This window comes from Ruditapes philippinarum, unplaced genomic scaffold (genome assembly GCF_026571515.1).
Source record: "Ruditapes philippinarum isolate M1 unplaced genomic scaffold, ASM2657151v2 ctg1385_1_1_1_1, whole genome shotgun sequence".
Taxonomy (NCBI): domain Eukaryota; kingdom Metazoa; phylum Mollusca; class Bivalvia; order Venerida; family Veneridae; genus Ruditapes; species Ruditapes philippinarum.
In genome coordinates this window covers 125,902-259,030 of record NW_026854172.1, presented here as the reverse complement: position 1 = coordinate 259,030, position 133,129 = coordinate 125,902, and the positions used below count along the sequence as shown (strand labels likewise).

The following is a 133,129-nucleotide window of genomic DNA, read 5'->3' as shown; positions in this document are numbered from 1 at the left end:
AACATATAAACTATTTAAAACAAATTTTAAATTCGAACAATACATAGTGTTAAATTTAGAGAAGCATGAACCCTCGATGCTAGCACAGTTACGGTACGGGATTTTACCCTTAAGAGTCGAAACAGGGCGTTTTATTGGCGAAAATGTAAACCAGAGAATATGTACATTCTGTGACCAAGAACAAATAGAAAATGAAACTCATTTTCTCGTAGAATGTACAAAATATGATAATATAAGACAGCAAGTGTTCGAAGATTTATTGTCATATCCATATTCATAGAAATAAGGAGGATAGACTGACCTTTTTAATAAATGAAAATGCTAGAAAAACAGCAAAATACATTGTGAAAGCTTTTATTTTTAGGCGAAGCCTTATATACTCATAGCGATTTGCACAAAAACATATATATGTTTATCACTAATATTTAATTCCATCAATTATCTACTTGCTTAATTTCCTTGATAAAGATGAAAGTGAAAGTATTCTATTCTATTTACATCGTCCATATATTTGAAAATGAACTTGTACTACTTTTATTATAAATATTTGAGAACTATACATATATGTAGATATTGTATTAAATGTCAGCAGTGCTAATAGGCCCATAAGGCCGGGTGTTTTAAATACCTTTATTAAAATATTTGTATATGATTATATTGTAAATAACACATGTCACATTAATAAATAATTTACTTACTTACTTACTACCGCTGCATAGTTTGTCTACAAAAATAAAACGTTGTAACGGTTTACATTTACAGCCAGATTAACATTTAACACTGAAACTACAAAGAGGTGTATTACAAGAAACTAGATATCATTGAGTTGAAGTACAGTGATTAAGAACAGTAACTCTGTCTTATCTAATTTTGGAGTTATTGCCCTTTTTTATTTTTACGCGGGAACCACAAATGTTATCAACAAGAAATACTTTCTCTGCATTGCATATTTCAACAGTTTTAACCTTTACCAGCAACTCTCCATATCATAATATCTTTATGCTGAATTTGGGCAACACTTTATGGGCAAACTACTTAATTCTCTGTGTCCAAAACCTATTCGGGGAGAATCACCAGGTTCAACTGGCTCTTGTTTTTAAAATTCTAGCACCGCCATGAGTTGGATAGATTTCTAAATAGATGTATTTCTAAAGGGCTGGTAACCTTTACAGTCATTCTTGCTAAATAAACTCCATTTTTTACTTTGATTTTCCCCCCTAATTTTCTCAAAAATCGTCGCAGAACTTGAAACTGTTACAAACAAATGAATAAGAAGGAATACAATCCAGTGTAGAACATAAAAAATAAGGGATGTATTTTGTCATATGAAATTTTAAAACTGTATGTATGCATGTATGTTCTCCGTACCAAAAAAATAACATAAGTTACATAACTCAGTTATAACGTTAATCAAAGTCTATGCGTGAATTTAGTACCTTTACTTGAATAATGTTAATAGTATACATGGTTGATCTTTATATATAATGTACATTAAAGGCATTTTAAATACTGGATGAATCTATGACTTGCATTTATTTACAATGTGAATGAAGAACAATGTAAAGGTGGGTGTAAATAATGAAAGGCTAATCATTCATAAATATATCAAAATTCTGAATTCAGAGTGAGAGCATTCAATTATCAGGTCATCAAAACACGTTCTTGTTCTATAAGGACCTCTTCTTTCTGTTTGAACTTTAATAATAAATCCTGTTCTATCTGTTCATGTATGGTGACTTATCAAAATATCAAACCTTATTTATAACCATAAAGTTGTTGTTGTTGTTGTTGTTATTGTTTTTGTTGTTTATTCTTGGTTATAAAAGTCGAAAATAATGCTCTTCATATATAGCAAAACTTAATCATACAAATTTTTAACTATGTTTTAGATGTTGCGTTCAATGCCGGAAAATCACTTTTGCGCTTTTGAAAAAAACATATTTGTTCGTCCTTTCTTGTGTTTGTACACTCAGAGACTTTTATTACAGAAATTCATATACATGTAGCTCTGTGGTACAGTCTTGCAATAATATAGATAGCGGTTTATTATCATCAAAAATAGAATTTATTTCCCCTGTTGTTTGTTAGATAAATGCTATGTTCATAAACATTAAGCAAAATAAATTTCATTTTTAACTTGATTTTCCAAAATATAACAACTTTCAAAGACAGTATTTGAAAATATTTTTGCCGGCGGCATATAGAATCTACATGTATTCATGACAATGAAAAAAGAATTGTCTAACAAAGAAAGTTAATTTTTATTAAATTATATACTGCAAATAATGAAATTAACTAGATCTATATTGATGACAACTAAATTAACAATTTTTCAATGCCAAACCAAAGAAAGTATTGCAGTAGGCCTAGATGGAATTGATCATTCAAAAACTCTGACATTTCTAAATTAATTTTCTCTTTGAATTAATATAGAGTCAACTTTACTAATCTTTCTGGAAACAATGAACTGTGAAAAATCAAGCGAAGGTATCGTAGATTAAGTCATGTAAATAAAAATCACACTTTTCACTGAACAAAAATAAGTAATAACATAACATAACATATTCTTTATTTGGCATAAAATGACAATATACATTTATAGCCAATACAGTAAACAATCATGTACTGTAAGAACATGATATACAATAAAAATACCTTAACAAATTTTAATGTTTTACAGAGAAAGTTCTTGTTGCTACAAAATTTGAATAAATGTAAGTTCCTGTTATCTTACAATGGAAGAACATCATTAATAATAATATATAAAGACCTTGACAAAGTTGAAATGTTGTATTTGGTGCTACAAAACTTGAATAAATTTAAAATGCTTACTGTTGTCATTTCTTTCTTAAAATGGAAAATACAAAAATTTGACAAGATACTAACTGTTGTCAGTTTTTCTTAAGATGAAAAATACAAAAATAAATTTGACAATAGCAATAGTAATAGTAATAGCACGGAATTTATAATGACAGTCAGTGGTAATAGTAAATATATTAAGTGACATTGTTGTACTCTTTTGTTGAAGTTATTAACAAACATTCTCGCTACACAAAAATTATTTAGTCATTAAGCTAAATTGAGAAGACAACATACATTTAACACACTATACTTGTACCAAACGCAAACAAGACGTCGGAGGCGATCTATCATTCATTCGATATTTTCTAAAATCAATACAATCAGACGTTTGCTGGTTGACAGATTCAAGCGGCTAAAGTACTTAGATTTTCTAACCCGGAAGTAAAGACATGCAGACAGCTAAATCTGTAAATGACATGTTTATGTGAAAAATTATTTGTAAAACACTATGGAATTGACATGAACGGAATGCCAGAACACGCGGACAATTTGTTTGACTGGAAGAACCGTCAACAAATACACGGAGTATTACTGAAGCGGTCAAACGCTCAGTCAAAATGGATGAGAAGGTAAACATGGTCAAATAGATAAAAAAAAATTTCTAACTATTAATTTTTATGATTTTTAGTAGTCTGTGCTAATAATAAAAATTTTTGGAATCAATACTATAATTATTCAATACAGAGACCTCAAAAATAAGTTTTTTCAAGTTTTTGAGACATCACTAATTTTAATTATTGAAATCACAACTAAGAAGGAGTCAAATAAAAATTAACGTTTGTTTTTTAAGCTTAGTCTAAATTAATGCTTAATTTTTAAATTACACGTCTGGAATAATTCAAATTTAGCAGCAATTAAGGAAAAGAGGTATAGCCAAAATTACAATACAATTAATGTTTTGATTTTAACGTTTAAGTAATTGTAAACAAACTTAAATGCTTAGATTTTTTTACACTTTTTATGTAGAACACGTCTAGGAAGTAATTCAAAGTTTCAGTCAGTTTCAATTTTACCTCATGGGTGGAGACATTTAGAGCGTATTTTTAGCCATATTAAAAAGTTAAGTGGGGATTGAAAATGAAAATGCCTGTTCCTGCTAAACAGAAGGGTACGTAGAGGAGGTAGAGTTTTAATTGATTTGTAAACATGTTAATGCCGTCTGATAACGGTTTGTTCTCTATCAGTACATATCCGGTGTTTCCGCTTCTCTGAGTTTTTGTCACATTAATTTCATGTATAATGCATTGAAATTTGCAAAGCACGTTTTCTATGACGCAGTCATAATCTACCTTAATTGGATGTCTTTTCATTAAGTTATTTCTCCTATTATTAGCGCAATCCTGTTTAAATTGGTAATTATTGTTTAAGTATCCAAAATTTATTTATTCCTGGTAACTGCTTGTATGTATAAATTGCTAACCGATTCTGTGTCATTATCGGCAAATTTTCTGTCTGACTTTTAACCGTTCTACAATCAGTGATGGTATCAGGGATTTAGACAGGTCAGGGTAAACAAGCGATTTGTGCATGCAGACGCTTTTTTCACAATGGCAAACACACCACGAAAGATAGGGGCTTTAGTGGCCAAAATATCAAAGTTTCTGCAATAATTTGAATAAACAGACGTCTGACTGGTTAAATCTTATAATAATAATAAGGGATAAATCATTATTTAAATTACATGTATACTAAGAATGTTAACATGATGTTACACATGTTAATGTATAAACTATTGACTTTATTTGTAATAAGTTAGTTTAAATATAATATATTTCTACAAACATGCTATTATATATTTCTTCAAATATAATATTTTTAGACTTTATTTTTTTCTGATTCATTTAAGAAATTTATAAACTTCCTCAATTTTAACTAATATTAGTCAGTTTGAGTTTCCGAATTACACAATTTACTTCCTTATTATTTTCTGTACCAGTATTTTGTTACTGAAAACATTATTTCATGATACAAATGTCTTTGTCTATTATAAAGATTTATTGTAAACTTTGTAAAAGAAAATAATTGACATGTATCATATCATCAGACTGTCCTTGTTAGATTTGTTAGTTGCCAGATAAATTAGTAACTCATGAAAGAATTTCCCAAAAAAAATTGGGTGTGGGTTCTTTTTTCATCATTTAAACAAGATTTATTTTGTTCTTAAGGTACCCTTCCATGCATTATTTTTCAGGCACAAACGGGCATCTGAGTAGAGCCAATGATATCCTGTAAGCCAGCTGGATGGCTTCCTCACATGAAAGAATTCAGGTCCCAGGGGGTTTGGGGTTTTGAATACACTGAGTCGAGAGGCAAGTGGCTTTGAAATCAACAAAACTAGCCACTTGAGTATGGACGCCCCTGTTCTTAAATGAATACCAATGAATTAACAAAGTGCTAAAGAGTATTGCCTTGTGTTTGTGTGTTAGGCTTGTTTTACCCTTACTACCACCTCTTTGTCCCAAATAAACATTTATTTATGCATGGCCTGACTGAGAGAGATTTTACACCTTGAGGCAAAAACAGTGTGAGGTGCATCATGCCCTCTTGTTTTTGTAACCTAATCATAATGATAGTAATTATGTTGACACAGTAAGTTGACAGTTATACCTATATTACTAATGTCATAAAATAACATTGTCTTCATAATTATCTGTATATATATGAGCCGCGCCATGACAAAACCAACATAATGGGTTTGCGACCAGCATTGATCCAGACCAGCCTGCGCATCCGGGCAGTCTGATCAGGATCCATGCTGTACGCTATCAATTTCTTTACTTGTTAAAGAGTCTGCAAGTGAACAGCAATGATCCTGTCTCAAAATATGTCTAAAATTTTGGTATCTACATAAATAATGTATTGAATAATCCAAGTGACAGTAAAATATTATGTTACAGATATCTTGATTAATTTTGAAAATTTGCATAAAAAAGAGACTTTTTGTATAGTTTATTTCGATTCGGTCAGAATTCTTCCTTTTTGACTAAGAATCTATTATTGTTTGGTACTCATTTAAAAGCGTTTTATTGTCACATGATTAAAAGCATTGCGAATTCTGTCAGTAGGTCCGGTTTTGTTTTCCTTTATAAAAAAAGGACGGTAACAAAATTCATTACATTTTTTTATCTACTGGAAAAAAATGTTTGGCATGGTATGACCAGTACTATGTCAATGTGCTTTTAAATACAAACAAATAAACAAGAGAAAAAGACATTTTCTTTTTGCCCTTTTGTTGTTTTGTTGACCTGAATAGATTGAAAGGTAAAGGAGGAGCATTGAGCAGCAAGAAAAAAAAGTATATTACCAATAGTTAGACCAGTATGCTATGTTTTATTTATTTTTATTGCAAATGAAAAATTCCAAATTTAAAGTAAGGCTAGTGCATTATATAAATATAGTGGTGAAAATGTTATATAAAGTATAGGTGAATATCATAATAATGTAATCATGATGTGTTTTATGTACAGTTAATTATGGCCAGTCACCCCCAGCTACTCATTATTGTACAAGATGATAGAAATGTCCTCTTAATTGATGGTTTACATGATCACCAGAGGGATAATGTAGATTAAGATATGTAAAAAACTGCTGATACAATAATGTGTGTTAGACTCACTGGGAACAAAGTACATTTGTTACTTTCTTTGTACATTTGTATATGTAAATGCCTTTTTGTACAAAATATCTTAGCTATTTGTTATTGTTTTTTTTTTATTTTAACAAAATAACAACACAATCATGTTTGAGACCAAAGTTTATTTGGTTCAAATCTGTACACTTTCATGAAATTGAAGAATATTTTTAAAAATGCCACCCTTTTTCAAAAAGCTAGAAATCAGTTCGAGCTTAAACATTGTAAATGCTACAAAATGGAAACAATTTAAATTGTAAATCAGGGTAAAATCTATACAGTAAACTGGCATGATTGCTTAGGCTGGACGGCTCTACACTGGTAGCATATAGGCTTGTTCTAAGCTTGCATTTAGAGGGTTACTCAGCTTAACTTTATTTAAGTAAATTAAGGCCTAACATCAATATGAGGACAGTATGATATACATGTATTGAATGTAGTTGCACAACATAAGATTAGAGTATAATAAGTCAAGAGTTAATATTTTAACGAGTGATCGAAACACAAACACAGATAATTTAAAAATGGTTTGTTCATCAGCAAATAAAAATTATGAATTGTTGTTCCATTTGAATACCAGTTATAGAGAAAATAACTAGTTCGAATAACATTATATCTAAAACATTGAAAAAAGGCTTACAATTCACAGTTAATAGCAGATACATTAGTTTGGTTAAAACAAACTAAATGTAATGCTTTCATGAAGTGGTTAAAAACATTCTTTTTAACTTTTTACAAATGTTTTATCTTATACATGATTGTTTATATTTCAGATTTTTCATTGTTAGAGATGGTTGGATGTTTTACTATCCAGAAACAGAGAAGAAAGAATTCCCACGAAGGAATTTCTTCAATACAGCTCCAAAGGTTTGTTTTGTAAACCTTTCATTGAAGTTTTGTTAGTGCATTCTTCATTCATTATATTTAAAATGAATTTATTTGATTAAAAGAAAATCTATATACAGTCATATCTGTGTAAAAGACAACCTCTGAACAAGGTCCACATATAAAACCCTTGTTAAAAAAAGACATGTAATGGTTTTCTTTTAATTTAACAAATAATGCTGCAATATCATTTGTTTTGAGAGAATTTTTTTGCGCTCTTTACAAGTTTTTTATAGTTTCTCGGATATTGTTTGAGGAAGCATTAGTGATTCATTTGTTCCTTTATTCATACTACTTTTGTCCTTATTGCAGTTTCTCATGCTGTGTTAGTGTCCTCGATGGCATTCTTCCTCAGAGTGTTCGGGTCAAGGTTACTGACTTCCTTTCCTCGTATTAACCTTTTACCTGCTGAAATTCTTAAAAGGACTTATCCAGTTTCTACTTTTGGAATAGTCCTTTCATCAATTATGGGGTTATCAGGATGAAAATATGAAGTTGGTCTGGCATCAGAATAGAAACTGGTCAGACTTCAAGGAATTGTAGACTGGCCTGGCTTTATACAAGTGGCAAATGCTTATCAATTTCAGGTCCATTATGGGTCCAACTTCACGGAATTGAAGTCTGGTCTGGCGTTATACTTGTGTTGAACGCATTTTCATTTCCATTATAGATAAGCTGTTAGCTTTGGCAAATATAGTGATACATCAATCATTTGTTACTCTGATATTCTTGTTTCACTTGTTATATTGAGACATGTTTCTGTAATTCATCTGTTGTAATTGTACTAAAACTAGGTCATGTTTACAGTTTATTAGGAAATTACCATGCAGATATTTATCATATACATGTAACTGTCACTATTTTATACCTCTTTAGGCATGTTTTTTTTCTTTGATCTGTGAAATAGGTTGGATTAATTGTTATTCTGCATTGTTATGTTTTATTTAATGAATTATATAGTAATTAAAGGTCTGGTTAAAGGTCAGGGAATGTTTATATAATTGATTAAACTTCTCATTGATCAGAAATTAAAACAACAATGAAGTTATTTGATAATGTAGAAAAATATGTGACCTATATCTAATAGAGTATGTGTCAGAGAGTTAAGATGTATAGATATTGGAAATATTGATTTTGTCCTATGAATGTATAGAGTGAAATGGAATATGCCAGATGAAGATAATAAACAAGGCATCTGTTAACTTGTCCTCATACAGTTATTAAGTTTCTTGAGCACATGTCATGATGAAACATCTTTTCTAATGCTGAGTGCAGAAAATAATTGGAATTTCACTTGATTGTTTTTGTTTCTGTTTTAATGAAGGTTTTCCAATAAAACAGCAAAAGTTTGAGCTGATTTATTGTACAATTTTGAATTGAGATTTACATTTATGTAAGGTTGTAATTCAAAATTCATATAGAATAGTTATGTCACTAGTATAGAGCCAGGCCATCCTGAAGTGACAGGCTTTTGTCACCAGTAATAACCAAATTTTTGTTCCCTGAAACTTAAAATTAATTTGTAAGTCTGAATATATAGCATATGATTACATATAGTCAGTAAAGCTAACAGTTTTTGCCTACTTGAATCATCTTATCCTTCAAGCAGTCTTTACCTGTATTTTTAAATTGAATTCTAAATATAGATAAATTTTATCAACTTATCTAAACTTCAAGTATGACAGAGAAGGAAGTAAAATGTTTTTATAAATGTGTGTTTGGGAGTATTTGATATGGGAAAGGTGATAGTTAAAAACATTCAAGATAATAAATTTGACATGTTTTGTAAACTTGTGGCAAATCTGTGTCAATGTTAATAGCATGAAATATTTGTGTTGTCTTTGTGTTGGTTATTCTGTATGCCTTATTGTAACTATTTCTGATTTAGACTTCTATGCGATATTGTAATGGGTCTGTCTGTCTGTCTGTCAGTCAGTCGAAATGTATGACACCTTTTCCCTTGGCCAATAAAATAACTTGAGAAGGAATAAGTCATGGCAGGGACATTGCCCATGGCCAGAAGATGAACCTTATTGGCTTTAAGGTCAGAAGGTCAGAGGTCAAGGCCACAGTGTGACACTGAAAGCATGTCTGACTAATAATTAGTGAAGACTTTGACTACAGTACTAAGATTTGATGTAGAGTTTGGTCATGGCTATTAGATGACCCCCATTGGTTTTGAGCTCAATGAATCAAAGGTCAATATCTTCATTGCCTTGACCACTAAAATCATGTTTGACCAGTAACTAGGGAACACATTGGCCTACAGTCCTTACATTTCTTGTGAAGGTTGGTTATGACTAGAAGATGACCCATTTTTGAGGTCAATAGGTCAAATGATAAGGTCATGGTGATATTAGCCACTAAAGGCCTGTCTAACCAAAAACTAGAGAACATTTTGGTCTAAAGTCTTTAGATTTAGTAAATAAGTTCTGTTGGTTTTAAGGTCATAAAGTCACAGTATTACTATGTGTAAAATCCTTGTTAAATCCATTACTTTAGAAAGAATAAGGCAAGGTTTTTTAAACACATTAGGGACATTGCGAATGGCCATAGGAAGTGGAGTGAGGGCATGTGTCGTATGGACAGACACAGTTTAGTGTACTCCCTTCATTTTAATGGTTAAAGCATTACATATTTATAGAATCAGCAAATGACAAATATATAAGTCATTTGTTTAAAACCACATATTATATGTAGTTTTTTAAAAAAAATTATCATAATTATGCTCTTTAATGAAATATTGAACATACATATATATAAAGTCTTATTATATTATTTGAATCTTAGTGAAATGCAAAATTTTGGAACTACCTAAATAGAACAAAAATAGAACAAAAAATATAGCAAAGTAAATGCAATAGATAAATAGAATGCACAACAGATAAAGATTTTCATAATGTCTTGCTTAACATCTGTCTAGTGTCCCAGTTTTGTTTATCTCAGGCAAGTTTTAATGACAGGAGTGTAGAAGATAGCATAATAAGATAAAATTAAAAAAAAAGAAGAAAATTTGTAATAGTAAATTTAAAAAATGCATGTTATAATGACTCTAACCATTTCTCAGTGATGAATTCCGTATGAGCCGTGCCATGACAACCAACATAATATGTTTGCGACCAGCATGGATCCAGACCAGCCTGCGTATCCGCGCAGTTTGATCAGGATCCATGCTGTTTGCTAACAAACCCTATAACAAGTAGAGAAACTGATAGCGAACAGCATGGATCCTGATCAGACTTAGCGGATGGGCAGGCTGGTCTGGATCCATGCTGGTTGCAAACCCATTATGTTGGTTTCGTTGGCGCGGCTCATATTTACTTTAAACAAACAACTGAATTACAAGTACTGTTCATTACATGTTGGTTATATTGTGCCACCTAGATAGAATATATATCATATGAGGTAACATGGTAGTGACACAAGTTGGGCTTGAACCTAACAATCCCTTGGTTGAGTGGCACGCACCTTAACCACTAGGCATACCATCAATGCACTTTTAATATGTCATTGTAATTATAACAATCTTTCTATTTCCCATGTTTATAATTATTGTTGTGATTTATGATACAATAAATTTACATGATAAGCTTGTTTGTAAACATATGAGTAAACACAAAAGACTTTTACAAATAAATAACTCGAAATGATATATGAATTACACCTTCAATTACTAGTTATTTGTTATGTTCAGTATATTGTAACTAGATATATATTTGGTAGTAAATGAGAATAGGTGTTAACATAAGAACTACATTATTGTGACACTTACTATTTCAGGCTGCTATACCATTAGGTGTATGTAATATCACAGTGAGTAATAAAGAACAGGGTCAGCCATCTGCCTTCATTATTTCATCAGAAGAAATAGAGGTAATACAATATATTCATTATATTTCTTGTACACGAAAGTGTAAATTCATAATAGACTTAATACAGGTACTATGAATTTACAAGTATAAATTTTAGCCAAGCTTTAGCATAACATACAACACATATTGAAGATTCTGTAGAATTTGAATATAAGTTATGTGTGAAAATATATTTCCCTAACAGAATCAAAATATCATTGTCTTTTATTTTAAATGATATTTATTATTCCTCAAGGCCATTTGTAACTATTAATGAATTTGTTTTCTATGACTATAAGTCTAGTAGTCCCTGAGCTTTGAAGCACAATTTTATTCATTTTGTTTGAAATTTTGCTGCATTAATTTGTTTTATAAACACTGCTTCATAAATCGAAAAATAATTCTTCTACATTTTAAACAAAGGTACACAGCATCAGGACCATTAAAATTTGTACAATGTTCATGTATGTCCAACATGTGTATGTGTTTTAAAAGGATGATACATTTTAATTTTTTATGTTTCCAGGGTAACCTAACATTAGCAGCAGAGAATGATTATGAGAGAGATAAATGGATCTCAGTTTTAGAGAAATCCAAACGAATGTAAGTATTACACTTTACACCCACTTTTAGTGTTAGTCATATCCACACGTTTCTGTAGCCGCCCCCTCGCCCCAAGGTTGGCTGATCAGTTTTGTAGGCGATATCCTGACATTGAAAGCCCTCAAGCTAGCAAAACATATTTGTACATTCATAATAATAAAAGATCTTCATAATCATTTAAAATAGTAACCCTTAAATTATAAGATACTGTGGATTCACTAAATTTCGTGGACATAAAATTTCGTGTTTTTGTCACACAGAACATTTTCGTGGGTTGTTTATTTATGGACTGTTTATTTTTCCATAAGGTAAAATGTAAATAATGTGATGCAAAATAATCTTACAGCACACAAATTTTGTTGAATCTTAAATTTCGGGGATTGACCTACCCAGGAAAACCTTGAAAATTAGTTAACAACGAATAATAATGATATTGCAAAAATTAGTTTTATAATTATACAATATCATTTTCATAATTGATATAATTAATTAAGTTTTATATTTTAGAACATGGGCTAATCAACAGATGTCAGATGATCTAATACGACAGTTAGAGGAACATGGTCTCACACTAGCCAAACAGAAACAAGACTACTTTGGTAATACTCTACATATATCATAACTTGTTTACTTGAATAGATAAAACAATGTCATGTTGTTTGATGGTATTATAATTGACATCTTATCTATCATAGTTTATCGTGGTCGATATCTTGAGCATTTTTCTTTATGAAAGTATACATTATAGAGTAGATAACATAAATTTAGGGTGCTTACTTTGACACAACTGGTCTCTCACCATTTAATTCTTCTGTGTTATTTTATGATAAAGGTGGCCAGCTAGGCTAAAGAATGAAGTCTATCCAGTTAGCTTACGGAACATCGGTGGTTCTACTCAGGTGCCTGTTTGTGCCTGAAATAATGCACGGAAGGGCACCTGAGGTCTTCCTCCACCAGTAAAAGCTGGAATGTCGCGATATGACCTATACTGTGTCGATGTGACATAAAACCCAAAAAACAAACAAACAAACAAAGAATGAAGTAATTTAGTGGTTGTGTCTACTTATAACATTATCATAAACAGTAAGTTATTAAAAACTAGGCCTTAAACACAAATAATTGAAATTTTCCTACATTGATGAATACAAATGGTTCAATGTCATTATCTAAACAAAGCAGGAACTGAAAGTGAATCAGGAAATTAAATGTTATGAGGAAGCCTTTGATCTGTTTTTAAAATTGTTTGTTGTATGGTAATAATGGTATTGCAGCTAATTGAGAGATTTATTTAAACATGTAATGTCACCTTTGACTGTAAAAAATTTATTACATGTACTAATTTTTGGCATTTCAATGACTTTGTTTTATGTAAAGTGTTAAGGTTCCCTTTTGGCTAAGGGGTTACCTTTAAGAGTTGAGGCATCAAAATTGCAGTCATTGTTAGCCTTGCATGATTGTAAGTGGTGACCAAATTGGTTTAAATTACTGGAATTTATGCATCTCTTAGCTCCACCGGGTGGGGTGGTTTTGACCTCTGGTGATGCCTTAAGATTATAACACCCTAGGTTAGCCATAGTCATCTGTCCTGTTGATCCAGCGTTATAGGATCTAAACCAAACAAAAACAAACAACAAAAAATATTTTTAGATTCATATTTTGTTACATATGTTGATGATGAATTAAAACATTTGATATGATATAATGCAGATTAAAACAATCATAAATTTGTTGATTGTATTTATACAGATAGGTTACAGTCTGAGGTACTAGAGTTGGCTGACGAGAAGGAAAAAACATGGGTTAGTAATAGTGAAAATGTTGATCTATGAATTGGTTATCATAATTATTCCATGTTTGTTTAATATTAAATAAACTTTTGTTTGAAATTGGGCCAAAAATTGCATTAAGTATCGTTTTTCAATTTAATTCCAAGTATATTTCTGTACAATCTGTTTCATAATTATAGTTCTGATGTAAGTGCCCCTTTATTATTTGATATATGATTTCAAATTTTATGTTTTTAGGCTTTTGGACCTCAGTTGGGCCCCTTTTTTACTCCTAGATATAATATGTATATGCATGTGCTAATAAACAAATTTTTAATGTCTATCAAAATCTAAGTTTAAAGGGACTCAACTTAGATTTTTTGACATGACAGTGTGGGAAATATTTTTCCGAGATTTGTGAAACTTTATGGTCTGGATCAATAACTTGTGTGCAGATTTGCAGAACATTCCCTCATCCTATATTTCCAAAATGATATTTTTTTATTGTGCAAATAGCCCAAAAATGATAAGCATTGCAACAGTTTTACTCCAATTCGGACCAAGAATCGCACAAAAATTGATATTCAATTTAATTCTGAGTGTATTTCTTTACCATCCTTTGCAGAAATTTTCATTTTAAGTTCTTCATTTGATCTATGTAAGAATTTCAAATTTTATGCTTTTAGGCTTTTTGACCTCAGTGAAGCTCCTTTAAATTAATAGTATTAAAAAGTAATTATATGACTAAGAATATATTGTATGTTTATACAGGAGTTAGAAAGACTAAATGAAGAGCTGGAGAAAGAGAAGGCCAAGATGGAAAGTTTTGCTGAGGAAATGAAAACTGATTATGAAAAAGTTAAAAAGTAAGTTTCTTGTTTTCCTACACACAGAGCTTACATGTTCACTAAGATACAGTCTGTTCCCACTTGTAACAGTGTATTAACCCCTGACCCATTGGTTTTGTATTATTGATTAGCCAAGTTTTTTAATTTGGAACAGTCCATTTAAAGTTTAAGGGTTTCAATTCTAACATAGAAAAAGTGAGCTACCAACAGTATAGAGTCGGGTCAGACAGCACTGGCTTTGTTTTGTTGGTGAAGGTAAAAATAATTACTTCTGGTTCCAGCCGGTTAAAGATTAAAGATAGTGTTAAAGTTTAAAAGAAATATCTGTTGCTGATATGTTTATTTTTCTTCATATTCCACTTATTCTTTATTCAAGAAAATGAAAATACTAAATTATGAATAGGTTTTAGAAAATAATATTGTCTTAAAACTAAGGGTGTAACGGTTTACCGGTATACCGATATATTGCAATATGAAAAAATAAATTTCGAACCGCGGTACGATTTTTGGAAAACCGGTATTTTATAAAAATCATAATTTTCAATTAATTGCCTTCTAATTTTGTACAAATTTCACATAAAATCTTTAATTGGCAAATTTTGTTGGCGCCAACGTAAGATAAAAGTATCCGACAACTAGTACACTTAAAAGTCAATAAGCGGCCGCATAATTTACATAAGCGGCCCAGATGTGAAAGGTTACACGCGACTAGTTTTGTTTATCAAATTGTGTGACACTACTTTCTATTTATTCCTTACATTTTTATTAAGTTTCTACTAAAAATATATACATATAATAATAATATATAAATGTTACTCCATCTTTACATCAAAACATATACACGACAATACGTATTGCAATATATTGCAATAAGCTTCAGCAAAATGGCAATATATTGCAATACGGTTTTTGCTGTATTGTTACACCCCTACTTAAAACCAGAAACTAACATTTCCTTTTGCCTTGATATAGATCTATATCTTCCTGATTTGAAAATGTTTGATACCCTGTTGTGCTGTGTCTGCTTTTATCAAATCATAACTACTTCAGTTTGAATTTTTTAAATTTTTTTTTTGTTTCAAAAATTTAATCTTACTTTTTGTTAACATACAGACGTGCAATTTTCTGACATGTGTTAAATACATAGCATAGAGTTATTGGTATTTGGGGAAGTATCTATGACTGACTGTGATAAAGCATGCCTCTACTAAATTAGATTAAAGTGTGCTGACAAAATATGAAAAGTTATAGATACTATGAAACAGGTGTAGGATATTACCAATATTACTTAACTTGTCCTGAAATAATGAACCACACTGTGACTTGTCCTGAAATAATGAACCACACTGTCACTTGTCCTGAATTAATGAACCACACTGTCACTTGTCCTGAAATAATGAACCACACTGTGACTTGTCCTGAAATAATGAACCACACTGTCACTTGTCCTGAAATAATGAACCACACTGTCACTTGTCCTGAAATAATGAACCACACTGTGAATTGTCCTGAAATAATGAACCACACTGTGAATTGTCCTGAAATAATGAACCACGCTGTCACTTGTCCTGAAATAATGAACCACACTGTCACTTGTCCTGAAATAATGAACCACACTGTCACTTGTCTTGAAATAATGAACCACACTGTCATTTGTCCTGAAATAATGAACCACACTGTCACTTGTCTTGAAATAATGCACCACACTGTCACTTGTCCTGAAATAATGCACCACACTGTGTATTGTCCTGAAATAATGAACCACACTGTCACTTGTCTTGAAATAATGAACCACACTGTCATGTGTCCTGAAATAATGAGCCAAACTGTCACTTGTCTTGAAATAATGCACCACACTGTCACTTGTCCTGAAATAATGAACCACACTGTCACTTGTCCTGAAATAATGAACCACACTGTCACTTGTCCTGAAATTATGAACCACACTGTCACTTGTCCTGAAATAATGAACCACACTGTCACTTGTCTTGAAATAATGAACCACACTGTCATAGTCCTGAAATAATGAACCACACTGTCACTTGTCTTGAAATAATGCACCACACTGTCACTTGTCCTGAAATAATGAACCACACTATCACTTGTCCTGAAATAATGCACCACACTGTGACTTGTCCTGAAATAATGAACCACACTGTGACTTGTCCTGAAATAATGAACCACACTGTGACTATGAACCACACTTTCACTTGTCCTGAAATAATGAACCACACTATGACTTGTCCTGAAATAATTAACCACACTGTGATTTGTCCTGAAATAATGCACCACACTGTCACTTGTCCTGAAATAATGCACCACACTGTCACTTGACCTGAAATAATGAACCACACTGTCACTTGTCCTGAAATAATGAACCACACTGTCACTTGTCCTGAAATAATGAACCACACTGTCACTTGTCCTGAAATGATGAACTCCACTGTCACTTGACCTGAAATGATGCACTCCACTGTCACCTGTCCTGAAATAATGTACCACACTGTGACTTGTCCTGAAATAATGAACCACACTGTCACTTGTCCTGAAATAATGAACCAGACTGTCACTTGTCCTGAAATAATGAACCACTCTGTGACATCCTGAAATAATGCACTCCACTTTCACCTGTCCTGAAATAATGCTTTCCACCCTCTCTGTCCTAAAATGATGCATTCCACCATCAACTGTCCTTAAATAATGCATTTTGCCTTCACATGTCCTGAAATAATGCACTCCACCTTTGCTATCCCTAGAATATGGCACTCCACCTTCATTAATCCTAAAATAATGCATCCGACCTTCACTTTTCTTCACCTGTCCTAAAATAATGCACTCCATGTTAATTTGTCCTAAAATAATGCATTCTACCTTCATATCTCATGAAATGAAACAATGTCCAAAAAATGAAGTTTTGTATCAATACATAAATTTAAAATTCTTATAAAATGTGTTATATTACAGTGAGTTAGAAGATATGCAGAGTTATATGAAATCATTGGATACAGAAAGATTGGAACTGCGAGAACAGCTGACAACGCAGGAAACTGATCTCAAGGTATTTTCACTTCTTAGTCCTTCTGATGGTGTATAATGATCTTATTATGAAATTGGAATTATATCTTATAATTGTTGAAGCTGTTTAACCCTGTTGAATGCTAGCAAAGATGATTATATATATATCAACCTTCACTTACTTACATTCAGATTGTTAAGTGCATCTCGATATATTGGACAGTGCCTTATTGGGTACTGTGGTACTAAATATTTCCGTACATTTGTAAGGATGAAAAGTAATTAATTTCACCTACTTATTTCACTGGTATTGACTGTTGCTTTTAAGTAGGTGTGTCCATCAAAGTTTAAGTAAATGAGCAAAGATAAGAACTTAAGAGTTAGAATTAGCCATTATTATATGTGGCTCTTATGTTTCACCTATGATAAATTGAAAAAAGAAAAAATGATGATGATTTGTAGGCGTTAGCAACAGAGAAGGAATCTATTGAAGCAACATTGAAGCGGCAAGAATCAGTCACAGAACAGATAAGTCATGAGAAGGAACAGATTAGTCATGAGAAGGAAAAGATTAGCCATGAGAAAGAACAGACAGAAGAACAAATGAAGACTAAACTGAGAAATATAGAAGAACAAACACAAATATTGCTACAAGAAAAGGCAGAAGCTGAAATGAGGTAAACACAATGATAAAACTTAAAATTTTATCAATGTTCTTAAAAAAATTGGGCAATATAATAGTTTTGAGACCAGAGTCCTAGGTTAGGAAAGTTTCTTAGCTCAAACTCAGGTGTTGGGTATCTGAACTGGTCAGACACAAGTAAGAGGATGTACAGTGACCAATGAAAATTCTTAGATTTGAGACAGTACTGAGAAAAAATTATTAACCTTGACAATAGGAAACATTTAAACAACCTATGTTGATGTATTTGGTATTTATCCATTTGTTGTTCGTTTTTTCTGTAAAAAACAGTATTAGTTAAGCAGGTACTATATAATAAGATTCATCACAAAATATGTCCTTAAAGGGATATTCAGGCAAAATAATGACGAAAATATTAAAATGGATTTATGTACTCAAATCACGCTAAAATGACTTTTCATGAAGTTTCAGCATGAATTTCTGTATAAATTCTATATATTTTGGGTTTGAAGCGTAAATATATCTATATATGTTGAACAAAATTTAGAGGCCAATAGAATCACCAAATAGTTTTTAAACAAGTCAGGTGACTTGAATAAACCCTTGAAGTTACAATAACAGATATTGTGGATATTTTATGATTGAAACAAGCCTAAGTGATTCATTTGACATGTTCTTTAATGTTTTCAGAGTTCACTTTGACAATTTTTGTGAAATGCTAGCGCTCTAACCTGACCCATGCGGGTCAAGTTAGGAAACCACCATTTAATTCTTTATATGGAGAAAAGTTTTGTTCCTTTGACTGTCTAATAGTTTCATTTTGAGGGCATTTACAGAATAATGAATGAAAAATTCAAAACTAAGAAGTGGAAATTTTGCCTGTGTCTCCCTTTAATGCTGTCAACAAAATTATTTTTTTATTTTGTTGATTTTGAAAGTAAATTTAATCATACAAATTATTTTTATGCCCCCGCCATGTAATGGCCGGGGCATATAGTGTTACCCTGTTCCGTCATTCCGTCCTTCCGTCCTTCCGTCCTTCCATCATTCCGTCCTTCCGTCCTTCCGTCATTCTGTCATTCCGTCATCATCAGTTTCCGTTCATTATCTTAAGAACGGTTGGGCACATTCAACTCAAATTTGACATATGGATATGTCATGAGAAAATACAGGTCAAGTTCGAATTTGGTCATGGTTCGATGATTTTTTGGCAGAGTTATGCCCCTTTTACTTTGAAAATAATATGAAATTTCAGTTTCCGTTCATTATCTCAAGAACGGTTGGACACATTCAACTCAAACTTGACATATGGATATGTTATGAGAAAATACAGGTCAAGTTCGAATTTGGTTATGGTTCGATGATTTTTGGCAGAGTTATGCCCCTTTTACTTTGAAAATAATATGAAATTTTCAGTTTCCGTTCATTATCTCCCCAACGGTACAACACAATCAACTCAAACTTGACATATGGATATGTCATGAGAAAAATACAGGTCAAGTTCGAATTTGGTCATGGTTCGATGATTTTTGGCAGAGTTATGTCCCTTTCACTTTGAAAATAATATTAAATTTTCAGTTTCCGTTCATTATCTCCCTCAAGGTACAACACATTCAACTCAAACGTGACATATTGATGCGTCAAAGGAATGCGCAGGTCAAGTTCAAATTTGGTTGTGGTTCTATGATTTTTGGCAGAGTTATGCCCCTTTTACTTTGAAAATAATATGAAATTTTCAGTTTCCGTTCATTATCTCCCTCAAGGTACAACACATTCAACTCAAACGTGACATATGGATGCGTCAAAGGAATGCGCAGGTCAAGTTCAAATTTGGTCATGGTTCAATGATTTTTGGCAGAGTTATGCCCCTTTCACTTTGAAAGTAATATGAAATTTTCAGTTTCCGTTTATTATCTCCCCAATGGTACAACACATTCAACTCAAATTTGACATATGGATATGTTTTTGGAATGCCCAGGCCAAGTTCAAATTTGGTCATGGTTCGATGATTTTTGGCAGAGTTATGCCCCTTTCACTTTGAAAATAATATGAAATTTACAGTTTCTGTTCATTATCTACCTAACAGTGTTACATATTCAATTTTAATTTGACATATGGATATGTCAAAGGAATGGGCAGGTCAAGTTGGAATTTGGTCATGGTTTGATGGATTTTTTGGCAGAGTTATGTCCTTTCACTTTGAAAATAATATGAAATTTACAGTTTCTGTTCATTATCTACCTAACAGTGTTACATATTCAATTTTAATTTGACATATGGATATGTCAAAGGAATGGGCAGGTCAAGTTGGAATTTGGTCATGGTTTGATGATTTTTTGGCCTTTTATGTCCCTTTCACTTTGAAAATAATATAGATACATCTTAGGAATAAGCAGTTTAAGTTTGAATTTGGTCGTGGTTCAATGATTTTAGACAAACTTATCTTTCCTGAATGTTGGAAAAATTTTGAACTTTCAGTTTCAGCACTCATTCTTTTAGCCATTATTTTGGCTACAAATATGCAATATGCTTTTTCTAAAGGTTAAGACTGAATAATTTCAGTGCCTTGAACGTTGTATGGAAATGGTTTGTGTTAACATTGAAAAGTTTTAAGGGCTTTGAACTTAAAATGAAAAAAAAAAATTAATGCACCATCTGAAATTTTGGCTGCATGCGGGGGCATCCGTGGCATGATGACACATTTCTAGTTCCTTTTTAAAATGACATTCAGAAACACAAATAAAAAGAAAGAGTATTCATTATGTCCCTATCTCAGTACAAAGTGGAGCACAATAGATTCTGTGAAGAAATAGTGATCAGAATGAAAATCTCCTTTTAACTTACTTCCCCAAAGTGGGGAGGGGATTATAGGAATGGCCTCAGTCTGTCCATCTGTCCGTACGTCTGTCCGCACTACTGCATAGGGATAGGGGGCCATCTAAATGTAAACAGAACAAAAGAGAACAATAGAGTTCATTCTGTAACAATAAAGGAAGGGGCCAATGGCTATCTATTAAAAAAAAGAAAATAACAATAGAAATAGCCCTTTATCTCAATTTGGTTGCTTGTTTGTCCATAACACTTTCATGTCCACTCCATAACTTTTTATTCTTAAATTGGAACTATAAATATTGAGTTTTCTTTCACAAATTTAATGTTATTATATAGATTACAAGAAAATGAGCAGAGAGCTAGGGAGTTAGAAGAAGAGAAGACGATGTACAACGAACAAGCTCAGGAGCTACAATCTACCATCAAGGTATTAAATTAACTCCTGCACAGATTTTATTGATCCCGCCCTTCTAATTAAGTTAATTGTATTGTACATGTATCATATGCATTGTATTTTTGTTACGTTTGTTATAAAAGTTATTCTACCAGGGTTTCCATCATTTCCATATTTAATAAAGCTCTTAGGTTTGTAAATTTGCATCCTATGTGCACAGTGTTTATAAAGAATGCTGACACATCTTATGAGCCCAGATATGATGTCAAAACACTAAACATTACTTCACTAACCTGTTGAATGTAGTTAATCAAGTTTCCATTGAGTGTTTAAGGTTTAAAATAGACAAAAGTTTTTGCTTTGTTGTCAGTATATATTAATCTCTTAGGCCTACGCCTTTAGCATACAACAAATAACTTTAAAGTCAACTTGTTAAAATTTGTTTCATGTCTCCATCATCCATGTTAGTTTATGAATTGATATGATTTAAATTTTTTGTTGTAATTTTGTTTTCAGGATTTAACAGTACAAAAAGAGATGACAGAAAATGAACTCAAGGTAAGTAGTTGAAGTATTTTAAAAACAATAATTGTTTGAATCTTAGAAAAGAATAATTCTAAATTCCTTGTGTGCAAGAGATATGCTTTATTTAGAACAAATGGGGAATTCATAAAGTCATTGTCTCATTATTTAAACTTTACTAAAAATAGAAGCATAGTATTTTGTTCCAGAACATTTGATTCTGTTTATATACATTATTCATATGTTAAAAAAAAGATGGAGATTTTTCTGTTATACTTTTTGAAGAAAATGATCATAAGATTATGAGGGCAAAAATGGGGGAGGGGGGGGGGGGGGCATGGTTGGGGAGGTTAGTGACTCTACATGTGATATAATAAATCTCAAATTTATAGTCATTTTATATAGCATTCCAAAAATCTTATTCCAGGGTTATTATTAAGCTTACCCCAGACTTAGAGCTTAACACTTACTAAAACTGGTGTTATTGTAAGTTTTTATTAATTAACTTAAGTAACATCCTATAGATAATGTGCAAGGCTGGCTGTGAAGTGAATGAAAACACATGATATAAACCATTATACTGCTAGAACCAAAAGTGATTTACCTTTGCTCACAGTATAGAGCCAAACCAACAAACATATCCATGCAGTCTGACCAGGCTCTATACTTTTAGCAACTCAATTTTTGTATCTTGATCCTGAAATCCCTTAAACTTGGAATGGATTGTTCCAAAATTAATGCTGGACAAGTCCATTAAAGAAATTCGGCAGGTTAAGGATTAAAAATGAGATACATTCATTATGTTTTAAACTTTTTAACATATGAGCCGCGTCACGACAAAACCAACATAATGGGTTTGCGACCAGCATGGATCCAGACCAGACTGCGCGGCTGGATCCATGCTGTTCGCTGTCAGTTTCTCTACTTGTTATAGGGTTTGTAAGGGAACAGCATGGATCCTGATCAGACTGGGTGGATGCGTAGGCTGGTCTGGATCCATGCTGGTCACAAACCCATTAATATGTTGGTTTTGTCGTGACGCGGCTCAATTATGTTTGTATATTGAACTTATTTAGGAAGAGATTATGGCAAGAATGGAAGCTGAGAGACGTCTAAAGAACGCAGAGAGCTCGTTACATAAACTACATCACGCTGTGGAAAATGAGACGCCAAATATAGAATCTGAAGTTAAACAAGAGATGGTTGTGAATGTTAATAAACTCAAAGGTGAAATATCAGGAAAAAGATGTCTTTATTTCAAAATTTCCATTGTCTTCAAAAATTATCAAACATAATTAAATTGTTAGTGATTATTTTACTTTTATGTCTCATTATGTTACTAATAACTCCAAAGTTTTGAAATATAAAATACAGTCACATGTAACTACAAGTGTTATACATGTATGAAAATAAGTATTAGTTTTAACATTACTAAATTGACAAAGTTGATTAGATATTTAAATTGAAGATAAGTGAAATATTTATCTTGATCTGTTTATTGTTTTACAAGAATGACTGTTTACATAATTATGTCACAGGGTGAGAAAAATGTGCAGCCTGACTAGTACTTGAACTTTCTGAATACTGTACTGCGACTCTACCATTTGAGCTATACATATTATCTCCCCTAAATAGTGAACAGTTCTGAACCATTACATATAGATATCTTTATACACATTTACTGTAGAGTGATTTGCAGCAAATTTTATACAAGAAAAAACATTAAAAATCATAATGCAGTATTAATTTGTACCTGTGATACATATATTAAACATGGCTGTGAGCATAGAGGGGTGTGAGGTTGACATATTAAACCTTGCAGCAAATTTTATACAAGAAAAAACATTAAAAATCATAATGCAGTATTAATTTGTACCTGTGATACATATATTAAACATGGCTGTGAGCATAGAGGGGTGTGAGGTTGACATATTAAACCTTGCAGCAAATTTTATACAAGAAAAAACATTAAAAATCATAATGCAGTATTAATTTGTACCTGTGATACATATATTAAACATGGCTGTGAGCATAGCGGGGTGTGAGGTTGACATATTAAACCTGAGCATGTTCTGTCTTGATTTTGAAAAAAATGTTTACCATTTCCTGTTTTAAATATTTCAGCATTTTTTGAGAATCTTGCACAGGAAGCTAAGTTGGATCCTGATAAACCTGTCGTTATGAAAAACTCAATTCATGCTCGTAAAACTATCATGAGACGAAATAAAACTCGCAAATTTGAACGGAGAAAATCAAGCAGTAAGTATTTTTATTTGCACAAACTATTCTCAGTTTGTCTATGTGACCTGATAAAGTCAGTGGCTTCTTTTCTTAAGTATAGAGTCATATTTTCATACAATAAAATTTTTAAATCGCTGTATTTCAAAACAAAAGTGTTTGTCCAAAACAAGTCATTAATGTACACAGTTTATATTTTCTTATTGGTATTAAGCAATGAAGGGTGTATTTTGTTTGAAACTTTTTATACTTAATAAAGAGGTCATTTTATCAGGTCAGGTCATTGCTAATTTAAACAGAGCCTCATAGAAGAATTTTTGCTAAAATGGTTTGTGGTGTTCTCACATGTTTGATTGTAAAACATCAGTGTAATGTAAAAAGTTATTGGGTATTCACTTATTGATTAATTAATGTTAGTAATTAATGTTAGAACATGATTTTTCAATTATATCAAACATGTCAATTGTCAATATTTTATGATACACAAAGTAACGCTTGAAATTTATTGGATAAAACCTGTAGTACAGTTTCATATTAAAAATATAGGCATCAATTTTGAGCACGTTGTAGTAAAACAATGCACAGTTTGAGTTCAAATGTGCAGGAATATAATCATGAAGGCTGATAGGCCTGAGTGATTAAGGTAGTCTTACTGTAAATGCTTTCCCGCCAAAAAATTTCTTACATCTGCAAATATAGTAATAAATCAGTCATTTCAGGAACGTTATATTTCACGATCTTTGATATTCAATAATTTTTAACTGCTTATAATCGGAAATTAGTACAAAGATCTAGCGTTTAAGGAAAAGTGATTGTTAATAATCTAATGCCCAAGATTTTGAAAAAAATAACGTTTCGAAAATAACTGATTTGCTATGATTTTGGCCTATGTTAGAATTTTTTGGCGGGATAGCATTAAAGTAAGACTTCTGAACTATAAACCAGTTATTATTAGTTATATTAAAACATAAAAAAGTCAAATACATATCATTTTATATCGATTTAAATTTAACAATGCAGTTACTACATATGTCAGTGTTTAAAATGTATTAAAGATTAAAATAGTGATGTAAAAGTATTTTGATAATTTAGATGAGAGTATGTCATCACATGACACTTCATTTGGCACGTCACATGACACATTATTGTCATGTGACAAATCTTCACAGAAGGGAGGTTACTCTTGCACTATTTCATAAAATCAGTGAGTTCTTTTGTATAAAAAAAGAATGAAGTGTTTGTTAGTTGTTTGAATGAAATGTGGTACTTTATTTTTTTGTCTGGAATGAAATTATTTTCAATTTTTTTTAAGATTGTTATATACAATGTATTTCTATATTATTTGTAAGGGAATGTGTTTTTATTTTTTCGTTTATTTTTAGCAACATTTATCAGTAATCAAATTGCATTACGTCTAGGGTAAATTTTATGGCTCTATATATTATTACTCTGCTTATAAAACTGCTGTTTAACTAGTGGTGAAAGGCAGAACTTGATGCTTAACTGAATGAAAAAAAAAATCTAAAATATGAACATTGATGTAATTTAATGCCATCCACTGATTAACTTGTGGTGAATGGCAGAATAAGATGCATATCTAGATAAGTAAATTACCTAAAATATGTCAAATGTTTGGTCTATGTTTGATGTAATTTGATGCCGTTCACTGGCAGAATGATGGTCATTTCAAAACAGTTTAGGTTTCTTGTGATTATATTGAATATTAAGTATGCTTATAAATTCTGTACCATGAAATTTTGATACTTGATAGCTGTATGTAGGTACAATGTAATAGGATAATACAATACATTTTGAATGTTTAAATTTCAAAACTACATGTATAGGTTGGTCACTGTAATCTTGCAGTCAATGGTTTGATCTTCAGTCAAGGCGTAATTTCTCTATCAAAATTGCTCTGTGACATTGTAGCATGGTAGTCTTCTCTAAATCAGTGTGGGGATAAGAAGTTTGTCACTTACAGAGTAATTGGTTTTTGCTTTTTAGTTATCAAGGATAGCTGGTTAGGTGGCCTGACTTCCAAGATATGACCAAAAATGTTTCTAAAGTTGGTTTCACGGTGCACCAACACTGTATAGGTCATATGGTTCAATGATGATTTTGGCTAACCTTAGGTGTTACAAATTTCAATACCTGGGGTCAATACCACTTCACCTGCTGGAGCTAAGAGATGCATAGACTCCAGTTATTCAAAACCATTTTGTCACCTCTTACTATCATGCAGGAGAAATAAATTTTGGCTATAATTCTTATGCCTCAACCATTGATGGCAACCCCTCGGCCACAAGAGGCTCTTTGTGTTATTAACATGTTTAACAGATATGATTTGAGAATGTTAATGATATTGGTATAAAGATAACTTACTCTATTAAGAATATAAAGGTAAAATATACAGCTTCTCTATATAAGGTCACACATTTATTTTGACAAGGGGAATTACATTTGAGATGCAAGTCATCCAGTAAACAAACATAAATGTTCATATGCTGCTGTATTATTTAACTCTCTCTGCTAAGCAAACATTACTCCCCTTGTGCTACAACTATAGTGCCCTTCCTGTGCCACAACTATTGTGCTAGGTCAGCCCTCATTTCTGTGCAATCTGACCAGACCATGTTCTGTTGTTGTAGAATTTTCATTGTGAATTCATTCAAGCTAACAATGCATTGTTTACAATTCTAAGGTAGAATATGCTCATGGTAAAACAAAGGTAATACATGTAGCATTTAAAATATGTTAATTATACAGTGTTGAAACATCCTTCATCATTTTGATGTATTAACAGTGTAACAATTCTGGGGAAAAAAATTAAAAACATGAATTCTGGCAATAAGTCACATATAAAAGTATGAATGTTTTTCTCTTTAAAGACAAGTTGTATCATATACTGAATTAAATTAGAAATTTAGTGAATCATTAATAGTTGGCTTATGATTAAAATATGGTATAATCTTGCTACCTTGTTTTGATGCGAAAAATTAACCACTTAGGCCAGCGGCCTTCATGGTCCTACACATCAAAACTCCAAACAGGTGATAAAAATAGCGGGTAAACACGCTCTGACCAATATTTTTTCTTAAATATATTAATCAGTTGTCGTGGTAATAAGAGAGTTTTAAAATATACTTTCGTTATTATTTTTTTTTTTTAATTCTGGCTAGTGATTGGATGAGAATTTTTTAAGGTATAGGTAGTCTATGAGAATTTGTCACACTAAGTTTTTTGATGATTTGCCATTTTAGGCTCCTTGTCTGCCACTCCACTTACGCCTGTACTTGACTACATGCAGTGTAGTGTGTTGTCTATATAATACTCTATAGTGACATTCTTGGTGTAGGTAATATATATTTTGTGTTCCAGTTTTCACCACAAATATTTTTTGTGTGCTTCAGAAGTATGGGGCTTTGGAGCTGAGAATCTCATAAAAAAATAAATATGTCATGATACCACTTTTGTCACCATGGTAACCAAACGAAACATGTTATTTATTCCAAAACCATCAAAACTTTCCTTTTTAAAGAGAGCTTTATAGAGGTTAACATTCTCAGCTCTTTCATGTTCTGTATTTTTCCCCTAAACTTTAACTTTTAGCAGAATATTTTTTGTATTCACAAACTGTATGTTTAACCAGTTTGCTGTAAAATTATCTAATTCTGTGGATCTTATATTAAATGATTTATTCTTGAAACAATGTTGTGAAATAAAATTAATTTGGTAAATTCCGTCTTTTTTGATAAACAAAAAATAATGTAACTATGACGGCATTTTGTAAAGAGATCCAGATGGTCAGAATTTATATTAGAGCTCTAAAACATCTATAAAAAAATGTTCCCACAAAAGATGATTATTTTGCAGTATTTTTCATGTGTTTTTGGTTCATATATATGCTTTTATGTTAATGTTTTTTTGTTTATTTTCAAAACTTGACCTTTTTTCTTTAAAGCTTAACAAACATGTGTTCACGGCAAGCTTTATTTGTCATGTGATGTTGTAATTTAACATATTTAAAAATTATTATAATTATTATAAGTTATAATATTATAAGTTTAAGATTATTGCATAATAAGGATGGATTGCATAATAAGGCCTCCAGCCCAAACACATATATTTTACAGCAATGTAATTTACAATTAAATATTACTAATTAAAGCAATTTTTGTCCATATATTGTGCAAAAATTAAGCTTGAAATATCACAAGGGCATAGCTTAAATGATATAATGTTGTGCATCCAAAGCGCCAAACAATAAAAGTGATTTTCAGCACATCACATTTTTAATGGTTACATCACATGTCTATAAATAGATTGTCCACAGTGATTGCATATTTACACACACTTTTGGTTCTTCTATGTTGAATGCGAAAATTGCGGTTCAAGTTAGAATACATTATACATTATTTTTAATGTTGAAAAACTATGTTTGAAAATGTTCAGTCAGCTTGCTACTTGTAAAAAAGCGATAAATCCCTTGAAAACATTGATTTGGTATATTAAATCAGAGAATGTAATGATTATTGTAACATGAGTAAAAAAATTTAATAAAATATAGACTGACCATTATGATAGTCATATTTTGATTTTTGTTAGATTTTTTGTGTGTATTTTGAACCTTGTTGCATTACAAAATAATGTTTGTATTCTGTAGATAGAGCATTTGAGCATGTTATTTTATAATTGCTGACAATTTACAGCTCCATCAGTATTTGAACTAGAAGAGCGTTGGAGGATTAGGTAGTCACATGACGTGTTTATATGTTCTAATGTCTGCTCAATCTTGATATATTTCAACTGAATTTATTTTGTAAAATACTAGTGACATTTGTAATATTTTTAATTCAACAGAATTTTATTGTTGTGTTTGCAAGTCACTTTGTAACTTTAACATAATGTCTGTGTTCTGATAAACCTTACAAAGAAAAAAAAACACTAGAAAACCGTTTCTCTTGTTATGTATGAAACAGGATTTTATTCAAAATAAGTTCTGAGTGTAACTAAAGAATATTCAAAACTCTGTAATTGTGACATTTCTTGATCTTGTCCCGGGGTTTATACAGACTTTGTTCTATTGTAGCTTCACATTGTGCATTACCATTCACAAGAAAGTGTCAAATTGTTGTGCTTAAAAAATAATATGTCCCAAACTGTGATTTTATCGCTTAATAGAATCAATATTTTGAGTTCAGATGTGAGGTATTTTATCACAAATGATATAATGATGCGCATTTGAATGACAAGCAGTGATTTTTTTAAGCGATAAAATCACCAATTATGATATATTATTATACCCCCACCCCAAATGTGGGGGGGGGGGGGGGGGGCTATAATGGATTTGCTTTTTTGTGTCCGTCTGTATGTCCGTCCCTACGTCCCTCCGTCTCCATTATCGTGTCCACTCTATAAATCCTATACCAATTGGAGCATTTTCTTCAAACTTGGCTCAAATGTCCACCTCAACAAGGGGATGTGCAGAACCTATGTTGCCCCTGTGTCAGCTCAAGGTCAAGGTCAGATTTGAAGGTCAAATATCAAACAATCAAATATTAGACAGTATGTCGTGTCCGCTCTGTAAGTCCTTCACTAATTGAAAGATTTCTTTCAAACTTGACTCAAATGTTCACTTCAACAAGGGGATGTGCAGAACCCATGTTGCCTATGTGTCAGCTCAAGGTCAAGGTCACAATTGAAGGTCAAATATCAAACAATCTAATATTAGACAGTATGTCGTGTCTGCTCTGTAAGTCCTACACTAATTGAAAGATTTTCTTCAAACTTGGCTAAAATGTTCACCTCAACAAGGGAATGTGCAGAACTTATGTTGCCCATGTGTCAGCTCAAGGTCAAGGTCACAATTGAAGGTCAAATATCAAACAATCAAATATTAGACAGTTTGTCCTGTCCGCTCTGTAAATCCTACACTAATTGAAATATTTTCTTCAATCTTGGCTGAATTGTTCACCTCAACAAGGGGATGTGCAGAACCCATGTTGCTCCTCTGCTGGTTTAAGGTCAAGGTCACACTTGAAGGTCAAAAATTGACTTAGAAAATATTCTAAAATTTTAACATGTATTTGAATATTTCTGAAACTAGAAAAGATATATGCTTGAAACTAAAAATATAAATATGAAGTGTCACAATTTAGATATGCAGGTCAAGTTTCATAACTCTGTATTGCATTTTGACAAAGTTATGCCCCTTTTTAAGTCTTCAAATTTACATACAATGAAATATTAGACAATATGTCGTGTCCGCTCTATAAATCCTGTACTAAGGGAAGAATTTTCTTCAAACTTTACTCAAATGTTCACCTCAACAAGGGGATGTGCAGAACCCAACTTACCTTTGTGCCGGCTTAAGGTCAAGGTCACACTTGAAGGTCAAAAATTGACTTAGAAAATGTTCTTAAATTTTAGCATGTACTTGAATATTTCTGAAACTAGCACAGGTATTTGCTTGAAACTTAAGAGATATATGAGGTGTCACAATTAAGATATGCAGGTCAAGTTTCATACCTCTGTATTGCATTTTGACAAAGTTATGCCTCTAGTTAAGTTTTTAAATTTGCATATGATCAATATTAGACAATATTGTGTCCGCTCTATAAATTCTATACTTATGGAAGGATTTTCTTCAAACTTGACTCAAATGTTCACCCCAACTTGGCAATGTGCAGAACCCCTCTTACCCTTGTGCCAGCTTAAGGTTAAGGCCACACTTGAAGGTCAAAAATTGACTTTGAAAATGTTCTGAAATTATAACATGTACTTGAATATTTCTAAAACTAGAACAGATAATCATTGGAAACTTATACGAAGTGTTGCAAGTAAGATATGCAGGTCAAGTTTCATAACTAGAAAATTTGGGGGGATAACTTTGTATTGTATTTTGACAAGTTAAGTCCATTTTAATGTCTTTAAATTTATTTACTATAATATTTCTTAAACCAGAACAAATATTGACTTGAAACTTAAGATTTATATGAATGGTTACAAGCAAGCTCAGATGACGAAAATTATACAATTCCATTGAATTATGACACAAGTTATGCCCCTTTTAGGCTTAGAAAATGTTCTGTCAAGGACATTGGTGGGGGTATGAATCGCATTCATCGATAGTTCTAGTTTTGATTCTAACACGACATCAACAAACATATGCTGCCGTACCTGATATTGAGCTAAATTGTGCCTGACTTGTTTCCGTACTAATTTTTAGCGCGTCACATTTTAGTGGTTATGTCACGTGCATAATGATTACGTCACATGTCCAAATATTAATGTCAAACAGTGATTTTATTGCATAATAACACACTTCTAGTTCAGGGGAAAATGTGGATCGTGTTAGAATTATTATCAGTATACTGAATTTATCAATATATAAGTTGTAACTGTAAAATTTTGGTTGTACCCTGGGATATGATTGGGGAATACCCAACATCTGCCGAGTTCTGGAGACTACCTCTTCTTTTTATCAGTAATTTTGAAGTTTCAGTTCCTTGTAATATTGTTATAAAAATATCTGTTAAGTTCTTTTTAAGATTGAGCAGACATTTGCATTCTTGATTTGACCTTAAACAAGGTTAACTACTATATGATAATGTGTAGTTGTGTGTATACACAAATATATGCTATGTTAAAATAATAGACATCTAGTTAACACAATATTTACTTCGTTACTAATTTAAGAATCTTTAAATTTCAGGACATTTTAAAACAAAATACTTTTTTCTTTAAATTTTATTCTTATTGAATTATTGGTGTTAGTTAATATAAGGCAATAATGAAAGAATTAGTTTTGAGATTTCTAAAAATTATCTGTCTCAGTGTTTAGACAAATGTGTATACTTTTAGTACAATACTAGGCCCGTCTTTACAACCTTAGAAATCTTACTCATGGCTACTTCATTTTAATATTTTAGTTTTAAAATCCTTAAATTTAACAAATTCAATGAATAGATAATTAACAAATTCATTTGATAAGTTCAGATTTAAAGTAACTTTGCATAATTATATCAAAATAAAGGTTAAAATGATTAACCAATGTTATTATTATTGTGATATATTTAATTGAATTAATGAAATAATGAACTGAGATATAATTGATTTACTAACTAAAACTATGCATGAGAAAGAATGAATGGTTGCATCAAGTTGCATGGCCTAGCTTAAAAAAAAATAACATAACATATTACTACTGTAACCAATGTGTTAATCAAGAACAATAAACTTTGACATTAAAGATAATATACACATATTGTGAAGCTATAGTACCAGGAATTTTTGTAACATTTTGTTTTATTAAGTTCTGTAAGTTATTTTGAATTATGACATTGTGCCAAGGGCAAAGTAGTGAAGTGTTTTCAGTCTCTTGCCTGTGATAGTTCTGCTGTAAGTTCGAATCCCAGCATGGATGATGAATTGTTTTATATGAGGAAGTTACTGGATGGCTAACGGGGGTCAGTGGTTGACCTCGATTGTCAGTTTGTTTCTGTTTGATTAATGTGTAGAGAGGCTCCAAGGTTATCTTCCGCCATTCAAGCTGAAAGGGGCCTTAAAACCCCAATGTTCAGTGTGGTAATGTTTTGACTTAAAATGAACAACAACAGAAATAAGTGTGGTGGACATACATATTTAGATACTGTATTTGACAAATACAGTATCTAAATATGTATGTAAATTGAGCTTGTAAACAAGTTGATAATAAGTCTACATGTATACATGAATGAAACAATGTTGTTAAAATTGTGTTAAGTCATTAATAACATTAATTGATAAGTATTAAATTTTTTCAAAAGAATTGAACTTTCATGCATGTGTTTTCAGCGGCACTTTAATTTATAACTCTTTTCACACAGGTACACAATTTTAACTTTATACTTTTCCTGGCATCATTTGCTTTACTAGATATATTGCAAAAAAATGTAGTTATTAAAACTGATCATTAATAGCGGAGATACAGTCTATAGTAGAAAATAGTAATATCATTTCAAAATATAGTTGATCATAGTTTGTATGTTTTCACACCATCATTTAGTTAGATAGATGTTTCTGTAATTTGATTAAATTTTAACCCCAGCTCCAGAGCCTATATTTGTATAGATGGTAAGTAGACTATTGGACTTCAGTAAATACTGTTATATTAGCAGACTATGTATGTAGGATTGGTGTGTATTATATATAAATTCTATAAATTTTCTCTGGTTTTGTGAAGTTCTGCAGTTTTCACTAATAGTACTTTTATTAACCCCTCACTATTTTCCTCAATTTCCCATAGGCCAATGGGAGTTATTATTACTGTTAATTGATAGATTCCTACTCTGACCTTTAATTTGAATATTAATACATTTAACCACAAACATTGTCATGTGTTTTTAGCTCACCTGACCATGAAGTGGTCAAGGTGAGGTATAGTGATGGGGCTATGATTGTCCGGCGTCCATCGTTGTGCGTCGTGCATTGTTCGTCGTAAACAATTGGGTTGTTAACAGTCTAGCAGTCACAGTTTTGATTGGATCATCATCAAACTTTGTCAGAATGTTTGTCTCAATGAAATACAGATCGAGTTTCGAAGATGGGTTATCTCGGGTCAAAAACTAGGTCACAGGAGCTAAAAATATAAAAAGCTTGTTAACACTCTACTGGCTGCAGTTTTGATCCAAATATTCTGGAAATTTGTCAGGAAGGTTGTTTTGATGATTTCTAGGTCAAGTTCGAAGATGGGTCATCTCCGGTCAAAAACTAGGTCACAGAAGCTAAAAATAGAAAAATCTTTTTAACACTGTAGTGGCTGCAGTTTTGATCCAAATATCCTGGAAATTTGTCAGGAAGGTTGTTTTGATGATTTCTAGGTCAAGTTTGAATATGGGTCGTCTCCGGTCAAAAATTAGGTCACATTGCCCAAATATGGAAAACCTTTTTAACACACTAGAGGTCACATTTTTGACTCAATTGTCATCAAACTTGGCCAGGATGCTTGTCTAAGACATTGCTTGGATGCGGTTGATGGGTCAGGGGGAGCGATCCAGGGCCATCATGGCCCTCTTGTTTGTTAAATATGTTGTGGTGAAATTCTTAACATATCCTTAGATTTAAACAGGTCAGGGGTCTATGCATTCCAGTGTACCATGTAACTGTACTTTTTCACTGTAAAATTCTGAAAAATAGAAACTGTGTCCAAATGAAGTATTTGTTTGGGGTAATAAAATAAATAAGGCTTAGGTTTGTGAGTAAGAGCAAAAATATTATTTCTTGTAACGCTAATGCCTCAGGTAACAGTAATTTCGATACCTTTTTAGATGAAACAGACTTATTTATATTAAGATTTTTTTGTTGTTGTTGTTGTTTTCTGCTGCTTTTGTACCAGCCTTGCATCCTCCTAGGTTGTCAAGCTAAAATAACAGTATTTATAGAAAACCTTATTTTGTTTTGGAATATTTGATGCTTTATGTATAATACTCGAGAAATTATTTGTCAGACTGGCTGTTTCTGTTATTTTACGATGCAATTTGAATGATTTCATTTTCTGAAAAGAAAATATATACAGAATTTAGTAAAAACCAATTGCTGTAAGTTAAAAAAAGTTTCTCATTAGATTTTCTACATAAAGCATCATTAGTTGCTTGTTTAGAATGTAAGGAACAGGGCTGCCCTGCCCGCTGTCACGCATCTAGGATATTTGATCAGCACCTTTCTGCTTTGGCTTGGAGAATTGTCATTTTTGGTAATGTCTTTGATTATGTTACCTACATGGAATCCATGCTTTATAATATGCTATAACTTTGTAACACTTGCCACATGAAATTTTCATTACAGATTGAGATGTGGTGGATATATGTTGAAATATATTTTCATAAATTTGGTGTAGAAATGATTTGAACAATTTTCCAGTACCTTTTCCTGGATAATGCTATGCCTGTATGTCTGCCAGTTTGTATGTCTGTGTTTCAATGCCTCCATCTTAAAATAGACATGGAGTTAAAAACATTTTAAAAACAATTATTACAACATATTACAACATATTTTGTATACATGATGTTTTACAGCAGTTTTTGCAGACTTATTGTCCTTACCTTTGTGAAAATTTCGGCCTATGCTATTAAGTTCCCTTTTAACCCATTGAGAATTAGCAACATTTATGATTTTTCAATGTTACACATAGAGAACTTATAAAGGTCAGTGTGACCAGGCATACTGGATGCTCCTAAATATTGAAAACCCTTATACAGGGGCAGTAACTCCAAGTTCTAAGCAGGTCATCATTCTCTTCATCAAGACTTCTTTAACAATTAAGTCAGCAAAATAAGTTCACTTTTTGATTTGCAATAAAGAAATTATCATGTTACAATATTTGATATTTGTTTATGAAAGCAGAATATTTCAAAGGAAAGAGAAAAGACACAGAATTTCAGCTTAAAAGAGTACAGAGTTAAATTCTAATTGCAAAATGTTGATACTTCCTCAGGTAGAAATTGTCTTGAATCTTGATACATGATCCTAAGTTCATGAACTTTTGCTGAAATTAAATCAAATACATTTGCTTGTAATTATTGATACTTTCATTACAATTTTGTAATGATTACTTTTCATGAAAATTTGTGATCTTTTAATGTAACAGGGCAGCCCTGAATGAAATAGTCTTTATTATGTTCTGTTTATTGTAAAGTGGATGATAATTTTTGTTGGAATATAGTATAGCATTGAACTCTTGTAGCAATAATTCATCAATATAGATGGTATCACACCAGCCTGTGTCACCAGACTTTGCACTTTTGGCTGCCAGTACAAATTTTTTTTATGGAAATTTCTTAAATTACAAATGGACAATTTTAAATAAAATCAGGTCATGTCCATTTCCTCAAAAATTTTCTATAGTAAAGATTGAAACAGAATTATATCCACTTTATGACATAGAGGATATTCAAGTTTTTTCTATAAATACATGATTTATTTTCATCAAGTGGTATGAAAATAAATATTTCATGAGTGGCGGTAGCCACGAGTGAAATATGGTAATTTTCATGCCACAAGATGAAAATAAAAGATGTATTTATAGAAAAAACTTGAATTTTCTGTTTATTATATACATTTTTCTCTTTTTTGCGATAAAATTTGAAAGACTTTCCCTTAAATTTTGTGTACTTGCAGAATTTAAAAGAAAGTAGTCCAGGAAGACACCAGTGAAAATACGGAAAATATGTTTCACTGCAGTGAAAAATAAATTTTCACATTGAAAATACGGAAAATGATAATACGCATTTTATTTCATCAATATTTCTCATTATTTCATTTATAAGTATATAATAAAGTGATTTATTGGTTTTGTATAAGAATGTCATGTGATAAGTCATGTGATTGGAACAGTATTGCATTATGGGTATTGTGGTTCAGTTCTGTTGTATCATAAGGTTGATTATGATTCTTTTTTTTTAGATCTGCATGGCATGTTTTAATGACATTTTGTATTGTTGATATCTAAAGCTTTTGATTTTGTCATTATCGTTTTGAAATATTTTGTTACATTTATTAGAGTCGGACAATATTTCTTGTCATCATTTTTATTTTGTTTTTCCATGTTGACCTTTAACCTGCTTGAACTGAAGACTTGGTAAACCTTTACCACCAGTATAGAGCCTGGCCTGAGCATACCATGTAGTCTGAGTCCAGACTCTATACTGGTAGTAACTCAACTTGGGAATTTTCAGATTGAAACCCTTAAAGCTGCATGCCTCTAATTTTAAGGAAAATTAAATTTGAGAAAAATGTGCTAAAATTTTAAGAAAAGTAAAATGTTTCAAGACTGAAGTAATGATTTACATGTTATATGCGATTAAGGACTGATTTTGCGGTATTAATTACCATATTTATACTGCGTTACTAACGCAGTAAGGGCTAATTTTGCTTATTTTGACCTCTTTAAGGTAATTTACGTTAATTGCAAATGCTGTTTGCAATCTGTAAGTTTTTTTCTTTGTTCGCTTCCCAATATTTGACTTAATATTTGACTTGTTAATACATTTTTGAAATTTTCATGAAAATAAGCATGAATCTGGAGGCATGCTCCTTTAAACTTTAAATGGGCTGTTCCAGATTCTAAGCTTGGAAAATCTATGGCATATGCTCAGCAGGTTAAGTGTTAAATGTTAGATAATATATTATCATATACTTTATTATTATCATTATTATAATGTACTATATGTAAATGGTAAATATTGTTATAATTAATTAGCTGAACAACTGGCAGCAGGGTGAGTTTATAGTTAATATTGTTATAAAGTTAGATCAGACAGTTATACAAGTTACATTATCACATTAACTGTGTGTTTAGACTGCTAGTACCCATTCAGCTAGCACACTTACGAGCCAGTCTGCACTATTGCTCAATGTGACAAAATCTTTATCATTGGCTCCTGTATTCAAACCCTTGAACTAATAATGGACAATTTCAAATTAAATATTTGACATGTCCATTACAGTCATGGATATAATGAACCCTTTTCAAAAATACATTTATATGGTGATATCCCTTTATAACTCTGATAATACCGTTTTGTTTTCAATTAATGCGTTAATGCCCCCCCCCCCCCGCCCCTTTTCCCTCCAAGTAGTCCCCCACCACCACATTTTGTGGTAAAAAAAATCTTACCTTATAGATTCATTATCTTCATAATAATTTGTATTTTATTATGCCCCCATTTCGAAGAAAAGGGGGTATATTGCTTTGCACTTGTCGGTCCGTTGGTCCATCGGTCCGTAGACCAAATGGTTTCCGAGTGATAACTAAAGAACCCTTAGGCCTAGGAACTTCAAACTTGGTATGGTGATTGGTCATGACCAGTAGATGACCCCTATTGATTATGGGGTCAAGGGGTCAAAGGTCAAGGTCACATTGACCTTGTAAGCAAAAACGGTTTCCGATCAATAACTAAAGAACCTTAAGGCCTAGGAACTTCAAACTTGGTAAGGTGATTGGTCATGACCAGTAGATGACCCCTATTGATTTTGGGGTCAAAGGGTCAAAGGTCAAGGTCACATTGACCTTGTAAGCAAAAACGGTTTCCGATCAATAACTAAAGAACCTTAAGGCCTAGGAACTTCAAACTTGGTATGGTGATTGGTCATGATCAGTAGATGATCCCTATTGATTTTGGGGTCAAGGGGTCAAAGGTCAAGGTCACATTGACCTTGTAAGCAAAAACGGTTTCCAATCAATAACTAAAGAACTTTAAGGCCTAGGAACTTCAAACTTGGTATGGTGATTGGTCATGATCAGTAGATGACCCCTATTGATTTTGGGGTCAAGGGGTCAAAGGTCAAGGTCACATTGACCTCTTGGGTAAAAACGGTTTCTGATCAATAACAAAAGAACCCTTAGGCCTAGGAACTTCAAACTTGGTATGGTGATTGGTCATGACCAGCAGATGACCCCTATTGATTTTGGGGTTAAGGGGTCAAAGGTCAAGGTCACATTGACCTTGTAGGTAAAAACGGTTTCCGATCAATTAACTAAGAACGCTTAGGCCTAGGAACTTCAAACTTTGTATGATGATTGGTCGTGACCAGCAGATGACCCCTATTGAGTTTTGGGTCAAGGGGTCAAAGGTTAAGGTCATGACCAGTAGATACTTGATAACCCTTATTAATTGTTTGATCACTGGGTCAGAAGTCATGCATAATAACCTTATCACATGACTAATTGGCTGCTGATAGGGGGCATACATGTTTTACAAACATATCTTGTTACTTTGGTATTTTATTACTATCACCAAATATTGAATATTGTATGATGTTAAAATGATAAAGTAATGCTAATGATCACAATTTTCTAAAAAAAATTATATCACTAATACAGTTTGTTTATCAAAAGTAAACTTATTTTAAAATGAGCTTTGTTTGAAAATAATTACACAAGTGTTAAATTTTCCACATTGCTTAACTTAAACCACAGCTATATAATATAGTACACTGCTTTAAATACAAGTTAAATGAATGGCATGCAGTTGATAATTGTAACCTTTAGCAAGCAGGCAGCGACTGAATCTACCCATGTGACCACTGCAGACCAAGGTCAGCCGGCACATCTATGTTGTCTGATTATAGTCTGCACTGTTCACTATTCAGTAAGTGAAATTTTCCCTAAAAAGGATAAATGGTTTAGTCCAGATAGAAAGACGGGCAAGTCAATTTAAAATATTTAGGGTGGTTAGGGTTAATATCTTCATAATAAAGTAATAGCATGAGTGTTACTATATATAGTAACAATAGTCTAGTAATTATATATATGTACCATTTATGAACCAGAGTTAGTACCCCTGGCTAAGACAGTACAACATAACTGTCCTAGCTGTAATCTTAATTACTTTCAAAATCTAAATTTCAAATTAACCTAAGTTAAACTATTTTATTTCTGTATTGGAGGTCCTTATTAAATGACAAGAGGTACAGGTATACATATAAGTTTACTGGAGAAATTATGTTATATTAGTAAAATTGCATAGTCATTACCACCTTTAAGTAGACATAATAATATGGAGTAAATACAAATTTTGATATTTCCTGACTTGCACTTGTTTATTTTTGTACAAAAGGAGACTTTTGATGCAAAAAAAAAACTGTTAAGTTAATAAACAACTAGATTTTTTCAGGTGCTAATAGTTACTCTTGTATGACCCTAATGTTTGAACTAATCAGAAAATTAGATGTTGAATCAAGAAAACAGAATGATCAGATTTTTTAATTGTTAACCCTTCACCTGCTGGAACTGGAGTTGGCTTGCCTTTGCCACCAGTATATAGCCAGGTCCGTCTGCTGACCTGTGTTATTTGATCAAGTTTTTTATGGATTTAACTCAATACAGGATTGGAGCAGTACCTCTAGACGCTTGCAGAAATCATGATCACAAATAGACAAATATGATTTTTTTTTTGCCAAATTTCACATTTTTCATCAGGCTGAAAAGATGAATTAGACGTTTTAAAGTTCATTCTGTAAGGTGAAAAGGCGAGGTTTTAGCATTTAATCATTCAAGCGTCTTGTTCGGTATGTACCAGAATACGGTATTTAGTGTGGTGCTCCAATCCTTTTTTTAGTCTCACTCGTTTTTTATATTGTCGGTAGTTAGATTTTTTTTGGTATTTTGATATTGAAATCCCTTAATTGTCAAAGTGGATTGTTCCAAATTGAAAGCTGGGCAAGTCCATTATATAAGTTCAGCAGGGTAAGGGTTGTTCATTGTAACCAATGTATAATGAATTTCTTACACTTGCATAAAATATTATTAAAATGGAAAATATGCTTTTTAATTACTTCATTTGTAAGCGAAATTTTTTTTTTTTTACAGATTTACATGAAATCTTGAAGTTTTCTTACATGAAATCTTGACTTCTCCTTACATGAATTAATTCAGCACTTACTAAATTATAATTGTTGTTCAAACTTTGTACTGTTTTTACTGCGGTTTATATTATGTAATTCATGAGATGACAGAGACATATCAATCAAGGTTTGATGAAATATTTCAGGTATGCGTGCGAAGTCGATGAACCTGGATCAACTTCCGGTGCTGACGAGAGGTTCTAAAACGTTCAATCCCCGGAGGGCACAGTCTACATTTGTTCGTAGCTCTTCAAAAACGGAGGAAGACGATTCAGAACCAGTCAAATTTGCTGCACTCCCACCAATGAAAGAAGTTTATACTGAAAGATTTTGATTATTTATGATATATAAAGAGACTTGTACGATATAAACTGATGCCATATTGTCCTGTCTATGTTTATCATTTACTTTATGTTATTGATATATGTATGCGATGCATTTAATGGAGAGCTGGATTAAGTTTGACCACTCTACACTGCTGTTTTGATGTTTTACTAATTGTAACCACAGACCATGAACTTACAGTAATTAAAGTACATGTTGTAACACAGACTATGTTTTACTTCAGGTTAATGAAGAAATAAAACATATTATATGAAGCACAATACACTTTGACTAAAGTTATACACAGTGCAATATGGCTTAAGTTATACACAGTGCACTATGACTATAGTTATACACAGTGCACTATGGCTAAAGTTATACACAGTGCACTATAACAAAAGGTATACTCAGTACACTATGACTAAAGTTATATGCAGTGCACTATGACTAAAGTTATTCGCAGTGCACTATGACTAAAGGTATACACAGAGCACTATGACTAAAGTTATACACAGTACACTTTGACTAAAATTATACACAGTGCACTATGGCTAAAGTTATACGCAGTGCACTATGACTAAAGTTATACGCAGTGCACTATGACTAAAGGTATACACAGTACACTGTGACTAAAGGTATACACAGTACACTATGACTAAAATTATACACAGTGCACTATGGCTAAAGTTATACACAGTGCACTATGACTTGAGTTATATACAGTGAACTATGGCTAAAGTTATACACAGTGCACTATGACTTGAGTTATATACAGTGCACTATGACTAAAGTTATACACAGTACACTATGACTTAAGTTATACACAGTGCACTATGACTAAAGTTATACACAGTGCACTATGACTTAAGTTATACACAGTGCACTATGACTTAAAGTTATACACAGTGCACTATGACTTAAAGTTATACACAGTGCACTATGACTTAAAGTTATACACAGTGCACTATGACTAAAGTTATACACAGTACACTATGACTAAAGTTATACACAGTGCATTAAGACTTAAGATATACACAGTGCACTATGACTAAAGTTATACACAGTGCACTGTGACTTAAGCTATACACAGTGCACTATGACTAAAGTTATACACAGTGCATTAAGACTTAAGATATACACAGTGCACTATGACTAAAGTTATACACATTGCACTGTGACTTAAGCTATACACAGTGCACTATGACTAAAGTTATACACAGTACACTATGACTAAAGTTATACACAGTACACTATGACTAAAGTATACACAGTGCACTATGACGAAAGTTATTCACAGTACACTATGACTAAAGTTATACACAGTGCACTATGCCTAAAGTTATACACAGTGCACTATGACTTAAGTTATACACAGTGCACTATGACTAAAGTTATACACAGTGCACTTTGACTCAAGTTATACACAGTGCACTATGACTAAAGTTACACACAGTGAACTATGACTAAAGTTATACACAGTGCACTATGACTAAAGTTATACACAGTGAACTATGCCTAAAGTTATACACAGTGCACTATATATGTCGCTTATTGTTCATACATTATTCTAGTTAAAATCTCTAGCTGTGTTAAAGTGTTTACATTTTAATGTTTATGTGTAACTTATTTTGGCACTCACAAGGGTAAGCTGTCCATATGTGTGCATTTGAACACTTGCTTCTATATACTTGATTGCTATGCACATGAACTATAAAAATTGTGAATGCCTCAATATTGCAAAGTTAAAATTAAAAATTTGTTTTAAATATACATTCTTGTACAAGAACACTCATAATGATCTTCCAGTATAATAATTGTCTCAGTTTTGATTGCTTGATGTAATAATGAATATATGAGCCACGTCATGACAAAACCAAAGTAATGCGTTTGCGACCAGCATGGATCCAGACCAGCCTGGGCATCCGCGCAGTCTGATCAGGATCCCTGCTGTTCGTTATCAGTTTCTTTACTTGTTATATGGTCTGAAAGCGAACAGCATGGATACTGATCAGACTGCGCGGATGCGCAGGCTGGTCTGGATCCATGCTGGTCGCAAACCCATTATGTTGGTTTTTTCGTGACGCGGCTCATATTAAAGAATGGTTACATATCTTTTCAGATTAAAACAGTTCAGTAATTTACCTCTATGAATTCACATGTGATGTAAGAATTACTATGAAATATATCTTGTCTTGTTAATATTGAAACTGTGTGCTATTTTATTACTTTAATGTAGAAATAAGAATAGTTTTTTTTTTTCTTTTTTTCTGGGATGTGCATTAAGCATGTATTGCTCACATTTTTGCTTTGTATAGAATTTTATTATAATGCAGCACTATTGCTGAAAGAAATTTTTCACTCATGTTAAAGCAGCATGCCTTCAAAATCATCTTAAATGTCATGATTTTTTTAAAGAAATTGTTTCAGAGAACATACAAAGTTATTTACACATTGTAAACATCACTTACTGATACAATCCATTTAATGGCACAAAAGATTCAAAATTGGCAAAAACAAGCTTTACCCCTAGGTTATGCAGTAGAAATATAGTGATAAAATAGCAAAATTGGTCATTAATTGTATATTACATTGTACATTTAAAATAATACTTTATTGTATATGGTATGTTTATACTTCTCCTTAATTAAGTCATGGTACATTTTCATAAAGTTTTATTTTCTTGAAATATTTTGGATTTTCTGGAGGCATGTAGCTTTAAGATGGTTAAAGATTTATTTAGTTTAGCAGTTTTTAGTTTAGCTTGATTAAGAATCATGTAGCTTGTTTAAAACATTCTCAGATGTGAGTTTACTTCCTGGAACTTACTAACTTACATTATATAATATCAGAAAACATGATATTTTACTTAAACTGAAGAATAAAGATAAAATTTAAATTAAGTGCATGTGTTTGGTTAAGTGATAGACATTATAAGTTTTTGTACACATGCAGGCTTAAGACTTGACTAAGCTTACTTACACTGATTTTGTTAAACATTGTTTAGAATTTACAACTGTCCTTTGTTATTGTTTTAGGATTGCATATTTTTTCATTCCATTATTACATTAACATGTACATGTATAGGATAATCAAACAAACCATACAAACATAAACATTTAGTAATTATTTAATGCAAATGTTTTTTTTTTAACTTTTCTAGGAAAGTTCTAAAAATACTAGTATATAGAATGTGTTCAAAATAAAATGTTTTCAGAAACAAATGAGAAAAAAAACATATCTGTCTTAAAGTTTTGTTATGATTGTTGATACCTGTCTAAGATATCCATGTAAGAATTTTTTACATTCGTTAAATGATGCACTGACTTAACTCAACAAATGTAAGGAAAGTAAAGCAGTATTTAATGAAATCATTGAAATCTAACAGCTGGTATTATCATAGAATTTTTATTGTTGTTGGAGATATCAGTAGTAAATATGTAAACAATGACGTTTTTTTTTCATTATTCTCAATTATTGTCAGGTTTTCTGTAAAGTTTATGTTTTCCATAAATTTTTGTAAATTTTAAACTTCAGAAAATGTTCAGGGGAACTTAAACACAGTGGATAAACCAAATTATTATACCATGGATTTACAAGCCTACAGAATTCAATGAAAGGTGAATAGATTGCTAAAATTGAAGAACAGCTTCACCCATATTATTACCTCCCTTTACAAATATTGGTTTAATACTCAGACATTTTCTGACAACTCTATCTTCAATATTCTGTATATTAATAACATAAAAATATAAACAGTCTGGGACATTTGTTCTGACAATTACATATTTAAGGAAACAAATTGTAAGAATTTTACATTGTTAATGTATTGATAGCTAATGTTGATTACACAACATTGTTTATTTAATAAAAGAAGTGTCTGACATTTTGCTATTTCAGGTTTAATAAATATTATTACATGCATATGAATATTGAAAATTCACTTTTTGTTTGATTCATGCTACATGTACATGAAGCTGAGGTGCAAAAGATGAAAAACATACATTTTTTAAATCTTACATAAATCAACTGGGACAAATCAAACAGAAGAAATATGAAATAGATAAGCAAGAAATATACTCAAAATAATACTGAAAATCAGTATTTAAGTTCAATTCAGCTCAATTTAAGTCTATGGCGGTAAAGCACTTCATTTTTAGGTCATTTGGCAAAACAAAATTGATTATTCTTTAAAAACAAAAAGAGCAAAATGTTCTGAACTTTTGCACAGAAGGTACTGGTATAACATTCCATACATAGTATGTTATAAAATCCAAAAAATACATTTCCAGTCCCATGTTTAAAAGCCTCAGTGGAGTCCCTTTAAATTAAAAACCTTAGTGGAGTCCCTTTAAACTTCCATTCATCATTTTATGTTGTGTAACAATATAAACAACTACACAAGGGTGTCATTCATCTGTTATATCATAGAGACTTACATATCACATTGTCCTGTAGTAATGTCTAATGTTATATTGTATGTTTTGTTATATCACCAGATCTGAATATATGCTCCTTTTATATGTCCTATATTCTTCTGTTTAAGAAGATTTATTTTGTGTTTTATATGTTATTAACAGTGTGTTTTATAAGTTATAAAGTTTTGTGACACTTTTTTTTGACAAGTTATATGACCTAGTAAAACAGTTGTGTATTTAGGCAAGGATAGTCCTGGCAACCATTTATACATGGCCATATAACCTGTCAATACACTTTATAAGAAATTTAAGGAATTTAAAATTCTACATGAGTGTTTCTTTGATTAAAATCAAATTGAATTATCAGTTGGAAGCAGGGGTATATATCTGTAATATGAATGTAACGTTAGTCCAATGAAAATTAGCTTAACAAATGTACAGTAATACAAAATGTATAGAGTAACATAGCAACATAGCACCAGCTAAATTGTTAAAGAGTGTTGGACTGTGAATCGGGTAAATATTTACTTACGCCACTACACAGTATCAGAACTTTATACATGTACATGCATCAAGTGTCATGTCTCTCTTTTTATGTCCCATATTAATGTTTAACCTTATTAAGTTGTGTAATACAATTTCTTGTTTTGACTATAAATATTTCATTGTGCCTGTATTATGTATTAAGACAATGACTATATAAATGAATAAATATGATCAGACTGTACAGATATAAATTCTGGTCTGAATGTAAGTACTGGTATAGCCATTAAAATGGCAATTTTAAATTTGAGATAACAGTACAAAATATAAAGTTTGATTTGATCATATCCTACTTAAAATTTCTCAAAATTACTAGTTTGTAAGTTGCCTTCAAGAATTTACTGTGTTTAGATACAGATTAGCTAGAAACATATCTGTTGACAACATTTTTCTGATTCCTATTAATATAACAAAAAGGCTAGTAATATTCTGAAGCTGAGTTACTTTATATTAATGAAAAAACTTAAATTGTTACAAATTAAGATTTCCTATTTTTGCGATTCCCGGTTTTAATAATTGTCTCTATATAATGTGTCATATTTTGGTCCAATTTTTTTGATGACCAATAATTTATCGATGTATCACACCATTGTTCTATAAACTATCTACATGTTTATTATGCTCATTAATTTTGTTCTGTAAATTTATGTAATTTATAAGCATTTACTTTGTTTCTTAACTACCGTTCAGTAAATGACCCAAATATTGTTAATATAATTTTTATATAGCACTAAACCTTGCACCCACCAGGTTCATGATAAAATGTTAAGTTTCTATGAAGTTTTTTTTATTTCAAACAGAAAGTCAAATTAACATGGCTTCATCAGACTGTTTCATTTTAAATCAGATTTTAAGTATTTAAAGAAAGAATAACATGATGTTTAAAAATGGTATTAACTTTGAGTGTAGTGTCCTGATTCTACATGCTTATAGTTATATTATTAGTTATAAAGATTGTTGACAGGTTATATGGCCGTATATAAACGGCTGTTTGTAAATATAACCCGAGCCGCTAGGCGAGGGTTATATTACAAACAGCCGTTTATATACGGCCATATAACCTATCAACAATCTTTATAACGAATTTATAATACAGCAAACATAATTTTTTAGAGAGAAAAAAAAAAGATTTTTCCATGAATCGACAACAGCCGTGTATATAAAACTATATAAACGTCGCGATTATCCAATGAAAAGCGACGTTACAAACGTGCAGTATTATAAACATGTAATGATGGCCAATAGACAACATCTTAATGATGTACATTTCACTGTTACATAGTTAGTCAAAGAAAAGAATTTTCATGCCAACATGCTTATACACAGCAAGATAATAAGAAAAAAGAACTTTATTCAGTTCGGAAATAATTTACTTGATGTAAATTAATATATAATGTGTCAAGATTACACTATTAACAAAAGGAATATATATTATTGTTCTGGAAAGCCAAGTTTTTATGATATAAAGATTAAATGAGAAACATGTTAAAATTTACATCACAAAGTAGAGCTTTTATATGTGTTGTACAATGTATGATGTTATTTGTTAATTAGAATTTCTGTGATATGTGAATATATCTGGGCACATATGTTAATTGTTAGCAATGTTATACAATGTATGGGGATGTTTTTTCACGCCAAGATTTTGTGATTGTTTGTCTGAGAATGAATATGTCTGTATGAATTAAAGTTAAATAATGAGGGTTTTTTTCCCCGTCATAGATACTACATACCATATTTTTGTCTGTCTGTCTGTCTGTCTGTCTGTCTGTCTGTCTGTCTGTATGTCTGTCTGTCTGTATGTACCAGTGTGAAAGTAATGATGGTCTTCCTACACTGTCAGGCACTCTAGAGTATAGACCATAAGCACTTGTAAGTCTGTCCTCTTTTTATCTTCTTTTTTTCGGGGGGGGGGGGGGGGGGGACTTTGTACTTACTTTATTCAGATCATAGAATATGATGCATTAATCTGAAAATAACTTTTGCCTGAAAACTTGTAATAAGATGACATTAAAAGTCTTGTTCAATTGTTCAGCAGTATTTTATCAATCTTCAGTATACATGTACATGTATAATAATTTACCTATCAGTAAAAAACAAATATTCAAAGTTTATAGAATTAAAACATTATCCAGTATATAATAGTTCTGTTAGAATTTTCTCATGGAATAAGTAATATATATATTACTACAGCTACACATACTGGTTTATATTTATGTTATATTCTGGGTTATATAACTGTAAGGGTGCTTTACATCTAGTAGTATAATAAATGTATTAAGGTATTTTAAATGTTTATATTGTATTATAACATTTGCCAGCTGTAGCTAACATTATATGGGCCAATCATTTGATATAAGTTATTTACATTATATGTAGTGACATAGACCTAGAAATTGCTTTAAATTTATTAAGTAAAATTACCAGGGTCTTGAATTAAAGAACTTTTATTCTATAAAACTTAATTGGGATATTTTCTCAGAAATATATTTCTTATTGGCTACTCAACTTTCATTGAAAGTTAAAACTTGTTTTGTTGGAATATATATTAAATAAGAATTGCTTCTCACACTAAAGTGTTCTTAAAGATTTGTAAATTGAATACTATTTATTTTTGTGCTATATTTGGTAACTTGATGGTTCTTTAATTTGGTGCATTTGCTAACTGTTTATTTTTTCTAAATTATTTTTTGTTTTTGTTTCTAAGGCTGGCCTTTGATGATGTAGTGAGTGGTATTGTTCAACATATATCATCACATAAATATTGTTTCTATTACATATACACATACATGCGAACTTTACTTCTTTCTGCAGCCATATTTCCAAAGATTTTTCTTAAAATAAGGGGTACTTTCCCAAATTAAAGAAATCTCCCTCTTTTTGATGTCAGAACTTTCTTCTGTGTTCATTGCAAATTCGAAAATCTTCCTCTTTTTTGAAGAAAAATCTCCCAACTTGATCATTGAAAAAAGTTCACATATATGTTTCCACGCAGTCTGATCAGGATCCATGCTGTTCGCTTACAATCCCTATTACAAGTAGAGTAACTGATAGCGAACAGCATGGATCCTGATCAGACTGCGCGGAGGTGCAGGCTGGTCTGGATCCATGCTGGTCGCAAACCCATTATGTTGGTTTTGTCGTGACGCGGCTCAATTGTATTTGAATGTATGTTTGATATTGCATTTATAACATTCACTCGCCTTCTCCTGCTAATTGTAACTTTATTATGTTGAATTAAAAAAAATAAAGATTGGAGAAAAATTTTATCTTTATTTAATTTATCAATTCCTTGTTGTTGAAATATACAGAAACTTCAAAATTATGATGTTTTCTTTACTTTATGGTCAGTTTTCCACGCATAAAAACGTTTTAAACAAAAGGCTTGGTACAAACATGCTTTGGTACAAACATGATTTGATACAAGCACGATTTGGTACAAATATGATTTGATAAAAACATGATTTGGTACAAACATGATTTGTTGGGAAATGATCTTGTACAAACATGATTTGATACAAACATGATTTGGAAAAAGACATGATTTAAAAAAAAACATGATTTGGTACAAATGCAGCACTCTTTCAAGACATCTTCCTTTAGTTCTTTACATCATGATACAGATAATGACCCTGCCAATTAGTGACACCCAATTATGGATTTATACATTTTAAAGTAGAATTGAGGATATACATGTATTACAAATTTATGTCTTCCAGGAATAAACTCTGCAGCAGAATCAATGTTGTCAACATGAAGAATCAAAACCAGTTAGCAGGGAAAATAAATGATAAAATCATGTTATGCAAATTCAAAATAAAGAAATGTAAAACTAAAAAGGATATACAGTTGACAGTTGGCATACTTCGTGTTTGAAAAGTAAGAGGATTCCCCTTCAGTGCTTCCCAATCCGGCAATAAACATCGAAATCCAACCCGACCAGGAATGTTTATTTTTCCTTTTTTTACTTACCTCAAGAAAAATCATCTCATCCCACAAAAATGAAGACGACCTTCGATACAGAAAAGATACATCTATAACGTCCGTCTTGTTTCTTTTAAAATGCCTATAATCAAGAATATGAAGTTATGTAAAAAAAAAATTGTAGATTTTCCAAAAAATAAAATTATTAATAACTACATTGTTTCCTGTTCAGGCAGTCAAGAACATACTGTGAAGCAGAATCTTGTCCATATATAGTGTTTGTCCAACCATAACCATGGTGTACCATTTACCAACCGTCACGTAAACCATAACTATTTTGCCATTAACCAACCGCCACGTGAACTAAAACTATTTGACCATTTACTTGCTCTCACGTGAACCATAACTATTTGCGAATTACCTACCGTCACGTAAACCATAACTATTTGGCCATTTACCGATCTTCAGGTCTAAGGACAAGAGCAATCCAAAAGGAAACAAGTTGTATGATTTCATATCTTCAGAATCTTACACTTGCACACGAACCCAACGAAATTCTGCTCAAACATCAAGGAACAACAACCAGAAGTGATTAATTGGAAAGACGCCATATTCTAGCTGAGTATGATCTGTTGAAATAAAGATTTTATACTTGTAGAAGGTGAAGTCAATAACATATTTAGTTCTAATCAGAACTATAAGTTTGAAAGTGTTTTAAAAGAAAACAACTCGGTAGGATTTTAGATGGGCCTATTTTGCACTAAAGGGTGATTTTCTATGCGCTATATCTCCTGAGGTGCTTCAGAACAGACCAAACAACTTTCCAGTCGGTGAACATGTTTTTATCTTGTGGAAAGATTGGCTTTCAGCATATAAATATTGTATTAACCTCTAATAATATCATGTTATGGCATTTAAAAGTAATATTGGTAGATTTTAATTTAGATTCAAATTTCAAAGCTTTTTTCAATTTGGCTTGTGAAGTAACATTATATGTACCAGGTATCGAAAGAACTTGTATTTTATTTAGTTTATGCAGAACTTTATTTTAGTCCGACAGTATAGGAAGCTTTAAGATTATCTAGACACGCTCTAGAATTCATTCCTGAAACTTGATCAATGAAATAACGGCCTATCCGCGCGGCTTACAAGTCATGTTGCCAACGTTTAAACAGATAACATAACAAAAACACGTTCATATCCAAAACTAACTTACGATGTAGATATGTGCAAACATTAATAATACCATACAAAGCCCATCACAAATTTCCCTAGTTGTGGCCAATGACTATGTGACTTTCGCCACGACGAACACAAATATTCACACATTCTTTTATTCCTGCATTCATTGAGTTGTGGAACAATTTGGACCGTCATATTTGACATTAATTTTGGCTTCACAAAATATTTTTAAATCTCGTCTCAAATATATGATGTTCCTAGATATTGTCTATACGGAGATCAAAGTTACTATACACTTATTAGGAATTAATGTACATAGTAATCTTACTGCAGATGTGTCAAATATCTAACATGTACCGAAAATAGACTCAAAAATACTGTATAGGATCTTACAATGATGACCCGTGATTATGTAAAACATAAACGCAAACCCTTGTTCGAGAGCCAAAATTAAAATTGTAATCCATATGTAGATATGTGTTCCATATTCAAACATAGAAATTCACTATTACACTTCGCTAAATACAAAATACACTAGCATTATAATAAAGAACAAAAAAATGGCTTAATATGTTCAAAAGTTGTCTTTTGTGTTTATAAACTGATTTTAATGCATACTATTTTGAAACGATGGTTTTGCAATCAATGTTAATATTACTTTACCTTTTTTTAGAAGTATTGACATTGAATGTAGTTTGTATGCACGAATATATTTGGAATGATTATACAGTCACACGAGCATTATCATTTATTTGGTACATAACTTAAAACCTTGCAAAATTTACTTACATGTATAAAGTTTTAATTGAAATACAATGTATATATAATAACATAATATCCCTTTCAATGTTACTTTACACATCTAATGTATATCAATCATTTTTGTTATTAAGTCTTATTGTGTACTTTAAGGAAAAATAGGACGATTCCTTACTTCCTAGGGAAGAGGTTAAAATGAATATGTGAAAAGACAATGTTATTGTTAAAAAGTATTATGTCATATATTCTTACCTCCTTTTCACCATGGCGTTAACTCATGTGAATAGATTCAGGATATCTACCTCACAAAATGTCAAGACTATGTCTGTTTCTAAACTAATGGTAATACCAGGGATGTTTGATATAAGTCTGATGGAATCTTACATTAAACTAGACTTTAATATTTGTATATTATTTTTACCTCTCACTTTGCTCGCAAAAGTAATGAACTTATCGCCTTATTCGCTAAAGACTTCCATAGATAGATACTCGCGTATACTATAGACGAATTTTTAAAACCGTGACGTGTTGTCTTTCCTTTTCGTTCTTTACGTGTATTTTCTGAATCTGTGGCATCATTTAATAAGTTTATAAAATAGAAACAATTTGAGATGTAAGGATAACGCTGAGTCTGAATATATGATTCTCACGTTTAATGTCAGATACTTTAAGTTTATTATGAAAAAAATATTTGAGTCTCTGAACACAACAAAATGATGCACCATTTTACACCATCATTTTCTAATTTTGAGAGGGAGACGCCCGAACCCCATTGTTGTTCAGTTCTTTATCAAATAATATTATCCAAAATATGATGACAGTATAGCATTGAGAATATTAATATTTCATGGGTACTGATGTCAACATCGACTTTATAGCTAATAGTCCATTTTTATGCTGCATATGGAACACATATCCACATATGTATCACAATGTGCATTTTGAAAATTATTCCCTTCACACGTTGCTGATTTCCAAAAAAAATGATTAAAAAAATGATAGAACAAGGGTTTGTGTGTGTTTTTAATCATCAGTCACAAGTGTTTGAGGTTATTTTCAATAATTTTCTTTATCCTCGTGTTAAATTTAACACCTAAATCCACGACAACAAAAAATTCTCAAAAAAGACTGCATCAACTGAAAACGCAAAGATGGGTAAATTAAAGAACTATATATGAGTCGAAAAGCATTTCTTTTTTGTTTGTTTCAATAATAGTTCATATTTAACAAAAATAACTAAAAATGTAAAACTTGTCGTTTAATTTAGTCGCCATTTGTTTTCCCGTAAACTAACATATCTTTTTAACTGATGCACATTCCGTTGAACCATATTAAGTTGGTCCCCCGTGATACCGGGTACTTGCAGTTTCCTTCCGAGCGTAAAAAAACTTTTGTTTGGAAACTAATATCTTTCTGATGAGGACAACTCATTTATTTTTGACAAGGTACAAATATTTATTAACTAGCTCCCCCTACCACACCACCCCTTTTCTCCCTTACCTGTTAATTTTTCCTCTCATTTCGTTTTGGTTTACTAGTTTATTCGATTCCGTTTCAAATAGAAAGACCCTGGTTTCTGATGTAGATTTAGATCTATCTAACTTGTGGTTAAATCCTTTTGTTGCTTTTATAAATAGATCTAATAATAATAATAATAATAATAATAAAATAATAATAATAAATAATAATAATAATAATAATAATAATAATAATAATAATATAATAATAGAATCTAAAATAATAATAATAATAATAATAATAATAATAATAATAATGTTATAAATGTGTGCAAAAAGAACAATAAAATAGATCTTTGTTTAATTCATCAGAACGATAAAATAAATCATAGCATTGAAAATCTAACTATGATGCACAGAATACACGTGCGCAATCCTAATGTAACACAAGGTAGGCTATGAGGGCATTAATAATCAATTTTGATTTTTCGGCCAAAAAAAAAATAGCCGATACTGTTAAATTGTAAATACAAATATAAAATGTATATAAGACTCCCGATTGTGCTCAATCAATGAACATAATTCGAAAATTTCATTCTAAGCTCCCCTATCATTCAATGACACCCCCGATGTTTCAAAAAAGTGAAACAGTCCGCGGAAATTTAGACCAATCAAATGTCTCGTTACAACACATAGTGTTTACGTCCTCATTCGGAACACTTTTGAATGTTCGTTAGGAAAGTCGAAAGGTGTCAGGATTAACGTGAATAAAATTCAAAAAATGACTTGAATTCTGTGGTCAAAATGGATAATAAGCATCCGAGAAAGATTTTGAAATCACCAGTCGCTAAAAGAAGGAGTAGACTTGTTCCTAAAGATCAAAAGGTGAGGTCAGAATTAATGATTCACAACAGGTGCTGTCATCGTGAGACAGGTGACTCGTTACTTGACGGATAAAAATTATAAAAAAAACTGAGTTTGGAAAGAAATTAATATATTCACTTAAAGTGTTAATCGAAGTTTATGACAGCTTTTTAAAATAATTAATTATTGCTATTCCTAAACTGCTACAAACTTTGCGCCATTGCAGGTCTTACAAATTTTACAGTACAGTGACCTTACTGTAGTTTTTAGTTGTTTTGGAAAATAATATGAAAGTAGGCAAAGCCTATGAATGGGGAAGTTAGATAAAGAAATTCGTCCATTTTTTTATTTTACATTTTTTTTAAGTTATCATTTTGTATTTTATGCACTGCTTCTGTTTTCATAAAGCATATTCTTATTATATTTCCACATGAATTTAAAAAGAGTTCTATTTACTGTACCATCAAGTTTCAATACAGTTAAGATACCATACTCTTAAAGAGTAAACAACCAACAAATTTGCTGAATGATTCTGTGTTTGCAATGTCATTCTACATTTTAAGCTGGGATGTAAGCTATGTACCGCCTTAATGAACATTTTGGTGTACTGGGCAACTCAATAAACACTTTTGAATGCCAGGAACTTACCTCGCTTTGCTTGGATAAAACAATCATCATATTGTTTGATTGGGATTTACCTCACACCAACACCGTGTAGGTCATATGGTGATGTTCCAGACTACTGGTGGAGGAAGACCTCCGGTGCCCTTCAGTGCATTATTTCAGGCACGAACAGGCACCTGAGTAGAACCACCGTCGTTCCGTAAGCTAGCTGGATAGCTTCCTCACATGAAAGAATCCAAAGTCCCTGTAGGGATTCGAACCCACAGTGATGAGGGGAAAGTGGTTTAAAGTCAATGATCTAAACCACTTGGCCAAGTACGCCCCAATCATCAAATAGCTTAGAACTGACATTCACACACTTTTTATTAAAGTTCTGTCATCACTTTTTCTTTGTTTAGAAAATATTATAAATGTTAAATAATTGCTCAAGTAACAAAAAAGTTTTTGGTTGGATTATTGTTGTTCATTTATGGACGTGTAATTATTCGCAGTGCATTTGTTGAAGTGATTGTGAGAAAACACTTGAAAACAATGTTAATTATGACAAGTGTTTTGGAATTAAATCAGAAAAAAGGAAAACAAGCATTGTTTGGCTCAGAATTTTCCCACATTGGCTTTGATGTTTCTAAGAATAATCCCTGATTAATCATGTTGTTTTTTTTTTGGGGGGGGGGGGGGGTATTTTTCATTGACATTTTTACTCACTTGGAACTTAAACTTATGTCCTTTTTACACATACAGTTTAAAATGTATTGTGGCGGCAGAGTGGTAACTGCATCAGACTAGTAATCTAAGGATCACTATTGTGTGGGTTCAATTTTTGTGAAGGATAAACCATTGTTTCCTTGATCAAGAAACTTTATGCTCATTGCTAAGTACTGGTTAGTTCCAGGAATGGATTCAAAATTGTGTCTATAAGCTTATAGCTTCCTACAAAATCAGACTGAAATAAATTTTGTATAAACCAAAGTGTATTGCCTTTGTGAGTACATAAGTGACTTAGTCATATCATAATAAACATCTATCACTGATGGTCATGTTGCAGCAAATCACTGTGATTTTTCAGCACTAATTGCAAAATGATTTATGTCACAATTCAGAACTGTTCACCATTTAGAGGAGAAGATGTGTAAGCAGCCGGATAGCTCTGTCGGTAAAGCCGCTGAGTGGTAAATTATCGTATTCCAAGGGTCCCGTGTTTGAGTACTGGTCATGCTGCACATTTTTCTCACCTTGTGATATTTATAAGATATTTTGCTGCATCTTTACTGAAGTTTGTGGTGATAGCAAGGGTTGACAAATACCACAAAAATTGTGGGTTTGGGGCATCCAATACTTAAATTAGTGGCTGTGCCTGGTTTATTGTCAAAATTGCTCCTGTTTATGTAGATAAAATGTTACAAGCAAGTTAGCATTCTACAATGTAGTGTGAATAGCCTAAGTATGTATATAACAGGTCCATAAAGTGGCAAACTGGGTCTTTAGCCAGCCCCTTATCAGCAAAATGAAACAAAAACAACAACAAAACAACAACAGACAATAGTATGTCTAACCTTGATTTGATATTTATTGAAAAAACTTTGATTCTAAATTTCCCAAAATATTTTAAATAATTCAGAATGACAATGTACCAAAATTCTGATTATTTAGTGTTCCTTAATTCTGCTGCTCTCTGGAAAATAGTCTAATTACCTACAGTTTGTTAAAGTTTGTGCAAGGTATACAATACAGGTTTACCCAGATACCATCTATTTTCTGAAGAGTGAAGAGCAAGTTTATGTTTTATTTGGTTTAAAGTGAGTTAATAAAGCTTTACTGGCTCTATAATGACACAGTTTATCAAAACAACTGGCTGCTGGTTAATTAAATGTGTGTAAAATTAAGATGTAGGTTGCTAACATGCTGCAGCACTCATGTGAAGCACTTTGATGTGTAGTTTATTACATATATTGTAACATTTTCTTCACCATCCAGTCTACTTTAGCTCTTGCTTTCTTTACACTGCAATTTATACATTATAATTATTTCAATTTATATATCTACAAAACAGTTTAAAAATCCAATGAAAATAATATTTACATGTATTATGTTTTAATTTCATATCATTGTCCTGGTATTATTACATATATACATGAAGCTCTTAAAAGGAAATTTTGGACTTGTGAGAGGCTTAAAATGACCCCAGGTCGATCATAAGGTAACGTGTAACCAACGCTGAAAAGCCTTTGACTCTATCTCAATCCCTTGAGAATTTGCAGCACTTTGAAATAAATTTTGATGGAAAAGATCGAGGCAAAATAGTGATTTTTGGCAATTTTGAGATGTCCCCTCGTTGCCATGGTAACAGGAAATTTAAGACTGAGCATGTCGTTACAAAGGCAATTGTCCAGTCAACATTTGTGCCAAGTATGATCAGTATTGAAGCATTTTTCATAGTTTCATAGCAGTTTGAACTTGTAAGAGGAGGCTCTTCAGTGAAAATTGCCATTTTTCACAATATGCTCATGGGGGAAAGGGTTAAAACACATACATGTAGATGTAAATAAAGCACTTTGGTAATCTGATTGGAGGGAAGGGTACTGTTTAATTATAATATTATATGTGATGTTTTACCACTTAAATTTTAATTTAACATTAAGAAGTAATGAATTTTGATGTTATCTTTTTGGCATTATCTTTAATACATGTATAAGATAATAGGTTATACTCGGTCATAATTAGTATGATAATTCATTGAAATCGCACTGATATGAAATGATTATAAAAAGTAAAATCACTTGTATTTATTTTACCTTGACAGATTTGCATTGCTGTCTATGTATACATAATCTTATGTTAACTTTCAAGAGTTGTTTTTAATTGGATTTATAAATCAGCTTATTTATAAGTTTGAAGAGATTATGTTTATAAATACATGTATAATGTTGCTGTTTTTATGCTCAATAATGTGTCGAGTTCTATAATGTAGTAAAATTCATTCATCCAAACAAGCAGGTAATATATAGAATGATAAAGGGCTTTTAATACCTAATCTAGGTAAACATAAATCGCCCACTTTCACTTATATGGGTGTAAACTATATTTGACCCTGATACCCTGTAAAGTTAAGTGTTTAGATGTTTGAAGAGGCAATCCATCAATCACCTGCTGTATATTATAATTATATAGTACAGTATTATAGAATGATACAATACTGCAGCAACACTTACTATACTCTCTCATCAATCTTCTTATAAAACAACAACAAATCTACATAATTAAAATGCTATGTATATTAAATGATGTAGATTATACCTTAGTTTATAGTGTATAAGTATACGCTGATCAATGCTTTAAATTCTCTTAAAATACAGAACATACATCCAGCAGACCTATTTATATATATGTATACTAAAGTTTTATTGTCAGAGGTCTTTGGGCCTCTTTTGTTTAAGTGGTAAAGGTTGCTCACTTTGAATCATATGAAAATATCAGTTAGATAATCATTGTATTATTAAGGATTTACTATGGATTCTTTCTTGCTAGCTTAGAGGAAAGATATTGGTTCTACTATAGGTGCCCATTTAAAAAAATTCATGGGGCACATCACCAGATGAAGCTGGAAATTGACCAAATGACCTATACAGTGTTTCCCGGCATACTCATAGTGATACATGCATATTTTTGAGATCTTGAATTTGTACATATATCATTACAATTTGCCTTTTACATGTATGTGATTTGTTTTAGACTGAAATCAAGCTTATGAACTAGATACATATACATATACCTGTAATATAGTTGGCATACATGGTAAACCAAAGTTACAATTGAAGCATACAAGTATTCCAGTCCTTTTATACAACTGTTAATTAAATTTTAAAACTTTTATTAGTTAGTTTATTGAGAAAGGTCACATGAATGCCCTAGAAATTTTACATTCAATAAAGGTATGCATACATTATAAAAAATTACATGCTTGAAATTTTTATAAAACATTTTTGAACTAATTTTAAACCCAATTTTCATTTTACATTTATTTTAAAATTGAATTTTACATTGTCTTAAAATATTTGCCCCAATTTTCCTGGCTTTTTTTTAAAAACCCAATTTTAATGATTTTTACCACCCATAAGAAAAACATGTGTTCCTTTGGGCATTTTAAAAAAGTGGTGTACATCTATCATACACTTTTTTGACTTTTTTATCTTTTTTTAAATTTAAATTCATTTTGAGGACGTTTTTTTAATAGTTTTTTGGGTCAAAAATCCTTTCGCTGTAAAACAATTTAAGGTTTTTTGACCAGAAAATGTTAGTTTTTCCTTAGTGCATTTGGGGACAGAAAAATATTCCAATTATATTATTTGACGAACCCTTGTTTCACAATACGTGTAGATACACTATATAGATAGTTTTGTAAGGTGACTATATTACTATGCTAATTAAGCAAACAAAAATATGTAGGTCTATTGATTGTTAAACATAGATCTCTTATTGTAAAATGTTTTGCTTAAGGTGAATAAACAGTGCAGGGTTTTAAAGTTATGTTTATTCAATTGATTTGGGCTAATTTTTGTTACAATTTCACAAAAATTTCATTTTGTGGGTAACAGTGTTTTATTAGTTTTATACTTCTTCAGTATTGGACAGTTTTGACACAATTTTGAATTGAAAATTAAATATTTAAAAAAAAATGATATCTATAATTACTGTTAACTCCCACACTCTCTCCCCTAAAATGACCCCCACCACCCTAACAAGCTTCGGTCAACATTGAGTTAAGGTCAAGAAGCATTTAATATTATTTATCTGTATCTCTGCATAGCCACAACATTTCATTCTAATAGTATACCCTTGCTTCAAATATTATATATATGCATGTATCAGAAGAATAGAAGCAAAAATTCCCACAATATAACTTAGAATCATAGAATTGTTACATGGTGTATTTATTTCATTATTGAAAGATGGATAAAACAACCTTTAAATGTTACAATAGTTCCTGGTTTCTTGTTGCTAACATTGGCACATTTTCAATATTTCTACATTATTTTAGGCAATTAAAATCCATTTAGAAATAATGACATTAAAGGGTCAGGTATTAAAGGGAGTTAAAAATTTAAAAGCACGATTTAAAAATGTTTTCAAATTTTCCAAATTTCAAATTCAATAGCAGTTTTAAATTTTCACCCTTATTTAAAATAAATTTTTAAAAAAATTTCGGTTTAAAACCCCAAATTTTTAAATTTTAATTTTTATATGGGGGGGAAAAGTTTAGAATTTTGACAAAATCGCTCAACTGTCTCTAAATTTTAAATTTTATAATGTTTTTTTGGTGTGATTTATGGAGATTATTGAGACTGGTTGATGTAATGTTTTAACTTTCACAATTCCCCTAGTGTTAAAATCTGTCATAATATTAACACAAACATGTGGACGGAAAGTTTTAAATCTGCTATCTTTTGTAATAGTACAGTTATTAGACATTTAAGCCATGAATAACTATAATGTATATAATTATCTGATATGATTTTTATCAGTCGGATAAACATCAAAGTTAATCATATCATGTAAGATCAGTGTACAGTATTTTTTACCCCAAAGGTTAGCGCATGATTTTGAAAAGAAATTTGGTTAAACACAGACTATTGTTTCTGATAAATATAAGTTCAAGGTTTTTATTTAAAAAATCTAATTTGAATACCTGTATTATTGATCAGAGAAAGATAGCGGTATCTTAGCATGACTATAAAAGGAAAGAAAACATAACTCTATGGGCTGATCAAGCAATCCGGGTTTGATTCCCAGACGACGCAGGTCACTTTCTTCGTGATTGATCATGAAATCTTTTCAACGGTTAATACTCTTAACTTATAGTATATTTTTAAAGGGGGTCATTATTTACATTTTTTTTTTGGTTTTTTGACACTTTTAAGATGAACACAATTTTTATCAATCTGGTCATATTTTTTCTTCCCAGGTCCAATACTCGTGCCTGTGGTCCTTCATACATTCATAATTTCATACCATTTTGGTTTTATATTGATGGCTTTTTTTGCTGCACTTCTTTACATGTTACAAGGGCAGATTTATTGTGGAAAGGGGACTGTATACATGTAGTTTTTAACCAAACTGTCATAAATATAGTCATGTCATGCACTTAAAACAATTTCAGCATGCAGCTTTATTAAAGTACTAATGATCTTGAAGTGCAAATAATGATTCCATGTCATAGTGTCAGACGATGTTAAACATTCTCTTTTCATAATGATCTAGGCCATGTATGACAACTGCCTCAATATAAAGTAATTTTTGGTAATTACATTTAATTGACTGCTAAAAACACAACTTTTTTACATGTATTATGTTTTTAGATATGATAACCTGTTACCTACAATGTAGATTTGACAACATTTTCAATAAAGCTTCCATAATTATATGGTAATAGGGAATCATCTATATATTCATACTTTACTTTTGTCGCATTTGTATACATACATTTTTATACATATATACAAATATTCACATAAAATCTGCATACGACCATACTTTTTAAGAATTTCAAGAGACATTATATCAATGAGAAATGTAATAATTAATATTCCAAGACCTATTACAGTTAGAGTTCAATTATCATTTATAATATTATTATAGTTCATCTATGTATTATACTATTTTTTATAGTCACCTATATAATTAATACATGACTGTAGGTAACATGTTTTTTTTAATCAATTCAATTGAATTGAAACTGATAAATGTTCAGAAAGTGTCATCATAGATATATTAACTGATATATTAACTGATATATTAACTGATATATTTTAAGATAACTATACAACAAATTTTGATTATCTACTACTATATTTTCAGGTAACTCTAGAAAGAGTTCTAGGATTTACAGCCACCAGTAATGCATTAGTAGCATGTGACCCAAACACTAGTACCATAGCATATCCTGCAGGGTAAGTCATTATATATATATATGAGCCGCATCACGACAAAACCGACATTATGTGTTTGCGACCAGCATGGATCCAGACCAGCCTGCGCATCCGCGCAGTCTGATCAGGATCCATGCTGTTCGCTTACCAACTTTTAACAAGTCGAGAAACTGATAGCGAACAGCATGGATCCTGATCAGACTTCGCAGATGCGCAGGCTGGTCTGGATCCATGCTGGTCGCAAACCTATTATGTTGGTTTTGTCGTGACGCAGCTTATATCCTTCATGCTACTCCTCTAAATTTTCATCCAGCTTTAAGATTAGGTCCCCTAAATATCTTCTAGTTATAATGACTGATTCTCCCACAAAATGACAATACACACATGTATATTATGATGTATTAACAACAGCTGTATTCAGTTAAAGATTTTAAGAGGGCCCTTGCATGGCATATATACATCAAGTCTGGGATTTTGTTTTTTCACATATGACATTTATTTGAGATTATTATAAATAATGAAAGGCTGAATCTCCGAAGATCAGAATTTAGTTTATTATAATGTTGGTAATTGTTTGATAATTCATGACTTGTATTGTTTACATGTATATTCATGCTACATGTGTATATACCTTCATTGTATGAGTTAAAGGGGAGGACAACTCTTAATTACCGGTACTTACAAATTATCTTGTTAATTTTGATAGCTTATTAACCCTTTACAACAAGACAAAGTTTGCAGCATTTTTCCACATGATAATAAAAAGAAAATACTACCGTATATAATGTTAGGTGAGGTAACAGTAATTGAAACAATTGTGATTATCAGATAGATCTAAAGTTTACAATATAAAGACAACATTTCATATTCTTTTACCTCCAGGCATATGAATGGTAATTAATATTTTCACCTTGTTTAACCTATTCATTGTGTTTCTAATGTGCAAATAATGTATCGTAATGTATTCAACTGGAAGATGATTACAAGACAATAACACAACATGTATAGTTTATACTGTAGTGTATGACATATTTTACAAGATTGGTAATGACAGTCAGATTTTTTCTGTAAAAGGAAAGAAAAAGCAAGTTCTTTGTTGCTATGAAAACTTCACTCAATTGAATGTTTATAGACTTTATAATTATTGCTGACCAGTGGTTTGTTAACACAATACATGTAAATACCTTTTGGGCTACTGCAGATCTATGTAAGTTCATAATGTATAAAAAAAAGTGCTATTCTAACATAAAACTCTTATGTTCTATTCGATAATTTAGCTGTTTATAATTTTTTCTTTTAAAAAAAAGAAATTTTAATGGATGTTATAATGAGTGAGCATGATGTCATTTGACAGTTATGTTTTGATTTCGACATTACTGGGGCAGTCAGTAATTTTTACATGGCATCTTGAATCACACACAATCATGTATTAAAAAATGGTGCATGTTTGCAAGATTTTATCTACCATTTGCATTGGTAGCTTTTATGCAAAAATACATAAGACTTCTTTTAATAATTATATTTTTCTGTCTTGGGTTACCGAAAGCAAAGGCTTATGTCAATATGGTATGCTAATTAGCATTCTAGGTAAAGCGTTTTACGGAATAATCAAAGTTTAATTTATGAAATTGACATAAATAAGACAATTGATAATAACTGTTGTTATTGTTTTATAGGTAAAAAGCAAAATTTAATTGTATCTCAAAAGACGTATTTAATACAGTTTCCTTGCCTGGGTATCAGTTGAAGCAATGTATACAAAATTGACATGAAATTAATTAAAACATCTATCTATGTTAATGAATTTTTTATGTAAATGAGTTTACCCTCGTTGACCTCGAGGGAGGATGACAGTTGTTAGAGGGATAGAATTATTGTGTCACTCTTTGTCTATTATAGTATACTCATTGTTTAAATTAATAGCCCACCCAGATAGTTTACCCAAGTTTAAAGATGGACTATGATTAACCCTATTGTTTCCTTGCATAAATATACTAGTATTTTAACCAACATTTAGAAGTTTTGGTTAGGCCGTGTTTAATTGCTTGTGGTGATTTTTAGATTGCTTGAGTCACTTTAGGCTTGAGGTCTGTCTGACCATGCACCAATTACACTTGGCTATACAGTTTCAGTATATAGATATCAAATTCCCTTATATTGATGAACAAATTTAATATGTTTCTCTTTAATTTTAGCATGGCCAAGCCATTGTTTAACTGTTTTGGTTATAAGAACAGTTGTTTTCTTATAAATCCAGTGTCACATATATTGTACAGATGTCCATAACATTACTACAATAGCACTTAGATTTAATTGGTGTTTATCTGTTCATTAACTCAGTAACTGTCCTTGTCTAATAAAATTGGTTGAAAATACAATGTACAAAATGATTTATATACTTCCAGATGAAAACATTCTATTCAGAATGATTTGTCAGTATTACAATAGAAATAATGACAAGGACAGTAGGAACAATGTTAAGTTAACAGTTTACAAGATACTATATTTTGACAAGATTTAGACGTTCAATATAGATATCAACATTTATATGACCTCACTATAACCTGTACCCCATTATTTGTAACTGACTCTTTTAAGTATTTTCACAAGTGTTGTGTAATGCAACAGTCTTTATTTTTCTTACATCCACCTGTCTAGACCTTATTATTAGAGTAGAAGATGGTGACATGATGTGGCCAGAGGCCAAAATGTTGACCACTCAATTAGGATACCTTGTCCAACTGTCCACTTTGATTATCCTGTAATGATAATGGCAGCTGGTCAGTAAGGATGTTGTCCTAGTTTCCTAACATCAATCTGTGCTTCATTGTTACATTGTAATACTAGTATTTTAATTATATAATATGTTGACCTATATTGTGATGAGTCATCTTAATAAATTATCTCCCCTACATGTTAATATTAATACCTAATTAATATTGTGGTGAACAGGCATCAATAAATATTTTCAGAGTCACTCGTCCTGCAGGACGAGTAGCTACTAAATCCAATGTGCAGACAACATTTTTCTACCCATCCTGCATCAAATTCTCTTAAATTCTACTTGTAATTACAAGTGGAGGAGTGAAATTTTTGATCTCTGGTGCATGGAAAAGATGTCAAATAAAATTTAACTTCCTAAAAGACAAGGAATTAAAGTGGGTTGCAATGTTATGGGAACCAAACCAGGAAGTAAAGTATAAATTTGCATGCACTTGTTAATAAATGCACAGGCTGTTTATATATAAAGTACTTGTGATTTTTTTATTGCAAAGCAAAACTTGTATGTATATCCCATATATAAAATTTGAATTATGTAAGTCAATAAGGCTGTTTATAACTTAATAGTTACAAGTTTTCTATGTATATATATTTAAAGTATTCAAATATAAGGACAGCAAAGCAATTAATGGGAATATACTTAAATGTTTATATTTAATAGAGTTATTTAAAGTGAGATATTTTAACATGTTTATTTCATATTTTGCTGTATATATGTATGTAAGTGTATGAAAGTGCTGCATGTTTAAACATTGTGTAAGTTTGGGTATCTAAGAAAAATAAAATCATAAAATTAAAATATCTAAGTCAATTAGTCGTAAACAACTTCTACTGCACCCTTCAGGAATTTGCGACATACTCATTTACATGTGAAGTTAATTGATGCCAAAATAGGTGTGACATGTATGTCACTTTGTAAACATAAGGTGATTTTGAAGAGATGGTATAAACTAGACACATCCTTCCCGGAGCCAGAAGTTCCAGACGTAATATAAGGCTTCTTATATAGCTATTATACTTGTGTACACATGTCTCTTGTAATTGCTTTGAAATTGCAAGTCTAATAATATACATGTATACTTGGCGTATATATTATACATTGTGTTGCCTTTAATTGCAGGTGGTTTTCTGGCTTACATTGTTATTTTAGATAACCCGAACATTGTATTTGATGTAAGTGATCGTAATATTGGTAAAATCTCCGGATGTAAGGAAAACATTTGATAACCAGACTATATTTTTTGTGGCATTGTTATTGTTAGAAGTTCCGGGATTCTGACGTTTGGCTCTGGCAGTTTGAACTTATTCCAGACATTATTTTATTGTCTATAATGAATTATCTACAAACATTGAGAGGAAATCATAGCAATTACAGAAAAAAATACAGAGTGAACTGTTATTTTGGTTCTCTAATTGAACATGGATATTTTGTAAGAAATATTGTACTTTACCTGTCAACAGCAAAATAAGAAGGGTCTGTCTGGTTTACCTGTCGACAGCAATAGGTACAAACATCTGGTCTAGATGTGGTGAGAGATTGTACAAAGAAAGCAATGCTCAAAACACTTCATGAACATAGAGCTGTCAGTCAGTATAAGTGTCAGTCCAGATGTAATTTAGTGGTCTGTTACCTTTTACTTTAAAAGAGCTGGTATCTTTTATAAATGTTAGAAATGCTATATTCTCAAAATTGGAGAGTATCTTCAAAATTGAAGAGTATATAGTTATTATACAAGAGCTCTGTCTCCTGAATGATGGGCTCAGCTGATATTTGAACAATTTTGATTTATGCTTCTTTTTATTCTTTCAAGGTAACTAACTATACTGCCAATACAGGAAATGAATGTAATGTTGAAGTGTTACACAAGTGTAAGAGTAAAGATAATCTCCTGACAGAATCTTGTGTTGTTACCAATATTATACTAAATTACTTTAGATCTTCTTATGTTTTACTTGTTGTGTAACACAAAAGTGTAGCGTTATTAATGATGCTAGAATATATATTTAAAGTGACATTATGCTCATTTTTCCGTAAAAATAATTGTTAATGAAAAATGTTTTGAATAAAATATAAAAACTACCTTAACCCATTACTTCATATACACGCCTTTTAACGCCTTTTTCACCCCCCCCCCCTTTTTTGTTGTCTCAAATGATGAAAAAATGCCTTATTTAGGCCCCAAACACTTGGTTTTGTTTGAGAAATGTTGTTAAAAAAAGTGACCTCTTTTTCGGCGCGGCCCCCCAACCAAAAGATACATCAGGGGGTTGCCAGAAGGGGGATGTGCCCCCTTCTGTTTGGGGGGTTTGAAGGGGGGCGGAGTCCCCCTCATCGCCAAGAAAATTTTGGGCTTGTGAGAGGCTATAAATGACCCCAGATTGATCATAAGGTAACGTGTAAGCAACGCTGAAAAGCATTTGACTCTATCTCAATCCATTGAGAAGTTGCAGCACTTTGAAATCAATTTTGATGGAAAAAATCAACGCAAAATAGTGATTTTTGCCAATTTTGAGATGTCCCCTCGTTGCCATGGTAACAGAAAATTTAAGCCTGAGCATGTTGTTGCAAGGGCAATGGTCCAGTCAACATTTGTGCCAAGTTTGATTAGTGTTGAAGCAGTTTTTATAGTATTATAGCAATTTGAACTTGTAACGGGAGACTTTTCAATGAAAACAGCCATTTTTCACAAAATGCTCATGAAGCAATGGGTTAATGAAAAAAATAAAAAAATCTACAAAACAACAATTTTTCATCAAATTTATATAACAGGCCATGTTTAAACATGAAAAAACGCGATTTAGGGTAATTTCAAGTATTTTCATCATTTTCTGTTAACCCATTACTTCATATACACGCCTTTTAACGCCTTTTTCACCCCCCCCCCTTTTTTGTTGTCTCAAATGATGAAAAAATGCCTTATTTAGGCCCCAAACACTTGGTTTTGTTTTGAGAAATGTTGTTAAAAAAAAGTGACCTCTTTTTCGGCGCGGCCCCCCAACAAAAGATACATCAGGGGGTTGCCAGAAGGGGATGTGCCCCCTTCTGTTTTGGGGGGTTTGAAGGGGGGCGGAGTCCCCCTCATCGCCAAGAAAATTTTGGGCTTGTGAGAGGCTGTAAATGACCCCAGATTGATCATAAGGTAACGTGTAAAGCAACGCTGAAAAGCATTTGACTCTATCTCAATCCATTGAGAAGTTGCAGCACTTTGAAATCAATTTTGATGGAAAAAATCAACGCAAAATAGTGATTTTTTGGCAATTTTGAGATGTCCCTTGATCTCGGTAGAAGTTGCATGCACTTTGAAATCAGTGATTTTTTGGCAATTTTGAGATGTCCCCGCTCCGTCGTTGCCAAAATGCCATGGTAACAGAAATTTTGTGCCAAGTTTGATTAGAAGTGTTGAAGCAGTTTTTATAGTATTATGCAATTTGAACTTGTAACGGGAGACTTTTCAATGAAAAACAGCCATTTTTCACAAAATGCTCAAGCAATGGTTAATAATATTGAATAGTACTGACTGTCCTATTATTTTTAAAAATTGAATGTTACTAAATCATTTCAAATGATATGATATTTACAGGAGATGAATGGGTCACATGGATTATTGATTATTTTGGCCAAAAATTAGGTTGCTTAACAATCAACACATTCCAAAATATTAAAAGAATTGGGAGTACACACTTTAGAAACATTGTATAAATGATATTAAAATAGGGCCTACTTAAAATTACTTTGAAATTCTCGTTTGTCTTTTGAGAAAGCTATCTGACTGTAACCTTACTGAAGGCCAATGGTTCTACTCAGATGCCCACTTGTGTTTTGAGTCATTATTAACCAGGTTTTCTTGATGCATACTGTCGGGGGTTTTGTGATTGGATTATTTTTGACCTAATTATGGCCCTTTGTTTTTTTTCCTTATACAGAATATATAGTGAACAATTTCTTCTGTGCGCAAGTACTCCTAAATTTCTTAAAGGCTTTTGTTTAAACTTTCACAGAAGCTTTGTCATAAAGTGTCCTGATGCATACTGTTGGGGTTTTGTGATTGGATAATTTTTGACCTAATTATAGCCCTTTGTTTTTATGCCACCGCAGCATCTGCGATGCGGTGGCATATAGCGATTCACCTGTGTGTATGTGTGTGGTGTGTGTGTGTTTGTTTGTTTTGTTTGTGTGTGTGTGTGTTATATAGATTATATAGTGAACTTAAAAATCTTCTTGTGAAAAACCACCTAGTCCAATTTCAAACCAAATTGGCAGGATTTGATCCTTGGTTGAAAGGGGTTCCAAAGTTGTAAAAGAATTTCATTCCATGCAGAAATCTGGTTGCCATGGCAACCAAAAGGAATTAAAAGAATTTAAATTTAAAAAATCTTCTTGTAAAGACCCAAAAGGCCTAGAGCTTAGATATTTTTGCATAAGGCATTGTCTTGGTAGACCTCTACCAAGATTGGTCAAATTATAGCCCAGGGTCCAAAATTGCCCCCTCCCCCGGGGGTCATTGATTTTCACTATATGTACATATAGTGAAAACTTAAAAATACCTTCTTGTAAAGACTGAAAAGGTCTAGAGCTTAGATATTTTTTGCATAAGGGGGGGGCATTTTGTCTGGTAGACCCTCTACCAAGATTGTTCAAAATTTATAGCCCTGGGGTTCAAAATTGGCCCGGCCCCGGGGGTCATTGTTTTTCACTATATGTACATATAGTAAAAACTTAAAAATACCTTTTCTGGTAAAGACCCAAAAGGCCCTAGAGCTTAGATATTTTGCATAAGGCATTGTCTGGTAATAGACCTCTACCAAAAATTGTTCAAAATAGCCCCCCCAGGGTCAAAATTGCCCTCCCCCGGGGGGTCATTGATTTTCACTATATAGTTACATATAGTGAAAACTTAAAATACCTTCTTGTAAAGACTGAAAAGGTCTAGAAGCTTAGATATTTTGCCATAAGGCATTGTCTGGTAGACCTCTACCAAGATTGTTCAAATTATAGCCCTGGGGTCAAAATTGGCCCGGCCCCGGGGTTCATTGATTTTCACTTATATGTACATATAAGTAAAAAACTTAAAAATACCTTCTTGTAAAGACCCAAAAGGCCTAGAGCTTAGATATTTTGCATAAGGCATTGTCTGGTAGACCTCTACCAAGATTGTTCAAATTATAGCCCCAGGGTCAAAATTGCCCCTCCCCCGTATAGTAAAAACTTTAAAAAAATTTCTTCTAGCAATTGACAAAATGCTAGAGGTTAGATATTTTGCATGAAACATTGTGAAGTGAACTTCTAGCAAGATTGTTGTTGAATTATAGCCCTGGTGTCAAAATTGCCCCGCCCCCAGGGGTCATTGGATTTTAAAATATATATATAGTAAAAAATCTTATTGTCAGAAGGTACAAGGCTTAGAAGCTTTTAATATTTGTTAAATGATATCATACTATAGGAAATCTACCAAAAGTTATTCAAATTTTAGCCTCTAGCGTCAAAATTAGCCCGCCCCGGGGGCCATAGGTTTTCCCTTATATGTGTATAAAGTAAAAACTTAAAAAAGTCATCTTCTTTAAATTTTTACAAAGACTTAGAGTTAAAGGATATTTTGCATGAAACATTTATTGTAGTGAACCTCTAGCAAGATTGTACAAATTATAGCCCTGGGGTCAAAATTGGCCCCACCCCCAGGGTCATTGATTTTCACTAATGTACACATAGTAAAAAAATAAAAAAATAAATTTTTGTCTAAGGAACAGGGATAGAGCTTTGATGTTGCTATATAATATCATCTATGGGGTTCTCTACTAAAAGTTTTTTCAAAATTTTTTCCCCTGGTGTCAAAATGGCCCTGCCCGGGGTCAGTGATTCTCCATTATGTACACATAGTAAAAACAGAAAAATAAAACAAATGTTTCCTGAAATGGGAGAAAGCTACAGCTTAAGATATTTGACTTGAAATGTTTTTGTTTGGTGGACCTGTATCAAGATTGAATTTTGAATTAAACCCTTGGGTCCAAAAAATTTTGCCTTGCCCAAGGGGACAGTGACCTACTTTCTTGTCCTTTGATGTACAGCAATGAAATTTTGACCATGTGCACAGTTTTAGTTTGTAAAATTGAACTTTGATATCAGGTGACCTAGATTTTGTTGATGTGACCTACTTTCTTGTCCTTTGATGTACAGCTACGAAATTTGAACCCTGTGGCACAGATTAAGATGTAAAGTGAACTTTTGATTTCAGCTGACCTAGATTTTGGACAAAGTGTCTTACTGAGTTGTCCTTTTGATTGTAGTCATGAAATTTAGGCTGTGGTGAAATATGACCTTCACCACCAAATTCACTAGACTCGAGTGCATTGATAATATTCATACTCTGATCTTTTATTGAGTTAACATTAGATTTAACCACTTATCTGATAATAAGAATAAGATAGGTCAGGGATCTATGCTTTATGACAATCTTCAAAATTGTAAAGAAACAAAAAAAATCTGTTCCTACACTACTATTTAGTGTTGTATTAATGCGGTGGCATAGCATTTTTCTCAAATGCAATCTTGTTTTTCCTTGTACAGAATATATAGTGAACAATTTCTTCTGTGCGCATGCAACTCCTACATTTCTCAAGGGATTTTGTTCAAACTTTCACAGAAGCTTTGTCATCTAGTGCCCTGATGCATATTGATGGGTTTTTGTGATTGGATAATTTTTGAATTAATTATGGCCCTTTGTTTTTTCCCCGTTATATAGAGTATATAGTGATGTCAAACTGCTTTTACATTTCCCAAAGGATTTTGTTCAAATTTTCACAGATTAGCTTTATCTTCAAGTGCCCTAATATGTATTGTCAGGGTTTTATGTTTGGATAAGTTTTTACCTTTTATCTTATTATGGCCCTTTGTTTTTCCATAAAATTTAATTATTAGTGTAATATATCCTATTAATCACAACATACTTAATTTAGTTATAAAACAGAAACTATCTAGGTTGTTGCATGCCTGCCAGCTCATCTGCCTGCTTTTGGGTCCTGTAGAGTCAAGGTCAAGGTCATTGTTGCTAAAAATAGAAAATCTGTTTCCAGTCAGGTCACTGTTACTAAAAATAGAAAATAGGTTTCTGGTCAATAACTAGAGCTTGGAATAAGGTATTTTTATGAAATTTGGTGTAAAGCAAGTTTTTATGAAGACCTCACTTGGGATGGCTTTTTGGCCTCCAATGGTCAAGGTTACAGTTACTAAAAATTAAAATTCAATATTCATGATTTACATTGCACATAGTTACATTGTTTGTTGCTTGTATTTGTATTTCAGCTACAACATATTTATATACAATGGTGATAATTGAAAACCTGGTTTCATGGCATTGCCATGTTTCTTGTTTGATCATTGTGTGGCATGAAAGGGCATCAAAAATTCCTCCATTCGTAAAGCTGGCAAGTCACTATGTGATGTGATAAGTTAAATGGTTTTTAACTCTGCTACAAGTAATGATGCTATTAATTTATTATATTAAATATATTACCAAATTTAAAGTATAATTAAAAAAGGTTTAAATCTAAATGTATCATTATTCATTATTTAAGTACATGCAGCTGTTTTTGGGGGATTCCTATATTATAGTCATGGTAGTAGAGTGACAATGACACTCAAAAGAAGCATAGTGAAGGGAATTTTAGGTTTTTGCAGTACTAGAACAAAACAAATTGTTTTACATAACAAAACCAAGTTAGATTATTGGAGGGTATTTTATCCTACTCAAAAATGAAATATTAATGTATGCAATGTTTTGTTAAATATGAAAATCTCAGCGTTGGTATATTTCTCAATATTTCATGTTATCTTCAATATATAGCCATTGTATATTATTTAAAATACATGCTGCGCCCAATAATTTTATTTTATCCGAATTTATAGATGCATGAAACATAAAATTTGCACAAAAAGCAACACAAAAAGTGAATTATTTAGGTCGTGTTTATTTAGAGTTGTTTATATTGGATGATAAATGATAAATTTACATGATAAAACCATTGCACTAAATTGTTGACATGACATCTTACAGTGAAATATGAATTATGATTTCTCCAGTTTTTATACCTCCACTAAAAATAGAGCCATGATAAAGGAAAAATGTTGTGTGTTTGTAAAACGCCCTATAAACTGTCAATTAAACAGTGCAGCACTGAAGAGGGAGTTTTTCTAGGCTAATTTCTCTACATATGATACATGTGTGTAAATAATTATGATATGATTATGACAGAAATTTATGATATATTTTTTGTTGAGTATTATGTAACAATTTTTTCAGATATAAATTCTTGTATCATTATACTGTTGAGGTATAGAGGGGTTTTTTTTTATTGTGTATTTAGGTAAATTTCCCTGTCGGAAATGATGAAGGTATTTTTGTCTATATAAATATCTGTTTTCCACTGTTTGGTTTTAGTCATATTTCTGGATCAATATGTCATAAATCCCCAGGGCTGTCTTGTTTATACCTCTCAGAAATTCAAACTGGAAAAAAAAGTTACATAACTCTGTTACAAGTATTTATGTTTTATAATTGTTAGAGTAATTTAGTATAAGTTTAAGGTGATGTTATATCAAGCAGCTTATATTTTCATGGTCCATTTTTCCTAAATACCCCAACAGATGAGATCATTGTATCTTCTCTAATGTCCAGATTTAAATCCTCCTATATATACCTGTAATAAGGTCAGTTAATTATGTCTTACCTTCATAGTAGATATATGACCTGTTTATCACCTGATTGTGATAGACTCTAGAACACAACACCAAAATAAAGCTATAAAATAGCCTCATTAGCTCGTAATTGGAGGGGATTTATCATGGTGAATTATAAGAGGGGGTAGTAGAATATATAGACAAACTGATAGGGATAATGGTGTTCACCTTATTAAAGTGGCAGGTAAAATGATAAAATACCACCTCTAAAGTCTGCTTTATGTACACATCTTTCTCTGCCATTATAACATTGATAACTGAAATGAAAGAAAACCATGATAACCCAAAATATCAAAAATGGACCTGTCCATCTTACAAACTGGACAAAACCATTCATCATTGTTTTGGACAAAAATACTGGCTGATTTGTGAACAGTTCAGACCAAGACTAAACGGCTGTGATGTGGTGGCCAATCTTAGATTGCACTGAGGGTAGTATGGCACCGGCAGGCTAAGGGTTTAGTCAAAATATATTGACGTGCCAAAGCTTGATTCTGAGATATTTTTGTTCTGGGGCAGAATCTCGCTAGAGGTGAGATATTGCCCAGACACGAAAATAGCACAATATCTCAATGCGCAGTACAATTAGTTGGACTAGCTAAGGGTCATGTTAAACAAGTGTAAATCTGTGTGCAGACCTTATAAGGGTATTGGGGAGTCATTGAATCATTGAGTGATAGATTCTTATCCCTACAACAAAGCCAATGTCCAGTGTTCAATATCAAGTTAGTTTAAATCGTCTTTCATATGTTCTTACTTTCGTTTAAGTCTAAAGGTTTTGTTATGAAGTCAACATTTTAGTTTCAATAAAAAACATGTAACTGTGTACAAAATGATTGGGGTTAGTTTAAACATATCGGTATTTATTTAAGCTCACTTGTGAAACAAGCTCTTTTTTCCGCTTTTGGGATAAACCAGTACTGATGTCATATGAAGAAACATGGTTGTGACTTAAGTCAATAGGACCCATTTGATCCCTGGGTTGACATGTAAACACCTTAACCACCGCTTCGGCCTTCTCTATACAAAGGTAAATTTGTAGAATAAGGAATAGGGTTGAGACTACCACATTGGTGCTTGACAACGGACCCTTTAACAGATATTTCTGTATATGAAATGTCTACTTAGCCCTTGTGAATGAATAATTATGATAGTAACTTGGTTTATTAACATTCTTAAAGAACAGTTTTGATCCTATAGTCATACAACCAGTTAACATTAGTTAACAGTTGTTTTTATCCAGATTTTGGGTTGAAACAGGTGTTAATGTCCTGGTATTGTTTGATTTTTGTTTTCATGTTGATATTACATTTATTGTTAACAATATTGATATGGAAAATCTGCCTCTGCTACTATTATATAAACTGATGTAAGCACACAAAAACACCCAGCGATCACAGGGTTTAGTTTACCATAAATATGTATAATTTGTCTATTATTTTGTGATATTGTTTCAGTTTTTCCTCTCATTATCTGTAATAATGTCTCTGACTCAACCCATCATATTCTCAATGTTAAATCTTGTAATGCAAGCTGTCAATCAACTGGCTACTGTTTCACCATTAAAATTTAAAGAAATTAAAAGAAATATTTTAGGCACTAAACGCTGGACAGTGGACATACAACCTGCATATCTTCATAGTGCAAACTTATATTTATAATTACATGTATAGTGGTATAAAATGTACCTTAAATGTCTTTAATGTAGAAATTTCATACATTAACATTAATGTTTGTATTGTTTTGTTAGGTTTTACTGTGCACCAACACAATTTAGGTCACATGGTGCCGAATCAGGAAAGATGATTTTAGCTAACTTTGATTGTTACAAATTCAAAGCAACACCTGGTCCCGGAGTCAAAACCACCTCACCTGCTGGATCTCAGGACAGTTTTAAGACTCCAATAATTTGAACCCATTTAGTTGCGGCTCGCCTCTTATGATCACACTGGGTTAAATTTTGGCTACAATTCGGATGCCTCAACCAATACAGGCATCCCCTCATCCACAAGAGGCAACATTAATGTTCAAAGCAGACTATATTAAGTCTCAAATCTTAGTGATGTTGGCAGTATAACATGGTCTACCTTAAAATCATACTGTGTGAATAATGATACATAAATGTTTATATATTCAAGTTTTTTGTGGTTGAATTAGTTTTTTTACCTACAGTATAATAGATTTGTGATGATAGGTATATTTTCAGTTTTATACCTCAAAATTGGTGTCATGTTTTTATATTTACAAAACAGACTAGTTAAGATACAATCTGTTACTATTATATGAAGGTTTTATACCTGGGTTGTATTGTAGGAAAATGTCAGGCAACATATTGTATAGTTAAATTACTGATTTCAACTGTATGGTAGGGGGCGTCTTGTCTAGTTAATGCAATAAAACAGGGTTTGTTGGTTGCATTTCTACATTTAATGTTATAAAGACATGCACTGTAAGTCATAAAATACCTGCCCTATACAAATGTACCCACGGCCAATGATTTTACTTATGGTCGACTGAAATTTTTGGATTACAGGGGATTTTTTTTGCTACAAAATAAGAAAATAATAGAAATCCTTAATCAGTGTATAGAATTAGATGTAACCTCCTGAATAAACTTTTATACAATTCTGGTAAAAACCAATTAACCATTGAAAAGTTTTTAAGAATATCTTGTCATCATATGTCTACTAGTTCATCTTCACTTGCTGCATATTCTTGCTTGGATGCCCTTTGATGCTTTGCATCAATGCTTTTCTTGTAGAAATCTGTAATCAATGTACAGATGTAACCTTCTGAATAAACTTTTTCTGCCTCAAAAAATCCAGATAATGTATAAAACAAAGTTGTATAATTTTTTTGTCCTGTGGCAGCTGTTTTTGTAATTTAAGAAAATACGTAGTAAATTATTTTTTTTATAAATAAGAGGATGGAACTTAAATGGTTTAACTTGCCATGGTATCTAGTCTGTGTAAGTTGTTGGTCCGGTAAGAATGGATGTAGTTGTTTTATGTTCAAGTCATGGAAGGGAAACAGTGTATGTATGCTAGGTTTTAAGACAAATTGATATCGATGTAATAGCAGGATTTTCTATGGTACAGTACTGTAGAGAGAGGTTGTGTAAAGAGGTGGTGTAATTTGTTTGAAATAAGGCTGGTCAGATATTGGTGACAAATGTGAGCTTTCTTTTTGACAGTTTAGTTGAGTTTGAAGTATTGTACCCATGTAAAATATTGTTGTCATTATTAGATTATTATAGGAATATATCAGGTAATTTTGATTTTAGTGACAAAACGACTAAGCACATGCCGTTTATTATGAGTCAGATAGAAACACCATTGATGACACATGTATATATATCTAAATGACTGTTGTAACATATGTATCCCCCAGGTTTTGTCATGTTGTTTCATGATATAAACATAATAAAGTGCTAGCAAAGTAATTAAACAATCATAAAAACATATTATAGTAGCCTTGTTTTTTTCTGTATTATTAAATTGATGGAACACAAATGTTATGGTCAGTGTCAAAATTCATGATAATTGGCTTAATGACTTTCATGAAGTACACTTTAATCCTAAGACTGCTTGAGGCAACTGAATCTACCCATGTGACCAAATAGAGAAAATAGGAATCCCTATAGAAAGTCCAAAACGACAAAATGTTGCAGGCTTGGTTTGATTGAGTCTGTTCATGAGCACATCCAAGCCTTCTGATCATCACCTACTTTGGTCTGCATTGTTTGCTATAAAGACATTTCTTATATTAAAATTTACCCTGTAAATGATGGATGGTTAAAATTGTCCTGATTTAAAGATGGACAAATCTATTTAAGATCTAAAGAGAGGGTTGGGTTAATGCAGATATTATGTATATTGTACAAATAAAGACATTTTCATGAAAACAATTATTTATAGCTTAGAGGCATCACAACATTATTTGCTGATCATGAATTTATCAAATTAATTATTGTATCTACAATTTATATATGTATTATAATTTGTCAGCGTATATATTTTATAATTATGAATATAGAGTTATTTATAGACAATGTATGGTGATATATATAATTATATATATATTTCTAGATGTGTGGTGGTGTTATATAACCCCAAGAAAAACAAACAGGGTCATATATTCAATGTGTCGAAGAAGACTCTCACGTCCCTGGCATTCTCTAGTGATGGTAAACATCTTGTCACAGGGGAGGTAAGCCAGTATTTTTATCATTATATATATCTGCTTGATCCTTTAAATGTTTAAGAAAAAATATATCCAAAACAGTGATTTTATCGCTCTATAACATCACTGTTTGGCGTAGCCCAAGTGATATAATGATGCGCATCCAAACAGTGATGTTAATATATCAAGCAATAAAATCAACGATTTGGATATATTATTTCGATTCTAACACATCAACAAATAAATTCTGCTGTACCTGATATTAAGCTGAATTGCACCTGATTTGTTTGTGTATTTTCAGCGCATCAAATTTTTAGTGGTTACATCACATGTATAATGATTATGTCACATGTCTTAGTCTAAATATAGAATGTCAAACAGTTATTTTATTGCATAATAACACACACTTTGGGTTCTTCTTTATTCAATAGGGAAAAATTTGGTTCGTGTGAGAATAGAAGATAATTTAAGTCTGAATAAGTAATGATAGAGTAAAACAAGATAAATTCTGCAGTTACTACATCCTTCAAAAAATAAGATTACTCTCTTCTAGAGTGATTTGCCTGCAAGGGTTTCTGACCGCTACAAGTAGTTTATATATAGAAAGTAAAGCATCACTTAATATGACCTTGGTTTTAGAGCTTCATATGAAAAAAAGTAATAGTTAGCATATGATCCCTTGATTTGTTGTCAGACAGTGTAACCACTAAACCACTGTGCAGGTGTTACAAGTAAAGTACCTAGAGGTTAGCCTGTTAATAGAAGAAGAAGAAATTTTATTTGTACTAAAGCCCTAAGAAGGGCCATTGACAAAGCATCAATATAAATACAAAAGCACAAACATGTGGCAAAATGTGACAATAAGTTGAGAGAGCATGTATATGGCACGGTTATAATGTCGCTACTATTTATATGTGCAGTCAAATTCATCTGAACTGTTAGCTGATAGGCTTTGTTATATTGTAACTAAAGTTGGTGATTCTAAATTGTATTTTAACATGAAAAAAATGATTATGTAACATCAACAGTATATTTATATAAATTAATTCAAATAGAATATTCTATTTAGAAAAAAACAACAAAAAGACCACTAAAAAAACCTTTCAGCAATTCCAAATGTAGGTCCTTACATAAAAAAAAGACAAAATGAAATAAATAGACCTATGTTTGTCATGTTTATATGTGATACTAGATCTAAAGAGGTTATATAAAAAAAACAGGACATTCTGGGCAATAAAATACAACTTTATATAGCCTGGACTTCAAACACAGCTAGAGTTGTAAACTGAACCTTTTGTTTGAAGAACTATTTCACAATTACATGTAATACCCTACCATAGTTTTTACTACTCACAGTCTGGTTGTTTGAAGGAACAGTCCAGCGCCAGGTCTCATTCATTATTCATAGTATAAAACAAGATTTTATAGTTCAAATATGGTCTAATTAACTAATGTAATAGCTGGTGTTTTAATGTATCAAGTGCTCAAAGTGTTACTACTATAAACATAACTGTATGACTAACATGATGAAATAGTCAGCTGATTAAAATTATTTTTCAGTTACTCTTCATAACATTACTTAATTTATTGTATTTTAAAAGAAATTTTGTTTTGTTTAGTAAAAGCATAACCCTTTCAGGGGTTTCATTTTTACCTGCAACAATATGTTATGGGTCACCTTGCTATTTATACAGCTTTTTATGAACTCATAATCTTACATTTAGAGTGTTATTGGATGTCAATATCTAGTTGGTACATGGCTATTTTAATGTTTATATCACATTTTGGTCATTTCAGGATGGCATTTAGTTGATTACATTATATAAAACAGAAATAAATCTTTCCTTGTCATCACTTGTTAAAATCCTCAGATCTCCATCTTGCTGTATCAAAGTTAGGCCATCCAACATATTAAATGTTGGTTTGTATTTTTGAAAACTTCAGTCAAAATTCCTCAGACCTAGATATTTTCCTAGTGACTTTATCAAAAATGAGTTGTTTAAACTGAAATAAAAATGTCTAGCTTACAACTTGTGTCAATCTGTCATGTTACTGTAAATTTTACGTTTTATAGATAAACATACCATATGAATAATTATGTAAATATTTATTTCATGTATTGACAGAGTGGTTTTCAACCAGCTGTACGGGTATGGGACGTAGCAGAAAAAACGCAGGTTGCAGAGTTTCATGGTCACAAGTTTGGCATCAGCTGTGTGGTATATATTTATTATATATTTTATGTTTTGGAACAATTTTCTCCGTATTTACTGTGTCAATGAGTGTTCTTTAAGTTATCCAACTGCTTGCCTGTATGTTGATGGTTCTACTCATGTGTGCAGGGAAGTGCCTCTTGGTGTTTCTATACCAGTAAAGTTTAGAAACGTGCTATATATAACGTATTGTATCATAGTTTGGGGACCTTTCTGTTGAAAATGTGTCCGAGTTAAATCGTATACATATACATGCACCGTGCGTTAACTGGAGTGCAGGTATTAGTTACCCGCACTCCAGAGCATGCCCATTGATTGGCTCATTTTTGTTGGGGTTTACATATTGTGACGGCGCGACACAAATGTCATATTTAGATGCTCGTTCATTGGTTACTTTTCTCCGGGGTTTCATATTGTGACAACAGGGAACGTGTTTTTATGTTTGACTATGATACAAAAGAGAAAGAACATCAAAACACTCGACAATCTGATTAATACTCGAGGGCTACGCCCCCTCGTATAAATCAGATAGCCTCGTGTTTCGATGTTCTTTCTATTACTTATAATACTGCCATTTGTAACGTCGCTTTTCATTTGATAATCGTGACTTGTATATAGATTTATATACACGGCTGCTGTCGATTTATGAAGATATCTTACTTTTTCTAAACAAAATGATGCTTGCTGTATTATAAATTCTTTATAAAGATTCCTGACATGTTCTATGGCCCTATATAAATGGCTGTTTGCAATATAACCCTCGCCTGGTGGCTTGGGTTATATTTACAAACAGCCGTTTATAAAGGGCCATATAACCTGTCAACAATCTTTATAACTAATATTATAATACTGTGAGTCTTTGTTGATTTTCATAGCCTAAATGTAATTTTTCTTTTCCCTGAAATTAAAGAATTGTGCTACATTTTAATAAATTAATAAATACATTTTGATAAAAACATTTCTGACAGGTCATAAGGTCATGTATTAACACTTAATTATGCCATATTTTCAATATAACACATGGCTTGTGGCTCAGGTTATATAAGCTTATTTTGGCCATATAACCGATATAACCTGCCAGGTATCTTTATAACTAATACAATAAAGTGAAAATTTCCACCTTAAAATTATAAATATAAACATTCATATGAAGAAAAAGAATATTTAAGACATAGCAACAAACTCTATGTTTTTGTAGCACTTTCAATGTTTGTGTATATTATCTGCTGAATGTATTTATATATATAATTCTGAAGTTACTGAACCAAATTGTTTATAGATTCAAATAACTGTCAAATGTAACTTTTGACTAGACTATGTTTAACAAAAAAAGTTTGTAATCTATTTTAAGAAGTTTTGTCATTTTGCAAGATAAGTGATTGCATGTGACGTGAAATAATGAACAGAAGCCGATTAATTATGAGCGCTAGGTTTTAAACAGATATTTAACAATGTTAACTTATTAAAATTCACCTTGTCAAAATAAACAAAAACAGCCAAATATTTTTACTGTTATTTCCTCCTAATGAAAATGGGAGAATGGTTTTATAAGTTTGTTTTTATGAAGTTTAATTAGATGTAAAATGAAAGGAGATATTGCAGGTCAGTTGAAACATAAAAATTTGAACAAGGCTGTTTTTCTATTGAATCATAAACTTTACAAAGGTAATAAAGTAATAAACAGTGTAATATTGTCCCAGGTTTATATCTATACATAGTATAAAATTGTATGTTTTTAATGGCAGTGTGAGTTGTATCTAAAATCTACTCTAATTATAGTCCAAAATATTTACTTATAAGTGTAAATTGTGCACTGTTTCTGTACATAAGCCTTAGGTTTTAACAGTTAGAGTCATATACAATGTTGCATTAGAAGCAGGAAGTTTTCATGGCTCAGTGATCACAGTTCTGATGATATTTACCTTCCCTTTAGTGCTGTAGGTTCAATTCTGGCACCAGGGACATTTAACCCTTGCCTTGCTAGATATCTTAAATGGACTTGTCCATCTTTAGATATGGACTAAACCATTTGTTATTTTTAGGGAAAATTTCAAAGTATATTCAGCATTGATTGCATAAAGTTTTATTCCCACTAAGCATACAGACTTGTAAAAATACAATCAACTCAAGTGATACAAACCCTCAGAATAGCACATTGATGTAATATTCCTTATGAATTTTATTCATTTTTGCACACATCCAATAGTTTAAATAACAGGGACAAAAAAATTAAAACAATAAAAACAAGACATGCATTGTGTGTGCAATATTTCTGTTCAGGGATGCTATTATACATACATTATCTTTCTGATTGACAATAAAAATATTATTTCTTGAAATGTTTGTATATTTTCAGGCATTTTCGCCCAATCTGAAGTATATTGTATCTATTGGTACTCAACATGACATGCAGGTCAATGTATGGAACTGGAGGACTGGGTCAAAGGTCGCATCCAACAAAGTATCTAGTAAGGTGAGTATAAAATGGTGAATTATAAATTATTTTTATCTATCATACTCCCATGCTTTTGCATCTCCCTAAAAATGATATTGCTCGGTTGTGCATATATTATTAAATTAATGTCATTTGTGTTGTACAAACATAGCTTGAAGACATGCTAAATGTTATCGTTACACTGTAGGCGCTTCAATGAAAAAATATTCTTTTTTCCTCTTAACGGTCTTTATTTTAGGTTTGTTATAAACAGGATATTATATTTGTGTAGCTTCATTTCTTTATTGAAATCCTTGTTTAAAATATTAAAATGGTCGCCAGAGTCTCGTATGATATAACTTTACCAACTCGTAAATAAATTCAGTATTGAACCTACACTCATTCAATATCATCTATATCTTCCCAAATCTCTCCTCCCTTCTACCAAATTTAAGTTTGACTTATATAAAAACATTGTTAAACTGTTAGTAAATACAATGATCAGCTCCAGTTAAACATTTATACAAATCTATATTTATCGTGACTTATTTATATCTTCAACTTTTATGCTTAAAAATATCACTCAACAATTCTGCTATAGTTGGTTAATTAAGTGCAACCTCTGCTTAGCAACACTATTTCAGTTTTAGTGAGAAATGTTTACATTCTTTTGAACTGTAAATTTTTATAGAATTGAATGCCTGTTTTTACATTATTTCTCACTGATATATATAACAGGTGTCTGCAGTATCATTTTCGGCAGATGGTTCATACTTTGTTACTGTAGGTATGAGACATGTAAAGTTCTGGTATCTTGACAGCAGCAAGTCAAAGGTAGGATCCTGTTACATATCAACACAACATTTAAAGGCCCATTAAGCCTCAGAAATGCTCTGAATTTTATTTATATACCCCCGCACAACAAAGTTGTAAGGGGGGTATACTGGAATCAGCTTGTCCGTCCGTCCGTCCGGCCGTCCGTCGGTTTTTTCTTGTCCGCCCAATAACTTAAGACTCCTTTGACCCTTATTCTTCATATTTGGCATGGAGGTTAGTCATGATTAGTAGATGACCCCTATTGATTTTGAGGTCACCAGGTCAAAGGTCAAGGTCACAGGGGCCTTGACTTCAAAAAGCTTGTCCGCCCAATAACTTAGATTCCTTTGACCTACAGTCTTCATATTTGGCATGGAGGTTAGTCATGATTAGTAGATGACCCCTATTGATTTTGAGGTCACCAGGTCAAAGGTCAAGGTCACAGGGGCCTTGACTTCAAAAAGCTTGTCCGCCCAATAACTTAAGATTCCTTTGACCCACAGTCTTCATATTTGGCATGGAGGTTAGTCATGATTAGTAGATGACCCCTAGAGATTTTGAGGTCACCAGGTCAAAGGTCAAGGTCACAGGGGCCTTGACTTCAAAAAGCTTGTCCGCCAATAACTTAAGATTCCTTTGACCCACAGTCTTCATATTTGGCATGGAGGTTAGTCATGATTAGTAGATGACCCCTATAGATTTTGAGGTCAAAGGTCAAGGTCACAGGGGCCTTGACTTCAAAAAGCTTGTCCGCCCAATAACTTAAGATTCCTTTGACCCACAGTCTTCATATTTGGCATGGAGGTTAGTCATGATTAGTAGATGACCCCTATAGATTTTGAGGTCACCAGGTCAAAGGTCAAGGTCACAGGGGCCTTGACTTCGAAAAGCTTGTACGCCCAATAACTTAAGATTCCTTTGACCCACAGTCTTCTTATTTGGAATGGAGGTTAGTCATGATTAGTAGATGACCCCTATAGACTTTGAGGTCACCAGGACAAAGGTCAAGGTCACAGGGACTTTGACTTCAAAAAGTTTGTCTGCCCAATAACTTTAGATTCCTTTGACCCACAGTCTTCATATTTGGCATGGATGTTGATCATGATTAGTAGATGACCCCTTTTGATTTTGAGGTCACTGGATCAAAGGTCAAGGTCATAGGGACTTTGACTTCAAAAAGTTTGTCCACCCATTAACTTATGATTCCTTTGACCCACAGTCTTCATATTTGGCATGGATGTTGATCATGACTATAAGGTGACCCCTATTTATTTTGAGGTCACTGGGTCAAAGGTCAAGGTCACAGGGACCTTGACAAAAAAAAAGCTTTTCTTCTCAATTGCTAAAGAATGTCCTGTCCGCAATGTATTGATTTTGACATTTTCACATTTGAAGCATGTAGAATACATAACTTAGCAATGCACTGGCTTAGTAACCTCAGATTTGGCAGGGAGGTTGTTCTTGAGCTCTAAATGGTAACTGTTGATTCTGACAAAGTGGTATGCGGGGGTATTCACGCCATGATAGTGGCAGTTCTAGTTCAAAAAACTTATAATTTTTAGTGCCCTGTAAGAATTTCCAAAAAAATTAATCATTGGATATATAGCTGAGACATCTTTGTTTCTTTTGTGTTTAAGAAATGAGTACAGTTATAGTGATTTAGTGTATTATATGGAAGTCAAAATACTACTTTGTTTACTGTTTTGCTACCTTTATGACAAATTATTTCACATTCAACACCATTTTCGTCAAGTGATAAACATTTTACATGTTCGCAATCCATTATAACTACATTATAAAACCAATATTTGTCCTGTCTGCTGAAAAAAGAAATAATTTATTCCGAGACATAATGTGCCTATAAAATAAAAACAAAACATGTTCGTCTCTCATAGATGCTGTGTCTTGAGGGACAGTGCTATTGTCTCCTTGAATTAACACAATTTTAATTGATCTATAAGTTTATACAGAATTTATTTTTGTCTGCTTGTATAGCTATAAGTTAATAAACACACTAGAAACTTTCCTGTAATGAAGGGTTCAGCTGTTGAATCAATACAATACATTGTTATATCACATATATAAGCAGGGGAGAGCCCATAATAATATTGCAAAAAGTTTTGGCCCGACTCTTTTTGTATATTGTGTTGAAATGTTGTTGTAAAAATTGATATATATTAATATATGCAATAAAATATTATTATATTAAATATCACATTATATAGAGGATATTTGTTTGTTTCAGTGTAAGATCGAAAAATATTTCACCGAGTGAACACCAGATGCAATATTTTCCACGAGTGGCGTAGCCACGAGTGAAAATATAATAGCTGGGGTTCACGAGTGAAATATTATTTGATCTTACATGTAAAACAAACAAATTTTCTGTTTATTTCATGATTTTTTAACGATTTTTACACCATTTTACTGATTTTTGCCGCGTAACGTCATGCTCTTATCTTCATGACGTCATCAAATAATGACGTCACAATGTTGAAGCAAAATATAATTCCATGATTATTTTTAGATTTTAGATGTTTTTCAGCACAACGTTCGTAAATATTTACGAACTACAGTTATCACGTACATTTTTTATTATGATTGACTACATTTCCGCTGAAAAAAACATTCATTAATGATAAATATTTTATTTTTACGCCAAATATAGTTCGGCTACTGTGAAATTATATTTGGTAATCATTACTGTGAAATTATCAGAATATAATTAACCGTTATAATTCAGTAATCTACTGCAAAACATGTAATAAACTAGGGTAACTGTGAAGTTATTGTTTAATGTCAGTTTGATTAGATAACTTACCACCAAGTTTGATGGATATCATATTTGACCTGGTTAATGAAAATTACTAATCAATTGATACGTTTTTTTCATTGTTTTTTTTGTTGCGTCCTCATTGACTTATTGTTTAGTAAATTATGAAAGTTTGAGTTAAATGTTAATGACTTAATCTGTAACTGATAGATGGTGTCTAATATTTTATATTTTTTAAAGTTGTTTATATGGCATTAGTCATCATGTTATAAATGATTGTGTTGTAAATGACAAATGTAAGTGCTGTACATACAGGTACACACAGGTAGACATGATTGATATGTTTCCTACTACATTTTCTTACAGTTCTATATATAGACCTTAAATTTACTGTGTCTGGTAATATAAACATGAAGACAAAAGTTTTTGTAGACAAATTCTGTTTTTGCAGGATAAATATTTTGTTAATTGGTGGTAGGACATATTTGAGATATATACAACCTGGTCTAAATCCCCCCCTCTCACACCCCCACAAAAAAACAGCAACAACTAAAAAAAAAAAAAAAAAAAAAACAACACTTTTATAACATGATAATATTTAGTAGTACAATAACCAGATTTCTGATAGGCCACTGTGTTTGAAATATGATCTCATTATATTTCAGATAAACTCTATAACATTACCATTAAATGGTAGAAATGGTATATTGGGAGACCATAGGAACAATTTTTTCTGTGACGTAGCTGCGGGCACTGGTAGTTTAGAAAAGAGCACATTCTGTGTGACACAGTCTGGGTATCTGTGCCAGTTTAACGAGAAACGTCAGATGGAAAAATGGGTAGAACTGAGGGTATGTGTATATAAGCTAACAAGTCCTAAATTAATGGACGGAAAATGCAGAAATTATTTTACTATTTTCGGCATTTATTTCCTTTGTAAAGCTTGTATATGTTGATAAGAATATGCAGCAAAACACTTGTTTTTTTTTAATCTGGTTTGAATCTGTAATTTGCACATGATGTTTGTTTTATGTAAGGTGTCTTTGATTGGTTGACTAGTACTACTTGATTTATGTAAGGTGTTTTTAATTTGTTGGCTTGTAGTGTTTTATGCTGTAAAACCATTATCTATTAGTTTCTAATAAAAAAAAACAGTTATTTAATGCAACTCATTATGACTTATTTTGTTTTTGATCATTTCACCTAGAGTCCATGTCTGTTGCAATAAGGGGAAATTTGTATTATGTAATAAATAATTTTTCTTATCTTGTTTTTTCGTTTTTAGTGAAATAATACCTTTGATAATGTTATAAATTGTCACTAGTTATAACTTATTTAGAATTTTAATATTGAGGGAATTAGATTTGCTGGGTATGGTACTTATATATTGCTTTTGTAAAATATTCATAATTGTTTTCTGTTAAATTTTATCGTGTATCTTATTTCAGTCAACATGTGCCAATGCTATATCAGTGGCTGGTAAATATATATTTGTCGGTTGTGCTAATGGTATAGTGCGAGTATTTAACTCGTCAACGTTACAATATGTGGCGACACTTCCACGACCTCACTACCTCGGTGTAGATATTGCTGCTGCTGTCAACCCAAGGTAAATATATCTATATTATGATTATTCAGATCTGTATTTAGAAATAAAACTACTCCATGAATATTTATAAAGAAGGACCTAGATTTGTTCTGCATTTATTTATCCCTTTAGTAATGTACTGTACCATATATGTTTTCATACAAAACAACATTTGTTGGCATATATTTTTCTCAGATTCAAAATACTTGACCAAAATGACTTTGTAATGTTTTATGAGGTTGTATTTGAAAAGACTTACTAAAGTTTTGTTGCCATTATGTTACATTTTTGTATTATTTTGGCCTTAGTTTTATTAAACTAATTGAAATTTGTGTTCAATAATTGTTATTGCAGGAAACTAAAGAAGACCTTCTGAATTTTGATGATTTTTTTTCATTTAAGAAAAATTGAAATCACATACAAATGTCTGTAATTCAGGAGCATTGATTGTCCAATCTCTTGACCATTAAACAAGCACAATGTAGAATTTTATTTTTTATTACAATGTATATTTCAGTCAATTAAATTCTGTAAAAGATACAGACATTAGATATCCTGACACGATAGCTATACAATATGATGAGGAACATAATAAGGTATGTTACTTTATATTCTTTATGTTGTATTTTCATCTCTGTAGATACTAGTGATGACAGTAATAATTGCAGATTTATCTTGTATTTACCACTGAACCATAAACTTGCTCACTGTAGTAATTTAAATTTTGCATTATTGTGCAACCGATAACTAAATTACTAAACATTCTTTATTATGTTTTTAATTTTTAGCTCGACTTTTCTATGAAAAGGGGAGCTATCCTACTCGCCCCGGCGTCGGCGTCGGCGTTAGCGTCGGCGTCGGCGTTGGCGTCACACCTTGGTTAAGTTTTTCGTACCACCCCACTTTATTTCAGAAGTATTACAAGTATGGCTTTGAAACTTACCATACTTGTTCACCATCATAACCTCCATCTACAGACAGGAGTACATAACTCTGTCAAGGTTTTTGACAGAATTATGGCCCTTTTTTTGACTTAGAAAAGTGTATTGAGCTTGGTTAAGTTTTTTGTACCACCTCACTTTATTTCAAAACCATTGGAGGTATTGCTTTGAAACTGACCATACTTGTTTACCATCACGACCTTCATCAACAGACAAGAGGACATAACTCTGTCAAGGTTTTTGACAGAATTATGCCCCTTTTTGACTTAGAAAATACATTGAATATGGGTAAAATCCACTTATTGCCTTAACCCTTTGAGATATTGCTTTGAAACTTTTAATGCTATTTCACATCATTACCCCCATCTGTACGCAAGAGAAGGTAACTCTGTCAGGGATTTGTTTTAAAAATTAAGGCCTTTTATCGACTTAGAATCTTGGTTAACTTTTTTGTACCAGTCAACTTTTTGACTGAACTGGTTGAGATATTAAATTGAAAGTTGGAATACTTGTTTACCATCATGGTCCCAAAACATGGGCAGGAGAAGGTAATTCTGTTAAGGATTTTATTTAAATTATGGCCCTTTTTGACTTAGAAACTCAGTTAAAATTTTCATTCTTGTCCACTTGTTGACTTAACCATTTGAGATATTACTTTGGAAGTTGGAGTTCTTATGTGCCATCATGAGACCTATCTGCAAGCAAGAGAAGATAACTCTGTGAAAATGTTTCTTGATTTGTACTTAGAAATTCCTAGTTAAAGTCTTGTGTGCCCTTAACTGTCAAAGTTTTGTTTTATAGGCAAGCACTAAAAAAGTCGAGCGCGCTGTCCTTCTGACAGCTCTTGTTTATAGTTCACCATCAATAGAGAGCCTTGAAAACCATCATATTTTTGCAATCTGACCTACTAGTAATGCTATTTTCATGGTTAATGTTTATATCTTATTTATTGTATAGTTTTAGTTTTGAATTAATATAAGAATGATCCAGCATAATGATCAGTTTTACTAAAGAAAAATTGAAAGCATATAATTTCTCAGTTCATGAAAATTTGAAAATGTTCTCCTATATACTTGCAAGGCTGTTTAGAAATTATATCATAATACTGCATGTTTGTAACGTTGCTTTTCATTGGATAATCGTGACGTATATATTGTTTTATATACAATTTGTTGTCAATTTATGAAGAAATCTCACTTTTTTTTCTCCACAAAGATACTTGCTTTATTATAAATTTGTTATAGATATTTCTGACAGGTTATATTGCCGTATATAAACAGTTGTTTGCAATGTAACCCTCGCTTAGCGGCTGGGGTCATATTTCCAAACAACCATTTATATAGGGCCATATAACTTGTCAAGAATATCTATAACTAAGTAACTAAGAAAATTATCTGATATATTAACTTCTGCTGTTTTTTCAGGTGACATGTATATATAATGACCACAGTATGTATATATGGGATGTCCATGACTTGAAGAAGATTGGTAAAGCCTGGTCATTCCTCTACCATAGTTCATGTGTGTATGGTGTAGAGGTAAAAATACATAAACTTTACTAAATATATAGTGTTTGATGGTCAGTTTTATCAGTTAGGTTTTAATCAAGACGTGAAAATATTGTTAGTGTTTAAAATTCGACTCTTTTGATACTTTAATGAACAGTTTTCAACAATATGCTTTTATATTTGCAATTAATTTGAGTTACAATTGTTGTTTGTTAGTATTGTTTGAAAAATACTGAAGGCCATTTCCTTTGATTTCTGTAAAACTTTCTAGGATACTCGTACACTGTGTATTTATCTTTTGATAGATAAGATTAATTTTTATACAGTTTTATGTTTTTATGTCACTAAATGTACAGACAAGATTAATTTATATATAATTCTCTGTTTTATGTCACTATATCTGTAGGTATACCCAATACTGGAGCCCGGCATGAAGTCAGTACTGCCTCCACATTCATTCTTCACATGTTCCAGCGATGACACTATACGAATATGGAACTTAGACCCACACATGGCCGAAACACCAACTTATAAAAGCAATATTTATTCACATGTAAGTCTTCACATTTTTATATGCCCGAAAGGGCATATTATGTTATACCCCCTGGCGTCCGTCTGTCTGTCCGTCCGTCCGTCTGTCCGTCCGTCCGTACGTCCGTCCGTCCGTTAGCAATTTGGTTTCCGGAGCATAACTTAAGTTCCATTTGGCCCACAATGTTAAAACTTCATAGGATGATTGTCCATATTGGGTAGAAGAACCCTATTGATTTTGGGGTCAAAAGGTCAAAGGTCAAGGTCACTATTACCTTAAAACTGAAAACGGTTTCCGGAGCATAACTTAAGTTCCATTCGACCCACAATGTTCAAACTTCATAGAATGATTGTCCATATTGGGAAGAAGACCCCTATTGATTTTGGGGTCACAAGGTCAAAGGTCAAGGTCACTATGACCTTGATACTGAAAACAGTTTCCGGAGCATAACTTAAGTTCCAATTGGCCCACAATGTTCAAACTTCATAGGATGATTGTCCATATTGGGTAGAAGACCCCTATTGATTTTGGGGTCAAAAGGTCAAAGGTCAAGGTCACTATTACCTTAAAACTGAAAACGGTTTCCGGAGCATAACTTAAGTTCCATTCGACCCACAATGTTCAAACTTCATAGGATGATTGTCCATATTGGGAAGAAGACCCCTATTGATTTTGGGGTCACAAGGTCAAGTCAAGGTCACTATGACCTTGATACTGAAAACAGTTTCCGGAGCATAACTTAAGTTCCAATTGGCCCACAATGTTCAAACTACATAGGATGATTGTCCATATTGGGTAGAAGACCCCTATTGATTTTGGGGTCAAAAGGTCAAAGGTCAAGGTCACTATTACCTTATAACTGAAAAACAGTTTCCAGAGCATAACTTAAGTTCCATTCGACCCACAATGTTCAAACTTCATAGGATGATTGTCCATATTGGGTAGAAGACCCCTATTGATTTTGGGGTCACAAGGTCAAAGGTGAAGGTCACTATTACATTGATACTGAAAAATATGTTTCCACGCATAACTTAAGTTCCATTTGACCCACAATGTTCAAACTTCATAGGATGATTGTCCATATTGGGTAGAAGACCCCTGTTGATTTTTGGGTCAAAATGTCAAAGGTGAAGGTCACTATTACCTTGATACTGAAAACAGTTGCCGGAGCATATGTTAAGTTCCATTTGGCCCACAATGTTCAAACTTCACAGGATGATTGTCCATATTGGGTAGAAGACCCCTATTGATTTTGGGGTCAAAAGGTCAACGGTTAAGGTCATCCTTACTAAAAAAAAAAAAATACTTTCGGGCATATAATGCTCCGCCTAGCGGTGCTCTTGTTTAATTAGTGGAATAAAAAAACAATATCTATTCTATATAATTATAAAAATATGGAATATGGAAAAGGAACAGCAATATTTACTCACATATAAATTCTGCAAAAGGGAGAATGTTACAATAATTAAATAAAAAAATAACAATAAACAGAAATTACTGACTTCTCAATTGAATCTCTTACATTTTTTGCATATCAGACAAGACCCCGTGTGTAAGAGAAGTTGTGTGCTTTAAAAATTAATGACATCATTCAGATCATTCAGGTACAACTTTTGTGAATGATCTGGTGCTGTGGTACCGTTATGAATGTTGTAAATTCATATGCTACTGTAAGAACATTACTAAATGAAAATATTAATTTTCGTTATTTCTTTCAAAAATATGATTTAATATGATTCCTGATATGCAAGAAAAAGAATCAAACACCAGATGTCATTACAGACGGGAATATATAGATCTTGGGTAACTGTTTAGCAGAAACTTGACAGAGCATCTTTACTGTAACATAAACAGTTACACTTTAGCTAAAAATTCTGGTCTATATTGGCAGCTGGTGTTGGTTCTTATATTCCATTTTTTATCACCAGTAATGTTAGTCAGTCATGTAACAGTGTAGGGATATAAAGCACCTTCCAGTGTTATATGGTTACGGTCACTGGCTTAGAATTGCTTGCCCCTCAGTGTTGTGTTTGAACCCTGCCAGGAATTTTGGATTCTTTCATGTGAAGAAAGTTGTGTATCTAGTTTAGAACCCCAACCCCATGCTAGAAATTATGAAATTGATAATATTTGTGTGACTGAAAACAGAAAAGCAAAATCTCAAAAATACTTGATATAGAAGTGAAATATGATAAAGAAGAAGATGGAAATAAAACAAATAGTGAATTTTCGGAATAATTTCACGTATCATTATTTCTTGTTTGTATTGATTTAAATAATTTCATGGGGAACTAATGAAAACATGTTTTGTGGACATGTTTAGATGTATAAACTCTCATTATTTGATCATCCATGGTGAATTATAATAAAATGTTTATATTTTATGTAATATAAAATAAGTTAATACAATAAGATTTATGTTGAAGGAGGCAACATCTATTGTAAGTATTTATACACTTTTGAAGGGCTTGAGTTTCTGCAATTACCTTTGAGAGAAACTATTGTTACTGCATTTATAAAATCACATAGATACAATAGTCTCTCCCGGAGGTCATAATTTGTAGATGTCTTTGAATATTTTACCAGTTATAGACTGTAAATTAAAAAAAAACAAAACAGTAGTGTTATTAACATTTCAAGGAATGTTTTGAGTTATTTTTATAATCAAGGGTGGTTTAGCACATTATTTGTACATATCTCTCTCGAAATATTTATATAATTTTTTTTGCTTTGAAAATTTTCGACTCCTAGTGAAACATAGAAGTGATATTTTGTGTAACAAACATAATGCCCTGTTATTATACCAGATTGATACAAATATGTTGTTTTATGATTAAGTGGAGCTATATATGAAAATATTGAAGTCAACAGCAGCTTTCCAATACTAGTAATTTATCACATAAACCGTGGCTCAGGAGTGTAATAAAGCCATTTAATAAAAACCATATTACATAAGTGTAATAACACTTTAACGAGACGTCATTTGCGCTATATATAAACATAGCGTTAAAGCGCTCTAATGTTAGCGTTACACTATAGGCGCATCATTGAAAAATTACTCATTTTAACAGTTTACTGTTCTTATTTTATATATGTGATAAATAGAATATTATATTCGTGTAGACTTAATACTAAATTTATTGAACTTGTTGAATAAAACAATATTATGCTTGCCAGAGGCTCCCATAATATGATTTTATTCAACTCGTTCAATAAATTTAGCATTAAATCTACACTCATTCAATATCCTCTATATATTAGTACATTCTTTCTGAATAAGAAATATAGAACTAATATAGATAAAGCTAGTTTATCTGTTTCTTCCATATGCTTTAATATATACAGTGCTGTCATATGTCGAAGTCATACTGAAGTTTATTTATATCTATATATTAACTTTACTCTATGTAGGTGATATCTATGATTTCTGTATTTATAAATAGTAAATAAAGTATGTTAATTTATAAATGATATTTAAAGATATTTTGTATTAAATCAAGTGAACAAATAGAAAAGTTAGAATAAAATATTAACAAGATGAAGAAGCTTCAAGCATTTTATACTTACAAAATAATAATGTAACAGAGATTTACTAGCATGGAAGTTAAACAGATTTGATTTTATTGTTTTCTGCACACATGTGATGGAAGTTTTATGCTATATGTACAAAGTTTGTGAGTGTGGTTGATGATCTTACTACATGCTTAGCAAATTTTATCTTATATTAATATAAGAAACAGATTTTACCTTTGTTTAAAAATGACTTGACTCCAATAGTAGCAATAGCTGTAATTTTTGAATGAAAATAAAAACAAATATTATGGAGTTTATATACATTCATCTCATGTAAGGCTTCTTGATGCACCATCACGATCCAATATTTAACAAACAATTTTTAAGTCAAGATGAGGTGCAGGTTTTATTATCAGGATACATGGGGTGTTAGAAAAGTATCCAGAAAAGTTTTAAAACTTATTTGAGGATAGAGTTACTTGAGTAAAATTTTGCATTGATATACTTTGCACATTTTCTGACAAGAAAAGTAAACGGTGTACAGATGCAATTTCAAATTCGTTTCAGCAACTTTTCAAATACCGCTTGTAAGATATTTAAATGTTCAACTTTTTTATTACAAAACATTTTGTTGACAATGTTAGAAGTGCTAGAGTCATATTGGCATTATTGGCAAGTTAAGATTTAGACCAGCAGGTATGTCTGTACACTCTGACTAGACCTATCTCCTGACTTCTTTAAAGGACTCCACTAATGTTTTTTGACATGACAGGACTGGAAATTTTTTTTCCAGATAAATGATCCGTTTGATGAAGATCTTGATCAGTAACTTGTGTGCTAAAATTTCAGATCATTCACTCACTCTGTTTTTTCCAGAATGATTGTTCTAATTGTGAAAAATGAGCCATAGTTGCAACACTTTTCACTAAAATTGGGCTTAAGTAGCACAAAGATACGATTTTCAATTTATAATAAATATATTTCTAAAATATTTTTTGCATATTTCTCTGTTTTAAGTGCCGCAGTTGATCTATGTAAGAAATTCAAATTTTATGTTTTAAGGCTTTTGTACCTCAGTGGAGTTCCTTTAATATATGATAAGGATCTTGAGAACCTTGAATTGTTCCAAATTAAACATTTACAAGGCAAGTAAACAAATGTGATGATATAAAATTTTATGATATCATAATATATTTTCAGGATTTATTGAAGGTGATGTACATGGACCCAAGTTTAACTTCTCTCTGTGATATAGACTATAATCCTTGTAAGTTACTATATTGTTTTATTTTATTGTATTTAGTATTATTATACACTGGACACTGAATAGATTATGGGCTGAGAATATTCTTAAAAATGTTTGTGTGTAAACTTTCAGTCTAATTTTCTAATCTAAGCCCTAAGAAATTACGATATCAATACTTGATAAATAATTTGCTTTTAGAGATTTCTAGGTTTTGTATGTGAAAATTATGTTTCCTTCTATTGTATTTTTTGTCTCAAACATATTATTTCTTAATAGTGTGTGCTAGAAAATGAAGAAACAATGATATTTGCAACACTAATTCAATTTCAATGTTTTGAATATCAACATTATGTATGCATGTATATGTATGTTTCAGCTGGTGCTACTGATAAGACGGACACAAACTATGATGACAAGAATGGTATACGTTCTATACGAGTCAGTCCGGATGGTCAACATTTAGCTTCCGGTGACAGACAAGGAAATGTCAGGTAATCTTATATTAGAAATCCACATTTTACATGAAATTATGTTTATAGTAATTTTAAACTGTTCAGTCAATGAATTAATTGTTTAATGAAACTTTAAATTTTATATACATACTTTCAATTATATACACTTCAAACATTCAGTGTTTAATGCAAATTTTCTATATCATTTTGAAAATAATTACACTTCAAAAAAGGTTTTTATGTAGAAATTCACTTAATACATATTGCGTGGTCATGTTTTTAAATACAGCACAATTATAAATGGTTGATAGATATAACACGTCAAACTAAGGTGAAAGTTTCAGGGTGGACCTTCATCATGATCAGTTTTAAAGTAGTTAAGATAATTTACTACGGATGTACATGTAATAATAATTTATATGTTACAGAATTCATGAGTTAGAGAATTTGATAGAGATTAAACAGATAGAAGCTCACGAGTCCGAGGTCTTATGTCTCGAATATTCTCGCTGGAAAAATGGTAAACACATCTTAGTATAACTTAAGACATCTATAATAGTGTAAATAATAGAAAAAAAAAACAATATTTTGAAATGATTTAATTTTAATGAAAATAAATTATTGTTTGGTTTGGATTTTTTTGACTGTATAATAGTAGTAAAATAAATCATTTGAACATCTATTTGTTGTAAAAATTAATATAATGTTGAAAAAGATTTCTTACAGCGTTAAAGAATACTAGTTATATAAGTTGCAATTTTGTGAAAAGTTCGCTATAAAATTTTAGATTTATAAAGCCAAATGATTTTATTGCTTGAAAAATTTTATACATAATTTCTTACGGTTCCATACACAAAATAAATTATTTTATTTATGTTTATTTCAGGACCAAAGTTACTTGCATCATCTAGTCGTGACAGATTAATCCACGTGTTTGACACGGAACAACAGTATGGTCTGTTACAAACATTATCTGATCATTCCTCTTCTATCTCGGCTGTTAAATTCACCGACACAGATAACGAGTTAAAAATGATCTCGTGTGGGGCAGATAAATCTATACTGTTCAGAAATCTACAACAGGTAGGTGTTATCTCCCTTGCATATAATATTATATTAAATAACAGAATGTTAATTTAACAGCCAAAATGAGACATTTATATTCTGATTATAAAATAAAAATTATATGTATTATTGTTGACATATTTGTTGGCTTGTTGAATTATAAAGAAAATTATTATTGGTTGATTTTAATTGATATCAGGGATAATTTGAAAATTATTGGTGTTTATGTTAATACACACATCAGTATGTGTTTCAAGTTTAGATATTAACGAAACTGGGTAATTAGTTTATGAATTTCTTGAGGTTTTCTAACACAGTGATAATCCCCTTGTGGCTGAGGGATGAGGCATCAGAATTGCAGCCACAGCTTATTCCTGCATGATTATAAATGGGTTTGAATTTTGAGTTTTGAGTCTATGCATCTCTTAGTTCCAGCAGGTGAGGTGGTTCTGACCCCTGGCGCTATTTGGAGTTTTTGTAACTCCCAAGCTTTGCCTAAATCAGATTTTGCTGTCTCGCGCCATATGGCCTAAATTGTGTCGGTGCCCCTTAAAACCATTATAAAAAAAATCATATAGTAGAAAGGGAAGTTTTATTAATTATACGTTGTCCTATTATTTCAGGATCCAGAGTTTCAGTTTACATTAATTAGCTACACATGATGTTATATTATTTCAGGATCCAGAGTTTCAGTTTACATTAGCTACACATCAAGTAGAGAAGACAACATTATATGACATGGTAGTTGAACCAACTCATAAATTCTCAGCCATAGCTTGCCAGGATAGAAATGTCAGGTACTAACTTGTCTATAATAATTGTATGCACGGCCATGCAAAACCTTTTTAAAGGAGTTGCAAAAGCTGCACAGATATGTGATAAAATGTTATGTTGAACTCTTGTTATGTTGATTATGATATTACTTTTAGAATACTTTCCTTGTCAGTTTTGTCTAATATTTGCTTCATTTTAAATGAATATATTTTACTTAGTGTGATTAGATAGTGTTTAAACAATTTCTGTGTATGATATGAAATTATTTTGATATTTAAGGATCTACAATATAAAGACAGGAAAGAAGAAGAAGGAATACAAGGGTTCGCTATCAGATGATGGTACGTTACTCAAAATGAAACTTGACCCCTCCGGCACGTTTGCTGTCACAAGCTGTAGTGATAAGAACCTCTGTATAATAGACTTCTATTCTGGTGAATTACAAGCTACGATGTTTGGTCACTCGGAGATTGCTACAGATGTGAGATTCATGAATGATCTAAGACATTTGATATCTACGTCAGGTGATGGGTAAGTTGACCTTTGACCTACACTATACATGTATATAAACTGTTGAATATTCTAGTGCAAACTGAATTTTTATAATGACATACTGTTTTATATGATTGAGAAGCAATATATTGATGGATAAATGCAATCTTATCTGAATGTTCTGGATTTATTTGCTATAAGAATATAAAAAAAGATGGTTTGCTTGTCCCTGAAATCTTAAATGAGGGAGTGCTCAGTGTTTTTATCCACCAGTATAACTAAAATGTCAACAATTTATAAATATTACAGAAATACATGTAAGAAATATTAGGGAAATACTTTTCAGAAATATTACAGGAACACTTTTCAGAAATATTATTTAAGTATTTGTCAGAAACACAATAGAAATACTTGTCAGAAATATTACAAACATATTAACACAAATATTACAGAATTACTCCTCAGAAATATTACAGAATCATTTTATCATTGTTGCATAAAAACCAAGTTATTGTAAAAGTTGGAAATCATGTTTACTGTCACAATGTCTGCTATTGAGATAGCTGCCTGTATCTGGTTATTGAAAACTTCTCATATTTCTCTTAAAATAAACAAAGAAAACCTGGCAGCTATAATATTGATGACAGAAACATATCATTGCTGTATAAACAGGTTATTTCCCCGGTAACATGATTACTGTAACTTTATATTGATCTAAATATTTCACAATCTTTCCATGTGTAATAATATTATCAATGTAATGATTCAGAACAAGATTGAAGTTTTCAGTGATATTTTTATACAGTTGTTTTATAACTAATACATGTTTTTATATTTCTGTATATATGACCAGGGGTTTATTTTGTGTGGTGTGATTTTAACTTAATGTAAAAGAATGTAGTTTTTTAGTTATCAAGATTTTTGACAGGATATATGGCGCAATATACAGTGTAACTTCTGAAAACCGGACACCTGTTGGACTAGCCAAAAAGTTCGGAATTTGGAAGTTTCCGGAATTCAGAAGTTCAGAATTATCTGAACAAGTACGTTAACATTGAACCTCAATTGTTTCAGACATGAAGAACAATAAAGGAAGCTTATTAAATTCATAAAATGGCAAAATTATAGGACTTTTAAAAAGTTACAACTACATATATATTCTATATTAAATTTCATTATCACTTATAACTGAATTTGTTGATACAAAGCATATATAATGTCACGTTGTACCAGCTATTAACAAAGTTTCCCATTAATAAACTGTATTTTTTGTTTTTCATCACAATATACTTCTCATTTTTGATTTTTCACACTTTAATCAAGTGTTTGACATGCTTGACAAGTTGTGATTGTAATAGGTGTCAAGATAAATGGTTTCTGCTAATTGGAAGATACTGACATTTTGAAGGTTTTACAATCTCAATTATAATATTCCTTCACACCCTTTTTCAATTTCCGGATTTTGGAAGTAAATTTGAATTGATATAACCCAAATTTTACCAGAAAATCGTTCGGAATTCAGAATTTAGAAGTTCCGGAATTCAGAGGTATTTATTACATAGAAAACAGAAAGAGAAATTTCGGGACCCTGAAAAATGTTCGGATTTCAGAAGTTTCCGGATTTAAGAAGTTCCGGAATTCAGAAGTTACACTGTATATGGTTGCAACCTTATATGACCTTGGGTACTTGGTGAGTATTATATAGAGAATAACAGTTTGAAAAATTAGGACATATAACTTATCAAAAATTGTTACCAATAAAAAAAAAACGTTGCAATTCCTTTATTTTAAGGATAATTTGAAAATTAATTAATATATTTACAGGTGTATATTTGTGTGGAGATTACCTCAAGATATGACCAACCAGATGCAGAGTCGACTGAAGGAAATGGGACAAATATTACCACATTTAACTAATGGAAGCATTAAGTAAGTTTAGGAGAAGCTATTTACTCTTTGTTTACTATAGAAAACACATACATATCAAATTTGTTTATATTTTATCTTATCTCTTAAGGGAACATGAAAATAATAGGTTGTGACAATGTTATGAGGGAAAAAAATCTTTCTGCATCCAAGCAACATGATACTGACAGATTTATTTTATTTATATGTATTTACAGACTAGATCCACTGAAAGTATTTAAGAATGATGATATAGATGGTAGTGTGGCACCAGAGAGGGAATATTTCAGTCCAGAGAGAGTACTAAAGGAGATGTACCCGGCCCAGTACTGTGGTAGTCAGAACAACATTAGTAACAGTCCCTCCCCCTCACCCAGGGATAATCTGGACTACAGGTTCAGCATTAGTCAACTTCCAAGCTGGGCAAAGAAAAAGGTAAAAAATATATCAGATAGCCTCAAATTTTACTTTCTGCTAATAGTTTGTTCTATGAGTTCAAAATAACACTCTTTCTTTGTCCATTATTGATTGGAAAAAAATGAAGATACAAAAATCACCTAGTTATATTAGTCAAATTATATTGAAGTATTTGTTACCATGACAACACAGTTACATAAAAATACTTTTGCAATGTTACATGTATAAAAGGAGAAGATAACTTTTGTCTGATATCTGTCCTTGACTACATGTATTCAGTAATGCTAATAGAAAACCTGTGATAAAAATATTTATAACCCAACACAGTTTATATCTGACAATATTATTATTATCATCAGAACTTGTTTTGCTTTAATTCAAGCTTCTTGAATTGATATGATAAATAACAAAGGAAATGACTTAAACATGCCAGACTCTACAATAAGACAAGCCCCTTTGGCACATGAAAGAGAAATTATAAAATAAAACTATTACTGTTTTATACAGTAAGATATACACATGTGCATAAAGGCGTAATTATTTTAATGAGGACATATAATTTTTGAAAGATTTACATAAATTAACTGGATGGTGATTGGTTGTTACAGTTTGAGGATTCATCTGGAGAAAGTACTGAGAATAAGCCAGATGATGATGATGATGCTGGGTCAGGTCCGGCTCCCCGAGGGCGCTGGGCTCAGAGGGCTGAGGGACAGGGACCAACAATTAAAACTCAGGATGGGAAATCAGTGGATGTAGAGTCTGGAGGTAATGTAGATTATTTACTAGCTAAGATTACTATTGCATGTCGGTGGTTCTACTCAGGTACCCATTTGTGCCTGAAATAATGCACGGAAGGGCACCTGAGGTCTTCCTCCACCAGTTAAGCTAGAACGTGGCGGTATGACCTTTACTCTGCCGGTGTGATGTAAAACCCAATAAAAACAAACAAAAAAAGAGATTACTATTGCAGGTATTTAAATTACCAAGTAATTCTTGACTGTATAATTTAGGAGCCATACACTTAATGATGATACGCTTGTCTAGATAAAAGTAACATGTACAATCCAAATAAAAGTTCTTGTACCTTTACTTCAAGGAAGAATGATTTTTATCCAAGACATTTCATTAGGGCAGTCTGTATTACAGGTTGAAAATTAGGTTGGTGAAGCTTTTTTAATGACAGGTTCCTCTTAAGATTTGTCTGTCCTCAAATAAGTTAATTATACTTGTTATTGTTCACTAAATGAAACATGAGCTGAGCTGGAACTTGATTTGTTGTAATTTGGTAAGTTTAAATACATGTAAACAAATTCAATATAAAGTTATAATGTATTTTTTGCAGGGATTTTTTTGGCTTATTTTATAAACAATATTCGGTTATATTCCCATTTGAAAATAGTATGTTATTTTCCCATTCCACAGGAAAAAATTCCCAATTGAAAGTAACAAAATAAAAGTATTGAATACAAATTCTAAAATCTTTGAAAATAAGGGCTTCTTCACTGTTGAGGTGCTTAAATGTTTGAAGATGCCTTCCTAGACAGTGATTCTTTGCATTCATTTAATCTCTTCAAAATTTAAGTTATGCTTTTTTCCCCAATTTTTGATAAAACATTGCTGAAATTCCCAATGCCATGGGTATGGGTCATGTTACCAAAATCCTGGAAAAAATACTCTGCTATGGTCAACACTTGGTCAAAGTAAATTCTTCAAAGAGTTGTATTTTCTAATCAGACCATGTTGAATAAAGTTGGAATTAAAAGATTAAGGTCATGTTTTAATATAGTAACATTAAGTAGGAGAGAGAGAGGTGTTAACCTGTTAATAACCTGATTAAAGTATTAATTATATAATTGTTGATGTATTTAGCTCTATGTTTTAAAGTATAAGTATGTAGTAATCTTTCTCACCATGTTGTCAGCATCTATATAACTGGCTGAATCGCTAGCCTGTTAGCCTACTGGCAGCAACTGAATTTACCAGTGTTATAACTGGCTGAATCTTTAGCTTGTTAGCCAGCTGGCAGCAACTGAATTTACCAGTGTTATAACTGGCTGAATCTTTAGCTTGTTAGCCAGCTGGCAGCAACTGAATTTACCAGTGTTATAACTGGCTGAATCTTTAGCTTGTTAGCCAGCTGGCAGCAACTGAATTTACCAGTGTTATAACTGGCTGAATCTTTAGCTTGTTAGCCAGCTGGCAGCAACTGAATTTACCAGTGTTATAACTGGCTGAATCTTTAGCTTGTTAGCCAGCTGGCAGCAACTGAATTTACCAGTGTTATAACTGGCTGAATCTTTAGCTTGTTAGCCAGCTGGCAGCATCTGAATTTACCAGTGTTATAACTGGCTGAATCTTTAGCTTGTTAGCCAGCTGGCAGCAACTGAATTTACCAGTGTTATAACTGGCTGAATCTTTAGCTTGTTAGCCAGCTGGCAGCAACTGAATTTACCAGTGTTATAACTGGCTGAATCTTTAGCTTGTTAGCCAGCTGGCAGCAACTGAATTTACCAGTGTTTTAACTGGCTGAATCTTTAGCTTGTTAGCCAGCTGGCAGCAACTGAATTTACCAGTGTTATAACTGGCTGAATCTTTAGCTTGTTAGCCAGCTGGCAGCATCTGAATTTACCAGTGTTATAACTGGCTGAATCTTTAGCTTGTTAGCCAGCTGGCAGCAACTGAATTTACCAGTGTTATAACTGGCTGAATCTTTAGCTTGTTAGCCAGCTGGCAGCAACTGAATTTACCAGTGTTTTAACTGGCTGAATCTTTAGCTTGTTAGCCAGCTGGCAGCAACTGAATTTACCAGTGTTAACAGTGCAGACCAAGATCAGCTGGCATAATGGTAATGTCTGATGATTCTGGTCTGCACTGTTCACTATTCTATTAGTATATATTTTGAAAATATATTTAGGCCTTTCTCTAAGCTGGTTGCATAACCAGTCAAATATTAATAAATGTTCTCATTTAAAAGCTATAATCAGCATACAATATTATATGCCCTTGGCTAAGACAAACAAAATACTAGTTAAACAAATCACATATATATCTAGTGATAATAACCACATGTACTTAAACATAACATTTTTAAGAAAGTCAGCACAGAATTAGATATGTATTAAATTCTAAGTTATTTACTTTTCTTTTATAGTTTCATCAAAGTTTATTTCATACTGAGGAATCTGACCCATATACAGCATTTGTACAGCATATAAGAATAACAAATACATCATTTGAAAGTTTGATACATTCAGTAAGGTAGATTGATATGTAGCATTGATATGGTTAAGAAGGAAATAAAGTTCAGTTGAAAACATCAGAAATATTGTCAAGGATTTTCATATTGCTGAATGACATAATTTTAACAACATGATAATTATTTGCTATGTAGTTTTACGAATATGATAGTTGTTGTCTTGTTGTTTTACTAACACTAAAGTTGTTTGTCCTGTAGTTTTACAAACATGATAGTTGTTTGTCTTGCAGTTTTACCAACATGATAGTTGTTTGTCCATAGTTTTACCAACATGATGGTTGTTTGTCCTGTAGTTTTACCAACATGATATTTGTTTGTCATGTAATTTTACCAACATGAAAGTCATTTGTCCTGTAGTTTTACCAACATGATGGTTGTTTGTCCTGTAGTTTTACCAACATGATAGTTGTTTGTCCTGTAGTTTTACCAACATGATGGTTGTTTGTCCTGTAGTTTTACCAACATGATGGTTGTTGTCCTGTAGTTTTACCAACATTATACATGTAGTTGTTTGTCCTGTAGTTTTACCAACATGAAAGTAATTTGTCATGTAGTTTTACCAACACGAAAGTCATTTGTCCTGTAGTTTTATATACAATATACAATGTCAGGTGGATATTCAAAACTGTTTTCATTGAAATTGTCAACTTTCTGTATGTTAATACTCATTGCATTAAAATCAGACATGTTTGATATTGATGTGCTTAATTTGAAGATAATATGTTTTAAGAATAAATTAATACTAAAAGGGTTATTTTGTGAGATTTGCCTACTTCTCATTAAGTTCCATTCATATCTAGTTAATCTAAATACTAAAATTTAAAATTTTGCCGCAATCTTTTTTTTACAAGTTATTTTGTCTGTATTAACATTCTCTCAGTTTTGTTTTAATAATATTCATTATTATTGTATTATAATAATATTGTTAGAGGATTAGATAGTCTTGATATAATTATACAGTGAAAGCCCTCGTTAAGGAATTAGGCGAAGGTGACAAAAGTTTAATCTTTTCTTGTAGTTAACAGATTAATTTCATTAATCCTTTAATGTGTCACTTGTTATATAATTAACGTCAGATCACACAAATAAATCTGACCGTTAAATCAGGACAGAGATTGAGTGGGTATTGAGCGTGGATTGAGAGTCCTTAATTCTGTAATATATTCTCTGGGAGAGTGCTTGATTCAAGGAGTTAACAGTACTTGATATTGGCAGTGAAGTGAGCGTTGTGGTCATCTCTCTAGGCTTAATGTCACTTGATATTAGTAACCTTAGGTTTTGATTCTCTTACAGTGAAGACTATTTTATAATGATTCAATCAAGATTTAGGTTACATGATTGTGGACTAGTAGGCAGATCCTACATTAATTTGGAAATAATGGAGCTTATTTCTGTAACCTTGATTGTGCCAATAGTACATTTGTTTGTGCCTATAGTACATTTGTTACCTAAATCATGTTCATGGGGGTATGTTCGAGTCGTCCTCATATTCTAAGCTTTTCACACATGTTCCTTGTATCATTATTGTATATGTCACTTAATGTCCCTGAAATTGAGCATAAATTTTTACTTATATAACCTTTATTCCTGTCTTATTTTGCCAGCAGACATTGACAGTAGTGGCATTTAGTGAACATTTTAAAAATTATTTGCCTAAGTTTTGTATGTAACATCAAACTTCAGTATCTGCTTGAAACTTTCAGTAATGAGTTTTTGGGATCATAATCTGATGTCACTTTCTAAGGCATATGACTTTTCACATGGAATTTAAATGAAATATATCCCTTTGTGAACTAAAAAATATGTTGGTCAATACACAAGACTTATTGGAAGAAAAAGTCATATAGTCAGAGAAATACACTGTAAGATTGTCCTGTATTGTTAATGAAATCTTCATCTTCCAGGCTCTTGTTTTTACTACCAAGTACTCTGTATAGTTAAGTGCTCTACCTTACTTTTGTTGTAATATAACAGTAATGCACTACATGTATGTCTTCATTTAGTGTTATCTTCATAAAAGGAGGTAATTATCTTTAGAAATATTAAATGTTCAAAGTACTATAAAATTATATAGACAATACAATTATATATTTAATAAACAGAAAAACACATGCCATGTATCATACTTATTATGATCAATAAAATACTGATAGAATTTATGATTGAAATAAAGACCGACCGAACAGTTGATTGTCATAAACCAGTCCTACCCATAATCCTCCTTAATAAATCCTCGTCTCTGATTGGTCAGTCGTGTTTTTGACAGTTGAAGGCGCTATAATCCAAAAACTAACAAATCATTTGATAGAGTTAACTTCACAGCTTGTTATTTCATTTGATCAACTCGCCACAATACCTACAATAGAATTAGCGATATTAAACAAATGAAGTGTGCTGATAAACGTAACAAATTATTTTATAACTGAGTTCACTGTGGGCGTCCAGCTGTAATAAACGGCAGATTTCATGACAAATATTAAATTAATATATGATAATATTTTATCTGTTTTTTTTAAAGGACAAAATTCTTAAAAAGAAGATTAATTTTGATGATGTCAACAATTACCGTATTATAATTAGTATATAAGCTGATTCTAATGAAAGTTATTTTAAATAAGAAGAACTTGCTTGGATATGAACAGTTAAAATGAAAGGGAAATATATTGTTTAAGTGACAATAGTGGTAATTAAGCTTCTTGTAGATGTGAACAGTTTAACTTGCTTTATTTAGATAAACAATGTTTTCTAGGACTATAATTAGTTCCAATATTAAAATGTAAGATAAATGTTACAGTTGCGACACAGGGAGGAATATAATAGTAATATATTTAGAATAACAGGAAGTGATATTTGTATATATATAAGTTGAGAGGATATTGTATATATATAAGAATGGGTCCTGGAATGTGGACTATATTAGACTGGGCTAATATTACAGTAGATGATATGGCCATACAAGATGTCATCGATCACTGGAGACAACGGAATAGAACAGCTTGTAAGATATTTTATTGATCTCTTAATATTCTCACTAGAGTTTTTACTTTCTGACTATCAATTTTACATTTTTATTCATCCAAAATTTAATCAAAATCTGGAAAAAGTGTGATCCCTTGGAAGCATTAATCACTGGTAAAGACTGGTTGAGTTTGCATGTTTTTTTTTTCTGTATTTTTTTTCTGTAAGTAAGTAAGTAAGTAAGTAAGTAAGTAACGACTTTATTTAACGAGGCTTACACATTCGGTTTCCCGATCTTCCATGTGGGCCTCTGTGTGTTTATTGCGTGAAAAATGTTTATACAGTGAAGATGCTAAATAACTGTTGAATTAACATTTCTCTTTAGAATCTGTTTAGTTTTCAATTATTGCTATTTTTTGTGAGCTGAATATCAAAATTTAAAATAAATTATTGTTTTAAAAGCCAACTGATTCATTCATATTATTTAAATTCCTCAGCATTTACATTGTCGCTATATAACTGGATTTTCAGCTTTGATATGGAAGTCCTTTTTTATTATAAGAAAATTAGTGATTTCAGTGATTATCATAGGTTTGAAATTATTTTATATGTACTCCGTATATCTTATTTATATGTTAAACATAACTCATTAATTATATCATAAATAAAATGAAAAAATACTTAATCATATGGACAGGAATTTTTTATCTTTTATGAGTTTGAATCCTATGTATAAAGATTGCATTATTTCAGTGGAAAATCTATCAAGTTAGAATTTGGATTGAGGATTTTATTGATGTTCCTTGCTGGTGAATTTAAAATATAGAATGGAGTAGCTTTCAGCATCTACTCACTTCCCCTTAATGTTACAGAATCACTATAGCACTTTTAACAAAGAAATTGTGCTTTTAACTTTAACACTGCTAGAATCAAACTCTATAAAGCCTTGACCAATTTGTCAATAGGCACCTTGATGCAATATGGCCTGGCATATCAGTCTAAGCTGACCAACTTCTGAAATTTAATTATCATAATATCATATCATAGACAGTTTGACAATGAAAGTTGAAAGAAACCATCCAGGATATAACTCAATAAGTTTAGGGTAAAATCCGTATAAAATAAAAGAATTTGTCTTCATATCAGCATATTGGTAATTTAAGTAAGTCTCTTATACCTCTAGCCCTCCAGCAAGCTGAGGTTTACTTAATTATGCTAAAATAATATGTGCCTTATCATGCACGCGGATTTATTATAATAAATGATTTGTTTGCTTACAAGTTTTTTTATCTCTTCATTTAATGACAGGATTATCTCCTTTAATGACAGGATTATCTCCCTTAATAATAATATTAATTATTTATAGATTAATATTGATGACCTGTCTGTTGTCACCGTATGGGTACTCGTGTCGACTGTCACTAACTTGACAGTGACACCAGTTAGTTTTTAATTTTTAGCTCGACTTTTCTATGAAAAGGGGAGCTATCCTACTCGCCCCGGCGTCGGCGTCGGCGTGAATTATGCCCTTTTTTGACTAGAAAGTGTATTGACTTGGTAGTTTTTGTCCTCACTTATTCAAAACCATTGGAGTATGTTGAAACTGACATACTTGTTTACATCACGACCTTCATCAACAGACAGAGGACATAATCTGTCAGTTTGACAGAATTATGCCTTTTTGACTTGAAAACATTGATATGGGTAATCCACTTATGCCTTAACTTGAGTTGTTTGAACTTTAAGCTATTTCATATTACCCATCTGTGCAGAAAGGTAACTCTCTCAAAGTGGGTTTATATATTATTTATTTAAGGCAACTCAGATTTTTTCTTCATTTTTTACATCTCTTTTGATTAATACATTTCAAACTTTGACTGCAGTGTTTCAAGGGTATACTCAATTAGTAAATAACTTCACTAAATTCTAATGCTCATGGTTGTTCACTTTAAATAGGATTCTGTATGCTGTTACTGCAACTTTTTATGGACAACATAAAGTGTGTCTTAAGCTTTGTTATTGTAGGACGTGTCAGGTGTGCACGGGACAAACATGGTCTGTTGTAGGAATGTTCACTATACCAGTGAACTCTTCAGTAAATCTATCATTGACTTTTAAGGGTTATAGATTGTACTTTGAATGTATTTCAAGAGTTTTAAAGTAGATAAAAGTGGATTCAAGCCTTTAAGATGTATTAAAGTAAATTGAAAGTTTAAAACATAAGTTATATATTAAATAAAGGTAAAAATGTGAAGTGGAAAAATGAAAAGTTTGGTATTTTGTATGATTGAACTGAAGTAATTTAGTCAATATAGGAAGATATTGTATTACATGATGATAGTTTTATACTGTATGTTGAAAAAGCATTCCCTTGTTTAGATAATAAATAATGATCACTCTCAGTCAAATTCTGTTCTAAAATCATTGATGAAATTATAAAGTTGAGTTCAAGAGCTTAAGGACATGAAAGAAAGTATATATATATATTGAAATATTTAAAGACAGCCAGTTATCATCGCACACTTTGGGACAAAATTAGAAATCATTGATTTTATTTAATAGATATAGTTTTGCATAATCATATTTGACAATTCTTGTAGAGTTAAGGCCCTTTAACATGTTTTTAAATCATGAACTTCATGACATCATTGGCATTGTAATATAAACACTTAGTAGGTAGAATGAAATAAAATTGGAAAATTTGTGCCCTGGCTTATACTTCAGTAAGGAGATCATCAGGTTTATAATCATGGGGTGGCTGGTTCAATCCTCAGGCCAGGAAAAATTTCTCTGTGACAATTATTGATCTTTGACATTGAATCTTATAATCATTTGCCTCTCATCTTAGATTCAGAAATCATGTGAGATTAATAATTGGTCACTTGCAGTGAAATTGATAATTACTAGTTAGTTACCAAGGAAATCTGGTTAGGTGTACCGAATGTCGAGATATTACCAAAAATGTGACTCAACAGTTAAAATCCACGTAAAACAAAGCCAAACAAACAAGACAAAAGCGATGAAACAATCAAAGGCTTCAAATACTATATTGAAATTAAATCTTGCTGATCTTCATTTAATTTATACTTTAAAATAGTTCATCCATTATTTCATTGTACTGAAGAAGATAGTAAATAAATATTGATAATTAACACTTGAACATTTTGTATAGGTCAATCATTGAGTTTATTTGATTTTCACTTTTTCTCCATTTACTCACTGTAGACTGTTTGTTTGCCTATATATATTAAGTTTTATATACTTTCAGTAGTTAAAATCACAAATGATTTCCAATAAACTATAGAATGTTAGGGATAGATTGACCTTTAAAATGAGCAAATTTAGAGACTTAGTAAGGTGTTTAGTGAAAGATAGAAGAGGATATGGTTTTATATGACAATATTTTTTTTCAAGTGAATTTCTAATGATTATCCTTTTGGGTTTTGAAAAGGAAAAATAAAGAGAACAAGGCAGTTACAGAAAACATAGATGTGACCAAATGTGATGTTAATATGTAATGAATGGTTGGTGAAATATAAAATTTAGAAAACATGCTAAAAAGTGAAAGTTAAGGAAATGTGTATAAATGTTTAAGGGATATATACATTTTTTAGTAGGAAATGTTAATATTTCATTTGACAAGGCAATATGAAAATGTGTTTGTACTGAAAATGTGGCAGGAGCTTTAAGTTATCTAAGTAACATTAATAAAATACAAAATGTAACACCAGTATTATTTAAATTTATTTCAAACTCAAAATGTGATGAATGCTATAAGGAGAGGATGTAGGAGACATTTTCAAACTTGTTTAACAAATGTGACATTTACAATAAGTGAAATATTTAACAGATTCTTATTGATTTGTAATGAAATCTTGGAAGGTCAATCATGCAAAAAAGAAGAGAACATTGTAACATTGACTGAACAAATGATGTGATGGTTGTTTTAATGTAGGTGTAGATCTGTGACCAGAATCAATATAAGATAATAAAATACCTTGTGGTCTGTAATGTATGTAATAAAACTAGACAATTAAACCTTTGACAACATTAAGTGTGCTGGAATAAATTGTTTGTACATAAATTATGAGCATCATGAATCTAGGAGGACATCATTTTCACTTTGAGAGGGTTCAGAACAAAATTTGAATTATTTAATTTATAAAAATATAGTGATTATTGGACAATTGTTGGATAGATGCATTGTCACAACGAATAGGAAGATACTTTGAAATTTGATTGTTTGTTGTATGAACATAATTTAGAAATGTTTGTATATTGAAAGATAAGACAGAGACAGTATACTTATACAAGATTGTGGCTGTAGTGCTCTACATAGGTCGGGCTATTTGTATGTTCCAGTAAGAACTGGTTTTCCAGTAAGGACTGGTAGTTGATTGACCATTGTAACCATGTCATACTATGGCCGTTACAGCAGTGGCTACAGACCGTATTACACGAGCACATATTACTCGGGCATGTATTATGATAGACCTATTTATAGTGATGCTTATTTGGATTTTCTAGATCGTAGACGTAATATGCGTACCAGGGAGAATTCTCGTCAAGTCAGGTAGCCGATGTGAGAAGAGAAACAATGGTGCTGAATAGACCATCTACAACACCAACTGTAAGTTATTCTCTCTTCTCAACCTTTAACCTGTTGATTTTCTTAAATAGATTGAATTTCTCAAGCTTCAATTTTTTTTGGAATTGTCCATTACAATATATCAGTCTTGGGGAGATCAAGATAGAAATTATTAGTTAATAAGACAACTGTATTGAGCTTGGTCAGACTAAACATATGTGTAGGTTGGCCTTGCTGTATGCTTGTGGCAATGGCTTATCACTTTCATTCAACCCCCCTCCCTCCCCCTTACACACCCTAACCCTAACCCTAACCCTAACCCTAACCCTAACCCTAAAGATCGTTCAGGGAATTTTTTTAATGAATCACTAACTGTTAAGTTAAGGAATCATCTCCTCTTAAGCTATGAATAAATGACAAAAATGGTCTTACTGCACTTACAGATTTGTATTTTCTTGCTTTTCCTAACACAATAGAAAAGTTATTTAGAATTTATTGTTACTGGCATATTAAGTGAAATGCCTGAACCTCAGTTATGTAACCAAGTACTCGTATATGAACATTTTGATTTCATTTTATAGAGTACATTTTAGAAATTGCAGTCTTATATTTTTTTACAGCAGTCAGCAGAAAGTAAACAGTGTTATCCTGTGTATGAAAAAATTTAATCTTTCAAAAATATCTTAAAGCTTAAGTTTAGAAAATGAAACATAATTTTGACAGTTGAATGACTATACTGACTAAATTATCTTGTTTTGATATTGAAATATTGATCATCGTCCAGTGATATGTATATTAAATTGCCATATTTCACATTTTATGACCTCCATGACTGACAGTTAGAAATCTTCCTATAATCTCATGTACACTGTGTTATCAAAGCATCTGTTTAACCAAGAATTATCCTCATGGCTGGTAGATAAGTCTACAGGGATAAGATATAAGTCTAGGTGATGTAAGGGAGATTTTTAGAATAATACAGAAAAGTTTATTGGTAATTATAGATGATCTATTGAGGTAATAAAGAGACAGCCAGGGACATTGTATGATTGTTGTATACGTATCCCAGCAGTTAGACAACTGTTGAAGTGAAAGTTATTTGGTCCTTTAATATACCTGTTAGATTTAGGTATTAATGCTGTTGTAAACGTCCAGGATTATAGTCAACCGAGCAATTGTCTGTGTACAGGTGACCTAAATCTGCTAAATTAGAACATAAAATATACACAGTTTCTATGAGAAACCAAAGTCTTGAATATCATAGACTAAAATTTAAGTTTTAGATATATGAATTTATATACATGTAGGTTAAAATATGTCATAGTTAAGTCATCAGTACAGTACATGTACAGTCGGGGCAGATGAATGTTTGTTGTATAATGTCGAAATAATGAACATGTTTATGTTTTAATGAGTTGTCATACAATTTATTTACATCACACATGTTTAATATCACTTTTAAAATTACACAAGACACGAATTAATATCAAATTTAAAAAAAAGAAATCAATTAAAAAACATTTAGTAATTTATTTATTAAGTTAAAAACTTTCATACAGTTTTTGCCAAAATTTAGGCCTAGAAAATAAATTAGAAATATTAGATTTGTCATGGAGGTCTAGCTATATGGTCAAAATATGTGAATTGCCTGTAGGGGTATACTTAAATTTGCTACTTAACTATATTTACCTATTTACCTATTATAGCATGATTCATTTTCAATGTTGTCATGTTGTGTTTGCAGTAATGCACAATGATGATATCAGACCATTTGTCTTCTTTTAGCAAGAGGAGTTTAAATTTTTATATGATTTAAACTGTTTTGACTTAACCAAAGTAAAATCTAGATTTGATATTAAAGAATAGATTTGTAGCCTTTGAATATGTATATCAAAATTACAAGAAAATGAATAAATAATAGAACATTGTCTGATTTTCTTTTTAAATGTCAGTTTTATGTATTGCTATGACAATTAGCTAAGTCTGTGTAAATATCTGTTCTATAAATAAATGAATAAATGGTATATAATATAAACAGTTTTGTCTTTCCTTGTTGTATAAACACTATTACTGTATTATAAATTTGAATTAATTGAATGTTAAAATTATGTTATTTTTTTTTATAACCAGAATATGCCAGTGATATTTGATGACATTAACAATGATGAAGATGATGATGATTTTCTACCTGTATCTTCTAAAACATTTGTAAAACAGGACACTCAAGAGAAGTCCGATGTCACATGGGATGACGTAAGTTTAACTGTACAGTGTAATTGTTGAGGTGGGGGGAATAAAGTATTTAATGACAAATACATGTTGTAAATACACATAATTGTTTTGAAATTTAATTTTCATAAACTGTATTTATTTTGTTTGCTTGTGCAGTTTGATATTGAAAATAATGTTAATTTTGGGTTGCATTAATTGATTAAATTACGTAATTAATTATAATTATCCAGGATGCTTCAGGGTTTTACAGTTGTTTCATGTTTAATCCATGGAGAATGTATGTTATTCATTAAAAGGTAAGGTTTTGAAAGAGTAAGTTGATTTCAGTTTCATTTTCGTATAAGTTTTGATGGTAGGAAAGAATTTAGTTCAACAGTTTTGAAAGAGTGATTATTTTAGATATTCTAGCTGTAGAATTTGAGGTTGTGTTTATTTCAGTTACATAATTTTGAGGGTGTGTTTATTTCAGTTATATATTTTTGAGGGTGTGTTTATTTCAGTTACATAATTTTGAGGGTGTGTTTATTTCAGTTATATAATTTTGAGGGTGTGTTTATTTCAGTTATATAATTTTGAGGGTGTGTTTATTTCAGTTATATAATTTTGAGGGTGTGTTTATTTCAGTTATATAATTTTGAGGGTGTGTTTATTTCAGTTATATAATTTTGAGGGTGTGTTTATTTCAGTTATATAATTTTGAGGGTGTGTTTATTTCAGTTATATAATTTTGAGGGTGTGTTTATTTCAGTTATATAATTTTGAGGGTGATGACAATGACCAGGATAAGACAGAGATTATTTACTACCCTCCATCTGAGAGTGATGGTTCTGATACACTGCCCAGGTGAGACTTACAATATTTATTATATCTTGGTGCTACTTCTCATACTTGTTGGGATAAATGATTAAGTTGATAAATACAGAAATATGCTTGAATTTTCACTAAATGAAAAACTTCATGTTTATTATAAAAGGAATTTTACCAGTGATGTTTTCACAGGCATGTTGATAAAAGTTTGGAGAAAAACTGCCATTGTAAATACTACTTAGTAAAAAGGTAGACAAGTATATGGCTTATATGGCTCAAATGTACTGTTTGTAGTTTTGATACCCTCAGTGGATATTTTTGTAGTTTAGCAGAGGGGATATGTTTTTTGTAGACTTACAGTTAACGTCCATATATATCTATACTTGAAAAAGTCTGAATCAATTTTAACATCACCATTTATATATTATTTCAAGGTACAGAATGATGAAATGTCATAAAGGTGTTCACAGTAATAATGCTAAAAATATAAGTTAACACTTCATTTAACATTGAAGTGTTCTGCATTGTAAACTTTAAAATATGTGACAGTTTAATAACAGTGCATTTTTAGCTGATTTACTGACTATTTGAGTTTTACCACAGTTTTTCTCTATATGTATTTCATGGTTGTATCTCTATATATATGTTTGGTATAATTTCAGTTCATATCAAGTATTTGATGCTGGTTTGAATTCTGATCGTACATCACATCAACTGAGACATTCTATATCAATGAACAGCAATCCAGATGCAGGTGGGTTTAAACTTTTTATATTTCATATATCACATTTCTGTTAGAGTATTGATCTAGATCAGCCCGTCATACAATACAACAAGTATTGGAGATTCCTCTAGCTGACTGAGATAACTGGAATGTGAATAAAAGGGTAATAGAAACACAAGGGAATTTTCTCATTGACTCATACAGTGTTTGTCATAGGTTATAATATATGATGGCATTAAAATTGTCTTATACATATATATAATAATATTATGTTCTATATTAAGGAGGTTTTATACTCTAGAGATGAGGGGATATTTTGAATATATTTATATGAGAGATGTGAAGGAATAGTATGTGAATTATTATTTCCTGTAGCAAGTGATCTGTTTTATTTTATGATATGATTTTATTGCTGTGAGTGTATTCATAAACTGGTGATGTTAGACTGTTTATTTCATACTAAAGTTATATATTTCATACTAAAGTGATATATTTCATACTAAAGTGATATATTTCATACTAAAGTAATATATTTCATGCTTAAATAATATATTTCATGCTTAAGTAATATATTTCATAACAAAGTAATACATTTCATACTAAAGTAATGTATTTCATACTAAGGTAATAAGTAATATATTTCATGCTAAAGTGATATATTTCATACTAAAGTAATATACTTCATACTAAAGTAATATATTTCATGCTAAAGTAATATATTTCATGCTAAAGTAATATATTTCATGCTAAAGTAATATATTTCAACCTAAGTAATATACTTCATGCCAAAGTAGTATATTTCATACTAAAGTAATATATTTCATACTAATGTAATATATTTCGTACTAAAGTAGTATATTTCATGCTAAAGTAATATATTTCATACCTAAAACAGTATATTTTACAGTATACATATTGGAAATCTGTTGTAGTTAACATAATGTAAATACAGTATAAATGTTTACAGATTCTGAGACAACAGATCCAGTATCACTAGAAGATGTAGATGATGAAGATGATTCTATGCCCAGTACACCGATGGATGATATCCCTAAATCACAAAATAGGGTATAACTATATACTTGTTATTAATCTATGGTTTTCCCATATATATGGTAAAAGATTAAAGGTATTCTCTGAAATGCATATTAATACTTGAAATAGGGTTCTAAATTATATCTGATCGTAAGATAAATGTCAGACATTGTGCTCAAGTTTTAATTATCGTCATCATTTCAATATTTTAATGCTGTTTATTTATGTAACTGTTGCATATTTTGATATAAGTTGTACAAATTAGATGATTATTTCTTCTAGGAAAAGTTCTTAAAAGACACATTTGAGAACCTAAGTTTTACACCGGGGTTACCGACAGATAAGTTTGTGAAGGGTTTGGATACACTAGAAGAAGAGATGGCATCTAACCCGGCTACAGGGGGCATTAACTCTCGTCAAAGTCTGTCAGCCAGATTCCTCTCTAAATCACAGGCAGCTAATCTAAGGTATATTATGTATTATGTTGTATTGTTGCTGTATTGTTGTCCAAGAAAAAAAAAGAGTAAAATAATTGTAGTCTTGAAAAACCCTTGAATTTGAAATTTCAACATTAATTGTAAAGTTTCATGTTTCCAAAATCATAGTTTGAGTGATTTTAATATCAAAATGTTGCTGTATAGATTTTGGTACGGATGTACTCTCTCACCTGGCACTTTTACCTGGTTACTGCTGGTATAAGCAGATCACTTAAAATCACTTGCGCCTAAATGTTATACAACAGAATCCAGCCAGAGACTCTGAATTCTTTCATGTGATGAAGCTATCACGTTAGCTTATGGAAGGTTACTGGTAATACTCAAGTCCCGCTCATGCGTTACACCATCCATGGCAGGGCATCAAGTGAGTCTGAGGTCTCCTTCCATCAGTAATTCTGACAAGTCACCCTTTGACATTAACAAGATCTATTTGATTTAAAACCCATAAAAAATCACCCACTTTTACCATAGGTTTACCATCATGTGTCTGTCTGTCTGTTTGTCTGTCTGTAAGATATATATAGTGATAATTTTACAAATTGTTTTCAGGAATCAGGGACCATATGGCAGTATACAGAGACAAGACAACTGGTTTGACGTAAGTATATTATATCATATTGTATGTTTGCTGTGAAAATCAGATCAAAACTATGGATAAAAATATGGATAAAGCCATATCTGATTTACACTAAGATCACCTATTGTTTATGTCGTACTGATATATGTGTCGAGTGTTTGGTTAACTGTGCAGCTTCTATGTGAAATAGCACATTGTTTCTTGCATAGCAGACAGGATTATCTACTGTTTACACCGGTACTAGAAAACTCTGTCTTACACCCCCCATGTTAGACAAGTCGCATGTTTTAAATGACGTCATTGACACGCGCCTTTAATGAATGAATCGCGTTCTTAGGATGACGTTATTTTTCGTTATGAATGAAGTTGTATGTCCATACGCTACTATAAGAAAAAAGTGCGTAATGAGAATATCAGTTTTCGTAATTTCTGTTCCGAAAATAATTGACATGTTGTATGCAAGAAAAAGAATCAAACACCGGCTGTTGGTACAGACGGGAATATCTAGCTCTCGGGTAACTGTTAAGTGGAAACTCGGCAGAGCCTCGTTACCGCTGTAAACAGTTACCCTCGAGCTAGATATTCCGGTCTATACCGGCAGCCGGTGTAAGATTCTTCTAATATTTGTTCACGTTGTATTTTACCACATTGTTGTTGTGTTGTGTATCCAGTTAATCTACACACAGCCTGGTAGATGTGATTAATATAACTGTTTAACAGTATATAAGATAAAGAATTGAATATGGAGTGTAACACGGAGAGACATTTTTGAGTTTGCATGTTTGGTTGACTTCACTGTTTTATGTTGTTGTTTTTTGTAAGAAAATTTTCTAATTTTCTCAGTATTTTTTTTCTGTCTTTCTTTTTTTGTTGTCAAATTCTCATTGAAAACATAATTTTTTCGATAAATTTCTTTGTAAACTTTCTATAAAATGGATATTAAGAAATGGATTTAACATTCTTAATGGTTTGATTGAATGATTTATTGTTTGAAAGCAAAATGTCACTTATATATGCATAAATCATTGTATGAAAGTTTTACATAAATTGAGGATATCTGAGTTCTTTCTGTTATTAAAATTTTATAGCAGCAGATTTATTATGCTGTAATAATGTTTGTTCCAGCTAAGAGGTCTTCTCCACAAATGGCAACTGGTACAAACTTTTTGAATGTTCAAAATTATAATCTTGTATTTATTGGTTAACTCCCTGATGCTATATAAGTTGACTAGAGTTTAATTTCAGTTGGTGAATTGATCGTATAGATTTTATTAGACCCTGCATTAGAGAAAACAAGAATTTTGGGCTTTTTTGTATTTTTTTATGAAAGATTGCATAAATTTATTTGAGATGTATAAGCTATTTTGATATCCTGGTGCGAGATATTTTTAGATGTATATCAGCTGGATTAAAAGGCCAATAGTTATATATATTTGTATATTTGGGATATATTTACTGAAGTTTTGGAGGAAGACCAAGCTTTTTGATGAAACTACCAATGTATACTTGATTTAACAATATATACATTTTCTTGAAGAGATTTTATCCCAGTTTTTAGCTCGACTTTTCTATGAAAAGGGGAGCTATCCTACTCGCCCCGGCGTCGGCGTCGGCGTCAGCGTTAGCGTTGGCGTCACACCTTGGTTAAGTTTTTCGTACCACCCCACTTTATTTCAGAAGTATTACAAGTATGGCTTTGAAACTTACCATACTTGTTCACCATCATAACCTCCATCTACAGACAAGAGTACATAACTCTGTCAAGGTTTTTGACAGAATTATGGCCCTTTTTTGACTTAGAAAGTGTATTGAGCTTGGTTAAGTTTTTTTGTACCACCTCACTTTATTCAAAAACCATTGGAGGTATTGCTTTGAAACTGACCATACTTGTTTACCATCACGACCTTCATCAACAGACAAGAGGACATAACTCTGTCAAGGTTTTTGACAGAATTATGCCCTTTTTGACTTAGAAAATACATTGAATATGGGTAAAATCCACTTATTGCCTTAACCCTTTGAGATATTGCTTTGAAACTTTTAATGCTATTTCACATCATTACCCCCATCTGTACGCAAGAGAAGGTAACTCTGTCAAGGATTTGTTTTAAAAATTAAGGCCTTTTATCGACTTAGAATCTTGGTTAAGTTTTTAGTACCAGTCCACTTTTTGACTGAACTGTTTGAGATATTAATTTGAAAGTTGGAATACTTGTTTACAATCATGATTCCCAAACATGTCCAGGAGAAGGTAATTCTGTCAAAGATTTTATTTGAATTATGGCCCTTAACTGTCAATGTTTTGTATTATAGGCAAGCACTAAAAAACTTAAAAAATCTAAAAAAATTCATTCCTATCCACTTGTTCACTTTACCATAAATTATGTCATATAAACATTGCTGTAATATTCAAGGGTATCAAACAACTAGTTCACTTTAAAAATACAGAGATTCTTGTATTGCCTTTTACTGCAAAAACTTTTTTTATTGGCAAGCAATAAAAAAGTCGAGCGCGCTGTCTTACGGACAGCTCTTGTTGCTTCTGTTTTGGTCATTTTTTAAATTTACTCATTTTTTACATATATGCACATTCCTATCCTCAAACCCATTTTAACATAGTGTATTGCATCATATGAAATAGTTTTTGTGATTATCTTTCGTTTTAGACAAGTTATATATGATGGTTTTCCCAATCTTAATGTCATGTTGATTTTTCTTTTATCCTTATTTATCCATCAGTTATTTGATTTTATTGATTAGGGAAAAGATCAGAATGTATGTACATTTAATGAGTTATCCCCCTTGTTACAATATCTTCACTAGCACATTGTTCAGCTTTTTGTTTCTGTTTACACTTTTACACATTTTTCTTCAGGCATTGTTACTACATTTTCCATGTTATATATAATGTCTTTGAGTATGTTACTACTAAAAGTTTGAGTTATTTTGTGTGTTTTTACTAACTGTTTAACTAGTTTATGTACATATGTTACATTATATAGTTTTGGTCTCTTGTTTTAAAATAACCATTGATACATTGATATCAGTTAAGATTTGTGTGTTGTAACAAAACTAATTTGCAATGTTTTTCTCAACCCATTGTATCAAGTTAATTAAGTGATGTATTCAACCATTGATCAATATCAAGTTAATGTAAAGCTGTAGTGCATAAGTGATATCAAGCGGCATGGACGAGTGGTTAACGCGTCGGACTAGTAATCTAAGGATTTCTGAGCGCGTAGGTTCAAACCCTATCAGGGGCAAGCCATTGTTTCCTTGAGCAAGAAACTATAATTCATTGCTCAGTACTGGTTGGTTCCAGGAACGGAATCGAGAGTGTTTCAATAAGTGTATAGCTTCCAACACTATCAAACTAAAAGAAATTTGTATAAACTTAACTAAGTAAACAGAGTTATGTATTCAACCATTGATTTCAAGTCAAAGTAAAGCTGTAATAGATAGTTGATATCAGTTTAATAGTGTTGTCATCAACCATTGATATCAAGTTAAAGAATTGTTACAATTAACAGCAAAGTAATGAACAGTTGATATAAAGTTAAAGAATTGTTGTTATATCAATACTGATAACAAGTTAAGTCATTCTTATACTCAATTTTAAATGTCTTGTTGAAGCATTGCTGTCAACCATTGATATCAAGTAAATAAATTGATATCAAGTTAACGAATTGTTACAATCAATTATTGATGTCAAGTTAATATAGTACTGACTTGACCATTGAATGAAATATATTTCAATAATTTGGCATAGTGCAACAAAGATTTATAATTGATGATTAAATTGTTTGAAATTAGAGTTAGTTACTAGTTAATCAATAACTGGTTAATTAATAAGTCATTGATTCTGAAATGAAATAGTTCTGGGGCCTGTTTCACAAAGCTCTGTAAATTTAAACATTTGATAAATCCACTTATGCACTGTTAAATTTAACAGAGCCCCGGATGTTGTGGGGGCATTGATTTATATGTTATATGTTATATCTACAGTCAGTACAGAGAAGAAAAGATGACATGGCCAGAAATCTGGATGAAAGTAGGAAAATGTTGATGGCTGTAAGTATAGTAGTTATCATAGTTTGTTTTTTTACATCATTTATTTATTGAGATAACATATCAAAGGATGTAGCAGTGTTTACATGTTTGTAATATTCTTTTATTAATCATAAAAAAAATTTGTTTAACAATTTCATAGGGTAGCAATAATTAAGGTTTCTGTGTTAATGTAGATTATAATTTATTTTGCATATACATTTTCTCTGGTTATATTCATTTCATAAAACTTGAAAATAACAAATTATAATGTGTAGGTGAGTATTAATAGTAGGTATTTGCAACATAAGATTGGTCATTAGGGGCAGCCCTTTGACCATTTAATTTTGAAAATGCTTAATAAAAGCAAGTGAACATAAACCAATTCGGTGGTTGAAACTGTAGAAGATTAATAAAAGCCAATTTATCAAGGTAAATAAATGTGTAACAATTCATTTGCAATCTTATTGGATAAAAAATAATTTCAGACACAAAATATAACTTTGTATCCATGCAGCACATTATCCCAATTATCTCCGTTTTTTTACAGATGGGTTGGAAGCAGGAGAGCCCAGAAGCAGACGGTGATGACCCGTTCACTGAACCCCGTACCTCCCCCACTTCCCCCAAGCTTGATAGCACCCCAACATTACAACAGGTGATTATATACATGTGCTTGTATAAGATAATGTATTCTCACTAACCAGATAGAAAAATCCTTAAATGTTACTAAAAATAGCGGTGTTGGAAAATCTTATCTCACATGGGCTTATCTCACACTCAACGTGCAGCAGTTCTAAATAATAGGCGATTCACTCCTATTTTAACAAAAATTAAACGTCAAAAGGTCAAAATGTATTAAAAATTTGTAAGCTAATCTATTAAATTGTCTACGGAATCAAAATAGATTGATATTAACTTTCACACTGCAATGAGTCCTACTCTACCTAGATCCGCCCTTTCCAATAACGATCTGTTACTAAAAACAGCACACTTTAAAATATCGAAACGTTCTTCGTAAAATCGGATATTATGACACTTTGCCTGAAAAACATTCATGTTTTTTGTTATGATAACGATGCTTTTTGATGACGAATCTCATTTTGATATATTTTAATTGAATATTTGGCCAAAATAACCGAAAAAGTAGAAAAATCTTTGCAAACGGTAAACGCTTTTTGTCAACCATTGAAGTATGGATTGAATTCCTTATAAACACTTATATTATGGCACTTTCCGTTTTTAATATCGATGTGTTTCATCATGATAACCTTGCTTTTTCATGAGGGGTCTCATATGAATTTATTTTCATTAAATTTTTCACACACAAACTTGTCAGAAGAATTTTTTGCGGACGTACATAATGCTTTTTAATCATAGAAAGTCAGGCGCCTAAGCCCCGCCCCCTTTTCAAAACTAGGTACGTTGTAATGGGCGTAGCAAGTAGATTCACTGATATTTGTGTGTTCAGGTGAGTGAGAAAAATAATCAACCATTGGGTTAGATAGAGGATAGGGAAATCCCAACCCTCGGGCAATCGGTTCCATCGGGAACTCGCCAAGGCTCGTTCCCGATGGAACCGATCACCCTCGGGTTGGGATTTCCCTATCCTCTATCTAACCCAATGATAGATTCTATTAATACATCAAGAGGGCAGAATACTAGAATGAATCTTATAATTGCAGTTTAGATTTTAGACTCTAGTGACAAAAATCCAGTGGCTGCGGCTATCGTTTCATAAATGTTCTTGAGAAATTATTTTTTAAACTTATTTGCTACTATATTATTAGACATGAAACAAGAAGTGAAAAATTCAAGAGTGTAAAATGGTACATAATTGGAAAAAAAAGAAAAATATAAACACAAGAAAACACTTAAATTTTGCTGAAAGACATCATTTGTTTTTATAATGAATGAAAATAAAAGATGGCAACATACTGTCTAACTGCAATCAGCAGAGATATAGCTGTTTACACTTCAAACCTCTATGTTATACACATGTATATTTATAGGTTGGTCAGTCAGATGCGGGTAGTGATGATAATATACCGGACGACCTTATATCACGATTGAGAGAGCAACCTGACCCACCGCCCAGTAAGTAATACATTATATCTACCTTATAACTCTGATCATTTACAGTCAGTATCACTGAGCCGCTTGTTTTCTACAGTCTACAGTCCATATCACTAAGTGCTTGTTTTCTATAGTCAGTATCACTGAGAGCTTGTTTTCTACTGTACCAGTCAATATCACTAAGTGCTTGTTTTCTAGTCAGTATCCAAATTCAGTGCTTTGTTCTTTAAGTCAGTGCCACAAATTGCTTGTGTTCAACAATATCATTTAAAGGTGCATACTATCCATAATCATTGTCAGAAAGTGCTTGTTATCTTAATTCAGTATCATAAAGATGCTTGTTTTCTTCAGTTTTTACCACTTAGTGCTTTAGAGAACATTCGGTTCGCCTGCATAAAGGTCTTGTGCTTAATTATAGATGATAAGTCATTCAAAGCTTCTCATTTCAAGTAAATTTGTTGTGTCAGATTTCCATTGAAAAATATTACAGAAAACAAAACTTCAAGCTTAAGTTTTCTTCTTTTAAAAAAACCAAAACATTACCTTACGCATTTTCATGCAATTGTTTATTGTCACAATAAATTATTTTCCCTAATGTAAACTCTCAAGTACGGTAATTGTTATTCATTCTTATTGTCATACAATATAGCTTTATTTTGACGAACAGTAAAGTGTCATACAATTTAAGATATTTTTTTCACAAAGCATGATGTTTATTGGCATGGGGTGTGGCCAGATAGAGTTAAAATGAATATACATACACATGTATATATATTATTTTTATTTGTAGATAATAAATTTATATTCCTGCATTAGATTTTATTTCTAATTTATAAATATATGTAGTATAATAGATGATAGGGGTAAAGGAAGCATGGAAATTATTTTAATTTACTCAATTACCTTCATCATTTACCTAGTTATAGACTTTTAAATCACAGTATTTTATCTTTTTCAATATGTATCAATCTACTTTGGGGGGGGGGGGGGGGGATAGTGTGGATTTATGCAGATTTACTTTCATTTGACATTTGTTTGATAGACATTAGGGTAATACACGCATTTTTGTGTGTGTGAAAATGTGGTATTAAAAGACTTATTTCAATGAATATAATAGATAGGAACTGCTGTTTGTCAAGTTTATACATGTTACAGAGGAGTTTTATTCCTTACATTCATACCTTCTGCAGTTTACTTGAGGTCACTGTTGAAATAGTATATATATATATAACAAATACATTGACATAAAAGTCTATAACTTGTCATTTTATACAAAATTAGAGTCTGTTTATTTTGTTTCTATTTGAGGGTTTAATTTATATTATATAGTTGCTTTAAATTGAACATATTGCTAACTGTAGGCCCTAGAACGCCTAAAACTCTCCGTCGCTGCTGGTCAAACTTTGACCTACCAAAGAGCCCTATACCTGAAGGGAAGCCAATCAAATTACCAACTCGGAAACGATTGGAACGATCTGGTAAACAGACAACTGTGATTATAGTAGAGAGTATAACCAATAACAAGATATGTACAAGGAGTAAAATACCTGCTCCTATATCATATACGCCTAAATATAATCAGCGGAGAGTAACAATCAGGGGTAAAGTTACAACAGGGCTTGCTGTTTTTATGCCCGACAGCATGATTGTTTCACTGTCGACAGCATGTTGTTTAGAGACCAACAGCATTATGGAAAATTGTTCAGCATGTAGTGTTTCCCCTATATAACATGATTTGAACATTTTTGGCAGATATACAAAAAAAAATAATCACAAATTAAGACTTTCTATTACTGTATAATGTTAATATGTTTTTTTCCTCCTTACATTTTTTTTGTAATTTTGTTAAAATAAGTTATATGTACCAACAAATGAAAGTAAATAAAGATATAGTCAAGTCAGGCAGTATTTAGTGACTCTACCCCACCATTGTGTAATTTTGATCTATAGGTGCAGAAGTCTATAATGCTTTATAACTATAGGAACTATATTCTATATTTGTGGAAATTGGTGGCACTTGATGTTATATTAGATTCTTCTTTAAAATAGAAAATCACAATTGTTTGTTTTCCATCTTGCATTAACATTTTCTAATTATCAGCTGATACTTTTTAAGAGCTTTCATATATCTAATGATTAAAAGTTAATTATTTATTTTGAGGTTAACTGTAATTGTTAATAAGTTAACTATTTATTCCGAGGTTAACTGTAATTGTTAATAAATTAACTATGTTAATAAGTTAACTATCTATTCCGAGGTAAACTGTAATTGTAAATAAGTTAACTATCTATTCCGAGGTTAACTGTAATTGTAAATAAGTTAACTATCTATTCCGAGGTTAACTGTAATTGTAAATAAGTTAACTATCTATTCCGAGGTAAACTGTAATTGTAAATAAGTTAACTATCTATTCCGAGGTTAACTGTAATTGTAAATAAGTTAACTATTTATTCCGAGGTTAACTGTAATTGTTAATAAGTTAACTATTTATTCCGAGGTTAACTGTAATTGTTAATAAGTTAACTATTTATTCCTAGGTTAACTGTAATTGTTAATAAGTTATCTTTTTATTCCGAGGTTAACTGTAATTGTAAATAAGTTAACTATCTACTCCGATGTTAACTGTAATTGTAAATAAGTTAACTATCTATTCCGAGGTTAACTGTAATTGTAAATAAGTTAACTATCTATTCCGAGGTTAACTGTAATTGTAAATAAGTTAACTATCTATTCCGAGGTTAACTGTAATTGTAAATAAGTTAACTATCTATTCCGAGGTTTAACTGTATTTGTAAATAAGTTAACTATCTATTCCGAGGTTGTTAATAAGTTAACTATCTTTTCCGAGGTTAACTGTAATTGTTAATAAGTTAACTATTTATTCCGAGGTTAACTGTAATTGTTAATAAGTTAACTATTTATTCCGAGGTTAACTGTAATTGTAAATAAGTTATCTATTTATTCCGAGGTTAACTGTAATTGTAAATAAGTTAACTATTTATTCCAAGGTTAACTGTAATTGTTAATAAGTTATCTATTTATTCCAAGGTTAACTGTAATTGTTAATAAGTTATCTATTTATTCCAAGGTTAACTGTAATTGTTAATGTAATTTTGAACTTTCCCACTGCATACATGCTAAATATTTAAACGGTAACAAAGAATCACTTTTGCTGTTCCAATAATGTAAAGCAATTAACTCTTACCACACTAAAGGTCTTGATTGGACATGAACATCTTTCAATTTAGACAAAACCATTCATCATATCTCAAGGAAAGTCCCAAACTGTTCTGACTAAATAGGAATGGACTAATATATAGTAGATATTCATCAGAAACTGCTTACAGTGTAACTTAACATTTGAAATAAAATTTTTATCATAATGGGTTAAGCTTTAAATGTTAATGACTATAGGGCGAGGATCATATATTATTTATGCTTTATTGACAATTATATCTATGTTTGTGATGTAATGTTGGGTATTGGTAATAATTATAATAATGTGTGAACAGAATTCTTGTATTGACACTAACATTATGTGTGCCTCTTACTTGTATATATGAATATAGGGAATGCTTGAGATTTTATTGGACCTTCATTGTCTGTGTCAGCATTGACTGTGTGATATATCAATATATATATCAGTTATATATCAGTACATGTATATAATAATTGGGGTTTCATAATCATCATTATTATTGTAATAACTGGCTTCAAGGTTTAATACAGATTCTTCATCATTTTCAGGAGTTATATTTGGATTTATAAATTGTTAACTTTCATTTTAGTTTATGTAGCAAGTTCAGGTCTACAAAGTGATGTTTTTGGTTAACTTCTCATTAAGTTTTGATCATTATGTTATGGAATAGAAAAGTTAGCTTGTAAGAAGGTTTTAGTTGGTAACCGAGGTATGGTTAAATAGAATTTTGAGAAACTTTCTGAATACATTTGACAGAGTTCCACTCTACTTGTGTGTGTGTTTTTTTTTGTTTTTTTTTGTGTGTGTTTTTTATTTTTTTAAACTATTCTGCAATTGTTCTGATATATTTTTTTGATGTATTAGCTAATACTAGAGTGTAAATTTTGACATGTACTTACAACAGATGTTGTTTTCTATAAATTATTGCAGTCATTATTTAACTGGTCATATGTTTTAAAACATAACTAAAATACTCTTTGTGTTCTGTAAAAATTTGTCCAAGCTTGGTGAATTCCTTACTTTTTTGTACTAACTTATCTCAATTAAGATTATTTTACATCATCAGGTACATCATTCCATATACATTTGTATTTTTAAACATGGTTTTCCTATTTCTACAAATATATTATACATGTATATTTAAATTTTTTCATACAAATACACAACGTTTTATTTAAACAGCTTGGATTAAGTCATGTTATTGAAATAAAGTTTACCCTTTTCATCACAGGCTATATAAGTTTGTAGCAAAAAGAATAATTTTGCATATTTTGTCACTACTTGATTTATGTTTCAGTGAGTTCCTCTAACTTCTCCAAGTCTCGGGAACATCAGCAGACGCCAACTTCCAGGACAACACTTTCCTCTACAGCACGCCCTAGAACATTACCATTGGACAGATCAGGTGGTAGGGTAACCCCTACTGATAAATCAACCAATAAATCACAAGGTAGAATAAGAAAAGACACACCCACTGGACCACAACCTTCTTCTAGTAAAATGTCTGAATATAAAAAGAACTCCAGACTGTCTACACCAAACCTCAGTAAGGTCACGGTTATCTCACCTGAACCTAGAAGAAAATCTGCGGGCAGTAATCTGTCAAAATCAAAATCAAACTCGATGACTAATTTATTATCTGATGATGATGAGCAGGAGTTGACCCCTCGAGGCACAAATCGTAGACCTCGATCAAAATGGTCTACATCAAAGATGACCTCTTTTGCTTCAGTGCCAAATTTATTAAATCCAGATGATGATGGTAAGTTATCATTGAGTAGTTCCCGGGAGTCTGATCTCTCTGATAGAAGTAAACAAGATATAAATGATAATGTTATCAGTGATAGAAAAAGTGACAAACAAACTCGAACAACAAAAAGCCCGGCACAAGTGGGCAACTCGGCATTAAAAAGCTCTAAAAGAGCTGCTTCCACTAGTAGATTGTCAGGAGAAAATAAAAGTAGTACAGATGATAAGAAAGGGTTTAGCAAGCGAGTCACATCTAGTGTAACAAATTCAAAAACTGTTGTTAAAGGTAAAGATCGCGATTTGATGCCTCCGCCTGCTGTAACTAATGTAGCAAAAACCAAACAGGAAACAAGATTTATGAAACGTGCTCAGCAACCTAGACGAAAAACCACCGGAACTTCAGAGCTCACATTTGAAGAGGCAAAAAATATTCTCAAGGGTAATTCTGGAATTTTAGATGGGAAGAAAGAGAAGAGATCCTCATCAACATCCCCTTCTAGAAACAGATCAAGTCTTTCTTCTGTTGAATCAGGTTTAACTGGTAGTGATATAGGAGAAATAACTGATCCCGCAATACTAAGCACTGCATCAGAGATTGAAATGACAGCGGCAGAATTACGTAGAAAATCTGCTCCATCTTCTAACGTGAATTCTGGGTTTGAACTTGAGGCAAGTCCTCAAGATTTACCTGAACGTGACATTCCACGCGAACGTGATACATCTAGAACTCATGCTAAAACATCAAATAGTGATAAACTAATTGGTGTGAAACCTCACCCACTTAAAGGGTTGAACACTGATATTTGTGCTGAAAGTAAAAACTCTCTCAGAGATTCTGGTGTTTTAGCACAAGAAGATGACGAATGTCCTTCTCCTAGTGTGAAAGAAAGAATAGCAAGATTGAATAATAAGGTAAAAGATCCAGATAGACAGCAAACACCAAGCCCCTTTAGAGGCAGGCAACGCTCTGTTAGTCCAGAGTGGGAAAACTCTAGACAAACTTCTTCAATTCAAATAAATTTTTCAAGTCCATCATCAACGTCATCTAGTTCTTCCCATTCTATTCCTCCCAAAGATAAAACAGATACAGCTGGTACTGTTACCATGACAACAAAAAGTGCATCTCCTAAAAGGGTACCAGTCACTGATCCTGTAGAATCATTCCAGTCTGGTTCCCAATATCTCAGGGATCACATACATCAACAAACTGAAGGGACCAGTCATTTAATATCAGGAGGGTCAGAAATGTCAACATCAGCTCAAAGTCTCAGCCCACCAGCTGGGTTAACGTCTAGCCTCGACTCGGAGGGACTGTCTCATCATCTGTCTCCTGGTAACCATAGCAACACAAGTCCTCGTAGTGTAGCAGATACAGGGCTTGGATCAGACACAGACCTAGAAAATAGGTATGCTATCTTTCTATTTATATCAGTTAATTAGTAAATTATTGACTTTGTAAGACAGGTTTCTATTTTGGACCTTCCTGAATACTGTGAAATGTCAGGTTATTAATTAATTCTTTAATGTACAGATAATGTACAGAGGGCAGCTGTGGCCTAGTGGTTAAGGTGTCTGTCTCTCAACTGAAGGATCATGTGTTCGAGCCCTAATCGGGTCACGACTATGTTTCTTCATATGACACCAATACTGGTTGGTTCCAGGAAGAGGCCTCGAAAGTGAAATAAGATATAAGTTGAAAGAACTTGTTTCGCAATGGAGCTTAATTAAATAAATATGTTTCAACCAATGTACAGATATTACTGTTTTGTTCGATAGTATAGAATGATAAAGTTAACAAGGGTTAATAGTTGTTTGTTTTTCATGTTTTTCAGTCAAACATTTAGGAGGGATCAACTTCTGACCAGAGGTATGTGTATACCTTTATTTCATATTGAAAGCTTTTATTGTAGAGGAATTTATTTCTCATATTGTATATTAAACTTTTCAGTATCCAGTCACAGTTACTTTGTGTCTAGGGTATTCTTTTTAAATTAAAACAAAATACACATATAGTTTTATTTTAAGTAAATGATAATGAAGTAAGTCTAGAAAGAAAAAACAAGTTTTTTTTCCCCAGATTTGTATATATATTACCATTGACCATAAAATTGTAATTAAAATGTGTTGTTTATGTATGTGATAATTTATAATTTCAGCTGATCCACATTCCATATTATTAGAGTCATTGGACCAAATACAGACTGCTGTTTACAGAGTGACACAGGCCTTCCCACAGGTATTTTGTATTCTAGTACTAGTACTGACTCTAATAACCAGGTACTTAAAGATACTCATGCAGTTTTTCCAGACCCATATAACCCATGTTCTGACATGATCCAATATAGGTAACCAATTTTGGATCATGTATTGTAAGAATGGTAAATACACATGCAGTTTTTTTCAAACCAACATAACAAAATTAATACTGGATCATGACAGAATTGAAAAATAGTATCTCCTTACAAAATTCTCAGTGCAAATAATTTTAGATGATTTGATTCACAAGTATCAGGCAATGTTTTCATACTTTAATGAAACTTACCCATATGACCACATTTAAGTTATATTCCACATTTTGTGCAAATTACTGGGGAAAAAACTTTAAATTTAATAAGCTATGCTCTGTAGTTTACTTACATTCAAAAAAGTGAAGTTCATATCACTCTGATTATATAGTGTTGTACTGTCACTGGAGAGGCACCAGTAGATATTCCATGTTCTATATTTATTTATATTTATTATATAATTTCTACATTTACATGTTGTTTGTTATATAATTACAGCTGGAGGACAGTGAGGATGTTAGAGCTGTTGAGGTGAGAAGACAATGTAGAGAGAGACTGCCAGCCTTGATTAACTCTCTATATAACACCATCGGTCTTACACCACCTAGTAACCACGGCAACAACAACATGACACTTGTCTCCAGGGAAACCATAGATAATCTGTACCAACAAATTACAGAAATACACAAACAGGCTAACCAGTCATGAGTTAATATATAAACAACAAATCTATCAGTTGTGACTATGTATATGAAGAAATTAATTCCAAGACACTGACATCTACAGATCAGGAAATTATTCATTGTTTAGATATGTTGCTCAACACCTCCGTATAATGATATCTTCGATATTGTTACGTAATCATTGAATATTACCTCTATTATACATGACATTATTTATAGAACAGACAGTTCACAGTTTAAACAAAGAAATCAATTTAAGATTGATTAAATTGTGACCTTTTTCCATTGTTAACAATATTAACTAGAACATGTTCTGGGTATGAGTAACAATTATATAGAAAAAATAATAAAGAGGTTTACATGTAGGAATGCAATTCTTTAATATTATTGCATAACTTGACACGAAACTATCAGATCTAGATAAGCTATGAGTTAAAAAAAGAATTACAACAATATAAACATTTTATGATGATATGTTAATCATTGTACAACATGGAAGTCTTATATATTCTTGCCTGGTATTTTTTTTGTCTCGCAGTTATATTATAAGCTAGCATATCAAGGTATAACACATATCAATTATATATACAATGTATATATATCATAATATAACATCCTCTATGACTGTTGTCTCATACACTGCTTGCAAATTTTATCCTGTATGAGTGTAGGACAAAAGCCCTCCTGGACAAAAGCCACCCCATCCAAAATAACAAGGTGGACAAATGCCCTCCTGCAAAAAATGTGAGGGTGGACCTCATTTTCACGGGATGGGTTTTGTCTGCTTGAGAGGACTTTTTGTCTGGGAGGGCTGTTGTCCATTTCCCATCCTGTATGTTTATGATAACATAGCTTTACCTTACTCTATACTTACTGTTGAGAAGTTGACAGTAGTTTGTGGAGGATAAATAAATAGGACAGATGCAGAGAACTTTGGTCAAGTCAGTTGATTATTGAAATAAAAATAAAGTCAAATTTTAGTTAGCGGTCAGTCCAGGTCTGTCCATAATATTTCATTACTAATTTGTTATGTAATAATTGTTATTTTGTCAAAAGTGTTGAACTTATTACTTGTTGAAGGCCCGTTTAACATTAAGTTTGCTGCATTTATTGAATGAAAAGTGAAGGCTTATTTACGAAGAAGTATTAAACACAGTTTATGTTATGTTCAAAATCAAACAAAGCAACAATAGTCTATGAAATGTCTTCCTAATGTTTGAACAACATTCCAGTACAAGTGTGAATACAATGTATTATTTATCTATCTATAAAAGTTCATTAAGTCAAGTGTGTATTGTTTAAAAAATGCCAAAGTTAAAATCATTGTGATAATGTTAACTCTTAAATCTGCTGAAATCTCTAAAACAGACTTGTTCTGCGTCCATTTTTGTCCCAGCTAAAAACTGTAGCCGTGGCTGATGGGTTTTAATGGGCCATTATCTCATACTGGCTTGCTAATCCCCTTATTATATTTGTAATGTAAAATTTTAAAATATATATCATACAATAATAATTTATCACATACCTGTGCCGATTTGCGACTTCGTAAAAATGGTATTGCATGGCTGTGCATATAATTTTAATGTGACTTCTTTTGCATTATACGACGCTCTAAATGTTAGCTTTATACTGTAGGCGTGTCAATGAAAAATGACTCTTTTTTTTTCACTTTAAACGGTCTTTCTTTTTGGTATGTGATTAATAGAATATTAAATTAGTGTAAGTTCATTACTGAATTAATTGAACTCGTTGAATAAAATAATATTATGCTTGCCAAAAACTCAATAAATTCAGTATTGAACTTACACTCATTCAATATCCTTTATATATTGCATCAATATCCAGGTTACAGGTATATTTACCTGAGATCAATGTTAAATGATGATAATTATATTGATATTAAATCAGCAGTGTCAGACATTGATATCTAATTTGTTAAATAGTCAATTGATTAATATATTAATGTGGAATGACTGTCTAAAACATCAATATCAAAGTGCGAAATGGTAGAGTGAAACATTGATATGTAAGTGTGAAATTTGCATCATAAGACATCTATAGGTTAGTGTAACATTGACATAATCTAATGTAGATATCTATGTGTCAAAAATGGATATATACAGAATTACACTTGAATTTTTATTAAGCCTTAATTTCAGTTTTAACAGAAGTACCACATACTGAATGAGATAAAACTGTTTTTGTTTTATGTTTGTTATTGTCACTTACCATATTCTGATTACAGTATTTGTAAGAGATGTTACCGGTAATGATTATACTTTCATGTAAGTGATTGTGTATATACATGTATTAATGTGCCATACAGTACCTGTATGTTAATATTGTACATTATAACAATGCTCTATAACATATGTTGTGAGATAAACATTACTTATACTTTAAGTGTTCCACTCACTTAAGAGCTTGTGTATAAATTCAGCCAAATTTGTTTCTCACCTTTTGTATAAAATGTTGAAAAACACTGAGTTGATAAGATATATATGATTATTGCTGGTCATGTTGAAGGTAAGTCGTAATAAAGATGTACATGTAGCCTCTGA

At 31.6% G+C, this 133,129-nt stretch overlaps 2 protein-coding genes across 7 annotated transcripts; both read left to right on the top strand.

The window, feature by feature from the left end:
• The first annotated feature begins 3,210 nt into the window (after nt 1-3,210).
• Nucleotides 3,211-42,706, top strand: LOC132739258 (pleckstrin homology domain-containing family D member 1-like). Of its 6 annotated transcripts, none has more exons than XM_060726930.1 (15): nt 3,211-3,431; nt 7,267-7,360; nt 11,159-11,251; nt 11,756-11,832; nt 12,340-12,431; nt 13,579-13,631; nt 14,370-14,464; nt 17,411-17,504; nt 17,924-18,138; nt 21,273-21,363; nt 21,847-21,888; nt 22,929-23,079; nt 23,977-24,111; nt 25,183-25,294; nt 40,620-40,756. In XM_060726930.1, the coding sequence occupies exons 1-14, from the start codon at nt 3,274-3,276 to the stop codon at nt 25,287-25,289; spliced, it is 1,497 nt and encodes a 498-aa protein (XP_060582913.1). In that variant the 5' UTR covers nt 3,211-3,273; the 3' UTR covers nt 25,290-25,294; nt 40,620-40,756. The 6 variants fall into 6 exon arrangements, with proteins under 6 accessions (XP_060582913.1, XP_060582917.1, XP_060582915.1 ...); XM_060726934.1 differs by lacking the exon at nt 25,183-25,294 and adding an exon at nt 27,351-27,445 and having other exon boundaries at nt 40,620-40,755; XM_060726932.1 differs by lacking the exon at nt 25,183-25,294 and adding an exon at nt 37,328-37,346 and having other exon boundaries at nt 3,212-3,431; nt 40,620-40,817.
• Nucleotides 42,707-53,787: 11,081 nt separating this feature from the next.
• Nucleotides 53,788-130,602, top strand: LOC132739248 (mitogen-activated protein kinase-binding protein 1-like). Its single transcript, XM_060726912.1, has 35 exons — nt 53,788-53,962; nt 61,418-61,509; nt 77,089-77,209; nt 79,309-79,401; nt 81,752-81,868; nt 82,568-82,663; nt 86,084-86,269; nt 86,867-87,027; nt 87,524-87,602; nt 89,372-89,485; nt 89,862-90,008; nt 94,701-94,767; nt 95,123-95,237; nt 95,627-95,718; nt 96,085-96,281; nt 96,942-97,060; nt 97,317-97,568; nt 99,354-99,458; nt 99,653-99,869; nt 100,460-100,624; nt 110,621-110,698; nt 112,787-112,909; nt 113,637-113,731; nt 114,358-114,449; nt 115,387-115,487; nt 115,737-115,921; nt 116,501-116,549; nt 120,534-120,599; nt 121,126-121,233; nt 122,588-122,672; nt 124,013-124,129; nt 127,149-129,006; nt 129,433-129,467; nt 129,757-129,836; nt 130,384-130,602. The coding sequence occupies exons 1-35, from the start codon at nt 53,882-53,884 to the stop codon at nt 130,591-130,593; spliced, it is 5,898 nt and encodes a 1,965-aa protein (XP_060582895.1). The 5' UTR covers nt 53,788-53,881; the 3' UTR covers nt 130,594-130,602.
• The last annotated feature ends 2,527 nt before the right edge of the window (nt 130,603-133,129 follow it).

What these genes read in the sequence shown, in the direction of transcription:
- LOC132739248 (XM_060726912.1), top strand. Translation starts at nt 53,882, where the DNA reads ATGGATAATAAGCATCCGAGAAAGATTTTGAAATCACCAGTCGCTAAA. An exon ending in ATATCTACGTCAGGTGATGG is followed by an intron (nt 97,569 to 99,353) that starts GTAAGTTGACCT and finishes ATATATTTACAG; the next exon opens with GTGTATATTTGTGTGGAGAT. An exon ending in ATGTAGAGTCTGGAGGTAAT is followed by an intron (nt 100,625 to 110,620) that starts GTAGATTATTTA and finishes TATGCGTACCAG; the next exon opens with GGAGAATTCTCGTCAAGTCA.
- LOC132739258 (XM_060726929.1), top strand. Translation starts at nt 3,274, where the DNA reads ATGACATGTTTATGTGAAAAATTATTTGTAAAACACTATGGAATTGAC. An exon ending in CAGTCAAAATGGATGAGAAG is followed by an intron (nt 3,432 to 7,266) that starts GTAAACATGGTC and finishes TTTATATTTCAG; the next exon opens with ATTTTTCATTGTTAGAGATG. An exon ending in TGACAGAAAATGAACTCAAG is followed by an intron (nt 21,889 to 22,928) that starts GTAAGTAGTTGA and finishes GAACTTATTTAG; the next exon opens with GAAGAGATTATGGCAAGAAT.